At 34.9% G+C, this 144,179-nt stretch overlaps 6 protein-coding genes across 6 annotated transcripts; 4 read left to right on the forward strand and 2 right to left on the reverse strand.

Moving 5' to 3' along the window:
- Nucleotides 1-21,403: 21,403 nt before the first annotated feature.
- Nucleotides 21,404-26,889, reverse strand: LOC112786262 (phosphatidylinositol/phosphatidylcholine transfer protein SFH12). The gene is made up of 15 exons (XM_072231220.1): nt 26,330-26,889; nt 25,960-26,080; nt 25,688-25,837; nt 24,798-25,302; nt 24,596-24,657; nt 24,276-24,375; nt 24,089-24,156; nt 23,722-23,951; nt 23,381-23,458; nt 23,149-23,250; nt 23,011-23,060; nt 22,824-22,923; nt 22,400-22,476; nt 22,169-22,235; nt 21,404-21,638 (listed from the first exon to the last, which is right to left on the reverse strand). The coding sequence occupies exons 8-15, from the start codon at nt 23,860-23,862 to the stop codon at nt 21,558-21,560; spliced, it is 696 nt and encodes a 231-aa protein (XP_072087321.1). The 5' UTR covers nt 23,863-23,951; nt 24,089-24,156; nt 24,276-24,375; nt 24,596-24,657; nt 24,798-25,302; nt 25,688-25,837; nt 25,960-26,080; nt 26,330-26,889; the 3' UTR covers nt 21,404-21,557.
- Nucleotides 26,890-36,777: 9,888 nt separating this feature from the next.
- Nucleotides 36,778-40,701, forward strand: LOC112784191 (probable transcriptional regulatory protein At2g25830). The gene is made up of 7 exons (XM_025827315.3): nt 36,778-37,059; nt 37,165-37,334; nt 37,600-37,661; nt 38,005-38,161; nt 38,884-39,161; nt 40,075-40,195; nt 40,457-40,701. Exons 1-7 carry the CDS (start codon nt 36,969-36,971, stop codon nt 40,547-40,549), a joined length of 972 nt encoding a protein of 323 aa, XP_025683100.1. The 5' UTR covers nt 36,778-36,968; the 3' UTR covers nt 40,550-40,701.
- Nucleotides 40,702-40,865: 164 nt separating this feature from the next.
- Nucleotides 40,866-46,502, reverse strand: LOC112784190 (carotenoid cleavage dioxygenase 8 homolog B, chloroplastic). Its single transcript, XM_025827314.3, has 6 exons — nt 46,133-46,502; nt 42,312-43,055; nt 41,990-42,183; nt 41,682-41,871; nt 41,464-41,566; nt 40,866-41,356 (listed from the first exon to the last, which is right to left on the reverse strand). The coding sequence occupies exons 1-6, from the start codon at nt 46,433-46,435 to the stop codon at nt 41,211-41,213; spliced, it is 1,680 nt and encodes a 559-aa protein (XP_025683099.1). The 5' UTR covers nt 46,436-46,502; the 3' UTR covers nt 40,866-41,210.
- Nucleotides 46,503-64,445: 17,943 nt separating this feature from the next.
- Nucleotides 64,446-64,889, forward strand: LOC112786263 (uncharacterized mitochondrial protein AtMg00810-like). Its single transcript, XM_025829660.1, has one exon. It carries the CDS (start codon nt 64,446-64,448, stop codon nt 64,887-64,889), a length of 444 nt encoding a protein of 147 aa, XP_025685445.1.
- Nucleotides 64,890-109,447: 44,558 nt separating this feature from the next.
- LOC140183197 (uncharacterized) lies at nt 109,448-111,762 on the forward strand. The gene is made up of 5 exons (XM_072231221.1): nt 109,448-109,871; nt 110,001-110,165; nt 110,704-110,797; nt 110,889-110,997; nt 111,088-111,762. The coding sequence occupies exons 1-5, from the start codon at nt 109,448-109,450 to the stop codon at nt 111,760-111,762; spliced, it is 1,467 nt and encodes a 488-aa protein (XP_072087322.1).
- Nucleotides 111,763-116,082: 4,320 nt separating this feature from the next.
- LOC112786264 (uncharacterized) lies at nt 116,083-118,881 on the forward strand. The gene is made up of 5 exons (XM_025829661.2): nt 116,083-116,780; nt 116,859-117,071; nt 117,905-117,997; nt 118,124-118,225; nt 118,334-118,881. The coding sequence occupies exons 2-5, from the start codon at nt 116,916-116,918 to the stop codon at nt 118,724-118,726; spliced, it is 744 nt and encodes a 247-aa protein (XP_025685446.1). The 5' UTR covers nt 116,083-116,780; nt 116,859-116,915; the 3' UTR covers nt 118,727-118,881.
- Nucleotides 118,882-144,179: the final 25,298 nt, after the last annotated feature.

Raw genomic sequence — 144,179 nt, forward strand, 5'->3', positions numbered from 1 at the left:
TCAACGGCATTGGAAAGTAGACATTCAGGGCTTTCCAACAATATATAATAGTATGGGGTGGACAATACGTTTGAGCCTCCAGAACTGGCGTTTTCGACCACATTTGAGGCAAACTTTACCTCAAATGCTGCACACCAAAGCCAGCGACCCTGCCCTCTTCAAATGAGCATAACTTGAGTTGTAGATGTCCAATTGAGGTGATTCTAATTGGGTTAGAAAGATGACATTCAGAGCTTTCCAACCATATATAATAGTCTATAGTGGGCATGAAATTGGCAATGTTGACAAGAGGACAAAGTAGCGCCACAAGACATGCAAGGGAGGATCCACGTTTGAGCTAAAGTTTGACCTCAAACTTTAAGCCAAACGTGGATGACAGCAAAAAGAGCAAGCTGCTACAAAAAGCTTGAGTCAAAGTTTGCCTCAAACTTTGACTCAAACTTTTTTTGGTTCATGGTCCGGTTCAAAGCTTAAATATTTCCCAAGGTCAAGAGCAATCAACAGAGGCTATTTTCAACCCAATTCCATCAAGGTCAAAAGCCCAATTGACATCACTCAAAGGCACAAGAAACAATTTGATTAGGAATTTCATTTTCTTTGTAATTTGCTTTTCAATTTCATTTTCATTTGTCATGTTTGTAAAAGCCTATAAAAAGGCATCATTTTTATTTTAGAGGGGCGAGTCCCATCAGAGAGTACAGGGGAGCTCCATTTGAGAGCTCTCTCTTAGTTTTCATTCTTGTCTTGAATCTTGGGTTGAGAATTGAAGAAATTCTGTTTCAATCTCACCTTGAGAATTTTCTTGTTTACTTTCTCTGCACAATTGAATTTCCATTCCTGTTTACTGCTTCACCTTCTCTTGGCTTCTGCAATTTACTTTTCTTTAATTTCTCTTGCAATTGTTCTTGTTGGATCAAGGAAGGATTTGAGATCTAGACTTGTTTTCTAGTCTCTTCCACTCCTGAGATCTTCAATCTTCTTTTAAATTGCTGCAAATTAAGCATAATCTTTCTGTCTTTAAAGTCTTTAAGAAATTTTACTTTCTGTTGCATTGCTTCCAATTTGCTTCTCTGTTTATATTGCTCCCAGCACCCAGTTCGATTTATTCTTCCTGCAATTTACATTTCCAATTACTTGGTCTATTGCTCTCTTTAATTTCCAGCACCCACTCCCCTTTAATTTCATGCAATTTACATTTCTTGCAATTTAAGTTTCAGCTATTTTACTTTCTTGCTCTTTAAGTTTCTGTCCAATTTACTTTCTGCAACTTTAAATTCCTTGTCATTTACATTTTGTTGCTTTAAGTTTCACCCAATCTCACTTAAATGTTAGCTTGGCTAAACTAATCACCCACTAAAGTTGCTTGATCCATCAATCCCTGTGGGATCGACCTCACTCACGTGAGTTATTATTACTTGATGCGACCCGATATACTTGCCGGTGAGTTTTGGGTGTTTTGGAAATTCGTTTTTCCACAAATTATCCCATCAATGTGCATATATTATGAATGCCGTTTTTTGAATTGAACTTGAAACGAGATCAACGAAAACAAATAGCATTCTTTGCTACCATTAGGATCAAAATTTTAATTGAAATACATTTAAGGGGAGGCAAGAAGACATATACAATTGAGGATGGAGTTTTTTAGAGTGACACAAGAAATTTTTTTATATAAGACTATCTTCTTCAGGATTAGGACCACCAAGTGGCACATGAAAATGGAATCTAAATTCTTGTAAAATTTCAGAGAGAATAAACAGTCACTATATTATGCTGTATATATTGGGAGGTCTATTTCAATAATTCTGGTACTATTGGATATGTAGCTTGCTAAGAACTCGTTTCATAAGTGGTGATGTTTTATTTTGTTCACTCAATTGGAGAGTTGAGAGTGACATACACACTCTTATAATTGAGCGCTTTCTTTTCTTGTCCTCTGTTCTTAATAGAGGAATCATACAATCTGAATATAAAACAGAGGAAGATAATAACAAAACAATAGAACAGATTGAATCCAAGGCAGTTACAGGAAAATAGCAACAACGCAATAGAGCTGACTGAGTCCAAGGCAAATTACATAGCGTCTAAGTCATAAACCAGTTTTGGCAAGATTCAGTAATTATATATATATATATATATATATATATATATATAAAATGTAACCAAGTGTATTAGTGAACAGATAAATAATATTCTATCGTAGTATTCATTCATCACAGTTCACATTTTTCTATTCTCTCTCTCAGCATAAATCTCATTAGTTCTGATTATGTCATCTATCACCAATTTTCACACACACACACATAGATACAAATACAATTATACTATCACCAATTATCCTATCATAATTTATTTCTCTACTTCTCTTTAATCTTCAGAATAATTAATTTTTATGCTTGTATCATTGCTTAAAGTTTTAAGGGATTTGGTTGGATATGGAAGAGCCTAGGAGACATATGATCTGGTTATATATCGTGTATAATTTGTCTATTTGAAGATTAAGTTCTAGTGGTATAGGAAATGGACTTTGAAACTTCCTTGACTTTTTTTCTTCCCGAGCTTATTTGGTGAAATAATTGGATCATATAGATTATTGTTGATTGTTTGTGATAATATTATATTACTTCATCTATGCCAAAATTTTGGTTATATTTGACTACCAAATAATAAAATAATACTAAATATACTAATTGACATGTGATTTAATAGCTAAATATTTTTTTCGTTTAGTGACTTACGAAGGTTTCTCTTAACAAAAAGATCCTAAGACTGGTGACTTGAAGCTCTATCATTTGATTTTAATCTTTGTGAAGTTGTGCCTACTTGGGAACGGTAGGTAAGCAACTTACTATGTGTAGCTTTCTAACTTCTTTTAAATAAATTATATATTATTAGATATCAGTAAATTAGCCAACCATGTGAAATAAAGAATATACTTGAACACTTCATTCCTTTTGCAAGAAAGTAAACAGTTTAATTTTTTTTTTATCTTCTGTCCTCTTCTTCAGTTTTTCATGCTTATCTAATAGTAATAATCAAAGTTGAGGATGTCATTATTAACAGGAATAATCAAAGTAAACGATTTGGATTTTATCTTATTTTATCTTGTCTTTATTAAATCATTTTAGAGCAATATCTTACTCAGTTTTTTTTATTATTGCTTGAGTGTGTGTTTTATTTTTCTTTTTCTTTTTCTTGACTAGATACCTAGAAAAATAAAAATTGTATTTCATTTTTATCGTTGTGTGCTATTATTCAAAATTAAAGTTTTCATTTGTTGATGCTCATACTAAACTAAATGTCTTTTTTTTGAAACTTGTTTTTGCAATATTTGGATAGTTGATTTGCCATATTTATTACTCCTATTTCACTGATACATGCGGTTCTAACCCAAACTATTCTATTGATTCTTTTTACAAGGTAATTCTGTAGCTCAATAAAATAATTATATGTTTTTTATTCTAAATAAAATAATTATAGTTGTTATTTGCTATCTATCTTATTTTTAGGATTTTATTTTTGAAATGCCTATTCTCCCTTCTAAATTCTAGTATTTTTTTATTTCTAGTTTTTGGTTTATTTAATTGAACGGCAGTGGCGGAGCTTCAAAAATATTTTGAGGGGCCAAAATTTGAACATAACAAATACATATTAACATTTATATGAAAACAAAATTATAAAATATATCTCTTTTTAGAGTTTCTCACCGATATGATAATAAATATTTTAAAATTTTTTAAGAAGGCACTCTTCGAGTTTTGAATGGTTTAAAATATTCAATTATCAAATCAGAACTAAACTTTTTATAGTTAGAATGATAGATATAAAAAGTTATAATATTTATTGAATATTAAATATATTTTTTACAAAAAAAATTAAAAAACTAATCAAGCATAAAATAATATTAAATTAATTAGATATGAAAGAATTATTCAAATTCTTAAAGATGACATGAAAAAATAGAATTACTTAGAATTTAGTTTAGAAGATTAAAACTTCAAAAGTTGTAATTTATAAAAGATTTTTATTAGTCTACACTAATAAAACGACACCAATATTTAAAGAATATTTTAATATTTTTGTGTAAAAATTAAAATAAAATCAATAAGACATAAAATAGTATTAAAAAATAAATTACTTATTATAATGATTATGATGATGAGTTTCATTGCATTAATTACTTTACAAAAGTCCATTCTAATTAGTGCATTAATCCAACAATTTGAAGAAAAATATATAGATAGCCCATTAGTCCTACCAATTCGAAGAAAACTTAAGCCAAGTAAACCCTGATAATCATGTTCTATATGATCTTGTTACTAAAGTTTTTATAAAAGTTTTGGGCCGTGGTTCCCATTGCCCACACTAAGCTCTGCCATTATTGGATGGGTTCATCTATACAATATAAAATAATAACTATATACATATTTTTGTTTAATAACTTTAATAAGAAATGTCTTCCTTCGTCACAACTTACATCATAGATATTTTTTTTTTGTTAATTACGGAGTTTATAGAAACAGGAGTTAAATTTTATTATTTGATATTTCAATTGTATAAATCATTATTATTTTTCACTTTTTATGATGGACATTCTTGATTCTAGAATTATTTTTCTTTTTTATGTTACAATTTTGTTTATTTTTTGGTTGAGTAAATTAGTTACAAATAGATAGAACTTGGATTGAAAAATTTCGAACAACAAACGAATACAAAGATGACATAATTGAATTCCTTGATTTTGCTTTTGTGAGAACGGCCATTTTGGATAGAATATGTTATACATGTTCACGATGTGCATTTGAAAAATAGTATAATAAAGACACCATTCAGGATTATTTGCTCTTAAAGCTATTTTCGAAAATCTATGTTATTTGGAATCGTCATGGTAAGATACAACGTGCTGAGCCAAGTAGTATAGAAGTGCAAAACAGACACCATATCAAGAGAATCCATTAGATACATTAATGAGTGATTTATTTGGCTACCATGGGGCTGAAGGTATAACGGGAGTGAATGACGCAGTTATACACAAGGTTGCGAGAACCGGACCGGTTAATAAACCGGTGAGGTGACTGGTTTATTAGTTTAATGGTTCGACCGGAGTTTAATCAGGGTTCAACCGGAATTCGACCAATTTAATTAAATATTAAATAAAATTATTAAAAATTTAATATATAATTTTAAATATTTAAATTTCAATAAAATTTAACCTAATAAAATTTAAAATGTAAAATTTAAAATTTCAATCTATAACCTAATAATAAAGAATAACAAATAATTGAAACAAATCAGTAATAACCACTAATCATTGAATTTGCAAACAAAATCATAATTTAAATTTGGAACAAACATACTCATAATTTGGAACAAACAAACAGAATTACAAAAAACATATAAAATCAAACAAACAAACTATAAAATCAAATTACAGTAACAAATTAAAAACAGAACAAAAACATAATTTAAAACTTACAAAAATAGAATTACAGAAACCTGATTAATTCATTTAATTAACAAAATATAAAAAAGCTAAAAAGCAGAAGACAGCGCAATCAACAGAAATTAAATGCAGAAGACAGCAATGAACAAACAACAATTAACCCAGACAAAGCAGGGCAGGGATCTGCTTACAAACTCAGAAATTCATAAACTCAACCTAAGAAGAAATTAGCAAACTCAGAATTAGAAATCAGAAACCAAATAAAAGTACAAAAAAAAAAAAACAAAATTAAATTGAAGACCGATGGCGAAGGAGGAATCCAAGTGACGGCGATGGAAGAGGGGAAGTGAGCTCGGTCACAGAGGGATTGAAGACAGGCTTGATGCGCGAGAGAGAGGGATCGACGATGAGGACAGACCGACAGAGACACGATTTCAAGATGGCCAATGACGACGAAGACAGAGGCGGTGATGTCAACAGCGAGCATACCTGGCGACGCGAGGTGAAGTGATCCAAGAGAAGAGAATCGCGACGGCGGGACTTGACACTGGCTGAGGAAAAGAGTTCGTCGATGACGGCGGCACTGGTCGCTGGCTGCTGCTGCTGGCGGTCTGGGAGAAAGAGAGCGGCTAGGGTTTCGTGTGGAGATCAGAGAGAAAGGGGCTGGGTGGTGACTGGGTCGTGGGTGTCGGCGAGAGAGAAGGGAGGGGGTTTTATATATATTTTTTAATTTTATTTTTTAAAATTAAAAACCGGAAAAAACCATTCGGTTTAAACAGTTTACCAGTTAACTATCGGTTTGACCGGTTTTTTCATCGATTTTTTGTCAGACAATTTTTCACTTCAATCGAACCGGTTAAAAGACCGGTTTCCTGTTAATCCGGTTGAACCGGCCGGTCAGATTCGATTTTCAGAACACTGGTTATACGCAATAGGGACGAAGACACCACAGATGAAAGATTACATGAGGCATCTATTGATAATGGTAGTGAATTCAATAAATTTGTAAGAGACAGAAATGAAAAGTTGTACGAGGGTAGTAAATACACAAAGTTGGAATTTATAATCAAATTGTATCACATAAAGGTCTTGTGTAGAGTAAGTGATAAGGCCATGACTATGATATTAAATTTGTTGAGAGATACATTTGATCGAATATAGTTGCCTTCTAGTTTCTATAACACCAAGCAAGTAATTTGCAAACTTGGCCTGGACTATATTAAGATAGATGCTTGCCCATATATATCTGGATGACAATCCAGATAACTTACAAGATACATGCAAGTATTGCGGTATATCTAGGTAGATCCTTAAGAAAAAGAAGAAGAAGAAGCAAGCTGCAAAATTTTTACGATACTTTCCACCGAAGCCAAGGTTGCAAAGATTATATATGTGTAGCATGACGGCTGAGCACATGCAATGACATAATTCTGTACCTGCAAGAGATGGATTACTGAGACATCCAAGGAACAATGAAGCATGGAAGAATTTTAATGCGACACACACTCTATTTGTCGAAGAGCCATGAAATGTTCACTTAGGTCTTGCAATTGATGGTTTTAATCCCTTCGGAGACTTGAGTTCTACTAATAGCGTTTGCCTTGTGTTCTTGATTCGATACAATCTTCTGCCTTGGATATGTATGCATCACACTTCTTTCATCTTATCAATGGTTATTCCAGGAAAGAAGTCCTCTGAAAATAAGATAGATGTGTACTTGCAGCCCTTATAGATGAATTGAAAGATTTGTGGAATGATGGTGTGGAGACCTTTGACTTATCATCTGGAAACACATTTAGAATGCATGCAGCTCTTATGTAGACAATAAGTGATTTTTTTTGGGTTAGGTATGCTATCTTGTTGGAATACACACACTGGTTTGGCTTGTCCCACTTGTAACTTCGATTTTTTTCCTTGTTGTCTCCGTCATAGTTCTAAATGGTGCTTCATGCGTCATCAACCTTTTTTCGGAAGAAATCATAGATTTAAATTAAATCATGTTTGTTTTGATAGAAGCACAAAGGAGCGTGGTCCACCTAAGAAGTTATCAGGATTTGACATTCTTGAACAACAAAAGGATGTTAAAACAAGAGATCAGCAAAGAGCAGAGTCTCACAGTGGTGGAAAAAGACCTCGACGAGAAGTTAAGCAGTGGAACAAGCGAAGTATTTTCTTTGATCTTCCATACAGGGAAACTAATTTGTTGCGTCATAATCTAGACTTTATGCATATTGAGAAGAATGTGTGTAACAATATCTTGTATACTTTGCTTAATGATAAAGCAAAATCAAAGGATAATCTCAAGGCACGGAAAGATTTGAAAGAAATGTGCATAAGGCGTGATCTTTGGCCAAGTGACAATGGATCATATCATTTATCTTTGTTTTCATTAACACGTGATACCAAGAAGCTATTTCTTTCTGCGTTGAAGAATGTTGTGCTACTAGATGGTTACTCAAGTAACATTTTGAGATGTGTTGATGAGGGACAGAAAAATTTTTTTGGCATGAAAAGTCATGATTGCCATATTCTTATGGAGGAATTGTTACCAATAGCAGTTCGTCATTTGCTGCTAGATCATGTTACTGTGGTATTGGTTAAGTTTGGCTTATTCTTTAAGATCCTTTGTGGGAAAATCTTAAGTATTTCTAAACTTGACAAGCTCCAAGAACGCATAGTGATTGTCCCTTTCCTTTTGAAAATGTTATTCCCTCTAATATTCTTTACTGTCATGGTTCACTTGACAATCTATCTAGTAGAGGAAGCAAAGCTTGGAGGTCCAGTGCATTATCATATATGTATCCAATTGAGAGGTAAAATATTTTATATGATGAAGTAAAGATCATTAGAATGACATCTTTTCTCATGTGATTTTCATTTGATTTTGTTATATTATTTTAGGGAGTTAGGCCATCTAAAATCCCTTGTACGGAATAGAGCACAAGCAGAAGCGTCTATAGCCGAAAGGATATTTAGCTGAGGAATATCTAACCTTTTGTTCTCGCTATTTGAGGATATAGAGACAAGGTTTAATAGACCCAGACGTGTATGTGATGACCCACTTGACAGGGAATGCTCAAAATCTTATCTCTTTCCAATGGTGGATAAAGCAGGGTGTTCTGGTACAATTTTTACTTTAAGTGAAAAGTAAAAGCTACAAGTCCATAGATATGTGCTACTAAATTGTCAAGCCATCAAGAATTATGTGAAGTGAGTAAAGATAGAGGTTATTTGCAGTATTTATAACTTATATTAGTTTCTGACATACTATAAATCCAATTTAATTCCTCATGTAGTGAATTTAGAGAATACATAAAAAGAAGCTCAAAGGGAAGGAGATCAAACCCCACAGACATAGAGAAGAAAGTATTTAAAGATTTTGTTACGTGGTTTGAAAAATGAGTAAGTTGGTTAAGTATTAAAGTCTATGAAATGAGAAGGGTGTTAAGAAATCAATTTTTTAAACCTCATAACTTATCCCAATTTCAGATAATGAAACCGGATACAATAGAACAGTTGTCTATTGACATAAAGTTTTTAGCACGAGGCCCCTTATCAAACGCAACGAGATATAGTGCTTATAAAATTAATGGTTTCATATTTTGAACTTTTGATCGATCGTGAAGGATTAAGGATACAGAATAGTGGAGTATTTTTAACCTCTGACACACCATGTGTTGCAAGTCGAGTTGATAGAAATTTAAGACAATGATGTACCCTATTATGGGAAGTTGGAGGATATAATTGAGCTTAGCTATTATGGGTGATTTACTGTTGTTCTCTTCAAATGTAAATAGGTTGATTCTACTCGACATAGAGGATATAAAGAAGATCAATGGAATAACTTTGATAGACCAATTCATACCTGTGAACATGAAGAAGATGAGCCTTATATTCTAGCATCACAAGCATCAATGGTGTACTATGTAGATGATGTCATTAACAAAGAATGAAGTATTGTTGTTCATTTAAAATCAAGAGATTTGTAATAAAATAGGAGATGAAATTGAAGAGGTTGCAGATGGGACGAGCTACATCAAGAGCAAGCTCTTGATCAATTTTTTGGCAACAGTGATGAGTACATGCAATTGGCAACAAATCGCTTAATCGATGATATAGCTCAAATATAATGTGAAATTTAAGGTTTAAGCTTATTTATATATTTGTTAATTTCAAGGTCATGGTTTACTATTTGACTTGCTTTTTTATTTTTGGCCTAATTTTGTGTGAAATATAACATGATTAATCAAGGATCCCAATAACATACTAGGCGCTTTGGTGGACGTCAATCTTCTGAATATTATATAATGGAGACAACAGGTACAGTGCACAATAAATTTGTTCTCTCATAATAAGTGGCTAAATAAGTACTCTCTAAATACATGCAGATTTTTATATTTCAATCTTCATATGTTATACTTTTTGTGTAATCTCTTGTATGAAAGTAAAAAATTGATGCATTGATATCTAAATATACACTATGTTAACATGTATAAGACTGATTCTTTTCATTCATATAAGTTTAAATTATATATAGCATAGTTTGTAGAAATACACGTGTTTAAGATATTTAAAAATGAATCTTTTCTTGAGATAAATTGGTCAATTGTGTTTAATTTTTCTAATATTTTTTCAGTTTCTGATTTTGATGACATGAAATTTAAAACAGAAAGGTATCAAATTTTTAATAGGCCTCTATAATAAAAGAACATTACTATTATATACTATTTAAAAATATTTTTCTGGCTTATTTTTCGGTATTCAATTGTGTAATTAGAGTACTAAATGTGCTTGTTTACGGGGTAAAAACATAGTTGTCAGAACCGAATCGGTGATTAAACCGGTGAGATTATTGGGTCACTAGATTACTGGTTCAACTGGTGGGTCATTGGTCGAACTGGTTAACCCGGTATAATTAAATAATTATGTAAAATTTAATTATTTTTTTATTATAAGTACTTTTATTTTGTTTTTATAAAAATAATGATCATTTTAAATTTTAATAATTTATTAATTAATTTATATTTATTGTATTATTATATTATTATAAGTAAAAATTTACATACAGTTAATTTTCATGTGAAGTTGATATTTAAAAACAGTTAGATGATTTGACAAGTTTAACTAAATATTATCTAACGATTTTCAACTATCAACTTCATATGAAGACAACTACATGTGAGTCTTTACCTATTATTATATACTACAAGTATTTATTGAAAAAATAATATTAATAGATATCATATAATCATGAAAAGAAAAAATAATTTATGATTAATAATTTTTTTGTTTATCTTTTTAATATATATATATATATATATATATATATATATTTAATAAAATTTATAGTTAAATAAAATATAAGTGATTTAAAAATGAGTGACTTTGAAATTAAAATTAATTGAATATAAGTAAAATAAAAAATTGCTATATGTTTAATAATTTGGATATTTGTTAGTAAGAAGCAATGTAGTTTGGTGGTATGATGCCTTTCTTGCAACCCTGGAGTACAAAATTCGAACCCATGGCAACTATTTTGGAAAATTTTTCAAAAACCACAAAGTTTTGACACTTGGCAACGCTAGAATGTATAGAGAGTATGGTGGACTTGTAAAACCCATATGCATTGTAGCTTTGCCTTCCGCTCGGTTCGATCCGGTTTTAATAATTATGGGTAAAAAAATACTAAGTAATTAAGGACCAATAAACTAGTTTTCGAAAATTGTGCTTCTTTATTTAAAGGAAAAATCTGCTCTGTATTGATCAAATTTCAATGTTTGCCCTGCTCACATTAGCATAACATATAAAGTTGGCTTTATATTGCCTGTCCCCTGTTCACAATTCCCCCAAGCTTGAATTTTTCATAAAGTTAGAATTTTATTTACTCTTGGACTTCCGCTTTTTTCTAAATTCTAATGATGGACTTGAACTTAAATAACCTTTTTCGGTCCCATTGATTGATATCATTTTAAAATGTGTAATTTTAATAGCTTACTGCTGTGAGGGATACTTTTTGTGTTTACTTGCAAAGCTGATATTGTTCTACAATCATCAGGATGCATAGGAATAATGTGAATATTTGTGTCTACTATTGACAATTTGGCACTGACAAATCAATAATTTATAATACCATGTGGCTCCAGTAATTTGTCTTGCCACTTATTTTCTTAGTTTCGATATGGTTTTATTTAGCAATTGATTTGGTACTCTTGATTCTAAGTGCTAAACCTTTAGAAGATATTTCTAATTTTCAGCACCTGACATGTAGCTATAACATTAGAAGTTTAATTAATTATTAAGTCTGAAAAACTTTGACACAGAACCTCATATGTTGCATGCTTGTGATGCTAAGTGATAAACTTTTGGAAAACATTTCTAATTTTTTGTCTTGTTATAATTTATACTCACTCCAGTGGGAGTTGCGGCACTTGACATGTGGCTCTAACATTAGAAGTCTAATTAATTAGGAAGTCTGCAAAACTTTACACTGAACCTCATGTGATGTATGCTTGTAGAATGCCATAATTTTTTGACTTAAGGTTAAGAAAATTCATTGTGTGCCATGAGCCATTGTGTACATGCACAGTTGTCACCCTTCCCCTGCGGTCACAAAAAAATAATAAAAATAAAAATAAAAAATAAAAAGAAAGAAAAAAATTACACAGAAAGGCTATGATTATCTTTGTTGCTACCATGATAGTAGTGATTCACCATATGGCTAGTTTGCTTTATCTCTTGTAATGAAAATGTTCTGTATGAATGTCAAAAATCACAGCTTCTTTGCGACCCACAACGGCTCAAGAATTTTAATATGGAAAGGAAAGTGGTGTTTTGGCCAGAAATGAGGGAGTATTGTGTTTTACCCAATGGTGGATGCATGGTCAACACGCAGGGGCATGTTGACTGCCACAAGTGGGAGGCGAGATGACGTGGCGCAGCTTGAGTGGGACACGGTGGCATCACGTGGGGGCGTGCTGGCCTATCACGTGGGGGAATGATGATGATGTGGCGGAGTCTGAATGGGCCACGTAGGCATCATGTGGGGGCGTGATGATGACGTAGGCATCACGTAAGGGCGTGCTGATGTAGCACGTGGGGGCGTGATGATAACGTGGCGGAGCTTAATTGGTACATTGGGACATCACGTGGGGCGTGCTGAGTCAGCACGTAGGGGCATCCTGACACGTGGCAGGATGTGATTGGCCTGAGGCAATCAAAACGTGGGGGGCATGGTGAATGCTACTCTCTATATAAGGCAGTGCTCGGGTCCATTTTCATTCTGAGGAAGTGTGTGAGTGTTCTGAGTGTGTTTCTGGTGTAATGGAGGGTACCGCAAACTTGCTAGTGTATCGCGATGGTGAGATAATACGTAATACTCATGAGGGAGTGAGGTTTGTGTGCCAGAATTCGTTTTCGTTTGTGGTTCCATGCACCATGACGTTTATGGAACTTCAGAACGGTCTCTGTCAAAGCGTGGAGAACGGTACGTTAATGAGAGTGAGCAGAATTCTGTACCAGAATCCGGTTGTAGTTTTTGGTGGTCTAATACAGTTTGATACCATGCCAATCACTGACGAAGTGACTATGCATAATATGTTCCAAATTTACCGGCAGACTCAGATGCGACAGCCACAGATTAAGCTGTATGTTGAGTTTGAAACCGTAGAGGCAAAATGGATTCAAAATGATTTAGAGGTGGAGGATGATAGAGCTGCAGTGTACGAGGGAATGAATAGTGACAGCGAAGAGGACTTCGAAGCCACTTATGAAGCCGGCGACGAAGACGAGGATGGTGATGTGGGAGTTGAGACAGCAGTGGATAATGTAGTGGTTCACCCCTCGATCAGTCAACCGATGAACGTGCCACCTTTTATGCGTGAATTGGATCTCGACGCCATGCATGCACCGGAGTTTCCGGAATATTCAAACATAGGTACATGATGACCGAATAATATGTTTTCTTTAATCTATACTTTGGATTGATTAATAAACGATGATGGGCATTTTCTGTAGGTGTTGCTGATCCCGAGGACGGAGAGTTCTGGATTGGAATGGAATACAATTCTAGAAAGTCGGTCGTGGCAGCAATTAGAAGTTACACTATCGCTAGAGGAGTTGACTACGACGTGTATGAGTCTGAGCCACAGACGTTCTATGCAAAATGCAAGATGTATGGGTGTGGGTGCGACTGGCTTATTCGAGCCAGCTTGATACAGAAAAAATATTGTTGGGAGATACGCAGATACAACGATAGGCACACGTGCACAATGGGAGTGATTTCACAGGATCATTCCAAGTTGGACTCGGATACAGTTGCTGAGGCTATAAGGCCATTGGTTGAGACTGACCCGTCCATCAAGGTGAAATCTATAATAGCCGAATTTCAGTCAAGGTTCAACTATACCATCAGTTACCGAAAGGCTTGGTTGGCAAAGCAGAAGTCCATAGCAAAAGTTTTCGGTGATTGGGAGGAGAGTTTTCAAGCCTTGCTGTGGTGGCTCTTGGTTATGGTTCAGAAGATGCCTGGGTCAGTTGTCCAGATAGAAACACGCCCACTGTACAATGGGAATGAAGAGGCGCAAGGGGTAAAAATACTTCATCGCGTATTTTGGAGTTTCAATCCATGCGTTAGGGCATTTAGGCATTGCAAGCCCCTAGTTTCGGTTGACGGAACACACTTATATGAAAAGTACAAAGGTACACTTCTGGTCGCTGTTGCACAGGATGTGAACCAGAACATTGTGCCTATCGCTTTTGCCTTGGTGGAAGGGGAGACAGCTGATGCGTGGTACTTCTTTCTCAGGAATCTGCGAATGCATGTTGTCAGAAAAGATGGTGTGGGTATGATCTCGGACCGGCATGAGTCAATTCGGGCAGCAGTAAATCGTTCCAGAGGTGACTGGCAACCTCCAAAAGCATGGTGGATGTTTTGTATAAGGCACATCGGCAGCAACTTCCTACGAGCATTCAAAGTCGCTCACTTGCAAAAGCTTGTGGTCAACATTGGGTATTCAAGAACGGTGGAGAAGTATAACATCAACTATAAGAGGTTGGAAGAGCGAGGCGACGCATATGCCAGGTGGTGCGATGCCATTGGACTTAGACATTGGGTATTGGCATTCGACGAGGGACATCGATAGGGCCATATGACGACGAACCTTGTCGAGTGCATTAACTCAGTGTTGAAGGGTGCCAGTAATCTACCTGTGTTGGCACTAGTCCGAGCAACATATTATCGGTTAAATGAACTTTTTACGCGGAAGAATGCTGAGACTCACGAACGCAAACGTGCTGGATTTACTTATTCTGTATTCGCACAACAGCGGATAGAGGCAAGTATGCAATAGGCTGGGAATATAGTTGTGCACTGTTTTGACAGACGGAATGAAGTATTTGAGGTGCGCGAAATGACTAGCGAAAAGGTGTTAGTCGTTGATCTTGCACGACGTACGTGTGACTGTGGGCACTTTCAGGTGGAACGAATACCATGTCGCCATGTTATTGCTTGCTGTGCTAACCAGCAAATCGATTGGCAGGTGTATGTGCATGACGTGTACAAGATGACAGAGGTCCATAAGGTATATAGATTCGAGTTCTCGCCGTTAGGTGATGCCGAGACATGGCCTGCGTATGAGGGACCCACATTGGTCGCTAATCCCGCCTTGAGGCGAACGTCGAAAGGTCGCCCAAAATTGACCGGATACTTGAATGAAATAGACTCACGCGACATGCATGGTCCTCGGATATACCGTCTCTGTGGTGCTCAGGGACATAATCGGAGTCGATGTCCTCAGCGTGCTGGACCGAGTGGTGGGGGGGAATGACTTTTATTTTCATTGTATTTGTATTTTTGAATTTGCATTTTTATAATAGATTTTCTTTTTCGTCTTAGTCGTGTTTGTATTTTTAAATTTGAGATTATCCATTGATGTTTAAGACCATGATAATGTTAACATTTACTGCCTTACTGAAGCAAATATACAAATTTTTAACTACGAATAACATCGGCCAACATACAGAACATTAAATACGAATTACATTAAACCCTAGGATGAAATCTAAAAACCCCAACCCGATGCTCACTTCCTACGACCCATCCAGCTCAGTGCCTTACCCATCATGCCCTGACCTGGCCGCGACGGAGTATACCTATCAGGTGGATTTCGCTCCATCCGTAGGTCATATGGGTGACCTGGAACTGAGTCATCCATACTTGCAGCGGCCGACCCACCTGCCTCTGCCGGAGGTGCCGACCTACCCGCCACTGCCGGAGGGGCCGACCCACCTGCCTCTGATGGAGCAGATGCACCGGGGTTGTACTCGTCAACAAGTGTGTATGTCCGCCGAAGGAATCCACTATCACACGATGCACCCTCTGACGTGTGGTCGGAAGCAGGACGCCGCAAACCATGGCTCATACCGACTGATGTCCCCACGTGGATTAGCTGAGGCTGACAGTGAATGCATAGCACTAAAATCTGACCAACCACCCAAACTAGCATTGGCCCAATTCTGTAGTTACTGATCTCCGTGACCGCCGATGGAGAAGTCAAACCAATCATGACCGACTGGAATCGTCAGTATCGGCTGACGCACCTGGCTGGACTGGCCCTGGTGCCTGTGCTGAGAGTGTTGGGAATGGTGGCTATGCTGAGAGTTCTGGGAATGGTGGCTGTGCTGAGAGTGATGAGAGTGGTGGCTGGATGCACTCTGGTCTTCTGGCTGTGGTACATAATAAGGAACCGGCTCAAACACTGCATGCTGAGTGGGACCTGAGGTGTAGGTGGCTGAGGTGCAGGTGGCTGAGGAACATACGCCGACAATCTCAGCATATGTCCGAATGAGCGCACGTACCAATCCCGATACTCCGAGGTCGGTATGAAGTCCCAGGTCGGAAGGGGGTGCAGATCCCGCAGTCGAGTGTTTCGCTTGTTGCCCCACTTTCGCTGTCCATTTCCCATGCAAAACTGTCCAGTCATAAAGCTGCACTCTGCGAAGAACCATGCAATGCTGGTCCAGTGGAATGTCCCTTGGTATTCGCAGGGGGGGGTGTGCGAACCCAAACTGACGCATCACTCGGTTCGTAGGGTGCCATTCGATACACTCGAGCGACAACAACGGAGCAACGATATCACACACATCAAGATGTTCATGTAACTTGCCGGGTATGATCATTCCTTCGTACGGCCGCCACTCAAACTGCCACAGATAATTCGAATGTCATAACTCTAACATTAATGTCTGGAACTAGGATTCATTAGAACCATAAATATTTACCTCCTGCATGTAGTCTATATCATGCCTAAATGTCACAACGGTCTTCTCTACCCACGCTGTGCTCCGTTCCGAATGACTCCACCTGAAACATGATACAGTGAAAAAATTTACGTAAGCAACTGTAATTGAAACATGCATAATGAATATAATCTCCGACAAGAACCATAAATATTTACCTCATGGCAACTGGTATCTCAGCAGATGGAAGGATATGTCTCGGTACGGGCGCAATACACGGCATTCGCTCCCATGCCCAAACAAACAATAGATTAAGAGGGCCATCCATCTCCTTCGTGTCATATTGTGATGCATGGCATAGTGCTCTGTAAAGATGTGTGAGACATGCTGAACCCCAACTATAAGTATGGATCCGCTCGAAATCGCAAAGCAACGATAGATACTTCGCATGGGCGTATGCGGTCGACTTATCTGTGAATAGGGTCGACCCTAACATACAGAAAATTTGACATCTCACGTATCTCCTTATGGACTCTTCAGTGTCCAACGGCTCCTCATCTCTGATACGTTGAACCCAACCAAGCTTTATATAGGATTTCGAATTACGGCTGAGTACTGGTTCACCTCCGAATATTGCCATGCTTTGACTCTGAACGAAATCACTACTACTGTCAGTCCATCCATTCACAGGCTCTCCATCAATTGGTAAGCCAAATATATGTGCGACATCTTCCAATGTCACTGTAACCTCACCCACCGGCAACACAAAAGTGTGAGTCTCCGGCCTCCACCTTTCAACCAGAGCAGCTAACAACGGGTGAAATCCTCTTATCATCCCAATCCTAGATACGTGGTAGAATCCCATGGCGCGTAAGTAGTTTTCGACCATCGGGTTCCAACTCTGTGGCGGATCCAGTTTACGCTGTTAGGCTGCATCAACAAAAATATATTTGTTATATTAGTTATAAATATTCATTTATTAATAAACAAATATTAGCATATCTATTTATAAAATGTATGTGATCACATCAACTAATAATATTATTTACATATTTATTTATTTTAATACTTTATTTGTTAGAATCATTAACGTGCAGTGCATTACCATAGTTAAAATAATTTTTTTTGTGCATCAACATATATTTCTCTAATATTATTAATAACAATGTATATATATTTTTCTAATATTTATTTATTACTTTAACATTTATATATTAAACTTTTGAATATGTTCAACATACATATTTATTTACAGAATATATATTTTTTATTTTACTATAGTATTATTTTTATATTTTTATCGTAGAGAAATATATTTTTTTAAAAAAATTTTAGTATGTCGTATAGTATAGTATAATATATATTTTATTTTAGTATTTTTATAACAGAAAATTAATTCAAAATTAACAAAAAAATTATATTTTAACATATTAAATAACAAAAAATAACAGAAATTAAAATACACAATAAAAATATAATTACCAACTTACATAAATTAGATGATCCTAATAATTTTTAATATGTTCCTCCGGAGCATTATAATTATGAACCATTCTTTAAAATAAATACAAATAATATTTTTTTTACTACCTATTTTCCCACCCTTTCTCCTTGTGGAGCAGCAACACCCTTCCCCTCTGATATGAGTTCGCAACCCCCCTTCCCCTAACGCTTTTCTGCCCTCTCACTAACACATTTTCTTTCTATATTGCAGTTGGAGGAGGAGGCTCTTTATATAGAGTAACGAAAAGGCCACGCTTGCTGTTTACCAGGGTGAGACCTGTCCCCTACATGGCAGCAGCTGCAGCACCCCCCGTGGTGCAGGAACATCGGGACTCCGCGACGCCAGCTCCACCACGCCCCTGCGTGGTGCCAAAACCTGCATGCTCACCGCGTCACCACGCCCCTGCATGTTGACCGCTGTTTCACCGCCTGATAAATCACCCCACCCTCCAATATCCTCCCAAAACACCAACTTCTTTCCCATAACAAAAATAATTTCTAACCCACAACATCATGTGTGGATTTGTGAATTAATTTCCATCCCTTATTTCTACTTTAGGATTTGCAGCAGAGTAAGTATGTAGTTGTGACAACTTTCCTTCTCTTTTTGTAACAACAATATCTTGTATTTATATGAGAAATTATTGATACTCTTCGGTCATATTTTTTATACATGTCCCAGCAAAGATTTATCCTTTACTAGAAGGCTAAAAGTCAAAGAAATGGAGAACTTATCTAAAAATAAACAAGTTGTTGTAAACTTTAAAGATCAATAAGCTATTGGAGAAGCACAAGATTTGCTTGCTGGATATTTAAGAATATTGGCAATTGATTGTAAGTTATTTTCAATCAACTTCTCAAAGTGGTCAGGACCTTTAGGTGTACTTCGATCTAAATTTGAGGAGTATTTTAACAACTTGCTGAAGGTATGCACTTGAAATATTTACTTTTATCAAATTGCTATTAAAATTATACATTCTTAGTGACATTTTGTTATTTATGTATGATTCTTTTTTAAAGCCAAAATTTTATTTCAAAATTTTTGAAGGAATTGCAAAGCGATATTGCAAATTGAGTCTTGCAAAACAGAGGTCACAACATAGAATTAAGTTGTGGGATGAATTCTATGATCTATGCATGAGTAGACAAGCAATATTGATAATATCCCAGTTGGTATATACAGAGATCAATGAGCATCCTTTGTTCAGTATCGTTTTCTACCTTCTACAATGATAACATGATAAACTTTTTAAAATTAATATTAATACATAATCATTTTTCTAATATTTTTTTTTCATAGGAGATGTGTAGGAGAAACAAAGAAGTTCGCAGCAAGCAAACAATTTTTCTACTGGTGGCTTAAAACCCTTCTTAAAAAAAAGACATAAAATAGTATGAAGCATAATTCAAGTTTTTTGTTTTCACTAAATTATGATATGCTTCTTAACTTTATTTGATATTATTTTACATAGTTTTTAGCAACTGGACAAAAAATTAGCCGTGAAAAAATGTACATAGAAATTGATAAGAAGAAAGATGGGTCATTTGTAATTGATGAAGTAAGGGATATAGCAGTAACTTAAACTTATTGGTATATTTTTGTATAAAGTGTAACCTAAGATTTCGACAAACTTAATGTTACTTTGTTAGTTTTTCGTTGTTTAAATCTCAATTGTAGAAACAAATTGAACTAGTTATGTCTCAAAATGAGAAAGATGATCTGGACCATCCACAAATGATACTATTGGCAAAGTGTTTGGGAAAGAGCATTCTAGTAAGGTGTGATGTATGGATATTAGAACAACACCTACTAATACTTTCAGAAATGCCAATCGTCCTAGCCAGTAGCCAATTCTTCAACTTCAATGTCTTCTACCAATTACTCCCAAGCTGATTTTAAACGTTTGAAGTCTAAATTTGATGGAACATTGACTGCACTAAAGACTTATTTCCTTTCTAAAGAAGGAAGAATTCTTGTTAAATTTACCAGTATCTTTGACCACACAGCTCAGGTAAATTGCTTTCTCTTCTCGAATTTATGTTGCACTAATCATTTTGAAAATTATGATAAATGATAACTGTTATATTGAGCTACTATTTTAGCATTGTTAGTCTCGTATATTCTAACCTCACACCTCCATTCTTTTCAATTCATTGTTCAAGTTTTTGACACTTGAAAAAGTTAATGTCTTTTTTTTTATTTTTTTCCTTTGAATTATTTTTATAGTGCTATAGATGTTGGCAACTTTTATGTTAATATTTTTTGTTTTTAATTTATTTTAGACTAATGATGTTGAGAATGAACCTATTACACCAACAACAGCAAGAACATCATCAGGCGGAAGCAATGAAAATCGTGAAGATATTGTTTAGTGTTGCTTTAAAGATTGATTAGTTGTTAATTCTTTCATACTTTTTAGAGTATTATGTTGTATTTTTTTATTAAACAAACTTATTCAAGTAGTGAACTCATTAGTGGTAGTTGTGAATTTATTGAATTTTAACTTGTTTAATTTTTAGGATTAGATATATAAAGATAGTGGTAATTAAAATATTATGCATTTTATTATAATATAAAGAAGTTATTATTTATTTTAATGGCTTATGAATTAGATTTATATTTTAAATAATTTTACTAATATTAAATTTTGCCTTCTAATTAATATTTTATAAAATAAAAAAAAAACTATCACTACAAAAAAGGGTTAAAATGGCAGTTTTTTATGAAAATTACAGCGGTTACAACTGCCATTATTACCAAAAACGGCGCCTCCAAGAAACGCCGGTATTCTGGGCGCCATTCTGGTTATTACGGCGGTTTTCTGAAAACCACCGTAATAACCAATGGATAATTCGACGGTTTTTTTATGGTTAAAATGGCGGTTTAACCAAATAAAATAGCGGTCTTGTTGTTTAAAATGGCGGTCTATAACTGCCATTTTTACCAGGGTTTAAGGCATCCTTCTAGTTTAAAATGGCGATTTTTAACCGCCATTTTTACCTAGGTTTAATGGCATCCTTTTCATTTAAAAGGGTGGTTTCTAACCGCCGTTTTTACCAGGATATAATGGCACCATTTTTGTTTAAAATGGCGATTTTTAACCGTTGTTTTTACCTAAGTTTGATGGCAATTTTATACTTTTTAAAATGAGATTGAAATTACCTACTTGAAGTGACATTTTTTGAACTCAAACTTTAAAATCTATTAATAATCAAAAGGTATAGCCTTAAATCAAACATTATAACAAGATTTTCAATTCATACATGGTCTTCGAAAATCAAGAGTCATAATCCAAAAACAAAGTATCAAAGATAACATTTTTCAATAATTCGTCTTACAATATATATATATACATAAAATCTTTATCATGCAAGATCATGCTTCTTGGGTGCTAGCTCCAAAAGATCTACTTCTTAACTCTTTTGGTGATGGAATTTCACTCTCTTGATCCAATCCCTACAACAAAAATATAATTATGAGCACAATAAAAAAGGATAGAAAACTGAATCTGAAACTATTAATATGAAATTATTCAATCATCAAAGTTTTATATATGCAGATATCAAACGTCGAAATAGGTCGCAATTCATGACATTTCCTGTTTAACAAAAAAAGAACCAAACGTCAAGATTATTGGAAATGGTAATTAATGCTATTGACACGAGATGTCCCTAATGACAAGACTAAATTAAAAGTACTAATCACAATTAGGCAGTAACTGGATGGAACAGAACAACAAAAAAAGGCCATGATATCTATGATGTCTAAAAATGACAAGAATCAAAAGTACTGAATTTGGTTTCATATTTATCACGTAAATGAAAGCTTAGGTGTCTAAGATGTTTTCATTCACTAAACTTAATGGTTCCAAGAAATTAAAAACAAAAGTTCCTCAATGAATGCTTGCACACAAGTTATAATACTATTTCCAGCATGGAAATACAGCATACATGCAGTAAGATACAGGGTGTTAAGTAAAGAAAAACCTCCTTTTGAGTTTGAAAGACATAAACCATAGTAGAAGAAATTTCTTTATTGATGATCTTGTCAAATCTGTCCCATCACAGAATAAAAGAAAAAGGACATAAACAAGCCAATCGGTTACGTTACTTTTGTAATTCAGTAATAACAAAATGAAAATAAAGACAACAAAGAAACGATTTCAAAAATAGAACAGATGCAGAAAGATACTTGAAAAATAGAAAAAGCTATCATACCTCATTTTTGCTCTCTGGAATTGTCTCAATTTTATGGTTTGAAATTTTGTGGAACCCATTCTGAACCATCGGTAAATCTGCATACAAATTAGATAGTAAATACTATATATAAAAACTTATAATATGCCGTAAATTAATAGATTAAATTTTTTAAAAAAATAATTTTATAATAATAAATATATAGATTAAAAAATGAACAAAAACTTAAATTTTCAATAAATGTATTTAGTTTGAGTTTTTATTTTTTATTTTTATTTTTTTAAATATTTATAAATACAAAAATTAATAAAAATAATAAATTTTAGATTTTTGAATTTACATCATATTTTTTGTTTTTCTATTCACAAAATCTTATAAAGAGAAAACGCTAAAAATGAAAATGCAAACCAAATAAACCAATTAACAATGGTTTGGTCGAAGCTACCATCATTATATATGGATCCTTCCATGGACCCTTATCAGAATGCATGCAGCCTCCATGATCAGAACAGGTACAAGTACCTCCAAAAAACTCTAGCAACTCACTATCAATGCAAAAGTAATGGATAAGAACAATGTGGAGTGTAAAAACTAAAATGGAATTAAAAGTAATAATGAGTTATATGGCTCACCTAGCATCAATCACTTCTAGTAATTTGCTTTGATACTTGTTGCCAAGTACCTGTAAATGTAGAAGTAATTTCAGTTTAAATCCTACTTTCCTTGAGAAAATTAAAGAGGATTAATTAGCATACAATCTTTGTTCTCACATGGATCTTTGATGGGGTCTTTGGGTCAAGGAAGGATTTGACAGTGCTCCACAACATTCTGAATCCAGAACCAGCATTGATGATGTACATTTGGCTCAAGGTCTGTAATGAAGGACCCAATTTAATGATATTAAAATTAAAATCTCTACTTCGACATAATTAAATATTTAATCGAGAAATAAACTCTTTTATAATCCATATTTACTATAACAAAAGCAGGGGAAGGACTTACTTCAGAATAGTTGTTGCCATCAATCTTCTGAAGGGCAGTGATGAGCTCTCTGGCATGTTTGCTGAAGTTCTTAAGCCCCTGCAACATGCGTCAAAAACAAAAATTAATAAGTATTCTGTAGAACAACATGAAATCAATTTTTAATCATTTTAGAAAATACTTATTGATATTAACTAATATTGGCAAGAAGTTCTTAAAAAGTGTGTATTGAGGAGTTACCAATTGATTTTTAATTGATGACTAAGAATAATAAATTCTAATGGTCTTTTAATATTCTTTCACGTTAACAATTATTTTTTCAATTTTGTATGCCTCCATTATTATGAAGCTTTGTAGCATGCATTACTAAGAATGAACCTGAGCAACATGTGATAGTCATCGTGCTTGGAAGGGAGAAGCTCATTCAAAATGAGAGCTTGGCGAAACTCATCAACAATTTTGGCCTCACCAACATCACGAAAATCCTCTATTTCAAGGGACATAACCTTGCTACTACTTCACCTCCCCTTCCTCTTGAAAGAATTTCTCAGTTTCTTTTTCAACGAACCCACCCGGTTAGTCTTTTCTGAGACTGAAACATAAACAATCATAATAATATAAGTGAAGATTTCATAAATCATCTTCTTTTATAATTTAAACTCATAAGTAGAAATTATGAATAGTTCTATATATTTCTAACATAAGGTAATGGCTGGTTTAAATTCAAACCTGCCGGGGGAGAAAGAGGTGCAGACATATTGTTGCTTTTGTTGAATGCTTCTGCTTGGTATTGTCATCTAGCAATGTGCAAAGTGGAAGTATAAATAAATAATAAATAGCAATGTGAGAAGAGGCAAGGCAGTACATATTTTGTTTTGTTTGCTTAAAGAAGAGGCAGGGCAAAAAATTTAATTACCTTCTCCAAAAGATAAGCTATCATGTTGCTGTAAAAATTCAGAATATTCTGCTAAGGCCCTTAGATTCTCCGGATAGATTCAAGAAAGCAAAAAAAGAAACTACAAAAAAGAAAGCTAAAAAATAAACTACAAAGCCAAAAAAGAAACTACAAATTACAGTTCATATATAGCATCCAAAATGAGATAAATAAACATGGTAGTTGGTCACGCATTAGATCAGTTCTTAAGTCCTTCCATTGAGACTGAAAAATCAAATATAAGCATCTTTTAGACATACCAGAAACCACATTTCATATCAAATAGCAATTGCAAGAACTACCTGTTATGTTCCCCTAAACACAACCACCAACCTCCTCCTGTGGAATCACGCCAAATTGCAACCTGAGGGTTTCAATTATTAGCTAATTGAAAGAAGTATATTGAATGAGATATCTGCATAAATGGTATTTAGGGTGATACACTGCAATTGTTAGAGTAGCAATGTAGCATACATATTGTAGAAGAGATAAGAAAAGACCTACGTGTCTGTGAATGCATTATCTAAGAAACATATTTTTCAAACTCAGACTTAATGTAACTAGGATGACCAAGTGAAGTGGTCATCATTGCCCAAGCCTCCACAGCACTTTCTGCAGTTGAAAAAAGTGCTCTCATCTCTTCAGCTTTCTTTTCATCCAACAGTAATCCATTCTGTGGGAAGAAACTCCAGACTAATAGAATATTGTGTGTCATCACCTCCTACTTTGGTGCAATCTTCTTTGATTTCTTTCTCTTCCAAAGAACGTGCTTTATTTTTCATTTTTGAAATTGTTGTAGTCAGAAGCATTAAACCACCTAAAATTGAATAAGTCTGTCTAATTAAATTCTCTGTTGCTTTTTTGACCTCTGGAAGTGAAGATTGAATTACAGCAATGGCAGGTTGATCACTTGTTTTATCATTATTCCTTGTATTATCCTTATCACTTCTTTGATCTTTATCATCCGTACTTCCTGGTAATGCAAGTCCAAACTGAATATATATATTTTCTGCAATATTTTGTGACTGTGAGCCAATTTTATTTAGAAACTCCAACCCATCCCACTTTAACTTCTCTAGAACAGAGAGGCCTAGCTTTTGAATAATGTTAGCATTAATAACATTAGCAAAAATTTTCCAGAAGAGTTTATTTGACAGCTCTTCATCACTAAATTGTTTTGATGAATCAGAATCTTAACTAGTAAATTAAGATATGATTAATTCACACATGCTCCATCTCTAATTAACAAAAATTAATTCACTAGTAAATTTGTAGAACATACACTAGTAAATCTCATAAGTTAACTAAGACAACATGAACAAACATAGATACTACACATTCGCTCTCCCTCTTATTAAATGTATGAAAGGAAGGCAAGGGAAGAATGAAGATACCTCCAAGCGTTCCCTTTTCCCATGTATTAATGAAAGGATGGTTTTTCCAAGTGTAGTAGAATTTTGCAGCTCAAGCCTTGAGTTTCAAACCGATTGTATAGCTTGTGCCTCCTCGTCAAAGATCCTCAAAACATGGCTGGAATCCCCATTCTGCCACATCAAATTAATAAAAATCAAATCAATCATGCATGCATCAAAATCAAGCAAGAACATAAAAACAGTAATAGATAGAATCACCAAAACCAGAGCATGATAAAAATTCAAGTACATACTGCTAGTCCCAGAAGCTTTGCTCTCTCTTTAGCTTCTGTGATCTGTTTCTGATTTTTTATGTTATATTTATCTAAAGACTGTCTCAGAGAGTCAGCCTCTTCAGCTATCTGTTCCACTTTTCTGCACCAAAATTCACAGCGCAACCACTTCAACATCAACCACTGGCAAAAGAAAAGAAAAGAAAAAAACACTAGATTCCAAACTTTGTACACAAACTGCATGCATTTATTTCATCGATTGCATATACTTCGTTTATTTCAAAGGCATTATGGCCTAATAACAAACGTGTTGCAGAAACAGAATTTTCGATTAGAACTTATTCAGACTAGGTTAAAAAATGGCGAAGGAGGAGGATGATTCGGAACGAACCTTTTCTAGAGATCGCGTTGAGATTTGGCGGCGATGGAGCACCATAATCGATCAATCTGGACGCATAGGGATTGGATCTGAGAGATGTCGTTGGAGAGGGAGAGGGAGAGATCAGAGGAGGCGGAGTAGTCGAGGTGCTTGAGGCGTTCCATGCAGTTGCGCGTATTTAGGAGGAGCTTCTTCGCGCTTTGATAAACATCCAATAACGTTGCTCCGCCGCCTTCCATAGTGGCGCTTAGTGCTGGTAGTGAGTGTGGTGGTTTTTTCGGAGCTCCGAGGAGAAGAAGCTAAACGTCAGGGAGAGAGAGAATCTGTGAATTGAAGAAACATAGAAATCGGAGCTCCGATGAATGCTGACAAGTCTTCAGATCGAAGCCAAATTGTAGAGGCTCAATGAAGGCAACGACAACGGCGTTGCTTGCAACTGCGAGGAGATGAGCTACAACAAGGGAATGAGCGACAGCGAGGAGTTGAAAGACAAATCAGTGGAAGATGAACAACGGCAAGAAATTAGGATTCGACATTGACATCATCCTCACGTTCTCATATGCAACAATACTAATCACACTCTCGTATCCAACATCACTCAAATTAAAAAAGAAAACAAATTTTATGGCGGTTCCAAACGCCACAATCAACTAAAGCCGCCACAAAAACCATGAGCATTATGGTATAAGTTAGTGCTGCCAAAATTAACAAACATAATGGCAGTTTTTTTAACCTGCCATAAAATTAGTGCCATTTTTACCAACATTTTTTTGTAGTGTATACATATGTATAACGTAAATATTATGGCAATTGTATTTGTGCAGCACATCTCAAATTGCGATGGTTTACAACTCCCACAAAACAAAAAATAATTTTTAGTCTAAGTAATTCATAGGGATTCAAAACCCCCACAACCTGAACTAAAACTGCCGTAAAACAGTACTGTTGGATGCCTTTGGAAACCAACGCAATATTCATCAAACTGCCACAAATAGCGGAGGGCAAAAATCACCATAATTTTTTTTGTTTTGAAAAAATTTCCGTAATTGTATTGCAAAACACCTAACCTTGTCGGTTTACTAAACCGCTGTAACACAATTTGCGGGGGTTCAAAACCGCCGCAAATCCAAAAAAAACTCCTGCAAATTAGCATGTTTTTTGTAGTGAGCAACGTTAATAGTATTCAGTGACTCTCAAGTAATAACTTCTTAAGTGAATGTGACCTACCAAACTAGATATCCCAACATGAAGAAGTATTTGAAAGAAACATTGGAACAATTAACTCAATTCCATGAAGCAGAGGTTCGACATATAATTCGGGAATCCAATACCCGAGCTGACACCCTTTCTAAATTGGCCAATACCAAGTCAGGGGACAACAATAGAAGCTTGATCTAGGAAACTCTCCACACACCATCAGTTGTCAAAGAAGTCGACAAGTCAAACACATTGACTATCACCAATCTAAACTTGGATTGGATGACTCCTATTATCGAATATCTCAAATTCAATATTGTACCTAAAGAAGAAAGGAAAGCAAGGAGGCTCATACGGGAAGCACATAACTACACCTTGGTACACAACGTTCTCTATAGAAGAGGAGTATCTACACCGTTACTAAAGTGCATCCCGACCTCCAAGACTAATGGAATCTTAAAGGAAGTCCATAGCGGCATATGCGAAAATCACCTAGGAGCATGGTCACTAGCTAAGAAAGTGATCCGAGCTGGCTTCTTTTGGCCGACCTTACAAAAGGAGGCAGCCAACTTCGTTAAAAAATGTTCGCCTTGCAAAAGCATGCTAACTTCCATGTGGCACCTCCAGAAGAGCTCATCAACATCACTTCACCTTAGCCAAATAGGGCTTAGAATAGACCTCCTCGGTCCATTTTCTTTGGCGGCCGGACAAGTAAAGTACTTAATAGTCAGAAATGATTATTTTATTAAATGGATCGAGGCAGAAACCCTAGCTACCATCACGGCCGAGAGAAGTCAGAAATTTGTCTATAAGAATATTGTAACCCAGTTTGGAGTTCTACACTCCATCACCACAGACAATGACACTCAATTTACCGACTCAGCATTTAGAATTTTAGTGGTAAGCCTCAAAATTAAGCACCAATTCACGTCGGTAGAGTACCCCCAAGCCAATGGGCAAGCAGAAGCTGCAAATAAAGTCATACTAGCCGGACTTAAGTGCCCACTACAAGATGCGAAGGGTGCATGGGCTGAGGATCTCCCTCAAGTCTTGTGGGCATACAGACAACCCCTATACAACAACTGGAGAACCTCCCTTCCAACTCGCTTATGGTGTAGAAGCCATGATTCCCATAGAGGTTAATGAAGAGTCTCCAAGAGTTAGATTCGATGACAACGTTGGAAATGTTCGAGCTCAAAGGGAAAAGTTAGACCTCCTTCCAGAAGTCCAAGAACAAGCTCGGATAAAGGAGGAAGCACTGAAGAAAATAGTGTCCATGAGATACAACAAGAAAGGTATCAAAAGAAGCTTCACCAAAAACAACCTCACACTAATTCAAAATGATATCGGAACACAAAGGTCGGGGAAGAGAAGCTGGCTACAAACTGGAAAGGCCCTACAAGATCATTGAAGTCTTGGGAAAGGACTACTTTAAAATGTCCAACTTACAAGGAAATGAACTCCCAAGGTCGTGGCACGTATGCAACTTGAAATGGGACCATAGCAAGAAAGTGTACCTTGCTCCCTGGTGTACTCCTTTTTCTGATTTCATGATTTTTTTCGAGAAGGATTTTCCTGGAGGGGGTTTTAATGAGGGACCATAGCAAGGGCTAAGAGTTATTTCTTAGTAGCAAGATAACTTATATAAATCATTTTCTCATTAATGATAGTTCATTATTCCATTGATTGTTCCACTAACACCCATTAATTTAAGCTCGAAAAATCGCGAAAATCATTGCCCGACCTATATAGTCGGCAAGATGAAGCGACGAGGTCCAAATTAGTGTAAGAAGTTATATAACCAGATCGTGACCCGACCTCATCAAAACTACTTAAAAGTTGGTAAAAGAGGTGAGCCTAAAACGCATCGTATAAATAACTTGATAAAACCGATTACTTAAAGTCGGAGCATAATTAATTTCCCGACTAAGGAAACACACAGTCTCAACCTCGCAAAATAAAGGTTCAATGCAGTGTCTGACCTACACTGGCCGACATCCCCCAAGATTTGAAAATCTGGAACAATTTGACCAAATTGATGCCAAAAGAAAGTCACCGAGTGACTTGTCAAAAATTTTCTACTAAGTTACGAAGCTATAGCCAGCCCAAGCGAAGATGATAAGAATAAAATTCATTAATGAAAACTACCACAAACTAAAATTGTGGAAAAAAGTGTTTACGTAAACTACAAAACGAATTATAAAGTGTTCAACTACAACTATTACAAAATAAATTGTTCATAAGAAACCACAAGCCGAGCCATCAAATATTACAAATTAAAGCTAAAGAATGGAAGCCTGTTCACTAGAGGTCATGTTGGAGGTCTCTTCAAGTTGAGTTGAGGAGGGCAGGAGAGTTTCGGCAAACTGGGTCGGAGAAGAAATGGGCTCATCATCCAATCGAGTTAGAAAGCTTTGAGAAGCTTTCTCAACCCGGGTGTTCGAGGTCTTCAGATCTTCCATGGGAATATCTTCCTCATCTTCATGAGGAGGAACAATCTTCCCATAAACCATGACCATGTCGGGATTAATCAGGGAGAGGTCCGCCTCGAGAGCTATAACTCGGAACTGGGCCTTCAAATTTTTGACCAATTCACCCATCCCATGTGCTATAATCTCCTCCAGATCTGCATATCTTTCCCTCAACTTGACGACCTCATCTATCAAGTCCATCTTTTCCCCAAAAACTTGGGTATAACTCTCCTCAGCCTTCTTTTTTAAACTCTCTGCCATGGCACAAGCAGCCTCTGATTGCTTCACCCTCTCTCGAGCTTTCGAAAGATCGGACACAAGAATCTCCTTCTCCTTTTCCAACTCCTGCTTAGTTTCCCACAAAGATGCCACCTCAGCTTTCAAATCGGACAAAGTGCGCTAGGTGGCACCAAGGGGAGTCTCCTCAAGCTGCTAAGTAAAGCCAAGCATACCCCAACCGTCCTTATCCCACCCCGTGCCAAGAGTTGAAGGTGGTTTTTTATAGAAATATCGTCCATACTTATAAAATTATTAGGAAGGATGTGTTTCTTACAAAACGCTACAGCATCAAAGCCTTGCTCATATACACTTCCTGATTTAGAAGTTTTACATTTTTTAGATTTTGGGTCGGGAAAAGGAAGCGCAAGGGGAATTGTTTGAATGCCAGAGTTAGTAGAAGGTGTTAGAGGAAGGGGAGTCAGATCGGAAATAACCTTAACTGATGCAGAAGCACCTAAATCTGACTTAGAGGGTGAAGGGAGATCACCCGATTCGCCGACCTCTTTCAGTTGAATGATTCGGGCAACAATATTCTTTTTAGCTGTATAGAGAGTTTTCAGGGCGGCTGTCTTACTAGTAATCTTTTCTGAAAAACCAAAATATCAAAGTCGGATTGCATTAACACACAAATTAAAAACAAAGAAGTATCTACAAAATGCAAAAGAAACACTACCTAGCTCAGAATGGACATGGTTTGGCTTTCCTAGTAAGAATTTCTTGGTGTCAAGATTGGGAGCTCAGCCCCAAGACTGTTAGAATATGGCAACTCTACACTTTTCTACCTTGTCCAATTCATCAAGGTTATATTTAATAACTGTGGAGAACTCCTCCCAGTATAAACTAAAAAGGGTTTCATCCCTCTCATTCAGAAATAAAGGTCAGACACCCTCGACAAATCGAATTTTGAAGAAATAATTTTTAAAATCATAGAAAGAATCATCAAAAATGGCAAAGACCTTTCTCCCCTGAAGAGCTCGAAAGGAGATCCAGCTCTACTTTTTAGAATTGAATGGTTTGGTAAGTTGGAAGAGATAAAAGAAATTTTTTTAAGAAAGAGGGAGGTTGAGCTCACGGCAGAAGAGTTGATAAATTTTTAAAAAATTCCAAGAATTGGGATGAAGCTGAATAGGAGAAACTTTACAAAGTCTAAGAATCTCAGACTTGAAGTCAGAAAAAGGAAGGCTAACCCCCAACTTTGTAAAAAAGCATTCATACACATATATAAAGTGACGTTCCGACTTGTCAAGTCGGAGGAAACAAATCATCTCATCCGGATCGGCGACTACAATCTCATATTTACTCTTGTCTTCTCGATCTCCACACAACCTATGATGTCTACAGAAGGTCTCGGCATATTCATTATCAAAAACAGGGATAGCAGAGAGAACAGTTATATCTACCCAATCTAGGTGAGACGGGACTTTAGACGACATGTTGAGTATTACTGAACGAGACATAAAGCTATACCTACAAATACAACATAAAAGAAAATCATCACTGGCAAGTTGTCAAGCGAGGAAAAACAAATAGAAACATTCCAATAAAGCCACAAGAAGTCAGACCACTTCCAACAGTAAGAACAAGAACTTCAAAGTTCTCAAAAGCTCTTATGAACCAAATCATCAAATAGCACCACTACAAGTTTGAAATGACACCATTTCTAGAAAGAAAAAATAACACCATTCGGGAGACACCACAAGGCAAAAACCTACACGCAAATACACAGCAAAGAAACAAAATTTTCAAGAAAAGAAAAACAACAAAGCAATCACGAAGAGCATACCAACAAGAAATTGTTATCACTTACATAAAAAAGATGGTACCAGAAGCATATCACCCAGAACATAAGAATACAAAAAATAAAGTTCAAAAGGATAAAGAACCAACCTTGAGAGAACACGAAGTGGAAAGAATGCATGAGACAGCAAATACACGAACTTTCCAAGCCTCCCAGGGAACACGTGAAGCAAAAGTTTAGATAGAGAAATCTTGAAAAGGTTGCAATGAAGAAGATGAAAAGCTCGAAGAAAGGGAGAGTGATGATAAAAAATGTTTCAGAAGAAGCGAAAAAGAAGAAAGAGAAACGATTTGGGTATTTATAAGATACCAGGGACAAAAGGGTAATTTTATCCCCTTATTTATGACATGCACAGTTACCAAAGTAACCGTAAAAAAACATGCAAATAACTACAAAAAGACGTAACGCCTCAAGTTCATAAAATACGTCGAATACCCGACCTAACCCGAAGAAAGGCGGATGCCCGACGTGATGCACTAGCATACAAGAAACCAATCCAATATACAAATGCCCGAGCCTCTTGCTCATAAAGCTCGGACTCAAGCAGGGGAACTGTTCATACCATGGCCCAAAAATACAGCCAGACCCAAAATGAATAAGGCCCAATTAAGAGGTCTGGTTTAGTCCACATCTACCCAACCTTATAGAGGTCGGACACAGCGATAAGAGTCTGGCTCTACTTATCCAAAAGTAACTGACTCCTAAGATATCTCCTATTCATCTAGAAGGGAGATCTCAACGACTTTCTTAGAAAAGGGGAACAATCACCCACCAACAAAGATGGAACTACTTTAAAAGGTGGTTATCAATTCTACTATAAATACACTGAAACTCTTAGGTATATTCAGGACCCAACTACTAAAAACTTAAGCATCAAAGTCCCTTGCAAGTACCATCTCTCACCTCTTCACAAACAACTCGAACGGTTTCATCCTCGTTGGAGAAGACGTCAGACAGACCATTCAAAGGCATTTGGACCTCACGTTTAAGCCCAAAAGCGACCAGTTTCAAGTAACCCTCAGATCAAAAGATAAATGTCTTGTCACTCTTCTTCTAACTTCAAGTTCTTATAACATTACTGTTTAAATAACAAACATACTAAATTAGTAATTTAAATGATTAGCTTAGTGGTTACTCTGAGTTTTTACAAGAAAAAAGTCGTGGGTTCACTTGTATACCCTGAACCTACACCCGACCCTATCTGCAAGCAAACTGGCACTGCACCTTACCCTACCTGCAGCGGGTCGAGTAGGCAACCCTACCTATAGTAGGTCGAATAGGCAATCCTACCCGATCGAGTTGAGTCAGATTGGGTACCCGCGGATAAGGTACATGTTGCCAGTCCTAGATATTATTGATGAGTCTTATTATATATCATATTTATAATGAAACTATTTATATGTAGATTTCTTTTTATCACCTTGATCAATACAGTGCCTCTTGCTCATTTGACAATTGGGAGAAGTAACACACCTGACAACGACTTAGTTTTAGTGCAATATTATTTTTGGTTCTTATCATAGAAATTTGACAAAGTTTTTTATATTGGCCATTAATAACTTAATACAACTCTCCTTCTTTATCTAGATCTTAGATAAATTCTAAATTCTAGATAAATTCAGATTTAAGATCGACTATGTAACATTGATGGAGTTTAGGCACATTACCTCATTCTATTCTCTATTCGTCCTTATTGTCTCTTTTTTTTCACTATTTCTAAACTTTTTTTCTTTATATAAGATTATTCTAATATATTTATACTACAGTAATTATAATATTTTAAAAAATAATACTAAAATTAAAGTAATACTTTTTATTATTTAATAATACTTTTAGAAAAGTGTTATCAAATATATATTATTGAAATATAAAAAAAGACACTTCATTATCACAGTAGTATATGAGAATGATTTTTTTTATTTTTTTAATTATTTAGTAAAGTGAAAGAAAATATTAAAAATTATATATCATTTTTCTTAGTCTCCCTAGCAAAGGATCACTTCTTTCCTCTACTTTCCAGACCAAAAAGGGAAAAAGTGGCCAAATAAGAACCCAAAAAAGGAAGTAGCAAGGGCAAGGGGAAAGAAATTTTTTTCTACTATAAAATTAAAAAAATATTATTTTCCCAAAAAAATCATCCGAACTTAATTTTTGAAATATATTTTTTTTTGCATTTCACTCAAGTTTGCCATACTGTCCGACGAACCTCATTATATTAATAAGGTTTGTCGCATTCTCCGGTGAACTTTAACCCACCCTGTCCATAAATACCAGTGCAAACTCAATACGAGTTTCTCATTCTTCTCTTTGATATTGCTCATCTTTTTAATTAACTCTTTACAATGTCTGAAATTTTGTTGTTATCCATTCATTATGATGGTAAAATAGTGTATGATGAAAAATGTTGTATCGTATTTAGGTCTGCTTAACTAGTAATTGTATATATGGCACCCGAAGTCAACAGTTTAACAACGTTGAAGAATTTAATATTACATTCCATTGGGCAACAACACACGAAAAGAGTGAAAAAAATTTACTACCGATATCCGTCTGAAGTAGATAACGTTTTATTTTACAAAAGGTATATTGTAGATGTTGTGATTCTTATTTTTGTATTTTTTGTATTATAGTTGAGGTTTTGAGAATATTTTATGTTTTTTGATTTAGGTATCGATTACGTGATGACGAGGACATATGTATTATAAAGGTGTGGCATAACCGTTGGACAAATGTCCATCTGTTGAAATTATTTGTTTCCTAGTTGAGTTAAGTAGATGAGGATCATCTGCGGATACTGTTGATGATAGCCCTTTTAAATAGAGCAGTTAAAAAAATATTAAAAGGACGATGATTGACCTAAATATGCCACCTGAACCGCCAAGAGGGGTCAAACATTGAACATTCTAATGATGGCATGATGCTATCTGATGTTGAAGGTCATGCGGATTTTACGATTAGGGACCCGATGACGGATCCTTATCAAGTCAATTCCGATGACGGTGAAGATGTTGAGGCTGAACCAATGAAAATTCCTTATGAGAGTGAGGAGGAGAAAGAGAGGAACTACTATGGTGACATACAAATCGCATTGACATAGCCTGCCATTTCTTGACTGTATGATCGGCCAACAAACCTGTTCAAAAACACAAACAATTATGATATACAAGTTCGAAATTTAATTAATACACGAATATAATAACTAATTAATTCATAACAATTATGCTTATCACTTACATTAATGACCCCTAGTCCATTAAGGAGACGCCTGTAAGTATAAAGCCTGTTCTCGCCTCTGTCACTATTTGGCTGTAATCCCACCCACCTATAATATTACCGTAGTTATAACACCACAAAACTATTTCAGTAACTTACGAAAAAGATGCTACAAAAAAAATTATACTTCTCAACAAGGGAAAAACGGCATGTGATATATCCCTCCGGCCTCAACAGTGGTATATGGTGATATGCCCATGAAAGTAGCAAACTGATGCATCCACCCAAATTTCGCGCCAGTAGTCCGTGGCCCAGTATATCTGGCGGTAAAGCTAGGCCATCATTACTGAGCCCTATGATAACCTCCCACACTGATCAACATCCTCCAAAAGAGGCAACTATTTAATGTGCACCCTAGAATTGGAGGCATCCAGAAACAGAATGTTCCAGATCATCTGCATGATATAACCCCTAGTATAACGCAATAGACACTCCTCAGTCGGGTTCTCCTCCAGCTCCCCACAAACAGTGTTCTAAAACCAACTTAGCTTGACAGTCCACTTCGTCTGTGATTGTCTATCATCGGGGCCCGAAAAAGCTCCCAATAACTGCTACATAACTCTTCAATGGACTGTCCTTGATAAACCTGCTCCCACCCACCGATGCATTCATTGATTGGATCTCCATCAAAGATGAGTCCCAGCTGGTACGCCACATCATGTAGGGTGATGATCATCTACCCACATGGTAAGTGAAATGTATGGGACTCGGGTCGCCATCTCTCGATCAGAGCTGAGACCAGCGGCCAATCATGCTCCCACTCCACCATGAAAGCAACATGCTCGAATCCTGCTCGTCTGAGATGTGACCTAATCTGCTCGGACAAATATCCCAACAAATTTCATTTGACAATAATTAAATGCAACAAAAAATAGCAGAACAAAATTATCAAAATTAACTCTAATTAGTTCAAACGAAACAATAATCAAAATCAATTTTTCTCTTTCTATTCATAACCACATCATCGTTTTACATATTCTAAACTAACAACACATATATAATCATATAAAGTGTATTATCGACTTATCAAACTCATTAACAAACATATTCAAATAATGAACAACAAATCAAACACAAAAGATAAACATAACAACAGAATTACCTGACACTGACAAACTTAAGAAATCAACACCTTTAACGATGCACAGAGAAATAACCTAAAAAAGATAAGGGAGAATAAAAACGAATAAAGTGAAATTGTGAAACGAAAATGTAAAATATGAGAAACATAATAATTACAAATTAATTAGAAAAAGAAAACAGAACAACATAATTATGTGAATCAATTGAAAAGGTAAAAAATTTTAATAATGTCCAAAAAAAAATAACCTTCACCGCAGAAGGGAGAATGAGAGTGAAAAAAATTAGAAAGATAAAATGAAAATGTGAAAAATAAAGTGGTTTCCAAGTCTTTTATATTTGAGCGTTGAGAATTAAAATTTGGATAATTTTTTTGAGAAAATTAATGTTTTTTTTTATTTTATTTTATGGTAGAAAAAAAATCCAGGTAATTTATTGACATTTAGCACCCCGTCTCTGTCTCGAGCTGAATTGCATTTGCAGCAGCAGAACCAACCTTGGCGGGAAACAAAGCAACCTCATCGTGTTGTTACTTAGTTAGTTACACGATTCGATGATAGCATTCAGAGCGGTTCTTCACCTTCAAACACTTCCCATTCGGGTTTCCTCTACCCGACCCGCTTCCCTCTTTCTTCACCCACACAGTATATAATACTATTATCCCAACTCTCTCTGTTCTTCGTTTCAATTTTCATTTTCTTTTTCCCATTACTTTTTGGTTCCTGAATCAGACATTTTCCATCCATCAGGTTTTGTTTTGCTGAACAGAAGCTTGTCGTTCATATCGCCATCGCCGTTGTCATTGCCGCCATCTTTGGAAGCCGCAACTTTCTCCAATGGCAACTTACCATTCAGGAGGATATCCACTTTTCCTCCCGTTTGCATGGGCAGGCGCTCCTCCAAAATCGCTGGCAGAAAGGTCTCTCACTTTTTTTTTTAATTACTATTGATTTCATCAGTGTCATGCTGGCTCTGCATGCCAAGTGTTTGATGAAAATCCTCTCTAAGTTTACCCCTTTTTCAAGCCCCATTCCCTACTATCATAACTAGTACGTGTAATCGAGTATCTTCCATTCTTCATTGGCTTTAAGTTGGTCTGTAGTTGATATGTATGAATTTTCCGTTTTCTTTATAGTTCATGTTTATGTTGGTATGTTAAATCTTTGTGTTTGCCTCGAATACAGGAAGCCCAAAATGCAAAAAAGGCTAAATTGTACTCGAGGATGGGAAAGGAGGTTGTGTCTGCGTAAGTTCTTCTTCAACTAATATTTGGAATTTTAATAGAGCATAAGTATAAAGCAGTTATTATATATTCATGTTTTTACTGCAAAATTATCCTTCCAATGCTCGGACTTGAATGACACGAGTTTGGTTATCTGGAGTTTTTTTTTTTTTTTTTTTTTCTTTAGGGTGTTCTTTACCAAGTGCCAGATTGTTGCTTGATCTTAAAATCTAATCATCAATCCATATCTAGTGTCCGTTCTTTAATTTGATTATTTGATTTGATTAGACCAGTACGTTGGTATACTGTTTTTTCATTTTGCTTAAGGGACCATAATGGGCATGACTTTCATAACGTTGATTGGCAGTGTCAAGAAAGGTGGTCCAAATGTAACATCTAATCCATTGTTAGCCGCTATACTTGAGAAAGCCAAGGAGCTTGATGTGCCAAAAGATATTGTTGAGCGTAACATCAAAAGAGCTTCAGAGAAGGGACAGGAGGCTTATATTGAGAAAGTCTACGAGGTTAGTTTAATAACAATGATCTTGATTTGATTTCTAAAGGGCGGGCCGGGTTATTCCCATAGCGAAAGTTACTTATGGTTCCTTAAACATCTTGAATCTCTGCTGAGCAGAAATATTCAAAACGTTTCAAAGTTGCACCTGAGTTGAGTAGAAGTAACATTTAGGTAAGGTTAGTTTGCAACCCCATCTCCTTTGTTTAAGCTTTTAAAATATAGTTTCAACTAGTTTCTGATTTTTTTCCCCCATGCATGATTTTACCCATTGCTATCTGAAATACACTCGTTTGACAAATTACTTTTGCAGAAGTTCACTAGTTAGTCTTCCAAAAGTCATAATTTCAATATTAATTCCTTCAAAATGCATTTCCTTGAGATTCATTTCATGTCAGTTATACTAATAGCACTGTTTTTGGAAGTTTGAGATGTTTAACAAGTTTAAGAACAATGTTTGTTTGATGGTATTGTTAGTTTTGTTCTCAGCCACAAGCTTATTAGGCAAACAGTTGGGTGCAGGGGAATGTAGCCTTTTTTGTATTCAGTTGGATGGATGATTGTAGATTACTGTGGGCGTGGCCTGGGAGTGCATTTATTTTTTGTGTCTCCAATGGCTTGAGTACTATATTACCTACTACATAACCGATGAATCACCAACCCTTATTTTATGGGCTGTGTTACTGTGACTTTATTTTAGGTCTTTAACCAATCACCTTCATTATTCTTCAGGTTTATGGCTATGGAGGGGTTAGTATGGTAGTTGAGGTCTCAACTGATAAGGTACATCGATCAGTGGCAAAGATTAGAGAAGTGGTGAAGGACTGTGGAGGAAAGATGGCAGACTCTGGATCTGTTACATTTAAGTTTAGACGTGTTCGGGTAGTAAATATAAAAGTCACTGATGCTGACAAAGATCAGCTGCTTTCCATTGCATTAGATGCTGGAGCAGAGGATGTAATTGAACCTTCAACTTATGAGGATGACACTGAAGAGGATAGGTCAGAAAGGTAAAAAATCAATTTTATTATTTTTGGGTTTCTTATTCGAATAATCATTTTTATTAACACTTTGTCATGGGCATGGTATTTGGGAGAGCTAGTTATATGAGGTTAATAATTTTACTCAGCAAAAACCAAATTATTGAATAATATCTAGTACAGTGTCAGTAAAAGCAATGCTCTACAATTTTACATAATGTGAATGAGCTTGGGGTTTCTGTGGTACAGTTGTCATTTGGATTCAAATGTGAGTTCTCAGGTCAACAATCAGCATCCAATGAACATAATTAGAACTCCTTCATTGTTCAAGTCATTAGATGTATGAATAAAGACAGAAATTGATGACCTGCATTGAAACCCTAGGTTCTAATAGTTTAAGCAAATGCATCTCTAGTGCCCTTGGTCATTTGCCAATTGCTATGGTCTCTGATATCTAGATAACTTGTTGCTGAAACAAAAAGAAAATGTCAACTATTTGAATAGAGTTTTGTTCAGATGTTCTGGAATTTGTCAAGTAAAATCAACATATTACTCTCCATTATGAGTTATTGGATATATAAGGGGATTGGATCTTTTCAGGTGTGCTCTCTCACCATACAAAATCTTCTCTCTCATGTATTCTCTTGGTTCCATTTAGAGAGTGCATGGTAAAGAATCAACACTTGGACAAGATCAATTCAGAGAAAAAATTGAGAAGATCCATTTCTAATATTTTATTAGATCCATACCAAAGTTTCACATTAGTATCAAGTTGATTGCCCTCCGAGATATGTCACGTGTATAGGTCAAGCATGTCTTACATCATGGGATTGATTGATTTTGTAGTCTCTCGATTAATTTATCTGCATAAAGTAAATTCCAGCTTCTGTTGTTTTATTCGTTTGGATCTTCACATGGATTCATTTTTGTTCTTTTTTTCCAGGTATTATAAAATTGTAGGTTCTTCTGATAACTATGCTACTATACTGTCAAAGCTGCGAGAGGAAGGCATAAATTTTGAGCCTGATAATGGTTCTGAATTACTTCCAAATGCTACAATTGAGGTTTGTACCAACTGGCTGTAGCATACGCGTAATTGATTTTATATGGCATATACAAATTTCAACTTTCAAACAACCTAGGTTGTAGGTTAAATGTCACATGGCGGTTTGCAATCTTAACAAAATACCTTTGATATAGCCTCATGTCAAGCTCATTACATAATTTGTGAAGATGGTTCGTCCATCAAATATTTTTATTGTGTACCTTTTAACAAGAAAGCAATTAGGGAAAACTTACTGGAGCCTATTATTGTTGATTTCCAGGTAGATGATGAAGCTATGGACCTGAACAAGGAACTTATGAACAAATTACTTGAGCTTGATGATGTTGATGCTGTTTATACAGACCAGAAATAATCATTTGTTAGTTTTATTTTGCTGAGTATTGATAGAAGTCTAGAAGCATGCTTTCGTGAAGGGAGAATTTCATGTGGAAATTATTTCATTAAAAACACAGGATCTTGAAGTATTGTCCTGAATAATAATAAAACAATTTAACCTTTGATCCTTTTTCTGGTTTTGTACATTGATCCTAGAGCAATTTCTTTGCAACGACTTCCTTGGATTTTTGTATACATTCATGTACTCATATCTACGTGTCAATTAAGAATCTGATATATAATTATTGTTATTTTTAACGGCTTTAAGAAACGCTTTTGCAAGAGAACATACATGGCACCATCAAAGTCAATGATTTATTAACATATAATACTCTTGATTTAGAACAAGGATTCATAACATATTATTAAACCTATAAAATTTATGAATTATCAATATATAATCCACAAAGTGTATATTATAATTTATAGTGCAGCGGGATAAACGAATTCCCTAAATGCTACTTTATATCATACACATAAACTTAGCTTTTCACCACCATCAGCTAGCTATTCAGCTTGCACTCATATATAGAACCACGGTTCCTAACCATGCATGCAATTCGAGTTGAAGCACTATTTCTTGTGGATCCATGTCCAAGCAACGTAATTAAAGCATCAATTTATAGCCATATATGTTGCTAATTTTTTGGAACCCAGCATCCATGCAACCCATATGGAATTGCATAAGGGAACTTGGCCCTAGCAATCTCTTGAAAAGTGGAACCATCTAACACCAACGCATATGCTCCTCCATTTTTCTCACTAACTACTGAGATTACCACGCCTGCCATGCGAGAAATTAAGATAGTTTATAGAAGTTCCAACAAAATGTGACATTAACATATAGATGAAAAGAAAGAGAGCGCGAAGGTACCAGGATAGTGTTCTTACCATCGTCTTCTTCGGTTGCACCCGGCCGAGCTACAAAGAATGGTTCCGAGGGCACAGTACCTTCTTCATACCAGTTCTTAGCCTTTTTCAACTCAAAATCAATCTGCATATTACATGCCAAAGAACTTTCCACTGAATATGTAGGCAAGGGAAAAACCGGTTGCATTTGGAACAGAAAATTAATAATTAGGATGTAATAATAATGAATCAAATGAGACCTTGGTGATGGTGTTGGGAAAGTTACAAGGGCGATGTGCTCCACAAGCATAAGCATATCTATATTTCTTTCCTAAATAATTAGGGTTTATGGTGCACATGTCCATGCCTCTCCCATGTTCATTTGGATCTAATGCTGCCTCCAAGGTTCCATATGGACTCCCATCAAATGGTATTCGGAATCGACCAACCCTGTTAATAATAAAAATTCAACAAATTATAATGAGTGATAATTACTTATGAACGTGACTATTTCAATTCAGTTCGATCAATTCATATGCATAAACTAATTGTTATTTAATTTTATTACCTAGCGTTGGGTAGAACATCTTCACCATTATAGGAACGAAGGTTGTTTAGTCTGAGCTTCTCAAGAATGTCGGTATTTGCATTGTGCTCACAACAGTCGGCGATTATCGCCGTAACTCTTCCATCTTCATCTTTCTCTTCATATGCATTTATGAAATGGAACTGAACAAACAGAGGCACCTCCACACTTGCCACCTTCAAAACTCATAACCACCACAACCACAATATAAAACTAGCACACAGAAAAGCTGTTCATGTGAAGATAATCTTAGCAATCATTTTTCATAAGAGGAGGGTTAAAAAAGTGTTTAAAGAGTTCTTACAATGTTGCCAGTGGCCTTGCACATGACATGCATGTAAGCATTGTTGTCAGGGTACCAGCGGAACTTGTACAAAGGGGTAGGCTCAGCCTTAAGAAGATTCTGAGCAGAGTACCTCAAGGGCATTTCGGGAACAACAACATAATTCTGGGTGACAGGGAAAGAGTGGACCCAGCCAGGTGCAGGTCCACCCCTACAGTTGACTCTTCCAATCACCTTCCTCTCATTACTTCCCTTCTCCATTCTTGCCACCACGTAGCCAGGCTTCACCAGATCCGGCAACAGAGTCAAGAACTCCTCCTCCGTCACAATCGGATGCGCCGAGTGAATCAAACCCCCCAAAGAATCGCTGTAGGAGAATTTTCCCTTAGTCTCCAGTGTTTCGGGGTCTATCACGATAGACCCCTTCTGTGTCTCCGTCAGGCACACCACCCTGCCGTCGCCCAGCCTCACCACTCCGGTGTTGGCGTTGTCCGTCAGGGATGCGCCGGAGAACAGGCTCGCCAATTCTCCCACGTATGCCAGGAAGTTCTCCGCCTTTGGTACCTCCGAGAACTCGCGGTAGCAGATCTTTTGGTTCTTTTTGGCGGCTTGGTAGGCTTGTGACTCCAGTTGGCGGTGGCCGGCGATTAACCGGCCTTCTTCGAAGTGGAGCTTGACGAGGGTGGCGTAACCGTCAAAGAGGTGCCGGAAGTTGTAGTCTCCAATGTGCCACATGCCTGGCCCATTCCTCAGGTATGTTCCTTTCTGCATGTAATTGGTTGCATAATGTTAATTTTACGGTAGAATAATTCGAAGAATAAAAAAGTGTAATAAGGTGGAAATTCATTTTCTTAGTGCAAAATTAGTAGTTACGAATTATTAAATATTATTTAGTTAAAAATAGATGCATGTGAGTTTTTACAGTATTATAATTTGTCAAAAATTTAGATGAAAATGATTACAGAAATTTTTATGTGAAGATACAAATATAATATTCATATGTGTCATGTAATTGGTTTAACCGTTTTATTTCTTTATGAATTTTAAAATTATTAATTGGATAATCTTTAGTTGGTAATTATTTATATAAAAATAATAACAGAAAATTATTAGATAATTTGACTAACAAATTTAACATAATATATATTTATATCTTAATTATTATTTTGACAGAAAGATATTTTGATGTGAATAATATTTTTTTTTTTAGTTATTATTCAAGTAATTTGTAACTTTAATTCAGCTAAATCATAATTGTGATATATATATAAAAATCCATCTGATAATAATAATTAAAACTGTTTTCATATATAAGACTCGAAAAATGGCAGCTCAAATATCACTTTTTTCTTAGAATTTAAGCAAAATAAATTATCTTAACAATTAATTTTTCAACTAAATTTTTAAATATAAATTAAGCTAATTCTTATATAATAATAATATAAAAAAATATTATTAAAATAAAATAAAATAAACATTTTGATTTTTTTATTTTTTACCACACATATCCAAATCTACATGTCCGTTCTTATCCGTTCATATTTTCGAGAGGGTTTTTAGTTGGATGAAATTTTAGGTGGAATGAGATCAAATCGAGTTTATACAATATCCTTTTCTATTCTGTCCTGAAATATATATAATATATATAATTTTAATATATAATATATAAATAATTAATAATATTATATTATATTTAAATTTTTATTTTAATTTATGTTATATATGTGATAATAATTATATAAATTTTAAAATTTTATTTTATTTGTTAAATTTTAATAATTATAAAAATAAAATAAATTAAAATTTAACTTTTTATTATTTATAAATAATAATAAGGTAAATTTAATAATGGTTATTATAAGACCGCATGAAATCGAATAGGGCAAAAGCTGATCCTATCGCTCCATTGTCACTACTGTGCACCCTTCGTTTGAGAGTCAAAGCACGCATATGATGATGTATCAATTTTGACCTAAAAAATCAACAAAATTCTGACTTCTAAACACTTTAGAATACAAAATTAAAATTGTGGATGCAGTTATTTCTACGTTTTCCTCTTAATATATAATATATATGGCCTTGCTTGTTAATTTATACATGTCCATACATATAATGAAACTTAGAATATGATAACGACTAAAAAGAAAAGGGAGAGAGAATGTGAGAATCAATGATGGACATACTTAATTCTAAGATCTATTGATGTTGATGTAATACTAATTAATTAATTGGAACATCTATTATTAAATTAATTTATAGTAGGAATATACTTTGGTAGCTTCACATAATTCTCTGACACATTATATGCGAACAATCACATAGTAGCTAGTTTAATACTTAAACCCTATATTACGTGTACTATTAGCAGACTTTTGTTTCCTCATTTGTATTTAGTTATGGATGGATTATGGTTTATGGATATTGTGAATTTCCAGAGGAAAGAAGCTTTATTTTCTTTGCTACAAACGAAGATATGAGATTCCCTTTTCTTTCTTTGTTTTTTCTTTCCTTTTGTTTTTCCCTTCCCACTTTGTCTGTGTTTTTACTAATTTCTATGACGCTTAATACGCTGGCTCGAATTCAGTTACATAAGGTCCGAAATTCAACTAATTTGCATATTACTAATGATCTTTAATTATTTATATATATAATACAAAGACTTGAATGATGAGTGGTCCATGTATAACTTTCATCAAATTAAGTTAACAAAGGTTACTTTACACAATTTAATTTTGATGTATTCTTTAAAAAAAAAATAATTTTATACGTATATTTAATTATATAATATTATATTAATAAAAATAATTATTTTTAATTGATCGTATGAGTATTTTTTTCAAAAGATAAATATAATTAAATATTTGTATAAAATATTTTACACGCTCAATATATTAAAATTAAATTATACATTAACTCATACGTTCTTTAAATTTTATTTTATGGTTTAAAGTTCAATTTTTTTTATTTTATTAAAAATTAAAATTGGAGGAGTTTCATAAAAATTAGAGATTAATCTTTCTATGTATTTTTTTTTTACCAAAAATATGAGACTCGAACCGCAACCTCTTAATTGAGTATGGGGAGACTATGCCATTTGAGCTATTACTCATTGGCCTCTCTATGTATTATTACTGAAAGTTTTCTTAAATAAACTCGCATACAAATATATACCAAATAAAAATAATTAACTTTATGCTTGTTATTAAAAAACAAGAAATAAATAAAAAATTTCTTGGTCGTTAAATGTTTTAAAATCAAAAAGAAAAAAAACAAAAGGGGTGAAGATTACAGTAGCAAAAGTTATTAGAATTCTTACTTTACATATGTGAAAGAATATATATTTTATTTATTAATAGATTGACAGAAAAATCCAATAACTTTAACTAGGAGAATTAAACTAGGATATATAATAGCTCACAAACTTGGGACAAAATTAAACTTTATTTATTTACGTCAAGCATTTGGAGGCTCATTTGAGATTAATTATTGAAATTTTTACTCAATAAAACAAGCTTTTATTGTTAATGTAATTTATTTTCAACCATATTACATATACATTAAAATCAACTATTAGTATAAAATTTATATTAAAATATAAAATAATATTAAAAATGAGTTAAACAATACATATATTTATACATAAATGCGTAATAATTAATTTTAGTAGCTGATATTAGTGTACATATAACAATTTTGTTTTTTTTTTATATCAAAGATATATAAGAAATTAAATATTATATGTATTATTTTTGCGTAATTTTTTATTGTTGATATTAAAAATAATATAGCAGTATATAGCATTGAAGTGCTCATGTCATAAGACATATAAAACTACAAGTTACCAGCCACAATGGTATTTCTCCTTGAACAACCAGCTCCCCTTCCCATCTCTCTTGACGGATACTAGTCCATGCGCTATGGTGCCGGTGCCCTTCCGCCACTGACGGAGCCGGTAGCGGAGTGGCCCGACGACTCGCAACCCTCGCAACGGTGCTTTTGTAGATGCCCTTGTTTGGAGGTGAAAGGAACCCTTCTCCAACATTATTATTTTTATTATCAGACATTTTATTAGAAACAACCATGCTTCTTGGACATGAAATGGAGCTTCTGATTGATGGTGAGGAGGGTAAGACTGAGAAAGCCATATAAATTAAGATATTAAGAAAACAATAGTGTGAAATATATGAACTTGTTTTTCTTAGTAGTGAGGAGAAATGTGAGTGGGAGTGTGGGAGAGTGAGGTATTTATAGGACGGTATTGGCAATGAAGCAAGGGACAATAAAAAATGTATAAAGAGAACTATGCTTTCTTTGTGGCCATGGGAATCTTCAATCTTGTATTGGTGGAAATCCTTTTCACTACGAGACATGCCTTGTTTTTTTCTTGGGCCTTTCCTTCGCTCTCGTTAAACTATAGCTTTATTTTTCTTTTTTAAATAAGTCTTTCTACATTTATCGATTGGGAAATATTATTTGTCCGATCCAATTATTATTATATTTATTTATGTTAGAATATATTAATATCAATTAATATTTATTAAATTATTTAATATATCTAAATATTTTTATATATTGAATAATTACGCACAATTTGAATATAGACCAATTTTTTTTATCCTGTTCTCTATACCTTTCTAATAATAATATATATTGTCTCTCAAAACACAAGAGATTATTAACGGATTGTTGATCGATAGGCATATGATGTTGATGATATCTTGACTCCTTGTAAGTGATTAAGAAATAAGAAAAAGTTGCAATAATTAAGTAGGATTAAACACAATTTTTTAATCTTTATGATGCAATGTAAACGAGTGTTTGAGGTTGTTACGTGTAAACAACACCAAAAATATTTGAAAAATAATAAAGATCAACCAAAATTAATTCAAAGTTACTTAATTCTATATTTATTAATAAATAAATTACTAATTATGTCCCTTATTTTTTAAAAGACCGATAATAATAACTTCAATTTTTGTTAACGACATATTTTCTAAATATTTAAAAACTCTACAAATAACCCTAATGGTAAGGAAAACTCCTCTCGTTAAACGAAATTTGGTGAGGTAGCAAATGAAAATTTAACGTGACAAAGAAAAATGTTTTCTTCTTTATTTGAATATGAGATTTCTCTATTGTTCTCCAATTTCACCTAAAATCAAAATTCTAAGGCAACACCATTGTTATGCGTGTCAAAACAGAGGAATGTCACAAGAAAATAAGCTTTCTGCCACGCTTTAAAAGCGTGCCAAAAAGTACAAAAAAGTGTGCCGATAGCTTTTCGCCATGCTTTTTGAGTTATCGGCACACTTTTGAAAGGGTCACATCTGCCAGCGTGCTGGTCGCTCTATCGCCACGTTTTTGTGGATCTATTGGCACGCTTTTTTTGTTGGCACGCTTTCATTTCTTGCCACACTTAAAAAGCGTGGCCATAGGTCTTAACCTACAAGTACGCTTAAAAAGCGTACCAAAAAGTGTACATATCGCCACGCTTTTAAAACGTCCCAGAATGTTTGTTTTGGGTACTCTTTAAAAGCGTGCCAATAGAAAAAGAGATGGCTACACTTTTTAAAGCGTGGCGATAGCCAGTGATATGGCCACGCTTTAAAAGCGTGGCAATAACCTTGTAAGATGGCCACGCTTTAAAAGCGTGGCAATAGCCTTGTAAGATTTTTTAAAAAAAAAATCTTTTTTCTTTATTTTACCTTCACCGCTGCAAAATATAAATTTTCAATCTTTTTTTATTACCAAACCTACAAATATAGTATGCAATTTTTAGTACAAGATAAATCAAACAATAATTAGTGACATAATTTTTGCGATAATTGTTTTATACATTAAAAAACTAATACTCAAATACAAAATAAATCTCAATTTCAAATTCCAAAACTAAAAACTGAAAAAAAAATATAGAAACAATACAACTTAAATTCTATTTTTTTTGCTGTTCCTCCTTCCTCTAGCCCTCTTAAACTTCCTTCCCTTAGATCATACATAATTGTTTCTGGAACATTTATGAACTTTTTTACCTACAAAAGATAATTCCTTGAGCTAAACGTTAGAGGTACTACATCAAATTCCTTAAGGTCAATCTCATTACAATTAGCAGCAAGGTTTTCAACTTCAGCCAGAATCCTGCAAAACCATTCAATTATACTGCATAAATATAAGCTCAGTTTCATTAATTACGAGTAAATTTTCCAACACAAGCTCCTGAACTAATGAGCATTCACTTAAACCAGGAGAGAACAGAGATATAGTTCTTTGTTCATCTCTTAATGCATGCATATATACAATCATTTTCTACTTGAAACCAATTCTGGAACAAGAAAGATGATCATTCCCATTCAATAAAGTGAATTTACTTACCAAGCATACTAGAGAGCAATTTAACATCAGAAAAAAGGGATTAACCAGTATACTTCAAATAATAAATGTATTAAAAGCAGTTCGTAAATTAATGTGACCAAAAGGATATATATCAAGTTTGAAAAAAAGTGTTAAGACATACTTGGCAAAGTCCTCTGGCATCTTGCTGAGATCAAAAGGATCATAACCATAGCCGCATCAACAAATATCAAAGAAAAATTAAGCAAAACAAGTCAAAGTTTCACAATGTTTGTGATTCAAAGGGGACTAGCTAGAGAAGAATCCACATACTCTCCGGGCACTTTTCCATTCAAGTATGGTGGGATCTCGGATCGGTCCAAGAGATCAGACCCTCTGGCAAGAAGACCCTTCTGTCAGGACCTGTCACCAAATGGAAGCAATGATCAGAAACTAGTTTCCTACCTTGAATTGTACAACTAGAGTATATAAAAAAAACTTTGTTAGTTCATTACAAGAACTTAATTAGGACTAATTAGGAGATTATAGGCTATAGCAATAAGTTACCCTCCTCTTACTGCTAAGTCAAGCTTTGTGAAAAAAAAAATGGGTGTAACAAGACTATGATCTGTGATAACAAGACTGAAATCAAAGGTAAGCACGTATTCCGAGCTGTCGAGGAGATCCCTCAATTTGCTTTTGCTTGAATTATCTCAGCTAGAAACCCCATGAGAGTTGCATTGACCTGAACTTGTTAATGAAACATCATTAGAAGCTGTAACAAAAATGAAGATGGTAGTTAATTCAAATAGAGTTAAACCTATAAGTCCCTACATTATATATAATTTACTATGACAAGTGATTTATGAAAGGCAAATTAAAAAAAATATTAAAATAGTATAAAAAGGAATAAATGAAGCTGCAGAATCTCTGATTCCACTCTTAGATGAAGCACAAGATATTATTCCACTGCAACTCCAACCCAAAACACCCCTTAGGCTTAGGGTATCAATCTCTATCTCTTTTTTTTTAATAATTTTTAGTAATTAAAGGTATGTAGATGGAGAAGTAGGGTACCCTATGAAGAGAGGGCATATGTAATGAGTCAAAGTAGTTGGGTTGGCCCCTTGTTATTGTATCTTTTCAAGAATTGGTGGAACCATAGAAAGGTGTTGTTACAAGTTACAGCCCTATGTGAATGAAACCTTAGAAAACATGAGCAACAAAAGAACCTTGTTCAAATTTCTGTTGTGGAAATTTGTTCTATGATTGCTTTAAGAAACTGATTAATAATCCAAACAAGGCATAGTAAAAGTAATGATTAACTGAACAATAGAAGAGACAATATTTTGAACTAAACAAGAAGAGAAAAATGTGCTTAGTTAGTTAACTAAATTCCAATTAGAAAGAGCACAAAATAACAAAAAAGGATAAAGCAATTTGTGGTTTCAAAAAACTTAAAATAGAACCATTCAATTAAAGAGAGAGCAGAGAATATATTCAAAAGACAAAGTATGCAAAGGAAAGCAACTGAATACATTAAATCAAAAAATGAAGGGAAACAGAAGTGAGGATCAAGAAACAAACAAACAATATCTTCAAACTTAGGCAACAAATGTCAGAATAGAACAGAACGGAATAGAACTGAATAGTCATAATTATCAGACAAAGTCTTCCCTAAAGCAAAGAAATCCAGTGTTCAAATCACTAACATTTTAGTTAAAGCTTGCTTTAAGTCACAATCCATTTCCACTGCAACTAACCAAATTTTAGTTTTTTATGAGACATTTTAAAGCAATAAAATAGTAAAAAAAAATATCTTAACAGAAACTACATTGGCTACAGCATACTTAAGCAGCAGTGATAGTCACTGCTCGAGCAAAGCACAAGCACAAGCTACGCTAAGAACCTTAGGCATTCAAGAGAGCTCACCTTCCTTATTACATTCAGGGTCTTCGGGAATCATCAATTCATTATTAGGGTCATCTGGTAAGTCTTGGAGCCTATCCTCAAACCAGCTTTGTATCTGAAATCTCTCCGAAAATAAAAGATTAATAAAGAAAGAAACGATATTAGAAACAAAAATTCATCAGCTAAGAAAATGTGTGAACCTCAGTCCATCTAACTGCAGGTTTCCCGGCACGGCCAGCAGAGCGGCTGCACTTATTTAAATAACAGAAGTGATTTATATTGTTGCAAACTCCGCCTATGTTACACTTACGGTACATAGCCGGTTCCAAGTCCGGATAAAGGAGGAGGGTTGTGTTAGGTCTTCGGCAACCAATATAAAAATATAGCCGAACCCCCATGACATGAATCAAAGATATTATTGCGCTAAAGCTAGGTCGTTGCCCGGAAGCAACGCGCCGTATGGCTCGAGTACGGTGTCAAAGCAAGAGCCGCTGCATCGGTGCCCAGATGTAGTGTTAAATGAGCAAGGGTTCTCGCGTTTTCGTGAACGGACGAGGGTAAATAAGCTAGTTCACAAAGTAAAAGGTAAAGGTCGAAGCGACAGAAGGTTGAGATTTGGGACATGGAACATAGGCACTCTAACAGGAAAGTCTATGGAGGTGGTGGACACCATGACAAGGAGGAAGATTAACATTATGTGCCTACAAGAAACGAAATGGGTTGGTGCAAAGGCTAGAGAGTTGGATACTTCTGGTTTCAAACTTTGGTATACAGGAAAGGTGAAGAATAGGAATGGGGTTGGAATAATTGTGGATAAACAGTGGAAGAAGGACGTAGTGGATGTCAAGAGGGTGGGAGATCGGATCATCTCTATCAAACTTGTGGTGGAGGGAGGTTCTTTCCATGTGATTAGCGCCTATGCACCGCAAGTGGGTTCGGACGAACAACACAAGATAAGGTTTTGGGAGGATCTAGAGAGTTTGGTTCAAGGCATACCTTTGGGAGATAAGATTTTCTTAGGAGGAGATTTAAATGGCCATGTTGGGAGAGAAGTGACTGGATATGGGAGTATTCACGAAGGCCATGGTTTCGGGGTGATCAATGCCGAGGGTAAAACTATTTTGGACTTTTCCTCAACCTTTGATCTTCTCATCGCAAATACATGTTTTAAAAAGAGAGACGAACATCTTATAACCTATAAGAGTGGCATGACAAGCTCTCAAATTGACTTCTTCTTGTTGAGGAGAGTCGACCGGAAATTTTGCATTAACTGTAAAATTATCCCGGGAGAGAGTTTGACAACACAACATAGGGTGCTCGTCATGGATTTTCGCATTGAGCAAAAGTTGAGGAAAAGACATCATACGAAGAACCCAAGGACGAGGTGGTGGCGGTTGAAAGGTGACGAACAAAGAAGCTTCCTAAGACGGGTAGGAGAAGAGGCAAAGTGGGATGGAAATGGAAGCGCGGAAGAGATGTGGAGGGAGATGGCAGAAGTTATTAGAAGAACAGCAAAAGAAAGTTTTGGTGAATCTAAAGGAATATGACCAAAAGACAAGGAGTCCTGGTGGTGGAATGCGAGTATACAAGAAAAGATAAGGATAAAAAGGGAATGCTTTAAAGAGTGGTCTTTATGCCGCAATGCAGATAACTGAAAAAATATAAGGCGGCTAAGAAAGAGACAAAAGTGGCTGTAAGTGAAGCAAGAACAAGAGCATATGAGGGTCTCTACCAGTCTTTGGGCACGAAAGAAGGAGAAAAAGGTATATATAGAATCGCAAAGAGCCAGAAAAGAAGAACGAGAGATTTGGATCAGGTTAAGTGCATAAAGGATAAGGATGGAGAGGTGTTGGCTCAAGAGGAGAAGATTAATGAAAGGTGGAAGAGCTACTTCTACGAGTTATTTAATGAGGGACAGAAGACTCTTCCGAGCCTTGGTCGATTATGCACAAGGGAAGAAGATCAAAACTTTGACTACTATCGAAGGATTCGAGACTTCGAGGTAAAAGATGCTCTAAAGCAGATGAAAAATGGCAGGGCAGTAGGACCTGATAATATCCCGATTGAGGTTTGGAAGGGTCTTGGAGAAAAAGGCATCAACTGGTTAACCATGCTTTTTAATGAGATTTTAAAGTCAAAGAAGATACCTGATGAGTGGAGAAAGAGCACCTTGGTACCTATCTACAAGAATAAGGAAGATATACAAAGTTGCAGAAACTATAGAGGGATTAAGCTTATGAGTCATACTATGAAGTTATGGGAAAGAGTGATAGAACGGAAGTTGAGAAAAGAGACACAAGTAACAGAGAACTAATTTGGATTTATGCCAGGCAGATCTACCACTGAAGCGATATACCTATTAAGAAGGATGATGGAGAGGCATCGTAGTAATAAAAGGGATCTACATATGGTGTTTATTGATCTGGAAAAAGTGTATGATAGGGTACCAAGGGAGGTCTTATGGAAGGTTTTAGAAAAGAAGAGAGTAAGGATCGCATATATTCGGGCAATTAAAGACATGTATGATAGGGCCACAACTAGTGTGAAGACTCAAGGTGGTGTGACAGAGGAATTCTCTATTGGTATAGGATTACACCAGGGATCATTCTTAAGTCCATACCTTTTCACATTAGTCTTGGAAGTACTCACAGAGCACATCCAAGAGCCTGTGCCATGGTGAATGCTTTTTGCCGATGATATCGTCCTTATGGGAGAGTCAAGGGAAGACCTAAATAAGAAGTTGGAGTTATAGAGAGAAGCTCTAGAAGTGTATGATCTTCGCATAAGCCGTAGCAAGACAGAATATATGGAATGTAAGTTCAGTCTGAGAAGGGAAAACCCCAATATAAAGGTGAAGATTGGAGAAAACACCCTATGAAAAGTTAAAAGTTTTAAGTATCTTGGGTGCATCATATAGGACAATGGAGAGATTGAACAGGATGTAAATCATAGGATCCAAGCAGGTTGGTCAAAATGGCGGAGTGCATCTGGTTTTATATGCGACAAAAAAGTGCCTTTAAAACTTAAAGGTAAATTCTATTGCACCGCTATAAGACCGGCTATGCTGTATGGTACAGAGTGTTGGGCGGCTAAAAGGGAGCACGAACATAAGCTGAGTGTGGCAGAGATGAAGATGTTGAGATGGATGAGTGGTCATACGCGATTGAATAAAATAAGGAATGAAGATATAAGGGAGAGAGTTGGAGTAGCACCCATTGTGGAAAAGATAGTTGAATCGCGTCTCAGGTGGTTTGGACATGTGAGAAGAAGACCAATAGAACATCCAGTCAGGAGGGTGGATGAGATGGAAGATGGACAAAGGGCGAAAGGCAGAGGAAGACCTAAGAAGACCATCCATGAGGTGGTCAAACGAGATCTACATGTAAACGGTCTCTCTGTAGACATGATACATGACAGAGCACAATGGCGTCGTTTGATTCATGTAGCCGACCCCACTTAGTGGGACAAGACTTTGTTGTTGTTTGTTGTTGTTTGATTTATATTGTTGCAAAAAAATATACAATTGAATTGGTTTAGATCGATTTGTGATCTCTACTTTTTCTTTATTGAGAATTAGTTTGAGATTCTACTTCTATGTCATTCTCTCTTTCACTTTATATCTTTTTGGTGATTAATCTACTCTAACCAAGAGCACTCAATATTATGAATGGGATCGAAGAATAACATGCCAAGGGATTAGAGGAGTTTTATGCCTACAACTACTCAAAGGATAATCTAAGTTTACACTACTTGAAACTTGCATCACCAAGCATGAAGGTTCTGACTTAGTAAAAAAAATAGTAGGGGTTAGACTTCAAACAAAAAGATGTTAATTCTTGCAAAATATTACATATTCATCAAGATAACATGCCGATTTTTCCAGCATATTCCGCATTCATTTTTTTAAATAATAACGATAATAAAAAATGAAAGGAGAAAATCTTTACCTTCACAACACCTCCAGTTTTTCTTCCAGCCAAGACATCCATTAGCGTGGTTTTCCAGCCCCGCTTACTCCAACCAATGCTGTCAACACTCCAGGCCTAAAAGCTCCAGTAACATTAACAAGCAGCTGCAGCCTTTCTTCTTGTATCCCTTGTTGTTTCAATTCCTGAAGAAATAATTGATATCTTTTAGCCTGCCAGAAAAATAAAGAATACTTTTTTGGGTGCCATGGGGGATTTCTTTTTACGCATCAAAGGGACATCCACATAGTAATTGATATTGCTGAAAGCCATGGAAAGAGGTTGAAATGGGAGAACCATTCCTCTTTGTTTGAAATGCTTTCCTGGGATGACAACACAATAAAATAAAATGAATGTCATTTCCCAGCTGAATAGAAATAACTAATAACTAAAATAAAAGAGAAGAGGAAAAAATGTGGAGAAGTAACTAATAACATATGACAAGCATAGATATAGAAGCTAAACTTTAAATTTATACCAGCTTTTTCATGATCCCCCAAATCTGAAAAACATTGAGCTGCAATATTAATTATTCCTATTCCTTCAAAAATTTCAGCAGCTTGCCTAAGAATTTCGTGCCTATCCTCAGGATTCAAATCACACAAATGGTTTGCAGTTGCCCTAAGACCAGCAGCCTTAGACTTTTTCTCCCAGTAGGAGTCCCCTGCTCTTTCAAAACACATTGTCGCTAAGCAGAGTTATTAATTAAAACGACTTATCACAAGCAGAGTTTCTTGGGGCAAGAACAAATCTAAACACAAATTTTACTTCATTTAACAAGTTTCAATCCTCTTTCATAAGAGTAATTTAACAACTCAGATCTTAAACCACACACATAACAAAGGAACAATTAACTTAAACCATCAATATCAATCAATAAAAATTAAACAAAATCAAAATCCTAACAGTGAATGCTTAAAGTATGAAAAGATTAACCTACTGCTAGTTGATGTAGAAAAACTAGAATAACAGAACAGGCAAAGCAGTAGCAGTTTAGCATCACATAGCAGCAGCTGAGCACTACCACAGCTGCAGCAGAACAGAACCAAATGTCAAGAAGTTTAGAAAAAAATTTACCACGGTGCTGCGAACGCTGAACGTGGCTGACGGAGGTACGACGAGTGAGGGAGATGGAGACGGCGGCGGGTGCTGAACCATGGAGGGAGGAGTGACGATTGAGGGTTTGCGAGAGAGAGTGAGCGTCGACAGAGAGTTTGCGATAGAGAGTGAGCGCCGAGGGAGGCCTTACCAGAGTGAGTCACCGCCGAAGGAGGGATAGGTGTTTACAGGAGAGACGGAAGGAGCACCGACGTAGGGAACACCGGCAGAGGTGGCACCTACGGAGGGGTTGCTAGAGAGGGTTGGAACGAGGTTATTGGGGGAGAGAGTGAGAGCACCGGCGATGAGCTCTATGTTAAGTGAAGAGCGCCGCCACCATTAGGGTGATAAGCTCTGTGTTAGGGTTTTCACTTTTGAAGGCATTGTTTCACAGAAGAGGGTGTGTTTCGAAGAAAGGAAGAAGTGTTGTTAGGGGGTTTTGTGTAAAACTGTTTGTTTCGAATTAAGAGGGTGGAATCTTTTTTTTTTTTGGAACTTTGTGGCCACGCTTATAAAGCGTGCCGAAAGATTTAGAGGAAAGGGCCACGCTTTAAAAATGTAATGATAACGAAACTATTTTGCCACGCTTCAAAAGCGTGCCGATTTCCCTCTATCGCCACGCTTTTCAAGCATGGCAATAAAAAAGCGTGGCCAAATTTAAAGTAAGCGGACACCCTCATAAAAGTGTGCCAATTTTCTTCTATGGCTGGCAAAAAAAAGTGTGGCCAAATCACAAATCAGTGGCCACCCTCGCAAAAGCGTGGCCATATACCACTTTTTGGCACGCTTTAAAAGCGTGGCAAGAAAAAAGTGTGCCGACAGGCCTTTTTTCTTGTAGTGGGCCATTTTAAATCGGAGGAGTCAATAAATGAAAAATAATAGCTACAAAGGGTTCAAAAAATATGGAAGTGAGCCCTACAATGGGACGTGCTTCAACCGTCTTCATGTGGTAGTGTTAAAGTTGAAGATGACGACAAATTCGGAGAGATAGTTTTTCATGTGTCCTCTTTGAAAGGTATGTATGAATTTACTGCTTTATTTGATCTCCATTATCGAGAATCATATATTCATGGTTGGCTTTTGTGCTGGACAGAAGAAGAATGTTGAGTGTCGTTACTTTCAATGGATGGATGAAACTGATGACGATGTAGTTGGTGTGGATCGGAGGAATGCTCTGCGAATAGAACACCAATAGGCAATGCAAGTGGAAGTTTAAAAGGAAGATATAGTAGAGTTCATGCTGAGATGCTATATGGAGATCAAATGATGATGATGGAGCACATAAAAAGAGTGGAATTATTTTTCTGCATCATTATGTGTCGACTTGTAAATAAAATACAAAAGTTATTATTACTTTTCACATCATACAATATTTAAACTACTAACCTGTATGTGCATCACTATTGTTCTGTGGTGCAGGATCTGCTCAACCAGATGGTTTGGGTCTTGAATGTTAACTTCCTATGTCTCATTCCACTGCCCTCAACTTCTTCAAGGTTAGATTTTCCCTTTTGAGCTTTAACTTATGTAGCATTATTGTCTCCTAAATTGGGGAACTCATTGGTGATAGTTGTTGATGTTTGACTTGGATTAGGTTGTACCTCAATAAACCCCTTATTTTTGTCATTGCTCCTCATTCCTATTGTTACTCAACACTGGTTCATCCTCCTCATACTGGGGGAGACTCATGCTGTTCTTCCTGATTTCTTAAAGGAAATCCCTCTACTTCTTCAACATCAGGCCCTACATGCATTGGACCAGCCTCTTTTTATTTTTTGGTCGGATGAATTAGACAGGCTCCAATCCTAGGCCACACTTACACACACCACAGTACACCTACAGAAACTAGAACCTGATCAACATACTTTCGTTCGGCATTAATGGATGCCCAAAATATAGGTGGACCTTGTTTCCATTATTCAATGCAACATCACACATCTTAACCACATCAGAATTCATTTTCATCACCCTTAACCCTTTAGTTAAATCCATCCCTGGCTTCAACCAGTACACCTCATTATACCTAGTATAACCTAAATCTCACAACCTTTCCTCTTCAATGCCAAACATCAGCGAAAGGTGATGAGCCTGCATGCGACGTTATCAATTTGAAGAGAAGAAGACGAAGAGAAAAATAGAGAAAAATAGGAAGAGAAGAATACAAAAAGACTATTTAGTTTTGTACGTTGAGTGTAGTTAGGGTCAAATAAGATCTTTCCCTATATAAGGTTAATTTGGTCATTCAATTTAAATTGGGTAATTATGGTTTCATGAATTTGGAATATTGGACTGAAATGGGATTGTAACCCTAAACGGATCCCATGTTAGATTTTTATTTGCCACATTACCAAGCTCTATTTATTGAAGAAGGGTTTTTTTTACCGTTGAGCAGATTTGTAGTATTTTTAAATATTTGGAGGGTATAATTTTTATTAACAAAAGTTGAGGGTATTATTGTTAGTCTTCTAAAAATTGGGGGCATAATTGATAATTTCCTCTTTATTAATTCAATAAAGCTAGATGACCAAGTCTTTTTTGAATTAAGTCCAACTAAGTTCTCTTGGTATTCACACACGCTTCTTCAACGACTTCTTCTTCTTCTTGCTTCTTCTTCAGCAACTTGTTATTGTCTTCAATTCTTCTCTTGTTTAATTTCTTCTCCTCTTTCTTTTTCCTCCTCATTCTCCTTCATTATCACCATCGTCGTTGTCGCCATCTTCTTCATCATCTTCTTCTTCTCATATATATGTTCAAAAAACTAGAGTACATAAATTTTGATGTCAACACTGAAATTTTGATGCATAGCACAAAAAATTTGATGTCTAGCATAAAAATTTTTGAAGAACCACATCCTAAAATATTGACACCAAACTAACAAAATATGTACGGCACATAAATTTTGGTATGTAACACAGATATATTAGTCATGGCAAAAAAATTTTAGTGCACAGTACAAAAAATTTTTGAAGGACCATATATGCAGAATAATGACTCAGCCAACTAACAAAATACATTCATAAAAATTTAGGTGCTATGTGCAAAAATTTTTATACTATATAAATAAGTTTGTATGCTATGTGCAAACATTTTTGTGCCACGTGTAAAATTTTTTTCTATATCAATAAGTTTTTGTGCTCTCCAACAAAAAATTTTTGTGCTACATAAATAGTAAAGGAGAAATAGTGAGATCTGCATGCATTTTTTTTGAGTTTGTGCCAATTTGGTTAGACTTAGTTACAAAAACGCATGTATATGTAATTACTTATATTATCGCCGAAATAAATATGTATGAGTTTAATTTTGATATATTTACAGTGTAAAATATTTTATAAAATCTCTAATTATATTTGTTTTTTCTTTTGAAAATCATGTATGCGATGAATGTAAAAGGCAGATATTTTTACTAATATGATGATACCTAATTAGATATATGTATAAATCTAATTTATACAATTCACAAAAAAATTATTTATTAATAATACATTAAAATTAAATTCAATATGTATTATATTAGTATAATTTTGTCATAAAAGCACTTTTCTAAAATGTTAACTTATTTAGTAAATTTATATGTAAACTTTTTTGTTATGACGATTACGATGTTATATATACTATAAAATTATGTATTTTAAAAGTTAATATTGTTAAATATAAATAAAAAATTAATTATATATTTAATAATTTCATCAAATATAGTAAACAAAAAGTGAATTAAAAATTGAAGAATGTTGGAGGACCATTGAAATTTATTATTTTTAGCCATTATTTGGTCTGTAATAATTTGTAAGTATTTACACACAAGAAATATATAATTTGTAGCTATATTTACTAAAGTTTGTACACATAAATCAATACAATTTAACTTATATTTTACAGAGTTTGTACACATGATTTTGGACCAGCACTTGACGATAATAATTTGCACCCATACTTATAAGTGTTTGCACACAAAAAATATATAATAATTTACATCTATATTTATTTAAATTTATACACATAAATTAATATAATTTACACTCATATTTTTTAGATTTTACAAACATATAAATAATAATTTTATATTTATAATAGTTAAATAATAACCAAAATTATAAAATACTGATGACCGCATAAAATTTCCCTTAGAAAATATTATATTTTTTTAATAAAATAACACAACACAATAATGTGGAGCTTATCAAAGAAACATAAAATAACTTAAATACACCTACTCATGCATACTCTATTACTACATACTCTATCTGATTAGTAATTCATTTGCTAGTCTTCCTCGTTCAAAAAAATGTTATACCTTACTTTGCTTATTATTAGAGATCATTCCAAGAGACTATCACTTAGATTACTCGATCATTTTTTTAATGTTTAACCTTGTGTGTCTTTTTCTATAAACAACATTAATATCAATTACTTGTATTGTTAAACCAACTTACATAGATAGAATAATGAGTTGGTTCGTGTACAAAAATTATTTGTTAGACATAATGCAACAGAAGATACAAAACAGTTAGATATTATTAGTAATAATTAGTGAATTGGCACAAGTTAGTTAGTTAATCTATTAACTGAACTATTATACCCGTTAGAGTCACCCACTAATCATAAACCTCATTCACATGTGTATAAATATAATTGATCTTAGTGTAATAAGTGAAATACACCTCATTTTTTCTAATTTTCTATGACTCAATTTTCTCTTTTCTAGTTTCTTCCCTCTCTTAGCTTTTCCCTTTCTTTTAACCACACTTCACCAAGTTCCTAGTATCTTTTATGGTATCAGAGCTGTGGTTCTGATTCATGGATGCTACAAATCTGAATTTAGCCGCTGCAAACTCAAATTCTTTAGTTGTGCATGCGAACTCCAGAGTAGCGATTAACACCGTCTCGTTCAAATTAGATGAGAACAACTTTGTACCATGAAAGTGCTAAGTCCTAGCATTTGTGAAGTCGAATGGTCTCAAATATCACCTCAATGCAAGAAAAATTTCAGTGCAATATGAATCTGATAAACACAGGCTTGCTGAAATTGAAACAAAAGAGTTTCTACAATGGGAGCAGATGATCAATTTCTCGTGTCGTGGTTCTTTGCCTCAATAGATCCAGGTTTCACTATTAGTGGATTGTGAATTTGCTTGTGAGATCTGTTACAAATTAGATGATTATTTTGCTAAAAGAATGAAGTCAAAGGCCAAGCAATTAAAGATGCAAGTGAAAATATTATAGTTGTAAAGGTCAGTTTCTGAATACTTGACAAAAATAAAGAAGATATCCAACGCTCTTTCAGCGTTAAGAGTGCCATTCTCCAACGAAAAATTTATAGAAGCAGTAACATAAGGCCTCACTGAGGAATATAGTGCATTCATCACAATAATCTCATCAAGAGCTTAAACTATCACTGAAAGTGAAGTGGAGGTACTACTTGTGAGTCAAGAAGAAATAGTTGAGTGGTTCAAGAAAGTGGAATTAAGAGCTATTCAGGTGAATTTGTCACAAAAGACCGAGTCTAAGGCAAATCTAGCAATGGTTTGTCAAGGACAACAATAAAACTATCAGGAACAACAAGCCTATCAAGCAAGAGGTTAGAATTTTAAAGGCAGATTTAGACGAAGAGGTTTCAGAGGTGGTAGATCTACCTTCTATAGAGGTAGATCTAACTTTTATAAAGCTCGTATCCAGTGTCAACTATGCGGAAGGCTCGGTCACACAGTTTGGGAATGCTACCATATATTCAACCAAAACTTCTTCAATCTGAATTCACAAGGCACAACCTCACACTCACCAGTACCTCCCCCACTTCCTTCCATCAACCACAGTCACAACAGGAACAACAAGCTAGAGCTCTCCTTGCTGCTGCTATACCTTCAACTCCTCTAACAGATCGAGCCTAGTACTTGGATATCGATTCTTCTCACCACCTCACGTTTAACAGCAACAACCTCATCACAAGCTCAAATTATGAAGGCTTAAATCAGGTATTCGCAGGTAATGGACAAGGTATGAACATAAGAGGTATTGGTAAATCTGTTTTATTTTCTAAGTCTCATCCCTTATCCTGTTTCAAATGGTTAAACCTGCTCTTTGAACCTTTTAATAACTAAGAACCTTGTTAGTGTAGCCAAATTTGTCCGTGACAACCATGTATTTTTTGAATTACATCCCTTTGACTGCTTTGTGAAATCTCAGGTGACCAGGGAAACACTACTCCGAGGCTCTCTTAGGGGAGGACTCTACCATTTTGATAACATTGGTATCATTATGAAGGTTGCATCAATAAACTGCACGCAAAAACTAGTCTTGATAAAGTGCCTACTCAAAACTCACAAAGTTCAAGAGCTTCGGATTGCATTGTAAGCACTTCTAATGTCGCTGATTTAAAGAATAGTATAGTTGTAAAACACAGAGATTCTGATGTTGAGAACCAAGATACTAGTAGCTCAAGTGAAATAAATAAAGTTGTAGAAGTTCTTGTTTCTGATGTTGAGCATCAAAATGATAGTAATTCTAGTGGCAATAATAGAGATATTGAAGTTAGTGCAGCTGATACATGTAGTTTTGTAGATTTGTATGATGTATGGCATAGAAGGCTGAGATATCCAACAGCCAAGGTTGTAAAGATAATAATGGAATTATGTAATGTTGATATTAGCAAAGTTAATGAATAGTTAAGTTTGGTGATTAAATTATAGTGTAATGCTTATTGTCAAGGAAAGCATCATAACTTTTCATTTTCTAATTTTTCAAGTATAGTTTATAGAACTCTTTGGAGCTTGTGTATTCGGATGTATGGGGATCAGCTCTTATCGTCTATAACTCAGGCTTTAGATACTATATTTCATTCATTGATGCAGCAACCAGGTTCACAAGTATTTACTTACTACGAAACAAGGCACAGGTTTATCAAGCCTTTACTCAATACAAGCAAATGATGGAAAATTGAACTAGAAACAAGCTCAAAACCCTCCAAATCAATAATAATGCAAAAGAATTTCTCTCCCAAAAATTCATGCAGTTTCTTCTTCAAAATGGAATAGCTCAAAAACTAAGCTATCCTTACACACACCAGCAGAATGTAAACACAGACATGTTACAGAGACTGGGCTTGCACTTCTAGCTCAGACAGCCATGCCACTCAAGTTTTGGGATGAGGCCTTCTTGACAACAAATCATTTCATCAACCAATTGCCTTCCCAAATCACCTCTCGAAAGTTTCCATTTGAGTTACTTCACCATAAAGAACCTAATTACAAGTTCCTTAGAACATTTGGGTGTGCTTACTTTCCCTAACTAAGATACTACCAACCTCACAAGTTCAGCTTCAAGTCTGAAAAGTGCCTTTTCTTGGATATTCGTCTCATCACAAGGGATATAAGTGCCTGGACAAAAGTGAAAAGTTGTACATATCTAGGCATGTGGTGTTTGACAAAACTGAGTTCCCTTACCAATCCATGTTCATCAAAATCAGTGATCCAAAACCTCCACACAGCTTTGTAACTCATCTTCCAAACCTTACAACTATCACCATAACTCCAATCAAGACAACTCAACCTCCACTATCATACTATTCTAGAGCTCCAGTACCACTCACCTCACCTCTCCCAATCACAATAGTCCAAGACATAACACCTATCACTTAAACATAAGCTTTTAATCCATTAACTGTTGAGTCATCCACACCCCTAGAGACATGCCCGAATCAGTCACAAACCCAAGAAAAATTTGTATATCCTGCCAATATTAATTATGTTAATAATTGTTCATTACCTGCTAATATTGACTTATTCCTCTCTACTTCTGTATTTTCTTCATGTATTGCAGGGTTAGCTGAGAACTCTAAAGTTGTTATACAAGATGCAACAAGAAAAATGCACTCTATGACAACCTGGAGCAAGGCAGACATCTTCAAACCAAGAGTGTTTGCCTCACTTCTGCAAGAACAAGTTCTTGATCTCACACAACAGGAGCCCATGACAGTGGCTTAAGCACTCACTTCACCACACTGGAAGGCTGCTATGGATGAGGAATTTGCAGTACTCCTCAAGAACAAAACATGGAATCTAGTCCTAGCTATAGCGGAGCATGAGGCAATAAGTTGCAAATGGATCTTTCGGGTGAAGTGACAACCTGATGGGAAGGTTCAAAAATACAAAGCAAGACTTGTTGCAAAGGAATTTCATCAACGAGAAGAGCTAGACTATGATCAAGTCTTAAGTCCAGTTGCCAAGCCCGCCACTATTCGGACAGTGCTCTTTGTGGCTATGAAATTTGGCTGGAAAGTGCACCAATTTGACTTCAACAACTCCTTTCTTAACGGAAATTTGTTTGAGACAGTGCATATGGTTCAACCTGACGGCTACATGCTTGGGACTGGGCTTATTTGCAATCAGGAAAAGGCTCTGTACGGCCTCAAGCAGGCCCCTTGTGCTTGGTTTCTCAAGCTCAGTGGAACTTTAAATAAGTTTGGCTTCTCCAGCACTATCTCTGCCATGTGCTTGTTTGTGCATCACTACTCCAGTTCTACAATTTATCTTCTAACTATGTTGATGATATACTGGTCACCAACACTAATGCTGCTGAAATCCATGAGCTAATTCAACAACTTAATGATGTGTTCACTTTGAATGATCTTAGAGAAATGATTTTTTTTTTAGGAATTGAAGCTATAAAACATAAAGATCAGTCCTTGACACTAATGTAGACCAAGTATACCAAAGATCTCTTGAAGAGAGCAAAGTTCTCTGATGCCAAGCCAGCTCTGACCCCAATAATAAGTAGCTTAAAGCTCACAACAGCTGAGGACACTCTACTTGACAATCCTTTACTATACCAATCAATAGTTGGCAGACTCCAATATGTCACAATGACGCAGCCAGACATCACCTATGCAGTGAATAAAGTTGCAATATATGCATTTACCCTATGTTCAGCATTGGAAGGCCGTCAAACAGATATGCACTATCTAGCTGGTACTTCAAAAATGGGTCTTCAGATACACAAAAATTATGAATTCAGAATCATTGCCTTCAATGATTTGGATTGGGCTGCCGATTTGGATGATCCGAGGTCGACCATAGGATACTATGTCTTTCTTGGAACCAATCTACTATGTTGGTTGAGTCGCAAGCAAGCAGCAGTTTCTCGATCGAGTTCAAAGGCCGAGTTTCGGGCCTTAGTTGATGTTATGGCTGACACCATCTGGTTGCAAAAGTTGTTAAATAAAATGCACCTCTCGTTAGGTCCTGCTCCAACCACTACAAGAAAAGCGCTGAATACCGTCAGATTTACCGTCGGACGTTATCGGTAGTTATGAGCGAAAATTCATACCTAAAAAAAATTACCGTTGGATTAGAAATTTCGTTACTAAATCCAACGATAAATAGTGGCACAAAATTTTATTTTATTAGCGTTAATTTTACTGTCGATTTTTCCAGCAAAATTGTCTGACAGTAACAGGTTTTAGTGAAACGCGTCAATTTAGGAAACGACAAATACCTTCCCCCTCACTTATGCGAACTCTCTTTTCTCTTCTCCTCTCTCTTGTCTCTCCTCTCTCTGTACTACTCCATTGAAGCCGCCGCCGTCGCCACCACCTGGAGTTGTCGCCGTCTCCGCTCCTGTACGTCATCCTCACTGTTGCCACCACCGCCGCCGTTGGTGTCCATTCCCGTCGGAGGTTCTTACCTTGTTGTCGTCACTGCCACCTCCTGTCACCACCATCATGCAGCCACCATAAGAGATAATTTTTCTATAATTTTTTTATTTTTCCAGATTTTTTTGTGAGTTTAGGATTTTGTTAGGTATTTTATTAAATTATTAATTAAATTTGTTTAATAAAGTGTGTGATTAGGATTTGTTATATTAATTTAGTGTAATTAGAAATTAAATAATATTAAGGTAGGCTATGGTAAGGTGAAATTAAAAGTGCTTGAGCTGTTAGAAGATTTTATTTGAGTATTAAGAGTGCTTAAGCTTATGGAAGATTTTATTTGATTTTTGTGAATGAGTTTCTTTCAATTGCATTCAATTTATATCATTTATTTTTGTTATGCATATTGTTAATTTGATAAAATTAGAATTAGATTTTAATTAATTACAATGTTGAGTTTTATTTATTCCTTGCAAATTAGTTTTTGATGCAGTTTCACCTTGTAAATTTAATAAGTTCTCCTTTTTATTAGGACAGTACTATTTTTGTAGTCTGCGTAGTCATATTTCAGTTGGTGTTCAATCTTTGAATATACTAAATTATTTAAGTTTATGCCGGACTTACTTTTCCTAGGATAGAGTTTTAGGATGGAAGTGGGAGAAGTTTGTAGAGTAGCACCTTCTTGAAACCCTTATTTGCTAAAGAATTTTGGAGTTATAAGGGGTTACGCACTAAAACGGCTAGGATTTGATATTTAGCGTGTTTGTTCTAATTTATGTTTGCAGCTGTTTTCTCTACCAAATTTTTGTTTACATTGTTTTAAAACATGTTTGGTTTGTGAGAAAATGATAATTGGATTTGGTGGGAGATTCCAATTATAGAAGAAACTCTGCCAAATTTTGTAAATATTTTAATAAAAGTTACGTTGTTGTTTGAATTCTAGGGTTTTTATTGCAAAATGATTCCAAATCATCGGCTGTGGATGTATGATAGAGATAATGGTGGACGGGAGGTTTAAAACCTAATTTCTTTGAGGGAGTTGACGAGTTTGTTGTGTATATCTTCAACATAGAATCGTTTAGGTCTCAAAGAGTTTCTAGGTATCCGTGCTATAAGCGTTGGCTGACTCAGTGGCTAGGACATTCGGATATAACACTTAATCTCTACCGTAATAGTTCAAGGATGGGTATTGGATGTGGATGGAACACAGAGAAGTGGATGAGTAGGGAATTAATCGGTCTGCCTCGAATTTTAATAGGTCTAAGGATCGATCAACGAGAGTTCGGTTGGTTAGAGAACTAAACATGGAAGAAATGAATTGGTAGAGTAACCAAGAGAGATACAACGAGATGGTGTTTGATGCAATTGGTGTTACTGATATGGAAGATGCTGAACAAGAGCTAACCCGAGGCAAAGAGATTTTATGGTGTTAAAATCTGCCGTGAAACCTTTGTTTGAGGGGTACGTTCATTCAAAATTGTCTGCATGTGTTAGAATGATGAGTATTAAGTCTGTGTCAAATCATACATAAGAGTCCTTTGGTAAGTGGGCCACCGTTTGCAACGAATTAGTACCTGGCGGGACTATTGGCATCCCACAGAGCCCCTACAAAGCAAAGAAGTTAGTTTCGAAATTAGGTCTAAATTCGGTGAAAATCAATTGTTGTTTGAATGATTGTATGTTGTATTACAAGGGGGATGTAGATCTAACTACTTGTATATGCATCGAGGTTTCAAGTCGAGAGAGAACGGATTGGTAAATGACGGATAAAGAGAGTTCCAAACAAAAGAATGCACTACTTGCCCCCAATCCCTATGCTAAAACGATTGTATGCAACAATGAGTTCGGCCCCTCACATGACCTGGCATAGTAACAACAAGAGAGATGATAGTTTTATGACACACCCATCACACAGGGATGCTTGAAAGCATTTTAATCGGGTTCACCCTACATTTGCGATCGAGCCTAGAAACGTTAGATTAGCTTTATGCTCTGACGGGTTTGCACTGAACTCTAATTTTGATAACACGTACTCTTGTTGGCCTGTTGTGGTGACTCCGTATAACCTATCTCCCAAAATGGGCATGAAAGACCCATACATATTCCTAACTTGTATCATACCTGGTCCAATTAACCCGAAGGTCAAAATAGATGTCTTCTTACAACTCTTGGTGGATAAGTTGATGGAGTTATGGATTCATGGTTTAGAAACGTATGATATTTCAACAAATACAAACTTTCAACTATATACTGCGTTGATGTAGACCATTAACAACTTTCCTACATATGAGATGTTATCAAGTTGATCTACTCAGGGCATAATATTGTGTCCCATTTGTATGGAAGATAAGAGATAGTAAATGTAGACGAAGAAGACAAACAAGAAGAAGACGAGTTCGATGATTGAAAAATTACCTCAGAAGAGGAGGATGATGAACTAGAGAAAAAAGATGATGAATCTAAATAAGGCTAACCTAAATATAGTTAGTTAGCTTGGTGTATGTTTAAACCTTATTTTAGTCAGATCATATAGTTACAGTGCACACTAGTCTTAGTTCTATCATATGTATTTCTTTGTTCCTTTCATGTTTTTATTCTGTATATCTAATATTTCACATCATATATAAATAACTTTCTTTTTCAGATAAATTAGTAATTTATTCTTTACTTATTGGAGTTATTCTTTACTTATTGGCAGTTGACTATTGATTATTAACTATCGGGGTCTATTATAGATTGAAGAAGAAAATAAAAAAATTTCCGTTTCTGTTAGATTTACCATCGAAATTTTTTCGAGGTAATAATTTTTAAAAAAAAATAAAAAAGGCGCTTCTGTCATATTTATTGTCGGATTTTTCATATTTTTTCCGACGGTAACACAGCACAAAGTTTCACTTTTGGCACCACATTTACCGTCGGAAAAATTCCGAAGGTAATTGGCATCATATTGCCGTATCTTAAACATCGTATTCTGCCGCAAGTTACCATCGGATACGATCTGACGCAAAATCTGACATAATTAATTTATCAGCTGATTATTTTCGTTAAACTTCTGGGATGAGTGGTCTCATGACATGGTATCAGAGCTCTAGATCCGAAAGGTTAAGAGTTCGATCCTTGGTGAACCCCAAAATCAGCTTAAAGATGAATGGTTTTATGATATGAGATGTTTATTATCCCTAGTATCCGGTGTACACATTGTACAAATATTCCATTAGCTCCCTAGCAGGACTCAATAAATAAAACTCCTAATCTTCTATGACTCGATTCTCTCTTCTCTGATTTTTTTCCTCTCTCTCTTAACCATGCACACTTCACAAAGTCTCTCGTATCTTTTAAGATTTTAGTAGTATTTTAAGTATTAATGTTTTTATATAGAATATTTAAATTTTTAGAGTAAAATCATATTCTTATTATAAAATAATGAATATTTATCGTAAAAAATATGAACCGATTTAATTTATACAAAAATTATTATTTTTTATTTAGTAATAATAAATAAAGAGTTCCATTTCTAATTATTTGTATTTTATATGTGTAAATATAAAAGTTAGGTTTAACATACAAAAGACTTTGGTAAGAATTAGCATTCTATTGGATAAGTGGTAACTGTGTATTTTTTTTGTTTGTTGATTAATTTTAAACAATACCGTCAATACATATTTTAAAACTATTTAATAACACACCTTTCATGAACTCTTGAAAAAGGAATATCATCTGCTTAACCCAAACATGGTCTTGTAAATCAACAACATTCTTTCATTTTATTAAAACCACGTAACTAAAAATGCAAATTCAGCAAAACAATTTATAACAAAAACAACTTGAATAATTGGTTCAATCCAAGTTTGCAATTTAGTTTCAAGAAAAAAAATAAATTAATAGGATAAAATAAAATAAAATTAAAAATAGTCAAACACCTTAAATAATAGTATTATCTTAAACAATAAATTAAAGAGTCAATAGAATTAACAGCATAATTCAGTCAAACACTGTGTATGTAATAACTAATTAATATATGAGAAAGTATAAAGACAATAAAACTTATGCACAACATATATATATATTACTCGTAAAAAGTTTCACTAACTCAACGCCGGTATTATGTTTTGATATTTTAGACATGAACTTGTGCAATTTGCAGTGTACTCCATCCTCGTAGTCTTGAATAGTGTAGGTGTACTTATAAGTAGGTTAATTAATTAAAACTATATATATAGTCATTTTCTTTCACTTACTTAGGAAAACTTCCATTTTCACTTAGAGGGAGTCTATAAAATATGTATTAAACATTTTCAAAGTGAAACTTATTAAAAAACATATAAACATAAATACATGTACTCGCATATTCTATTACCACATACTCTATCTGATTAGTAATTCATTTGTTAGTCATCTTCGTTCAAAAAAAGTTATACCTTATTAATTAGAGATCATTCTAGAAGACAATTATTTAGTTTTTTAGATCAATCTTTTAATCTTGAATGTTACATGTTTTTTTCTATAAACAATATTAATGTCAATTATTTGTATTGTTAAACCAGATTACATCCATAGAATAGTAAGTTCATTTACCAATAAAAAAATTCCAATAGGATATTAAGCATTAATTTTTTTAATATAAAATATTTAAATTCTTAGAATGAGATCAGATCTTTGTTATTTTATGGTAAATATTTATAAATATTCATGCAAAGTAATGAATATTTATCTTAAAAAATATGAATTGATTAGATTTATACAAAAATTTGAAGACTATCTTTAAATATTTAAATTAAAAAGTATGAATATTTATCTTAAACAGATTGCAGATTGAAAAGTTGAAGACTATTCTTTCAATATTATACTCAATGTTTATTCAGTAGAGATTAATCATAGAAAAATACGATTTTTGAAATTATTTGAACAATAATGAAGGTGAAATTTTCAATGAAAAAGGAAGTTATAAAGATGGATTAAATTAACTTTATGAAAGATTACTTCCTTTAAATTAATTATGAGTAGTGAGAATATGTTGTATGAGTTTGATAAAAAAATATATTTTTTTCTGATAATTCCATTGTCTAGATATTGTAGGAAGAAGTGAAAAAAAGAAGTGCGAAAAGGAGAAATGTGATAACTTACGCTAAGCCAATTAGATAAGATTGGTTCTCTTGAGACTTGAATAATTTGCTTGATTTGTTAAGGTGCGAGGCTTAAGAATCCTAAGGATCACTTAAATATGTTAGATTATTGATAGTAGAGATAATGTTTGTGTGTTGTGTAAAACGAAGTTGAACCAGCTGTTTATTGTAGGTGATTATACGTGGTATGTGTAATGTGCTGAAATTCAAGAGTACAAAAGATGTTCGTGGATCTTATGTATTATTAAAGAACTCTGAGAATGATAAAAGGAACCATATGCTTTTATGTTATTGTAGTGTGGAATATCTAGTTAAGCAAAAACGGAGAAGAGAAAAGTTTTTAAATACTCAATCATAAATGTTAAAAGGTTATTTATAATTTATTGGTGAACGAGGATAATTGATAGGGAACGGTGGCCGCAGATTAATAGTGAATACTGATTATAGGTAGAATAAGTTGTTGATACTTTGACGTGTATTTTCTTAATATGTTGAGTTCTTTTTCTAAAAAAGAAAAAAATATATGTAGTAGTACTTGAACTATATTTTCTCATTACTAAATTTTTAAAAATATTTTAGTAATAAAAATAACAATATAAAATAAATATATTACTATATAAGATATTACACATTAATTCTATTCGAACTCTAACCTTGTGCAGTAAAATTACACCAATAATATAAATCCGAACTTTTATAATAAATTCAAATATTTTGAAATTGATATGCATTTTATATAAAGTAGAGTGGTGCATAAATATATTGATGTAGTTCACATATTTTTTAAAGATAAAGTTGTTGATATTTTTACCAAAAAATTGATTTTACACGTAACATTTTTTCTGTTTAGATCCAAATTGAGTGATAAAACTATCATCTCTCAATTCGAGAAAGTATTAAGAGTAATATAGAAAAAGAATAAACTAAAATTAAAACAGTTACCGATAGTTAAAACTTAAAAATAAAGACACAATCAGTTACAAAATTAGTTTTGAGAATTATGTTAAATGTTTATTTTCTAGAATGAATTTAATCTCTCAATTCTCTCTCAAATTATATATCCACCCTCCTCTCTTAAACTACTCCCTCAACTCTTGAATACGATTCTAATACCTTTCAAACCGTAAATATAGATTTAAAATGGAGCGGTATTATTTGAATTATTTATGATATAAAACTAGTTGAAGAATAGTTTTTTTATTAAATTTTTAATATAATAATAAACTGCAATTTTAAAAATCTTAACATGTCTTTCTTTTATTACATTTATATATAATGTTTTGTCTTCTTTTACATGGTTCCATTATCACTGCCTAAAAAAAGTTATATTATGTATCAAATAATTATTATAGTTTGTATTTTAATAATAAGTATTATATTTCTGACATGGATAGATGGATAAAGTGTAATTTGTAGCAACATTTATATATATATATATATATATAGAAATTCTCATATTATTTGATCGAATTCATATGATGGTTGAAATTTTGTTTGAACGAATTTTTAAAAAAAAAATTGAGTTATCTTTTTTTAAAATATTTTTAAAAAAAAGTAAAAGTAATTTTATGTTTAGATATCTCATACAAAAGATCTTTTTATTTATCAATTATATTGGAGTACAATAATATAAAAGTATTATTTATTTATTTATTATGTAAAAAATATTTTTTTAAAAAAAATATATAAATCGTAACTTCTCAAAAAAATTATTTTTTAATTTTTTAATATTTTTATTTTTACTATAAAAAATTTATCAAATACACTAAAAATAAAAAATATTTTTTATTAAAAAAATATTTTTTTATCAACTTAATGATATTCATACAAGCACTAATAAAGTATTCTTAAAAATGATGATTTCAAACTTGAAATTTTGTATTACAAACTGACATGATTTATTGAGAACTACTGTGTCATCACTTTCATAATACTTGTTTCTTATTTCATTTTTTAAGGTTTTAAAATATTTGTTCTGTTTAACAAGTGCCTTAATTAAAATATATTTGTAGAAGTATGTATGTCTTTATAATGTTTATGTATATTAATTTTTTTTCAAATTTATTATCCCTAAATAATGATATAACTTGTAGAAAGAGGATTTATATGGAATTATTAAAGTTTGTCTATTATATATAAAGTTAATTTGGTAAATAATTCACATCGTTTTCTATTATATTGTGAAAAAAATTTTATTATGTGTAATTTTTGTTTCGGGGCAGATATTATGAAAGAGAGGATATATTAATTAGTACTTGATATAAATTGGGTTGGTAATAAATCCAGCTTGATTATTGACATAATTATGTGGAGGATTTAGCTACTCATATATTAAGGTTATTATTATTAAATTTTTTTAAATATTTTATTTAATAAATATATTAAAAATTTAAACTTTACAATTTTTCATATAAAATGTTTTTAGTTAATAACTTTAATATATATTTTATAACATATGGTAACTAAAACTTCACAAAAAAAAAATCATTTTCTCTCTGTCTGCTTTGGGAAAGACATCATTTTAATCCTCATCAATGGATCCAGTCACATAATAATAGTGATCTAATCATCTACCACCAAGGTTAGAAAAACAGTAATCTAAAGTTATTCTATTTAGTTTAATATTTATAATTTTATATATATAATATTTAAATATATATATTTATTATATTTAATATTATGTATTTATTTTAAAAATTAATAAATATAAAATAAAATAATTTTAGATTAATTTAGACTTGATTTAGTAAATTTTTTTAGAGAGGTGTTTATATTATTAAAAAAAAACTTATATATTTACCGTTTTTAAAAGTTAGAGTTACTTTTAAAAGCACTTAAGAGAGAATTTTTTAAAGTTAGTTTGTACCTGTCAAAATTAAAAAGTCTAATATAATTTTATATATTAATTAATATCTAAATTTAATTTTTACATTAATATCTATTATAATATTTTTAAATTTTAAAAATTATTTTATCAAATATGTTTATTGTTATTTGTACTTATTAAATTATTTTTATTTTAATTTACCAAACATAAATACTACAACTTTAAAAAATAAAAATTTTATCAAACCAAATCTTAACCTGATTTTTATTGTCTCTAAATATTTTCCATCATGTAATTTAATTTGCACCCTTGCTATGCAATAATGACATTATTGACATCTCTCTCTCTCTCTCAATACTAAATACAATATAAATACGTGTTATAATTAATTAAACATATCAAATTATTTAATAATTTTAAGTTAAAAATATTTTTATGTAAATAACGATCATATATATCCATTGAGACCAAGAAATTTGGGTGGTAAGAATTACGTGTGCCTTTCATGAGCATAATTATGAACTAGTTCATATTAACATTTGAATTTCTACATACACATACATTGCTTGGTAGTGGAAGACCTTGCTTCTTTCTTTCCTCGAGTGGTTTAGTTTTGGGCTAATCTACATTTCGTACTGTATGGAACCAAACAACAACAACAACAATAACAATAATAATTGCAATAATAGCAGTTAGCTAGCTACTGCAGTATACGCTAGCTATTAGAAGGGATCTATGAATAAAGTGGAAGAGTAATTCTTCACATATAAGTAATTTTCCATACAAGTCATACAAATCATTTATATTCACGCTGTTTCACGTTTTTTTTTTCCTCTTTTTCTTCTTTTTCTTTTTCCGTGCTTCCTCTTCCTCTTTCTCCGTGTCTCTTTTTATTCTTTTTCGTAATTTTTCTCTCTCGTTATCATCGTCATCAACACCACCTCTTCCTCCCTCTTTTTTATTGAAATTTCTTCTCCTCTTTTCGTTTTCTCTTTCTCCTTCATCAAAATCACCAGAAAAAACGAAAAAACATTATTCAAGGTACTGTTTTACTGTTCTTTTAGATTTTTTTTCTAGATTGTCTCTGTCATGTGCCTCATCCTTAACCAGCAAAACATTAAAAGATTTCAAGAAATATACTGTCTCCCCCTATATTGGGTGTATTTCTTAAATCTTTTGGGTGTATTTCTTAAATCCTTTAGGTGTATTTCTGTAATCCTTTGGGTGTATTTCTGTAATCCTTTGGATGTATTTCTGTAATCGTTTTGGTGTATTTCTGTAATCGTTCGGGTGTATTTCTGAAGTTCCATCATCTTCAAAACAATTTCAAAGCTTGATTTCAGAAACCATGAAAATCGAAAAAAACAGAAGGAGATCGAAGGCAAAGAGAGAACGCTTTTCCATACAAATCATACAAGTCATTTATATTCACGCCGTTTTCACGTTTTTTTTGTCTCTTTTTCTTCTTCTTTCTCCGTGCTTCCTCCTCTTCTTTCTCCGTGTCTCTTCTTCTTCTTTTTCGTAAAAAAGAAAACGAAGATGAAACACGCGAAGATGGTTCAGTAACGCGCGTGTTAGGCCCAACTTATAAGACTTGTAAACAAAAATGACTTGTATGTGTAGTACTCCTCAAAGTGAAAACATTCTAAGGCTTTTGTTTGTTTAGGTTTAATTAGCAGGGCTAAAAGATAGCATAAAATTTATATTGTGCGGGAAAAAGAAAGTAGCCCTTATAATTAGAATAGCAAGGGCCTACTAAGAGTATTTTATACATAGAATAACTAAGACGATATGGGTAGATCATAGGTTTTGGAAGAAAAAAGAAACTAGGAGAAGATTTTTGGGATCTTGCCAAAAGTACTAATTAATAATAAGAGTTTTGGCAAAGATAAGGATTCATGATATCTAGGCGTTTGAGGTTTTGGTAATTGTTTGCCAAAAAGAAAAGAAAAAGAAGTAAAGAAATTAAAATCGCGTAATTGTATGACTCTATCGCATTATATTTTTTAAAAACTAACAGTGTATTATATATAGTCATGAAATGCTATCTATGAGACATATGTCATGTCTTGATCCGGCAATCGGAAAATATATTTTAGTAACACAATAATAGTTACACATTGGAAGGTGCTCGATTAATGAATCTAAGCATATTATACATTGAGATTACTAAAAATATCCGTAAAATATATAATTTTGATGAGTTAGTTGTAGAATGCAAAAGTAAACTACGAAGCATCTAGATCAATTGCTTTGGGACTTTAAAACTGGAAGCTAATGCTTTCTTCAGAATAATAAAATTAAATCGATAGTTTATGATCGTAGGATGGCATGTCGGCTGCAGAGGCGCAGGTCATGCATGGTTCATCAATTCCCTCTTTGACTTCTAAATTAATTTGATCGAACCAAAACCAACCAAGTTTGTCTTTTTGCATAATTAATATAGAATCTAACCCTCCCAAAATCAAACGTGTAATTATGTTTGTGCCATTGGCAATTAAATAAAATTTGACTTTTAATTGGTTTTCAAATTGGATCGGGTTTAAAAATTAGGGTTTTCTTTAAACAACTAAAAGTGAAATTCTTTTATATATTAAATAAACTTAGTACTGATGATGTACTAAGAGAGTTTTATATATATGCCTAATCGCGTAGTGATACTTAGATTTTGTTAATGGAGATTTTTTTTACAAATTAAATTTTAGATTTTTTTCACAATAAAGGAAAACTTGTTCTTAAGTGCAAGTTATCTTAGTAGTTGCTCTTTCTTTCGTTTTCCTGGAAGAATTCTAGCAGCTTTGTGAAGTCGAAATAATTGTAAAAATGGTGACGGTTATAAACTTCTATAATAATATTTTTTAAAAAATTGGTTGTATATTGTTGTTTGAGTAAAATCTCATCTCGATCCTTGATAATTTCGCGAAACTCCTATCTATCTTTTAAAGAAAGCATAATGTCATCATGATTTCTATCCATCACTTTTGTTGGACACTCTGACTCGTGTGAAATTCTCTGGCAATTGGAGGTAGCGACGTTTTTACGTGTCATGTAACGTTCCTATGTGTCAGTTGCAGTTTCTTCGAGACATTTTACCTCTTACACAGTTAGCAAAATGTTAGCGTTTTGTTGATATGGAAAGGGATTAAAATGACTCCCTCTCTTCGTTTATTGAAAAGACTTGAAACCCTAACAAAGAAGAATGAGCTGCACAGAGCAACCGTTAGCTTCAAATCAGCATTCATGGAGGACTATCGAGAGGTTGATGCGTTGTGGATCGGAGAAGTTAAGGTGGACACTATGAAAACAGAGAGGAAGAAGAAATTCGAACACCCACATTGTAATTGTGAACGTTATGTAATTCTAATCGAACTTATTAGAACTAGATTAAATCCTAATAGGTTGTTTTCAGGCTGCTGCTAATTTAAGGTAAGTAACCATTTATTTGAATTTAATTTTTGGTACTTGTATTATGTTAAAAGATTTTTTTTTATTATTTGTAGAGTCCACAATAACATTGTAAGTACTTCAAATGGCTTAATGAGATTATTGGAGAAAATATTGATTTCAAATTAAAAGGTGTTGATATGAGAAGGCAAAAAATTGAGATGCAAAGTAAATTATCAAAGAGAGAAGAGAGACTGATAAAATTGAAAATGTTGCTACATAATAGAATACAGACTAAAACAAAATCTACATTGTTAGGATTTTGGAGTGTGTTGAAGTTTATAATCTTCTTTGTTGCTATTTTAAAGTTTGTGTTGTGTTAATTGTATGAGTTATGTAGAACTATTTTGATGCATAGCATTTAGTGTTATTGTTTAGGACTTAATTTAGGATTATATTGTGTAGCTTTGATGGGGTCTTATTGAAGCAACTGACAAAATTATGTAATTGTAGTTGAATTATATATGAAGTCATTGAATTTTGCTTTAACTTGCTCAATAGACTAATATTTTAAACTGCTAACATTGATAGATATCAATATAATCTAAAAGCATAATACATCATTAGTCATTAGTTTTTAGCAATTTTAATACATTGTCACAGAACCTAAACATACCAAAATAACCATCCATAGTGTTATGTTATAGGATTATGCTACGTGTACACCAAAATCAACTACTAAAGTCAGCCACTAGTATAAAATACATGTTGGAATACAAATATACATTGAAAATAAATTAAACTACACATGTATTTATACACAAATACATTGGTGACTGATTTTAGTAGCTGATTTTAGTGTACAAATAAGATTTTTGTATGTCATAATACTTAATAAGTATGACCATAAGTGGACATTGTAACAAAAGTCATAACTTACAATCCGAAATAAATACAAACAACTACATCATCTTAGTAATAGAAAAATAGCAACTTCTATTAAGCAGTTTCTATTCTTCACTTATTCCTTGGATGATTGAAAGCAGCTGGTGTACTGGATTTAGTTGATGCTTTTAAGCTTGAGGGTTCATCGAGGCTTGGATTTGGGATAAAGTGGGAAAGCCTTGTTGTTGTGCAAAAGCTTGTGGCTACCAATATCTCTGTAGAAATTTCATTGTTGTTACTTGATTTAGGAGGTGCTGGCTTAGATGCTTTTATAGTTACAATTAGTTTAGCAACTGGTGTGACACAAAAAAAGTTTAAATCGGACAAGCATGATGGGCTTCATAATGGACTGTTTTGCTCTTTGTAATCTTGTTATTGGTGTGATCCCTGGTGGTATGTCATTGTAAGTTATGAAATTAGGTTGCGGATTAATATTGGCCTCTTGAACCTGGTAAACAAGTCAAATCAATGACAAATTCCAATTCTTAAATCCACAAACACTATGAGATTGATATACTATATTCCAATACCTCAGTTGGTGGTGTAGATTAAGAAAGTCAAATCTCATCTTCTCTTTGTTGTGGTAGTTTTGTATTTTTTTTGTTGTTTCTTCTTTTGCTTTTTAGCTTTAACCTATATGCATAACCAAGTTTAAAGTTTAGGCTCAATATATTTGTAAAGTTCTAAATGTAAAATTATATACAAGTAGGACTTATAACAGGATCAACTGCTTCACTTTCCAGTGGTGCACCATTTGTCACATTTGAATTAACTCCATTTAGCCCTGGAGCATTGCTAGCTAGAGGCACATCCTAATGTCACAAACAGATAAAACAAAGATAATTAAACTTTAATCGATATTTTTTTTTCAGACATATAAATCCCTAAATATTTTGAAAGGGACTCTTAAACCCCAGTCAATTTTATACAAAGACATTTAAAACTACTAACACTATAATTTTAGGTCTACATAGTACCTACTACTCAGCTGGCTAGACTGGTTGTTGCTATGCTGATGGATTGCCAGTAGCCTTCGTAGTTCTTTGATTTTTTCTCTTTTGTTCTTAGTTGGGATCTCTTGGAGCTCCTACATCATTAGGCTTGCTGTTATTGTAGACCCAACATTCTGCACATCCATAATATCTAGTTGAGTTAAAATATGTGTTTTAGTCCTACCTATATATCTTTTTGTTACCTACTTCTTATAAGTCTTAGGAGAGAGATCCACAATCTCTTTTGTTGTGACATTCTTTTTTTTTTTTGGAGTCACATTCTTTTTTTTAGAGTGACATTTCTCTTATTTGTAATAATATTCTTTTTTTTTGGAGTCAAATCTTTTTTTGTTGTTAATTTCTTCTTTCTTAGAGTAAAAATCTCACAACTACTACTATTATTAGATTCAAATCCAGGTGGAGAGACTTGTAAGCTTCATCCTCTACACTTTCATAACCATCATCACTAGATGAGCCAGTATCTCTTTCTACATCAATAGCAGCCTCCAACAACTCTAGACTATTTACAGCATGATGACAATAGATATACAACTCATCAATCTCCATGTTAGTCATTTTGTTGTCACACATCTCACTAATCTCTGTCTCCTTTGAGAATATGGAGCCTAGACTCAATATCTCTTACAATGGGGTCTAGTCAGTACATCTCCTTGTAAGTTTGGTAACTCAAGCCCTTAAGTATTTTCACTAAGTATTTGAAATTCATCAAGTCTATATCCAACTTAGAAAACCTGTGAATACTTGAGCACACCATCCTCATCTCTTTTAAACCATCCTCCATGGTGAAACACAGGAACAATTTCATAAGCCATCTGTAGTAATATAATAGTAAATTAAACTAAACCCTAGCAAAATCAATTTTTAATTAACTCATAATACCTCACTCAACATTAATCAGAACTTGCTAATTTATTTTTATTACTTGATTTCTTTGCTTAACCGTAAAACTGAAAACATTTGTCATTCTAACAACTAGATAAGTCACTAACTCCAAATTACATGCAATGGAGTTACAAAGGAGGTTCACCTAATAGGATCACACTTACAGAACCACAACCAAACATAGAAAAATGCTAAAAAATGGAGCAAAGAACCTACCTCGTGTTCCTCAAATAGGACGTCACCATCACGTCACGATGATATTAGCTCTTTGTTGTCACTCCACCATCACGTCGTTGTTCGTCTTTTGTCAAGTCTCTTGCCGAAGAATTTCTAGCAAGAAAAATGATGTTACCTTAGGGTTTTCTGTAATTGTTGATGTCAATAAATGGGAAGAGTTTACCTATATAATGCTGTTGTTGCGAAGCACAATGTTTTGGCCTCATCAAAATGCTAACGTTTTGCTTATTGTACCAGGGGCCGATTTGTCCCAAACGAATTGTCCAATGACACGTAGAAACGTTATCTTACACATAGAAATGTTACTTTACACGTAGGATTGTCTCCGCCTCTTATTAACAGAGACTTTGACAAAACGACAAGATGTCTAACGAAAGTAATAAACAAGAGTCGCGATAACATTATATTTTTTTAAGGCGCGAAAAGGAGTTTCGTAAAATTATAAGGAACCGGAGTGAGGTTTCACTCATTTTTGTTTGACAATCATGTTTGTGTCATCTTTCTTTTTTGTCAGGAACCTTATTGATACAATGATTAAAAAAAAAAAGTAAAAATGTAGTGTTCTCTAAATTTTAAATCTAAAATTTTAATTTCTGTTTACAGATAAATCATTAAATCTATCATACTGGGAGATATATATATATATATATATATATATATATAATTATATAATTAAACTTGTTCATAGTTGCATAATAAAATTTTTTACGAAATACTAAATATATATTTCTGTATGTGTGGTAGGTCAGTGATTAATTAGTAATTGATTTTTTCTTATATTCATAGTGTGATTGATTATAAATTAATGAGAGCAGCAGTTCACAGCAAAACAAGACAAAAGAAAGAAAGATGAAGCTAAGAAACTAATCATGATGGGGCAACAACGCACGACGATCATGAAATATGAAATGGACTATAAGATATATTGCCGCCCAAAGTGGAGGTGAAATTAAACAACTTATTAATAAAGAGGTGCATCATCGTCACTCTTTGGGGTATTTCAATAGCATAGCAACTAATAATAATAATGATGCTTTCCATGAACGAATTCAAGTAGTGATGTAGTACTATAATATTATGGACACCACTTTTTCATGTTTATTATTATTCAGATTAAATGATTAATACATATTTTCTTAATTACATAGTTCATTCCTCTTTCGGAAAGTGTGAACGCCTAATGTTTCCACTTACCACTTGCCATTTAGTACAAAAAAAAAAAAAAAGGTTGACCTGCATGGTTGTGCAATATGAATAAATGAATGAATTATGAATGTATCTGGGACCTTATGTTGGCCACTCGATCTCCTTTCATGTCAACAATCCTTAAATAATTAATTAACACTTATTACTACAAAAATCACTTTTAATAACTATTTATTTTGTTTTTAATAATAATAAAAATAATTACTAATAATTAAATATTAATTATCTTATATTTTATTAATAAAAAATTTTAGTAATAATTATAATTATTAATAAATTTTTTTATTAATTATAAAAAATATATAATTATCATTATAATATATACTAATAATAAATATATAATTATTATAAAAATATAAATTAAATAAAATATATAATATTTATTATATTATTATCACTGAAATTTTTTTACTAAAAGTAATTTTTATTGTAGTCACTTTGCATGGCACAGAGAGAACAAAAGTGTATGTACTATATATAATATAAGAAATATTTTAAGTACATCACTTGTTTTAACCGTTGATCTAAATTATAAAAAATATATATAATATATATTAATTAAAATTAACGGTTAAAATAACTGGTGCACCGATACTCTCCAGTGCACTTGAAATGTTTCCTATAATATATACCCTTAATGATGCCCTATTTCATTAACTACTACTCAACTTTAATCATTGCATGCGTAGGGTAAACGAAAAAAAATAATTAAGGGAGGAAATCTTGTGGTTCTAGCTAGTGAAGTTAAAATAACTCTTGTATTATTGTATCATATGATTCTCCACACCCATAAGTAGTATACATAGTTTTGAGCCAGCTGTTATCAACTTATTAACAATAATATCCTTGTGAAAACTCTCGGTTCAACCAAATTAAATAATAAAGGCATAGTACATGTAGTTCTTAATAATATGAATATTATTATATTTTGACAATCAAATAAAAGATATATCAGTATGTCACCCTTATTTCCCTAGTAGTGTTTTAGAACACATCCAAAAAAAAAAAACGAAAGAGTCTAACTTCTATATATTGATAATAAAAATTAAAATGTTGTAGTTTAATATAATAAAGGGTCTAATTAATATGAAATTCTCTATAATTCCACTATATATATAATTAGGTCTGATTAATTTCAATATTTTGTAATTAAATTTTTATATTTTAAAAAATAGTTGTAATTGCTTCCTTACTGCTAAAAAAAATAGAAAATGAAAAATTTATAACTATATACTTACAGGAATTTGATTAAGAAATTGTTAAAGACGACTTGATACCAGATGTTGTACAAAAATATTCCATATACAAAAAAAAAAAAATAGTTAGAATATATTGATACATGTTATTTTATAATTTTTTAAACAAAATAGTTAATCATTCAAATAATTAAACGTTTCACAATAGAATAACCAAATGTATTATGTCAGAGTAATTAAATTTATTTATAATAATATAATTAAATTTTTTTAATAAACACTAATTTCTGTATTGCTAAATTAGAGACTATAAATATTATTTAATGAAGCAGTTATACTAAAGTCTTGAGAGTGTCTTCTAGTAGCGTGGATCAGAGAATTTTATATATATATATATATATATATTTATTTATTTATTTATTTATTTATTTATTTATTTTAGTAGTGTCCAATGTTTGAAGTAAATTCTAATTTCGTTCTTAAAATTTGAAATATTTTATTTTTATTCCAAACATTTTATTTTGTCCTATTTTAATCTTTTTTAAGATTTTTTTTTTAAATATCTTTTTTTTTCATTATAATTTTCTTTTAGATACTAGCAAAATAATAATTATAGTGATCATAGTTGTGGTTAGTAATTTGAGAATAAAAATGATAGAAGAAAAAGAAAAATAATAAAATAATAAGAATAATAAAAGGATATTTTTAGAAAAAAAAATTTAATTTAGAATTGAAGGTTTGTTAATGGCCTTAGAGAAGGGGGTTGAATCTATGGCCTCCTTTTAAAACTTATTCACTTTAGCTTCAAACTGAATTTGGAACTTGTTGCATTGGCTGTTGATGAGTTTGTCAAGTTGATATTTTAGGGGACAATTTTGTTTTATCTCTTCGTGATAAGATCAGGAACATAGCAACTCTTCACTTTTAGATTGCTGTGACTTCTGTAAAATAAACAAATCAGGAGACACTTTTATTTTGCCCCATATAGAAAGAAAATAGAAGAAGAGTAGAGAAGAGAGAATCACATAGCCATGTATCTTGGTTCAGTCACTATGTGCAATGTGACCTACATCTAGTCTCCACGACAACATTGATAAAATTTTCACTATCTTTAACAAAGATTACAATTACCAATTTCCTTAGGATTCAACCCAGTTTCATTTGGGACAAATCCAGCTTTTACCCAAGCTAGATTTGGCTAGGTTCACTCTCTAAACTTTTAACTACTAAGTGCTCACCCAACTTAGCAAGAGAAACCTCTCATGCTCATGATACAACCACTAAATGCTCCCCAAATTAGCAAGAGAATCCTCTCAGGATCATGTGTACAAAACAGAAATACAAACAAAATAGTTTGACATAATTTTCTGGCCTTTTCTAGATAACTCTCGTTGTCTTTTCTCTCAATGACTTTTACTGATACCTCACTTAATGCCTTTTTTCATTGAAAAGAAACAAAGAAAGATGAACACTGAAGAACATAAAATTTAATGTACACTCATGAAGGAGAAGAAAGGATAACTTGTAAGCTATGAAGACCCAAACTTGTGTGCTCACTCTTGCTTCAATTTTGGGCCGTTTACTCCTTTTAAAGAGGAGTAAAGCTTCCAAAACTTGAAGTTGGTTTGGATAGCTTTGACTTGTTCTTCTTCCCCAAATAAGGAGCAGTAGCACAGAAAAGAAATGGAACAGTAGTAGAGATTAAAATTAACATGCATTCTTACCTAACTACTTTTCTTTCTTCCTTTTTCATTTTTCTTTAAGGATCTGAGCTATTCATCAATATTTTTGCTCCAAATTTTATTCTTGACCTTTAATTTGTAGCAGAATTTCATAACCTCTATTTTTTTCAAGTTTTTTGAACGGTGCATGCAGGAGGAAGGCATCTTCAACATACTACAATAGAAACACAAAGATAGAAATGATTTTTTGATTCACCCTTTCATTTGATCTTTGTTTTTGTGTCCTAACCTCTGACTTTTCTTTTTCTTTCCCTTTTGTTATTTAATTTTGGTAATCATCTTTTTTTTTTTTATTATTTGAATCTTAAACCGAGCTTCCTTTTTCTTGCTTACTCTTGTAGCTAATCACGTGGGTTAGAGAGAGAAGAGAGAGAATGAGTTTGGTTACTTGGCTATGGTTCAAAGAAAAGAGTATTACTTTTGTTCTTGATTTGTGATAAGCAACTATTTTCTTGGGCCATCAAAAAATGAATGTAGCTTTTCTTCTTGGTTAGTGATCAATCACACTTGTTACGGACCGCTAGTGAATGAAATATTTGTTGTTGGGCTTGCTTGTTGCTCTTTCATTTGATTTTGGCATGCACACTAGCCAAATGATTTATTTACACAATTTGGACTTTTGGCCTATGTTTAGTCATCATCAAATTATGATTTTTGTTTCCTTAAACTCAACAAGGACTTGACCGAAATATTAAGGACTAAAATACACACATACGAAATTCATTAATAATAATAATTTTTATAAAATTTATTAACGAAGTATCACACTCATGCTTTACGCACTTTTATTCATAGCAAGACAGTACTGGTGATATGCTGCTGAACAAGAGAAGAAACTAAAAGTGATGCAACCAAGAGTGTTGATGGAAGAAGAAAGACAACGATAAGAGGAATACAGAATAGTGTGTCGAACGGTGAGAGGAGAAGTAATGAGAATTGAAGAGAAGATTGAAAAAGATGAAAAATATAGATAAATGAAAAGAATTCAAAAAAGCGCAACCAGTGTTGAGAGGAGAAACATTGGAAATGATGAAAAATAAAAAAGATAGATGATTAGAGTAGGAAATTAGAGAGAAAAGAATAATTTGAGTAAAGATTATACGTCAAATATTTTGTTAGTAAAATTAGTAAGGCATGTATATATGATAGTAACTATAAAAATAATTTTAAATTATATTAGTAGGACTAAAATGAAAAAGAAGAAGATATCAAACGCCTCCAATCACTACAAGAAACGTCGTTAAAATCGACGGCCAAATCGACGGCTAAACCGTCGAGAATATTAAAATTCGACGGCAAAATAGACGGCGCAGTTGGTCGCTATAAAGTTTGTCGATTTTTCAAAATGCTAATAAAATCGACGGCTTTCTTAGCCGTCAATAATAATTAAATAAAATCGACATTTGTTCCGTCTGTAATATGGGTGTGAGAATTTTACATTCTTAATAAAATCGACAACAGTGTCATCGATATTATTATTTAAAATCGACGTCCTCTTTGTTGATAATTGATTCAATAAAATTGACGATCTTTGTGTCGATATTTAACTCAATAAAATCAACAACACTTTTGTCTATAATATGTTTAATAAAATCGACGACAATGCCGTCGATATGTGATTGAATAAAATCGACACAGCTGCCGTCGATTTAATTATTTAGATTTGTCTATTTTAACTTTTAAAAGTGACAACTTTACCGTCGATTTTAATAGGCTTTTTTTCTATTTGAAAAATAGTAAACAGTTAATACAAATAAACTTTTAAATATAATAATAAAATTTATACAGAATATTAGATAACAAGACAAATAAACTTTTAAATATAAAAATAAAATTTATACTAAATATTAGATAATGAGTTTACAAACTTATCAAAATAATAAATAACCCTCTAACATAAAGACTCAAGACAAGATAAATAACTAAACATAGACTTATATTCGTTTAAATTGCAATCCACTAATAATACAAAATATTCAAAGTAAAGTAATTAAATAACCTACTCATACTCGTCTAAATAATCATCTGAGTCATCAAAATCGTCAGAATCATCCTCCCTTGAGAACTCTGTGGTTGTCCTGGTCACTGCAGAATTGGTGGAAGTTTTCTACCTGGGGCTGGGGTTGGGACTGGGGTTGGGGCTGTGCTTTTCTGAGAGCTTGAAAAAGTAAAAGGAGGAGGTAGGGGGAACACGTGATCCAGAACTACTAGGACCCATTGCTCTCACATACTCAGTCAAGCTGCTCAACTGATGACTAAATTGATCCATCTGTGAGTTACTGGTGTTGAGATCCTCACGCAAAGATTCAATAGTCTGTTGTCACTCTCTTTTCTCCCTTTGGTAGCGGTCTTTAAGCTCTCTATATTTAGCGGCATGTTGTTCAACTTCCCTATTGAGTATTGTGATTCGTTCTCTAAGATCCAAAACATCAATGTTGGTGGTCGTGGTTGGCTCATCAACTCGAGGTTGCACTATGGAAGAGTCCCTTACCTCACCCATGCCATATACCCTACCTCTTCATTTTCCACCCACTGTCTCAATCCATATGCTTTCCTCAGAGACAGGCGGTGGATCAGTTACACCAGCCTCTATAGCAGCTTGCCGCTCTTGCTCAGCCTGAAACATACGCTCTTGAAATATATCCTACAATGAGAAAAAATGAATGATAAACTACTATAAGTATCAATAATTCATAACAATTAGATAACAAAATAGTTACAATGAATAAAGGTAAGTTACCTTTGTCTTTCGGGAGTGTTCATCAACCCATTGAGTCCTATCCTCTTTGCGAGTATGAGTATGCTCAAAAAATTCATCCATACGTGATGGTCTTCCAAGCGAATGATTCTACATAATGTAACCAAATTATCAACAATTATGGGATGTATTGTACTAAGCAATTGATAATGTATATACTTAAAGCCATGTACTAAGCAATTTATGAACTAAAGGGATATAGAAACTCAGAAACTCAATATGTTTGTTCCAGAGTTCATTTCATTTAACGAGAAAATTACACACTAGTTAGAAATGTTCATAAAGTTGAGCAGCATATGTAATGTGCTAACAAAGTTAATTCTATTATGTCAAAATAAATTAATTAAGCAAAAAATAAAACTCAGCAGTTTGCATCAAGTCAAGAAGAAACTAGATCAAGATCATTATTAAGAACGGATTTCACTCTCTATTGATTAAGGCTTACCAAAGCATAACCAAATAGCCAATTCAATCATATCTACATATGCAGAGAATTTGGATATAAAATAAGCAAGGAAATTCGTGCAGAACCATACTACTAATGATAAACCTCATGAAAATCCAGAAGAACTGCAGTGAAGTTCATAAACAAAGCTAGTATTGAAAATCAGAAAATAGATGCAACTTCAGGAGATGTATGTAAGTTTTGATAACTAAAGGGAAGAAAAGAAAAAGGAGGATTGAAAATCTCTTCCTTCAAACCCTTCCATTCCATTCCTGATCCCTTTCCCTTATATATTCCAACTTAGAAAACACGCTCAACATGGTTAGAAGTTCCATAAGAAAATCTATGAAAACAAGATATCATGAAAAATCCCCTACTTATCTACTGTAACGGAGACTGAACAAATGAAGAACAGGAACAAACACTAGGAGCCAACTGCAAAAGCACCCCCTCTTTCTTCTCCAAAACCAAAAAGGGCTCAATATTTGATCTTGAGAAGCTCTCCAATGGCAGTATATTAAGAAACCAGTCAAAAAAAGCCACACATAGACAATCAAAACTTCACAAATATTGAAAATGCACATAAAATTTTGAATCTATATAAAATTCTAAGTGTGAAAATGGTAATGGACATTCGGCAGTTACGTGTGTTTATTAGTATCATGGAACATAACATTTGCAACTATCACCATTCACTGATTGACATTTAAGATCATTTCTATTAAACAACTTTCAGAACAGCAAATATCATAGTAAAGATTGTCTATAAGCAACTTACCAAGCGTAACCTCGCTTCTGGAAAGGTGGTGCCTCCTGCAGTGTGAAGGGAAGTACCTCGAGCCGATTTCCTGGCAGTTGTATTTCTCGCCTGTAATTGTCTATAGGCATCAGTGTCCCAATGCTCATCAATTCACCAAGAACTTCTGCTGGGATCCAATATGGACGGGCACCTTTTTTGCGAATGGCATGGAGCATACCTCGCAAGCGCTTGGCAACCCTAAACCTCCAAGTTTGATAGATATCATCCTCTTCCGTATCAATAATGTCAAAGCATTTCTATTTTAAAAAAAATCATTGGAATAAAATTTAGCCTCTGAACAGATACAAATTTATTTTGCTGACAAATAAATAACAAGTAATGCTGAGTTTAACAAGTAAATTCTATTTAGGGAACCGGAATATATGATGAATTAATAATACTAATTACAAAACTTAAGCATGCAATTTTCTACAATTTCTCACCTTCACATTGATATATTGCTATTGCTATATTGATCATTTCAAAAAGGTCATGTTTTATATATGACTTCACATTCACATAGTCTTGGACATGCACCATTTTTCATAACAGAATAATTATCATCATTCAGTATTGCCATGAATCAAGCACTAAGTTCGTTATGTACCAGTTTCCAATTCTGAGTACAAAGGGAGCTCAATTCATGTAACATATATAATCAACACAATATACTAATTAGTAGAATTTTAACTGTTCTATTTATTTGTCTGCTCCATTTTAGTGTATTAAGCTTTTTCTTTTGAAAAAAAAAATTCCTTGTAAGATACCAACCCCATCCAACTTAAAGATTACAGTGGAGGTGACTATTAGACATGGGCTAGCAATGAAGATGAGTGCTGCTTATAAACCTTTAGGCCTATTTCGAACTGTAAAACTTACACAACTCTTAAGGCGTTAACCATTAGATTTTGTATCGTAAAATATATATATATATATAAATATGCAACTTGATGGAGACACTATGCTCAACAAAGTGCTTTTATTATATATATAATAATCATGCTTCTCTCTAATAGCAAAAGATATCAGAATTCTTTTATAAAGGAAGAAACTCGCATCTTTAATGTAATTAATTATTCATGGATGCATTCAAAACAAATCCTAAAAGGAGGATTAAAACTACCCTTGTCTGTCAGATCATTATTAAGTTAATAACAAAAGGTACAGTACATATAGTATATACACTTTTCTATATTTAACTAATGTTGGGAGGACAAAAAATAACCAGAATATTTTGAGCCCAAAAATAATTTCGTTGCTGCAGAAATTTTGATAGAACATAAGGAGACAGTATAATATACTATGAGATATAATATTGTAAAATACGTAAAACAAGGTAGATAAAATTTACTCTCCACTCAGTCTACCATATTTTTCGAATATTATCATCTGCCTCATCAAAACTCAGCCAAGGCTTGTTGTAGTTTTCCTTAAAAACCTGAGAAATACGCTTCAATCCAGGTTTAGGTGAGTGCCAACTACATCAAAAACCAAAAAAATGATAACGACATATTACTTAGTAAAAATGAGACATGCTATTCATAAAATTTAAAGCAAATAACAAACTATTTGGCACCATCATATCTAAGCTTGGGAGCACTTGTGCTGGAGTGACCAGTGGCAGTGGATGTTCCTTGACCCTGAACATCTTGGGTACTATTAGATGCGCTTTGTCTTTCCCCACAAGATCCTGCTCGACTGCGAACTACAATAGCTGGATCACTCAGCACACCATGTGAGGCAGTGTTGGAAGGTTCATTGGCTTGTTGAGTGCATGATCTTGGCACACCCGGAGTAGGCATCATGTGTATCTAAGGCTCCTGACGGGAGGGGGTAGTAGTAGCAATAGGTGGCGGTCTCCCATTGGTCGGAGCAGTTGTGTCGGATGATAACCTAAAGAGAGAGTATGGATCCGCATGCAAGTCAAGGGGCTGACCAGTAGAAAGCCTAGGCCTCCCCTTTTGGCCTCGGCCACGGCCACGGCCACGACCGCGATCTCCGTCTCTACCAACCATATCCTGTACACATTAAAATAAGCAAGTTATTATCCATAACATAACCGATACAAGATATATGAATTAACAAATTAACAAATTTATTAGAAATATGCAATTAAAGTAAAATCAGCTAGTAGTGTCATCAGCTAGTAGTAAAAAGCAGTGTGTCTTGGGAGATATGCCACAAATGAAATGGCTCCTACCTTGGATTTATATGTTTGATACATTATATTTATTTCCCTACTTTTAAACTGTCGAAAAAGTAAAAGAATATAGCAGAAGCAAGTTTTTCTTTAATAAAAAAAAAGTGAAATTGGGTAAAGAATAAAAATTGTATTTATTTTTCTACTTTTAAACTATCTCATATTTAATAATAAAGTAGATATATGAAGCAGCAACACATATACAAAATATAATTTATTTAAAAGTAAATTAACAAATTTGTAAACTAAGAATTTCCAACTAAAACCTCAATCCGAGAATTCTGAACTTCCATCATCATCAATGTAAGCATCATCGTCATCATAGTTCTCAATGTCATCGTCCTCCTCATTATTTACATAAGGAACCTGGAGGTCAGCTACTTGAAGTTGTATCATATCAACATCTCCTGACATATATGCTAATGATGGTGGAAACTCAGTTTCTGAAATGATCCTAGCATGTGGAGGCTCATCATTCTGATACACATCGGTTTCAGATTCATTTTGTGCCTCCTCCATTATTTTTCGTGGTTTACATGTAATCACAACCTTCCAATTAGACTTACAGCCTTGTGGATATGGCATGTAATACACTTGCCTAGCTTTTTGCGCAAGGATGAATGGATCGTAACTCCCATATCTCCTAGCGGGTAATACTTTAATTATTTTGTAGTCTTTGTGTCTACGCATTCCCCGAGGCCTAGTAGGGTCATACCACTCACAGTAAAACAAGGTGACCCTTAAACTAACAAGACTTGGATATTCAACAATCAAAATCTCTTTAAGAGTGTTGTACCAATCAGATGCCTCATTCCCTCCATCACCTTTAACATATATGCCTGTATTATTTGTCTTCTTTCCAGATGCATGCTCAGGAGTATGAAATCTATACCCGTTAACCTTGAACATACCAACACTCATGGCCCTAGTTTTTGGCCCGAATGCTAAACTCAATAAATGAGGACAAGTTATGCCATTACTGGGATTTTTTACCTGATTTTGTCAAACAAAATATAGTATTTATAAAAACAAGATTTACTTTGACATATTTTGATACAGTCAACAAAATATAAAAACTTACATGCTCATGGAACCATGATGGAAAGTTGGATAAAGAATTATTGCTCCCATGGATCTGATCGTATTGACTTCTAAATGTATCAACTTTAGGACAATTTAACAAGATATGTAAGTGAGCGGCTTTCATTTCCATACTAGTTAACCATCTGTCTTTGTTGGCTCCCCCCAGGAACACCCGGTTGATCAAAAATAGAAAGGGTAGGCTCAGATAAACTTACACCACCATCATCATTCTGATTCGGCCTTGTTCTCTTAGACATGACATGTGGCTCAAAGTAATAAGAACAATAACTTGATGTCTCTCTAGCCAGATATGCTTGACAAATTGAACCCTCTACTTTAGCCCGATTCTTCACTGTTTATACGTGCCTATTTCACGCTCAAATGGATACATCCACCTATACTGACCTGGTCCACAAACACGTGCCTCATATGCCAAGTGAACTGGTAGATGCTCTATTACGTCGAAATAGGCAAGTGGAAAAATTCTTTCTAACTTGCACAAAATAACCAGAATATTAGCTTCCATTTGTACAAGATCGCTAACTCGAAGAGTAGATGAACAAAGGTCCCTAAAATATTGACTTATTTTGGTCAACGGTTTCCACACGTAGTCTGGTAACTCTTTGAAGGCTAACGGAAGCAAACACTCCATAAATACATGACAATCATGAGTTTTCATCCCAAACAATTTTCCTCCCTTGACATCGACACACCTTTGTAAATTTGAAACATATCCATCTGGTATTTTCAACTCTTGTACCCATTTACAAACATTTTTTCGTTGTTGGAGTGTCAAGACATAGTTGCCCTTAGGCTTTGCCCAATGACCTTCGCGTACCTGCAGCAAATTCAAATCTGGTCGCTTACAAAGCACAACTATGTCTAACCTTGCCTTTTCATTGTCTTTTGTTCTTTCAGTATCCATAACGGTATTCATTATATTATCAAAAACATTCTTCTCAATATTCATTAGATCCAAACAATGACGAACCAAATGATCTTTCCAATATGGGAGATCTGAAAATATACTCCTTTTGGTCCAATTGTGTTCCACCCCATATCCGCTCAATCTCACTTGTCCTCCTGTGTCAACTATTTTAGGATAGTGTTTAACTCTTTCCCAGACCTGTTCGCCACTAAGCCTAATAGGAGGTTCTTCATCCTCTTCAACATTCTTCTTAAAACCAACTTTATTACGCCTATAAGGATGACCTTCAGGTAAATATCTCCTGTGACAGTCAAACCACGAATTTTTTCTGCCATAATCTAACCAAAAGGCCTTGGTATCCTCCATGCATACTGGACACGCTAATCTTCCCCCCGTACTCCAACCAAACAACATTCCATAAGCAGAAAAATCGTTAATTGTCCATATTAATGCAGCCTTTAACTGAAAATTCTTCTTGCTATTAATGTTGTATGTTAGGACACCTTCATCCCATAACTCTTTAAGTTCATCTATCAATGGTTGAAGATAAACATCAATTTTTGCTTTGGGATTTACTTTTCCGGGTATGATGCACGTTAGGAACAAAAAAGGATATTTCATACACATATGAGGTGGAAGGTTATAAGTGGTAACTATAACAGGCCAACAAGAGTACGGTGTGCTAAAATGAACATTAGGAGAAAACCCATCAGAACAAAGTCCAAGTCTAACATTACGCAGTTCGCTTGCAAAATGAGGATGCTTGGTATCAAAATGTTTCCATGCTTCACCATGGGAAGGATGTGTCATCACGTCGTCATTTCTGCGATTTTGGTGATGTCACAACATATGAGGGGCAGTACTCATTGATGCATACAACCTTTGTAGCCTTGGAATCAATGGCAAATAATGAATTCTTTTATATGGCACCTCTTTTTTTTCCCTTCCTAGGCTTAAATCTCTGCTCCCCACAAAATTTACGTTGTCTAAGATCTTTATCCTCTTTATAATATATCATACAACCATTGACACAACAATCTATCTTAACCTCCTTAAACCCAAGTTGGGAAACAATTTTCTTTGCTTTATAGTAATTAGCAGGAATTTTATTTGGAGTTGTTTGCATTTCTCTAAACAAAGTTGCCCACTGGTCAAAAGATCCCTGGGATTGGTTTCCCTCTGATTTTATACTCAACATCCTACTAGCAAGTGACAATCGTGAATGGATACAATTTTCCCACAAGGGTTTACTAACTGAATCTAAGAGGTCATAAAATCTCTTAGCATCTCGATTTGGTTCCTCCACTGTTAGTTGCATGTACATGTGGAACTCAGGTTGCAAAGCATCAACAACCATCTCATGATAACGATCAAAATTTTCTTCTCATGTAACACCACCTAATTCAGAGCTACTTTCAATATCTTCTTCTATCCTAATCTGATTCTCTGTGGGTATCTCTTCCCCATGCTCTGTCCAAACCCAATAATTAGGTTTAAATCCATGAGTATATAGATCAATCTTAATATCGATCAACTGTTTAAACATCCCACATTGACATCTGGCACATGGACACCTAACTAAACCTCCTCTGAGAAATTCATGAGTTCTACACTACAACAAACACGGATGATAGCGGCAGCTAATTAGCGGCTGTTTATCAAGTCGCAGCAAATTGGCAAGATAGCGGCCAATAGGGTAGCGGTTTGGGCTCTGCTACAAAAGGAACGAAGATAGCGGCGGTTAGCTTTTCAATGGCTGCAAATCAAACTAAGAAGAGAGCCAACTCTAAGTGCCCCGTCACTTACTGAAGTCCAGAGCTCTGAATTCTGAATCACTCCCCTTTTTCCAACCCTAGCTTCTCTTCGATCACCCAGCACCATCATCGATCATCACCCCCCTGCATTTCCATCAGAACCACAAAACCACCTTCTTCTTCTTCTTCTTCTTTTTCGCCAAACAACCACTGCGAAAACCCTTTCTCTCTTTCTCTTCCCCTGTCTCCTGCCTTCTCTGTCTCGCTGTCGGCTACCATCCAACGCCACTGCGACCATATTCTTCTTCACCGAACAACCACCACGAAAATCCTTTCTCTCTTTCTCTTCCCTTGTCTCCTACCTTCTCTGTCTCACTGCCGACTACCATCCAACGTCGCCGCGACCATATTCTTCCCCTCCTTACAACCTCGCACTGTGGGCCTGTGGCTCTCTAGCTCGCCAATGCCTCTCTCATTCCCAGTCACATGATTATAATAGAGCCACTCTAGTGTTAATTCGACTCAGGTTCTCATATCACCTTTTCTTCTCTATTTTAGTTAATTTAGGATTAGTTATATGTTGATTCTAGTGTTAATTTGATTTGCTTAGAATTATTTGCTGTTGTTAGTTAAGTTTAGGTTAGAATTAGGATTTTCTGATTAGAATTAGTGTTAGTTTATACATAGTTAAAACATGCTGTTAAGAGCTTTTTAAGTTTGAATTTCAATTTGTTTGGATTGATTAACTGATGCTTTGCTAAGTAACTGCCAAATGCTGCTGACTTTTTATGTCATTGCTGTGAATTTTGAATTAGTGTTGCAAAGAATGCTTGTTAGTATTATTTTGTGTTGTTTATGCTTTTGCATGCCAAGTGTTCGATAATATTCTAAGTGTTTTGAATATGTTTTAAAGTTCTATGCAGATATGATCTATGATAAGGACACTATGGATGACAATGTTTGATTCATTTAGTGCACCCAACGTAATGAGATATGGTTGGGTTGTTGTTGTATTGTTCTAGCTAGAGAAAATTTTGTTTCTTGCAATATCATGCCACAGTTAGTGATATTTTGTGCCAAAGATTTTGCATTACTTGATAAAAGCAATGCTCTGTGTGATTTCACCATAAAATATATAGGTGCTACCGTGCTAGACATGAGTAAGTGAGACATCTACTTTGAAGTATCTTCTGCTTTTTTGGGTTTAAAATGGGGAGAATTATGAGCTGATTGTGTTTTCATTAGTCATGTCAATCTAGAATTAATTATATTTGTTTTTCTTTCTTCTCCAGATTCCTCACTGGCCTATTATCATTACCATATTTCAACAACACCAGGCTCTCTATTTCGTCTTGTCTGCCATATTTTCTTTCCATCTCCTCCTACATCGTGCGTGGTTCAAATCTATTGTAGTTATATAGGTTCCTGCCTCCATCACCTCCAACCTTCAACGGCGCACACCCATCACAGGTTCAGATCTGTTGGTGCATCCTTTCTCCTGCTTTGCTCATTCACTTCTGGGTTGTTCTTTTTGGTTTGATTTGTTATGAATTTTCTTTCTATGAACTTTGAAATTAATTTTGCTTGTTTTTTGTATCCATTAATTGCTTTGCTTCATCGATAAAAGAAAAAAAATAAGATTAATAGGGACCAACTATAGGTGCAGCATTTTTCAGAGAACTATTATCATTACCATAAGCTACATTGAAGTTTGACATATGGGATACAGCAGGACAAGAAAGATACCATAGTTTGGCTCCTATATACTACCGTGGTGTAGCAGCAATAATTGTTATTTATGATATCTCAAGCATTGTAAGAATTTTAGCTTAGTTAATTTTAAAAGAATCCAACAATTCTAATATTAGTTTCTCACTAAAATTCATGAAAACTTTTCTAATATATATCTTACCTTTTTTGTTTTGTTTTTAATCCCAGGATACATTTGTTAAAGCCAAAAAATGGGTTTAAGAATTGCAAGTACATGGTAATGCCTTAGAATACTGGAAATGACAATTACTACAACAACCTCAATGTTCTTTTTTAACCCCAAGAACTCATTGTTAAAACTCATGCTTGTGTCATGAGAAACTTTAACTTCAATTCAAAACTAGCCATTTATAAATCATTTACTATCCAAATATTATCCAAATTTATAATATTTACTCAACTTAATCTGTTGTTCCCTTTGAAAACTTCCCACTTTGTTCTTTCTCGTTATTCTATTTGTACTAACAAAAGCAAGTTCAGATTCAAATGCTTATGCTTGTCTCAGTCTCACTATAATAAAACTTTAACATTGTCTATAGGAAGCCATAAGTTGGTAATGGCATTGGTGGCAAACAAATTGGATTTAGAGTCAAATAGAGAGGTTGAAGTCGAGGTATTGTTTACTCACTTTAGAGGATCCAAACCCACGATCTTGACTGCATCATATTGTTTTTGTTTCCACTTAAATGAATTAAAATTGTTGCAAGAAGGGAAGCAATTTGCTCATGAGAGTGAAATGTTCTACATTGAAACATCTACGAAGATGGGTGATCAGAGAACACTAATGAGCTTTTCTATGAAATAGGTAAATAATGATGAAAATCATCTTCATTTTCATCTGATAGTGAGCTTAAATTTTATGTTTATATAACTAGCTAGAGATATAAGTATGTGCTGCCTAGCTGCGCAAACAACGATTAGGAGAGTTGGTTCATAATATGTCCCCCTTAGGTCTTTAGCCTTTCACGCTTTATCTTAATTCTTGCTACATTAGTGTACATGTTCTGTACAACAAAGACCATGGTCTAGAAACGAAATATATTATTTGGGCTAATCTCCTTTACCATATTTTTATTATTAGAGAAATACTATGTTAGTTTAGCAAGAGATACTTTCTTCAAAACTATTTTCAAATCTTTGATACACTATGCCTTAATTGCTTGCTTTGCCCATGTATCTTAACAGTATTGCCAAATTCATTTGAACTTTTCATTTGACCAATTTTCTTATTTCCATCGAAATTTTTCTCTGTCAGGTTACAGAGACTTATAATTATCACAAGTGAAATTGAAGAAAATAAAATAATTATAAATGACTAAAAGCTTATCCTTGATGTAAGATATGTTCTGTGACCCTTTTATGTGTAGCCTTGTAGTTGTCATGTCATTGTACAAAAGTTGAAGTCTATTTTTTTCATGTTACCCTTTGTCTTATATATTTATCTTTTTGTTTGTACTACAGTACTTCTTGGAGACTCTAAGATTTGTAATAATCTAGATCTCTCTTATATGATATTGCAAACACCATGCACAATGCCTTGTAGTTTAGAGGGGCTATTTGTTATATTTACGTTACATTTCTTGTTTGAAGATATCATATTTATTACTTATTGTTTTATATTTTATTACTACAGGTTGCTATATTTATGTTACATTTCCTGTTTGAAGATATCATATTTATTGCTTACTGTTTTATATTTTATTACTACAGGTAATGTTCTTCTGCTAAGAAACAACATAAATTTGAGTTCAGATATTTCTGAAATCTCACAGGAAAAATTATTGTCATTGGTTGCAGAGCAATTAATTGCTACTTGCTAGATGAATCAAGCTGTTAGTGTATTATCTAATTTGGTTCTTTAATAGGGTCATTACTAAATTTGTTATTACTTGTGATATTTTAGCTATTTTTAACTTGCTCTTATTTTTGTGTTTGTCTAGATGTAGAAGCAATATAATTGAGTAGCTTTATGAAACCAAAATTTTTTTAATATAAATGTAAAAATTGTGGGGGTTATAAACCTCTGCAATATACATTTTTTTTAAAACTACTTTCAAAATTGCAGCGGTTTACAAACCGCTGCAATTTTTTTAAAAACCTGTTAGCCAAATTGTGGCGGTTTTAAACCGCCGTAAATAATCTAATCCTCTTTTGTGGCGGTTTTTAATTTTTTTTAAAAACCTGTTAGCAAAATCATATTACCACCCCCTAATAGGCGACGTTTAACGAACTGCTGCAATTTCTCGCTTCCTCCGTAATGCTAGTACACACATCCACAAATTCATTTACCCCTTTAATAAAACTGGGTTTAAGACCCCGTCTTTAATCATACGTTCTATCATACATCCAACTTCAGTTCTGATTTTCCATTATTAATGAATTTAATTTCCTACATATCAAAGGGATAATATTCACTTTTTAATTTTTTTATTCAACGAGAAACCACAACGAATAAAAATCTTATCATCAATATAATTTATACTTTCACCATGAATGGTTTACACAAACAAGCCTACATAAGTAAGTATAGATAAGCATACATAATAATTTAACAGAGATAATAAAGATAAAATAAAACTCAATAGTTTAACAGAGATAATAAATAAATAAAAAAGTTGAAGGTTAAACCTTGAATAGCTTTTCTGGGAGTCTTAAACTCTACCAATACTTGTGATAGTGTAAATGGATGCCATTGGAACTTTGATAATACTTGTGACTATGTCAACCCTGCCAAAAAAATATAGGCACATCAACACTAAAAACAATACATAAAAGTCTTCTAAAAACTTGAATATAAAAACACTTATTCACTCAACAATTTTTTATAAACAATTAATCAGGTCGGGTTTATAGTAATTAGAGTACTAGACCTGAGATAAATGAATACTAGTAATTCCATTGGAATAAACTGGCCAAAGATTAATTTGGACGGACAATGAAACTTAGTCAACCGAACAAAATTCTCAAATCCAAAAATATAAAAATTATACATCATATAATTAGCTACCTCATTATTATCTATTTTTTCTGAAATAGTTATCCATATTAATATTTTCTAATGTCATGTACTAAACCATAAGTATTAGAAGAGAAGAACGTCGCAAACAAGCAAGCTATTCAAAATTTATACAAGGTAAATAACTAATCTGAGAGGTAACTCTAAATGTTTGAGAAGAAATGGAAGTCACGTTAAAATAAATTTTATAATTATAAAGCATTCATTTAAAAGAAAATAACAATAATTTATGAGAAAATTAAAAGTTGTTTTGATAACCATAAACGGTATTGGAGAAGTTAATCCAAACAAATAAAGGAAGAGCCAACAACAAAATAAAAGATGGCATGAACTTGAAGCTCCAAAATGGTTCATCATCACAATTCTAACCACAATGTCATGATCATAATGATAACAATAATAGTTTTCATTCATGGCCGCACCGGTCGAAATGGTGGTCGGAGACAAAGCTACTAGTGCTTCCAAGAGCCACAGTCAGGCCGAGAAGCGGCGCAGTGACCGGATCAATGCACAGCTTACAAGTCTAAGGAAACTAATTCCAAAATCTGATAAGGTACAATAGCTCATTTTAATTTTAATGTGTCTTAAATACTATATAAACTATAAGGTATTGCCATTTGAAATAGGGCATAGTTAGTTTCAATAATACCATGAAAAATATATGCTGACTAATAATAATGCTTAAAAAAAATAATAATGCTTCTTGAAACAATACATAAAGGTTTTTTTCATTGTTATTAGAGCTTATTAGCTAGCTTCTACGTGTTCTGATCATTTGCCTCTCAAAAACTGGCCTATAAACTACAGATAGCTCAAGTTTGCAATGAAAAAATAAATTAAAGAAACACATTATATAATTGATCAAGGTAAATAGATTAACTTATATATAAGTGCATAAAGTATGTTATCTTGATTCAAATAAAATTAAATCTAGAGATGGATATGAAGAGGTGGATAGGGTGAATCTAATGTGGGAAGAGGTAATATAAGTGAAATTGTGTCAAGGTCCCCTGTCAAATAATCTCTCTTACCTTGTGAATGTATGGTGTTGGCCTATATAGGCACACAATTAGAAAGCATGTCAGAAATAAAATAAAGGGGAAGCAATTGGAAAAGAAAGGAAGGGTAAAGCAAATGAAGTGCAAAGAATAAAAGCAAAACCAAAAAGAAAGGTCTGAGACTGAGACAAGTACTACTTTTTTTTTAAAATATGGCAATGGCAATAGCAATGGACATGCACTGAAATATTTATTTTTATTATTATAAAAATATGAATACTATTTTTGTTTAGAAAAAAAGAAAAAGAGAGAATCAAAAATCATATAAGTGAAGCCATAAGCTAAGGACCTAAGGTGGTATCTGAGACAGTGACCTAACTATGAGAGTGTTGCAGTGCAAAATAGTGGTGGTCCCTTTCTGCTAGGTTCTCCAGTGACCCCCCTCTGGCCCCTGTGTGGTGATTATTCAAAAATTTAGAGTGCTGGACCACCAATCCATTCATCCTTAGTCTCACTTATTCTTGGTTTCATTGCTTCCAGTAAGAAGTAAATATAAGTAGTGAAACCTCTTTTTGTCATTACTTCATTATTGCTAGATATCCTATTAGCTACCACACTCACTACTACTTAACAAATAAATAGTAAAGTATATTCTGTTATTGCTGTGACGTTGAGTAATGCTAATCTAGTCACGAGGAAGTTGTGAAGTTAGCATTAGCAGTATCACTTTTTGTTTTTACAAAGCAGCAGTAGCACTGTTTGTCGGTTCCCATTCCCTTTAAGTCATTAAAATATTGCTAACGTGCATATCAAAGAAACTTTGGCAAATTAAACTTTAATTCTTACAACTCAAGCAGGACACCATCAGCTAATTAAACTTAAAGACTTAAAGGGAGAGAAATCAACATGAAAGTAGTAGCTAGCAAGAGGCTTTTATATTATGTACTTTTCTGTTCTGCCGAAAGTAGTAGTTGTAGTGTGGTGTGCTGTGTGGCAAAATAAGTTTTCATAAGAGATTGTGTATCATATTAGTTAATGTCAAAATAATAATTATCTTGACACTTTAATTAAGCTAAGTGTTCCTCTGCTATATATATGAGTTTAATTACCTTGAGTGACTTTATTAAAAATTAAGAAAAAGCTGTAGAATGGTTACAAAGGTACTGAGAGTGCATAGAAGCTGATACCTGAGGAAGTAATGAGCATCCTTTTGTAGTCTTCCTAATGGAGGGGTCAGAGCTTTCTGCAAAGGAGCATCCGAAATAATATTAACATTCGTAATTGTAATAAATAAAGCATCCTTATTATGTATGCTATAGCCATCTTATGTGAGAAGAAAAAATTAATTCAAGAGGGCTTGCTATCTAAATTCTAAATTACCTGAATCCTACTAAAGCTTAAGAAGATAAGAGAAATTTTTTTGTTGCAATCTTCGGAAGAATGGTTAAAGCCAAAACACAAGAGTTAACAATAAGCAAATCAAGTCTAGAAATGATTACATTGAAAATCTCTAATCTCACACATAGAAAGTCAGGGAAATCCAATCTTATTGATTTCAAGTGTGTTCAGTTCAGAAATATCCATGATATATTAGATTAGTTTAAAATCAGTTTAACAATCACAATGTGAGTTTAATAGTTAGAGCCATTTCTTATGAACCAGCCTTGAACAAGCCACTTATTTCACATAATTTTGTTGATCAACTTTCCTAGGATCATTTCAAGGCATGTAAATCAAGCACAATGACATCTTACAATTTATAAATTTTGGTCACGAACTTCATATAAATAACTCCAAACAATAAAATTCCAGATAAAACATGAAAGATACAAATTGAAGTAATAAAAAATGAAACCTCAAATGATGGAGGAATTAAAAATGAAACCTCGAATGATGGAGGAATAAAAAATGAAGCATTAAAAACGAAGCATGCTGTAATCGTTTCCAGGAGGAGGATCAGTCCGGGGAGCTGGAGGTAGGCCGGGGGAAGCAGCGTGGCAGCTGAAACGGCGTCGCCGGAGGAGGACGGTGGTGGAGAGTGGGTGAACAGAAGGAGTGAGTGAAGGAGAGAAGAGAAGGAGGTTCACGGAAGAAGAAGAAGGGGGTAACCGTGACGGAGGAATGACAGCAGTGGAGAATGATAGCGGCGCAACCGTGAATTTAGGGTAGAACAAGGGGGGATTGTGTTTCTGGTGATTGGGGAATTTGGGGATGAAACGGGGATTTTGGGGGAATTAGGTTTTGAACTTTGGACGCGGGAGGTGGACGCGGGTATTTGTGATTTTAGTGATAAAAATCGATGGACAATTTGTCGATTTTAATTTAAAAAAAAAAGCAACACTCTAGACGTTTATTTTATACCTTAAATCTACACCATTCGCTTAATTTTAGAAAGCAATCTAGATTGTTTATATTTATCGACGGTAAGTGTTGTCGATATTTTAAATAATAAAATCGACGACATATTTGTCGATTTTAAAATAAAAGTATTTTCCACTCCTCGTTCGTCGACAGTATGACGATAATAGTGTTAAGATTAATTCATTATAAAAATATCGATGGCCTGGCTGTCGATTTTAATATTTTATTTTTAATTAATTTTTTTGACAATTTCGACAGCAAACTGTCGAAAAATATTGACGGCGGAAATAGTCATCGATTTTTGGCGTCGAAAAAAAAGGCTTTTTTCTTGTAGTGAATTATCATTATATATTATTAAATATAATTAATTAATTAGTAAACAATTTTTTGTATATATAACGGATGTTGTAAGAGGGAACAAACAATTAATGGGCATCTGAATGATGGGAGGAAGAAATTTAAATTAGATGGATGGCCTTTATCCACTTGGATGTTCAAGGCAAGTGGCTTGCTTTGCTATTGGGTGTACTCATTTTTGGTTCATTACAAAAGCAATGCCTATGTTAAATTGTTAAATGGGTTGGGTCTCTTCATGCCCCCACAAGTGTCGATCACAGAATAAAAATGTCCAAATTCTAAGCCAGGTGCGTATGTGGCAGACAAAATTAGGGTTTTCCCACAACGTGCAACGATTAATTCGTTGGTGTATACATATCTTTGACCAACACACATTAAATTACTACTAATTACGGTACTATGAAAACTCGTAATCATTGATCATTAATTAATTACTTCAATAATGAACGAGTGTATTCAATATAATTAGGTGGGTGTCTCCAAAATAAAACCAACAAATCCTAACATGTGGGCGGTGCTGATGCGCACTGACGCAGCCACGCACGTTGTATGCAAAATCCCAATTCCTGTAATTTATGCTTAAAATAATTTAAAATTATTTTATTTAATTTAATATTTATAATTTTATATATATAATATTTATAATTATATATTAATTATATTTAATATTATATATTTATTTCAATAATAATTAATAAATATAAAAAAAACTTATAGCTCTACTTTGACTCCCAAATTTCAGCTCCCAAACACTCGCATTAATATTATTTTAGCTAATCAAACTTCTATCTCTTTTTGGTTTTTACTTAATGCTAATCATTTTAATAAGGCAATATAATATGGTAATATTTGTTAATGCATATAGGTCATAAGTCACATAAACATGGACACCGATTTAAAAAGGTGGAGTTTATGATGATGATGATTATAATGATTAACAGTTATATAGTAATCATACAATTTTGATAATATTGTTACATACAATTAAATTATATTTTTTCTATTTAATAATATTTTTATTTTTTAAATTAAAAAATATTTTTAAATAATAAAAAATAACTATAAAGAACCAATTTTAATTAATTCATAATAGTTAATTTTTCTTAATTACAAAATTATTTTTCTCGAGATCTAGAGTTAGAATTTAGGATTTAAAATTTAAAATTTAAAGTTAAAAGTTTAGAATTTAAAATTTAGAGTAAAAAGGTAATTTCAAAAAGTTGAAAAAAATAGTTTCCCAGTTAAACTCTAAAAAATATGTAATTTTAATTATATTTTAGTAACCCATTTTAAGTGTCGTTAAATTTTTATAGTTGTCATAATCTGTGGTAGAATCAAAGGGGGCCAGCTTGGGCTCTAATTCCCCCTAAAATATATATATATATATGTTAATTTGTTAATTATTTACTTTTAGTTTTTTTTTTTTGTTTATTAGACATATTGTAAGTATAAATTTATATATTAATTACTTAATCTTATTTTATTTTTGTTAATTTTTAAAATAAGATTAAATACTCATCTTTATATTATATATACAAAAATATTTTTATGTTAGAATCACTCTAAAAAAATTTATTAAAAGTTATTGAAAATATAATATTTTTTTTTGTATTTAAATGTAAATACATAAAAAACTTTAAAATTTTTTATTATTATATTCTAAAAATATATTTTTAAAGTAAGTTTAGTATAATAAAAGATAAAACTAAAAATATTATAAAATTAACATTAATTATAAGAACTTAACCTCCTAATGTTAAAATTTTGATCATGATAACAGCGATGTAACTTTCAGAAGAGGTTTTAGAATGAGAGATAGAAATAGTGTGTTTTAACTTTTAAGACACACATAATATTTATGTGTATGAATTTTGTGTACTTTTAGAAAGTAAAAATAATAAAACATTACATGGTGATACAAAATATTACGGTAACAATTCTGCTACGTTACCAACAATATTTCTGTCAATTTCTGCTAACTCTTATTTATGATTGTGTTTAATAGAAGTGTCTCTGTGAATATGTCTAATAAAAATATCTTTTTTATAGCGTTGTCTAATGGAAGTGTTTTTATAGTTGTATTTTCTAGATGTGTCTTTTTATACATATGTTTAAAAAGTAATAATTAAATATTATTGACAATAAATTGACAGATAGTATATTAGTACCTTATACTTTTTCTTACGATAATCGTTAAATGTTTGGCACACCAGCTTGTGGTCCAAATAAGAGAATAGTGTATTTATCTTACGCTATGACTATACAATAATGTACCCATATATATATATATATATATATATATATATGTTCTTGTATATAATTCAAAGAGGAGTGTTAGGGGTCAGCAACTTTTTTGATTTGTAGTCATCAATGATGATTTTAATAGTGTGAAATTTCATCCAATAACTCACTTTTCCTTGTTAGTTACATGCTAGCCATAATTTAAAAAAGTTGCTACCCCTAGACTTTTCCTAATTCAAGCACTAGATGTGCCTATGCCCTATGGGTTTGTGATGGAGAAGCTAAAGAAAGAAAATAATGAAATGAGGGAAAGGATAAGTGAAGGAATGATTTAAGGTGTTTAATTACAAATTAAATGACAATCAAAGTCTTAAAAGATTTATATTTAAATTTATTTTTTCTGCTCACTAAATGTGATAACCAAATCATAGTTGACGATCAGTTTATTTGATAGAGAATTATTTTTTTTAATTTATTTTTATTTACAATAAGTTAACCAACGATATATGGACAAATATCACTACAACAAACGCGGCAGATGCCTGTGCTGAACTTCCTGCGAAGTCACAAACCGCAGCAACTTAGGATGGATTGCTGCGATTCATCTCGAAATTAGCCTTCCAACGCCGAATCGACCTGCTTTTGTGTCGAACCCACTAAGCCTGCTGCTAACCCCAAACCATCTACTGATATTATAACCTAACTTCGCCTCAGAAAACCCAAAATCAAGGTTCTGAAAAGCCCGCCAAAGGAGAGTGCAGAGCGCGCCAAATTCTTCCATTCTCTACCGTGCCTCAATCTGTGACTGTGGAGACTCGTGGCTGTCGATCCATCATTCTCCCTCCTGCCGTCGACCCTTTCCAAAATCAGATTCGTAGCTCAGATTTTTCATCGCGCAAACACATAAGAGGCAGAGGCACGAAACACATCTCCCCGCGCCCATCCTTGCCGCCGTTCTCCTCCGGACACCACTAACAGCTGTATTGCGCTTTCCATTGCAGGTGGATCCATCGTCGACTAGCTTCGTGGTTTACAATAAAGGTATGTACAAAACCCCTTTTTTTTAGTAAGGTTCTAGCTTGTTCTTCGTTTGTGAGCTCTGTCTCGCATATGAATTTTTCTCTTTTTTCACTAAAATTAACTGGTATCTGAAAGGGTAGATCAAAGGTTTGTGGGGTACTTTTTCAACAATTTTGCCTGAAACGATAAGCCATAAAAATAAATTGAAAGTGGCAACTCTTTTCCATGTAGCAGAACCTACCACCAAATTTTGAAGAGTGTAAGTTAATGAATTTGATGAGCCCTCAAACTAGAAGCAGATAATTTGTATCAATTATATCTAGAATTATAGTCCAAATTAATGAATCCTATTATCAAATATCAATGAAATAAAAGACTTGATTGAATTTGAATACTATATCTATTCAAAGTTCTCAGTTTTTTCATTACACTCATAAGAGATGTGATAAGAACTTGCATTGCTGATAAATAACAAAGCAGTACAAAGTTGCAATATTGGCCCAGTAAAAAATCTTTCCTTTATCCCCTTGCCCTTTATCCCTTAAATATTTCCTTCTATCCCCTAACTTTGTAGAAATATTTTCTGCTAAGAAGTAATGTTATAACCCCCATATTCCTGCTTTAGAATTCTTAGTTACTAAGTTTAGCTTTTATGTTTTGTTAATCACATTTTTGTTTCCTCTTGCTCTGTTCAAGACCTTAGCACAAAAATCAGTGCTCTGTTCAAGATCTTACTAAGTTTATCTTTTCTGTTACTTCATTGACCGAGTTTGTTTCCTAAGATTGTGTTGGAGTTCTTGCACTTATTATATTTCTAATTAGTTCATGATTACTTCAATTTGTACTATTTTGTTCGCTTTAGTATTAATCTTTGATTTGGTAATATAATATGACTAGTGGAGCTATTTATGTAGCCTTATATTAAGTTGAAAGTGAGGAACGTTTGTCTGGTTGGTCTAAACAGAACACAGCAAGGTGTATCTTTTTGAGAATCATAGAGACTTTGTTTTGGGGTATACTAATCAAATTGTGTTCACTTTTTATGTCCAAGTGTTGTGGTTTTTCCAATGGTGTAGTTGATGATAGTGCAGCGGTATGCTAGTTACAAGTGAAATATTTTACATCTACTTTGTTTGATATTAATATATCAACCATGATATAATAAAACTGCCGATTAGATCTTCTTACTATATTTTTCTTCACTTGATATGCTTATTTATATTGTGATAGGACCTGAATTAATTCTTGTTGAACTGCATTTGAATTGTGTATTTACATCTTAGTTCTTAGCCAATGATCACGGTCATTGATTTGCTTTATTTAGTTGATAAATGACAAATTTAAGTTGGAGTATTAGTTATACTCTTTTGGTAATAATATCAATAGTTAAGTGCTGAAAAGGCCATCTTCATTTTAGTGGACAATGTACTTCCTCCTACAGGAGCAATTATGTCTACCATATATGAAGAGAAGGATGAAGATGGCTTTTTTATGTAACATACAGTGGCGAGAACATCTTTGGGGATCTCACTTCCCACATGCATTAGCCATTTCCTTATATCTATGACTATGATTAATGATTTGTATGATGAATTCGTTACAGTTCTCATATCAGGAACCTTGATTTATCTCAATGACATGTACAGTTAGTATATATATAAATGATCATAAATGATATATTTAAATTTCTGAGAACCAAATTAAGCTTCAAAATCCTCTTATTCAGTCTTTCGACCCTCCTCTTGATTGTTCTTCATGATTATCTTTGGATGCTGAATGAGATTTTATCTTTTTAATGAGGGTAAATAGTAATTTCATTGTTTGTTACATGATTTGTAATGTTTTCATACAAGCACAGGCACCAAACATGTACACCATCAGACATCAGCTGATGTGAACAAATCTTATATGCAATGTAAAGAGAGCATTTTAATTTCAACTTTCCACCCTCACACTAAAAGAAACAATATATAAAGCACAAAATTTTAGGTTTTCATAACTGCTTTTCTTCGGATGATTTCGTAACATACAGCTAGCTTAGTGGTTTATATTTAGATTTAGTTAGTTATAATCAAGTACTGTGAGTTGTGTTCAGGAGAGATCCATGATTTTCCAATTATGCTGTGAACTTAATTAACTATATATCAATTAATATTCCGTAATAGAGATGTTTGATTAGCCAGGGTGTATCACTGAAAATCTAATAAATAAGGATACTGCAAAATGAAAAGGCAATTTGGAAGATGGGAAACAAGGGCTGTAGGTGTTGGAAAAGATGCTCACCAAAGCATTTTTCGATTTATTTCACTCACGACATGAATAGATTCAAAGGCTTTGTTGTTTTTTTTTTTGCACTGTGATCTGTTATCTATATTTTTGTTTTTTATATTTTTACACTTTAACTTCTGTTCCTCCCCCTTTTTTTTATTTTTTAAAGGAAGCTTTTCTTTTCCATTTCATTTTTTGGCTTTGGAACTAGAAATTCTTTCTTCCAGTAAATTTTTAAAAGTGCAGAATTAGACCATGAGTAAGCAACCTTCCTAATACCATTTATATGCTATCTATTATCTCGGATACAAGTACCTTTATCTTTGTTTCATTTCCATGTTATTCTCCCGTTCTTTCTTTGGGATTACTTATTGAATTAAAATATGTTATTACTCTCCCATTAAATAATTGTGAGAAATTTAATATATGCCGTCAGACACTTTGCCCGATTTTTTTAAAATATTTTCTATTTGTATTTTCTTATTAAAGTTTTATTCATTCGTTTATATGAATTCATTAAAGTAGATATAGATAAGAGTTGGATCTCAAAGGCACGAGATAGTGTCGAATATAGGTCCGGCTTGAACAAATTTTTGGACTTCGCATTTGCGAATGCATCATCCGATGGGATGATACATTGTCCATGTCCTTCGTGTGGGTTTCGGCTTTTCCAAACTAGAGAGGATGCTTACGATCATTTGCTGATAAAACCGTTTCCCGCTAAGTATACTTTTTGGTTACATCACGGGGAGAGACGCGTAGGAGAGAGTTCTACTGAGACACAAGAAGCTGACCCCGATAGCGTCTGCCGAGATCCAATGCGTGACATGGTTCATAAGGCATTCAACTTTCCAGGTTTTGTTGCCGATGAAGAAGACTCGAGCAACAAATATTTTAGGGGGGATGCCGAAAAGTTGCCGTATTTGTACAGCAAACCTAGTGACGCGGCCCGTAAATTTGATGAGCTGCTTGAGGATGGAGAGCATGAATTGTATCCGGGATGCACAAAATTCTCGAAGCTGGCTTTCTTGGTGAGGCTAAACCATATAAAGTGCATGTGCGGAGTGAGCGATAAGGCCTTCGGAATGATACTAGAGCTGCTGGGTGAGGCCTTTGAGCATGCAAAGATTCCGGCTTCACTGCACGATGCCAAGAGGATCATACGAAAGCTCGGCATTGCGTACAAGAAGATAGATGCATTTCCAAATGACTGCATGATATATCAGGGCAGCAATCAAGAACTGTCTAGGTGTAAGCGATGTGGGATCTCGAGATGGAAGCAAAAGACTAGGAGAAATTCCATTGTTCGGATCACTGTGGTTGTTAAGAAGAATGGGAAGCTGTAGGCGGCGAAGGTTCTTTGTTACTTTCCCCTTGTTCCACGACTGCAACGGATGTTCATGTCCAGTAAGACATCCACTGACATGTTGTGGCACAAGAAAGGTCCTAACCCAGATGGTTTTTTGAGGCATCCAAGGGACGGATAGGCATAGAAGGCATTTGATAGAAGATATACTAACTTCAGTGGCGATCCGCACAACATTCGCTTAGCATTAGCTAGCGATTGCTTTAATCCCTTTGGAAATCTCTGCTCAAGGTACTCGATCTGGCTCGTGACTTCAGTAGCTCTTTCTTGCTGTCTATGATTATTCCCGGTCCTAAGATGCCTGGTAATGACATAGATGTCTACCTACAGCCCTTGATAGATGAGTTGAAGCAGCTGTGGGGTGGTGTTGATACGTACGACGCTAGCGAGAAAAAAACATTCAAGATGCATGCTGCGTTGATGTGGACAATCAGCAATATTCCAGGGTTGGGCAACTTATCTGGGTGGAATACGTACGGCAGGAGAGCTTGTCCTACGTGCAACTTGGATGCTGAGTCTAAACAACTCACCTTCAGTCAGAAATGGTGTTTCATGGGTCATCGGCGCTATCTGAGTCAAGGCCACAGATTTCGACAAGACCGGGTCAGGTTTGATGGCAAGGTAGAGGTCAGAGATCCCTCTATAACATTGTCGGGTGGAGATATTTTGAGACAGTTGGATAATGTGCATGTCAAGCTTGGCAAGGTGCAAACGGTTGCCGGTAAAAGAGCATGCAGACGACAGGTTGCATTACAAGATGAGTCTCCCTGAAAATAGAGGAGTATATTCTTTAAACTCTCATATTGGGAGTTTAATTTATTGCGTCACAATCTGGATGTGATGCACATAGAGAAAAATGTGTGCGACAACATAATGAACATGATACTGAATGACAGTGGTAAATCCAGGGACAACCTCAAAGCTCGAAAAGACCTCCAGCTGATGGGACTTCGGCTTGAAAAGTCACGACAACCACACTCTCATGGAACATCTTCTCCCAATTGCATCAAGGAATGTATTGGAAGCCCCAGTGGCAGCCGTCCAGGCTGATTTCTCAACTTTCTTTCGATGACTATGTAGTAAATCTATAGACCCTCAACAACTTCCTCTCCTACAAGAACATGTTGTCCTCACTCTTTGTCAACTAGAGATAATCTTCCCAACATCTTTCTTCACAGTCATGGTACACCTAACCGTGCATTTGGTCGAAGAGGTACGCCTAGGGGGTCTGGTGCATTATAGGTGGATGTATCCAATTGAAAGGTAACTATATGACTAATTTTACATTGCTATTTTTTTGAAAGCTAACAACCTAACACACATATCTTTCTCGTAAAGGTACCTATGTCGTCTCAAGCAGTACGTGCATAATAGGGCAGCACTGGAAGGATCGATTGTCGAGGGCTACTTATCCGATGAGATTCTCACTTTTTGTTCATGATACCTGGATAATGTTGAGAGCAAGATCCATTGACCATTGCGTGTTGATGATTGACCGAGCGAAGATGTGACTGATACGGTGACAAGCTTGTTCCCACTGATTGGCATAATAGGGGCTGCGGCATGTTCAAATCTTTCACCAACCGAGAGACTTCAAGCACATCGTCACGTATTGGTCAACTGCACAGCTGTGGAGGATTTCTTAGAGTAAGTGCACTTATTGCTGCTAGGTTCATGATGTACCCCAAGGCAATATTAGATCAAAACCTTTGACAATAAATCCATGTGGTATGCCCAGGGATTTTAGGGCTAGCAGAAAAAGACAGCTACGAAGTATTGAAAAAAGAAACGAAGCCTACATTGACAGGGTTGTCCATAGAGAATTTACCGAGTGGTTCAAGTATGAGGTGAATCTTCTGTATGGCTCTTCCATTTATAGTTTCGATAGTATCTTGCCTTCTGTTTCTCAACTGTGAAAACATATATTTCATTGGTAGATACCACTGGGAAGTACTATGCACCCGAGAGAAATGCAGTGGCTCTTATGTAGCCCCAATATTCAGGCAAAGCGCTTTAAGGCATACAATGTCAATGGATTCAGGTTTAAAACCCTATCAAGAGAGGATGGAATGAGAACCCAGAATAGCGGGGTTTGTGTCACTTCTGACACTAGAAGTTATGCAAGCGCTCGTGACAGTAACATGGCTGTTGGTGGCATCTCGTATTATGGAAGATTGGTAGACATCATTGAGCTGAATTACAGTGGTCAATTTTCTGTGGCCTTGTTTAGATGCATCTGGGCAGACACCACGTCTGGTAGAGGCATAAAGCAAGACGTTTTGGGACACACCTGTGTCAACTTTTGTAATCCGATACAAACTGGTGATCGTGAAGATGACGAACTGTACATTCTTGCATCCGAGGCTCGCCTTGTATACTATGTGGATGATGAAGTCGATAAGGATTGGAGTGTAATAGTCCATGTGAAGCCGAAAGATTTGTTTGACATGGGTGAATACAATGAACACTGTAAGGTCGAACTTTCCCTCCAACCAAGTCTGACTGATTTGTCTCAGCGTGATGTTGAAGGTATTTCGTTGACAAAAGATGGCGACTTAGAAGAACTCATGCCTGACGCCATCGATACCGGAGAAGAGGCTGCTGATTTATAGATATATTTGGCCCGTAATATATGACATGCACACCAGTACCCTATGCATAGTATATTTTTTATTATTATACACTTGCAATTTTAAGTCTAATTTTTCTTTTTTTAAGTGTTTGTACCTTGAGAATTAATATGGTTGACCTGTATACTTAGAGTTCTCTTGCTCACCTTTTATATGTTGGGACCTAGCAGGGACATTGGAAGAGAATGACCTCTTTATCTGTGCAAGCAGCTTTTATTTCATCCACTCGATGCAAGAGGCATCTCCGTTCTCTTCCCTTGAGCATGCAACTTCATTCGCTCGAGAATTATAGTTCAACAATTCGCCTAGATCATGGTTGGATGCATTTTTCGCACACAGGAACATAGGAGATGCTATTAGTAGGGCGCCTACTGAACTAATATCGGTACGTGGTCAATCTGGCCCACCGCTCAGGGGTTCTTTTACTTCGTCGACCGGCGACAACTACTTGAGTGGGTTTAGTATCCTGTAACCATAAGACAAAGCCAAATATCTCATGATTTGTATGACTCTCAATGTTGTAGGAACTGTGTCAATTCGGAGCAAAGTACCGGAAGAAATTTGGCTTCGAATTCTTAACGACTACAAATTTGAGACACTCGCATAGGATACTGGAGGAGGTGAAGGTAAAAAATCAGTTTAGACATGAATAATATGATTTGTCCAGATGGGCCCACTTATGTTATATTTATATGTGATAGTTATATGTATGCCATCAAATCTTTAAAATCACTATTGCTATATGACTAGTGTTCTCAACAATAGTGTTGTGTGCTTGTTATATCCTTTCTGAGTCTAGGCTTGTGCATTGTGAAAATGGTGAATTTTTTTAAAAAATAAGACAGATCGGGTTGATCATTTGCTGCTTTGTGCTGTGATGCTATGAATGAACTCTTTTACCAAGCCTCAGCAAAATCTTTTTTTCTTGTATCATTCTCTCTAGCAATTTTGAGAAAGCCTACCCTACTAAAGATTATCAAGTAAACGAGAAAAACTTTTGGTCATACTTGCTGAGTTGCCTTGTTGGAGATCTGACATACTGGTCAGGCTCTCTTTCTCCTTCAATTACACGAATCACATTTTTAATTTATTCAAAAAATCCCCTGTCCTTGAACATAGTCAGATTTTCCTATGTACTGTCTTCCTATCTCTTGGATTGCCTAATTGTTCTGATGATCACTTTGGTCTAAGTTTAGGCTTGTGCATTGTGAAAATGGTGAATCATCTAAAAATTATGACAGGTCAGGTTGACCATTTGCTGCTGTGTGCTGTGATGCTATGAAGGAACTCTTTTATAAAGCCACATTTTTTAATGCAAAATCTATTTTTCTTGTCTCCTTCTTTCTAGTATTTTTGAGAAAGGTTACCACAGTAAAGATTATCAAGTAAACGAGTAAAACTTTTGGTCGTCCTTGCTGAGTCAACTTTATGGAGTCCTGACATACCGGTCAGGCTCTCTTGCTCCTTCAATTACACCAATCACATTTCGAATTGATTCGAAAAAACCCTGCCCCTGAACATGTTCGGATTTTCCTATGTACTGTCTCCCTAGCTCTTGGATTGCCAAATTGTTCTGATGATCACTTTGTTCTGATTTAGGCCCGATGCGAGAACAATCTTTTGGTTGAACTGGATTTTGCGTCCCGAGAGGAATTCATTTTCATAGAAAGAGGACTAACTAAACTCTGAGAATGTAAGTCCAACATTCCTTGTAGAATATAGTATCCTGACCATGTTCTCTATAAAATGTGTAATCTTATTCCAAGCATTTTGTTACGCTCTAACTTTCAGGACTATCACAAGAGAATCTTCAAGAGGAAACAAACGAGATAGGGGAGATAGTTCAAGACTCACTGGAAGAAGATCCCGTGCCCAGCAAGAGTTCCGATGAGGTTGTTTCGACTGGTCACAAGGTTTCTATGAGAAATTATGACCTCAATAAAATACCAGACGAGAACAAGATATTTTGATTCATCTCTAGTTTGTCATATTTTGATGGTGTTTTGTCAAATAATGTTACTGATCAAAATTTGTTTCCTTGAAGGCCGGTTATGTCTTGGTTGTTATTTCTAGACGTTTTTAACTTTTGGCATAAAACTTAATTTGTACTCATTTCAAGCACAATTCAATGCATGTTATATATAAGAATTTGCTTATTTTTAAATAATTCCAAGTCATGTTTTTCGTTAATCCTTCAAGAGCTTCTCAGGTAGACATTCTACCACTGTCTTGAAGAATCCCTCCTCTTTCTTTTTATCAAGGCTGTGAACATGTAGTTTAGATTATGATACGGATTTTCGTGATCTCATGGTTTAAAAATATATTTAGAGATTATTATACAAAGATATTTAATTGACGTTATATTTTCGTGATCCCATGTTTTAAAAATATGATTAAAATTTTTTTGCTTATTTGAGCCAGCTATTCAAAGATAACTATTCAGATATTTGTAGCAGTTATATTTGTCTTTAGTAATAAAAATAGAAGTGAATTTCAATAAGTACAAGATATAAAGGATGTCTTTGGGAAATTGTTTTAAATATGTAAAATAATTAGACTGTATACCATCCGGCTATAATGACTTTTACATATTGGAAATTGTCTTCAAAACAAATACAAGGTGTAAAATTTCATTTTTTGAATTGACTTCCAATATTCAATTAAATAATTCAAATAAGCAGGCTAGTTTGTCTCATCCCACAATATTTCCAAATATGCTTAGAAGATTTAGAATAGTATAATAAAAATCAAGTCAAATTAGTTTAGTATGTACTACGTTTAGTCTTTAAATTAGATATAATTTGGTAGAATATATAATATTGTAGTTTTACTGTTTTTTAGGATGAGTTTAGTGAACAAATTTAAAAATTCATCTATTCTTTTTTTATAATTATGAAAACCGTGAATTAGTAGTAGTATTATTTGAGAATTCATCCATTCCTTTTTTAGATTTAAGAAAACCTGTTTGAATTAGTAGTAGTACTATACTATCAGTTTGACCCACATCAGGAAGATCTTATTTTTTCTATATGTCAAGGCCCACACCACTGTCAAACCTTGAAGAGGTTAAACTAAATAAATAAATACCTAATCTTCCTCACAGCATCCCCAATCGCTCGTACATCCCCACTCCTCCCATAGATGAATCCTTATTTTCACTACCCACGCTGGAGCATCTGCGCAGCGTAGTCGGCATTGTTGCGCCCTTAGCTCCATCACGGTCGTCAGTCAACTCCTCTTCCACACGGTCGAGGTGCTCGTTGAGGTAACAAGTTCCAGCTCTTTCATGCTAATAGTTATGTGCCTCATATTGGGTCAGTTTCTTATGTTGTGACCTGTCGAATTAGTTGAATGGGTGCACTATATATCAATGCTATTATGAAGAAATCACATTACTTGACATCCACTGGTCACAAGTATTAATTAATTGAGATGCTGACCCTTTTCTTTCGCATGCAATCATTCTTTTGTTTTTAATTTTTATCAACTTTACATTAACTCTAAATATATATGGATATGAACATTCACAGATAAGATATAATTGGTTGGGGGGAGGGGGATGGGGTTGCATGTTCGTATCTTCAATGTCACTATAAAAAGGGGTTAAAGAATATGGCCACTGATAGTTTGATCTAATTTCTGATTTAATTTTTCACAAGGGGTAATGAGGGTTGTTAATTAATTCTTTAGGCATATTTTCTTAATTAATTCTACAATGATTATTAATGATGGCTGTTAACTTTAATTATAGTTTCTTAATTAAAAATATCTAGAATAAATACACTTGTGATAAATAGGAATATTAATAATTGTAATTAATAATCTAATATAGTAGACGTAGCTCATGCAATTAGAAAATTAGGAAAACTAGTAATTTATTTATGCTATGTGTACTAGGTTTCATTTTTCCAATAGAATGTCCTAAGGCTTTATTAGTGTGCTCGTCCATTAACAGCTTTCCTTTTGGACTTTGATTTTTCTGATTTATATGTAGTTGGATCATATGGAAAAAGAGATGCTATTAATATAATTAATACATGTACGTATATATACTGGTATTTACTATCTTGTTACATAGTTATAATGTGAGTAATGCTATTAGCCTAAGACGCGGTGGTTCCTTTAACATCCTGTAAATGTAGATAATTTTAGCTAATATCCAATGTTTAATTTTGGGAATTTAATACGACATAGAAGGTGAAAGAGAAATATCAGTTATTTGTTGGTCAATTATTCTATTCTTCCATGAGATATTAATCTATTTTGGCATGCTACATGTGTTTATATTAGGATTTTAAGATGCCCAGGAAAGCTCGCTTCAAGAAAGGCACAAGAGCGGAGCCACCGCGTCAGCAGCCTCTAGCTGCACCTCCTGTGTCTTCACCATCTGATGACGATGACTGGCTCATCCCTCCGCCCCCCAGTAATGGTGGTGTCTCAACAGCGGCTCCTCTGCAACCCTTTCGTTCGCCCAGGAGCGAACCAAGACCTGAGCCACAAGCTGCTAACAGTTCACAAGTGACGAAACCGTGCAATGAAGACATTGACCCGGAGGCAACCGAGGTAGATTCTTTGATGAACACATTGACAGGATGTTTTCTACTACTGATGCTGAAAAGCACAAAGGACGAAAGACTACTGAGTTTTGGGATGTTGATGTCATTGGTAACAAGTGTTGAACCATAAAACTTTTGAATTGATTAGCTAATGATATACTTATGTATGGCTCACATAAATAAGATTTTTTTTCTTTATTTATAGATTCTGAAGGAATAGTCAAGCAAGCTAAAATGAGTGTGAGGGAGACTATGGAGTGGTCTCTTAATGGTAGCAAGATCATACTGAGGTTCAATGAGGAACTACAAGCAGTGGGAGATGGTGCTGGCCTGTTGAGTGGCATTCTAGGAGCGCTGGGATCTGATTACAGCAAATTTCCTATCTGTGAAAAGAGTTGGGCTAAGGTGCGGGGCAAAGACAAGGTTTATGATGATTGCATAAAGGTAATGACTTTCGGCATTGTTTGATCATATCAAACCTTTCAACTTGCAATTACTTACAGGTGGGCATTGTCGTCGCAGGAGATATTCCACTTTCAGGATAGCAGTGGTAGAATCAAGAAAACACTTTTGCAATAAATGGGGAGGTCCTGGAAGGACACAAGGGAGAGGCTGTATGACTTGCATTATAAACCAACAAGGACACTTGAGCAGAATCTTAAGAAGTGCCCGGAGGGAATTCCTAGAGAGCATTGGAGGTGGTTCATTGACTATCGTAATTATCCTGCAACAAAGGTACCCCATTTATTTAATTATGACCAGGCCAATTCAATCTGTCACCCACCGATTAAATCAAAAACCTAATGATTCAGTGATTTAACCGGTTCAATTCTAGTAACTATTGATCCGAAATCTGATCTAATACATGTAATTTTTTAAAAATGAAATCCTTTCAAGTCTAAAAATGCAATTTTGATCATTTTTTGATATGATTTGATATATATAAATAGTTTATATTACAATTGATTTGAATTTGAACCCTGTTAATTAATATACATGTTTAATTAAATTTAATATATCAATTCTCAGCATAAGTCACGGTCCAGAAGGAATGTTTGACTAAAATCATAATATATACATGCATGATGATGAGATTGATGTACACCAACTTTTATTATTACAACCTTATTTTTTGTCTGTTCCCGTAAAAGATATTTGATTTAATTTGCCTACCCCTATTATTAAAATTTATGCCATATAATTGTTATTGGGCTATGTCACACATGCATGCTAAGGCTTTTTTTCGTTAGTTGTGGTGAGAGTTAGGGGTTGTATTTGCATATTAGAAATACAATAATATTGTTAACTTCTTATATATAAATAGGGATAGCATCCATATAAATATTGTTCTTGTTAAAGCAATACTTAACTTAAGATTATGTACAGTTTATTCAATTTCCATGCTAATATACTTACTGCCCCATTATATTGAGTCTCTTGCAAAGTAGGATATATATATATATATATATATATATATATATATATATATATATATATATATATATATATATGCTAAATAGTTATATTTATTACTTTAATTACATCAAGGTTACTGTTGATTTTAATAGGCGAAGTGCAAGCAAAACGTGCTGAATAGAAAGAAACAACTTTACACGCATACTGACAGTTCTAAAAGCTTGGCTACGACAAGGGAAGAAGAGGTAATATAAACTTGTAATCTAGTATAAGTGGCATTTAGTGTTGATTTATTTATAGAGTAAAACAACAAATAATTATTGAAAAAATTTAAAGAAGTGAAATTCATGTCATAAATTGTATTGTCACAGTCACAAAAACAAGGGAGGATAGTTGGTAGGGGAGAAGTATGGATCTTAAAGCACAAAAGATCTGATGGCAGCTATATACATGAAGAAGCTCGGAGGATTGGTGTAAGTACACTTAATCATTTATGCTGTAACATGTTGGTTTTAGTTATTAAAATGTCTTGAGTATGCTATTAGCCTAGTGTGATTGTGTAATTTTATTTATGCCTGTAGGAAAAAATATCTGAGATTGAGCAGCTGGATAAATCTACAAGAATTTTGTCAGAAAATGATTCCCTTGCCCAAGCTCTCGGTAAAGAGCACCCGAGTAGAGTGCGTAGGATGGGACATGGGCCGACACCAAGTCAACTCTTCCGTCCGAGTTCGCAGCCGCCGGTGGATAAAGTTCAAGTAGAAGAGGCCCAAAGGATGCTGTGTGAACTTCAGGCAGAGGTGACAACCAAAAAATTGAAGAGGAAAGCAATGGATGATGAATTAGCAGCAGAGAAAATGAAGAGGCAGGCAATAGGGAGTGTGCTGAGTTATCTGGTCCAACAGCAATGTGGAGAGCTACCTCTGCACATCGCTGCACGGATGAATTCTTTAGATGAACATGGCGGAAAATAGAAATTAGGTTTTATGTGATACTTTGTTTTTCAGTATATGTTTAGTTTATGTTAAGTATGTGAAGAACGAAACTCTCGCGCGATCTAGAATTTTCACAAATAAATTTCCGTTGTAAGTATAGCTTCTGGACCGACAAGAATTCCTTTCTTACAAAAGTTTGGTTGTCATAAGTAACAAAACCCAATAAAATTTATAACCGAAGTATTTAAACCTCGGGTCATCTTCTCAAGGAATTCCAGGGAGGTATGATTTATTATTGATTATGTAAAAAGATATGTTTTTGGTTTTTTTTTTAAAATAAGGAACAAGTAATTTAAATAACAAGAAAAATAAATTAATAATTAATAAAATCTCTTGGAAAGGTATAAGAATTGGACGTCCTATCCTAGTTATCCTTATCAGGTGTGAAGAGAATTGGATTCTGCTCCCACTTTTAATTAACCCTTGCTAAACAAAAGAAAGTCAAGTGAACAAATTAATTTGATTCTCAGGTCCTAGTCAACTCCTATGGAAAGACTAGAGTTATTGGAGTACAAATTAACCAGCAAAGAATTCCAATTTCAATCAACAGCTGAGTTTGATAACTCAAGTGTTGCTAATTACTTAACCAAAGCCAAAAGGGGAGAAAATCTACTTGAATGAAAATAATTTGGATACATAAATTAAAGAAAGCAATCATAAGTCTGAAATACCTCAAAATATATTAAATAGAACATTCAAATCTTAACATGGAAAAGTTAATAAGCCAATTTAGGAACATTAACAAGTAAAAGCATTGGAATAAATAAAAGCAGAAAATAAATTAAAGGAATATTGAACCTGTGATTGTAGAAGCAATCCTAAAATAAGAGAAATCTTAATCCTAAATCCTAAGAGAGAGGAGAGAACCTCTCTCTCTAAAACTACATCTAAAACCTAAAACTATGTGAATATTGTCTCTTACTAAGTTGTTCTACATATCTATTTTGACTCCTCCATTCTTTGGCTTATATTCTGTGTTTCTGGTTTGGATTTGGGCCAAAAAAAGGGTCCAGAAATCGCTGGGGGCATTTTCTGCAGATTCCTGTACGTGGCATCTATCACGCGTTCGCGTGGGTCATACGTTCACATCATCTTGGAGTTTTCCTTGTCATGCGTACGCGTTAATTGCATTTTGTTCAAGGCGCGCGTCCGCATCATCTACGTGTTTGCGTCACAGCATTTTCGCGCTAGGCATGCGTTCGCGTCGTCCATGCATTCGCGTCGCTGCCTTTTCTTCAAAACTCCATTTTTGTGCTTTCCTTCCATTTTTGTATGTTTCCTTTCTGTCCTTTAAGTCATTCCTGCCCTATAATCTCTGAAATCACTTAACGCACATATCAAGACATCGAATGGTAATAAGAGAAGATTAATATTAGCAAATATAAGGCCAAAGAAGAATGTTTTCAATCGTAGCACAAAATCAGGAAGGAGAATGTAAAACATGCATTTTGTATGAACAAGTGTATGAAAGATTGATAAAATCCACTCAATTGAGCACAAGATAAACCATAAAATAGTGATTTATCAACCTCCCCACACTTAAACAATAGCATGTCCTCATGCTAAGCTCAAGAGAAGCTATAAGGGAGTGAAGAGGAATGGTAGAATGTATGAAATGCAACCTATCTATATGAATGCAACTACATGCTAAGATGTTTCTATCTACTTGGTTAAAAGTAAATAAGCTCTCCAAGACAAAAATAATTCAAATTTCACTAATTAAAATTATACAATAAAGACAAGTAAACTTGTAAGAAGACAGCTTATGAAAGCAGGGAACATAGAATCAAGCATTGAACCCTCACTGGTAGTCTATATGCACTCTAATGACTCAAGTGTATATGGTAATTCACTCTACTCTTCTCTAATCTTGCTTTCTAAACTTTGTTCTTTATCTAACCAATCAACAAGTATTTAATGTACCAATGCAAATATCATGAGGTCTTTTCAAGGTTGTAATGGGGCTAAGGTAAGGGTGAGGGTATATATATGGCTAAGTGAGCTATAAATTGAATCTTTAATTAACCTAAGCTTTCACCTAACATACATATACTCTATATAATTCTAATTCATGCATAGCTACCCAAAATTCCCACTTTTGCATCACATACTCATGTATCAACTTTTCTTTAATTTTATCACATATACATTGATTTTTCATTAACTTAACATTGGGGTAATTTTGTCCCCTTATTTATTTACTTATTTATTGAATATTTTTTTTGGATTTTTTAATTATTTTTTTTAAATAGAAAAATAAACATAACTTATCAATACACATGGATTTTTAATTTTTCTAGTCTCACATGAGTAGGTACCCAAATTCTCAATATTTTATCAAAGTAAAAACATAACATATTCGTTTATTAACCCATGTTCCCACAGTTTTCCCACACTTAATTGTTACACAATCCTTATCTTAAGCTAACCAAAGATTTAATTGGGATATTTAATTATTTTTCTGCTTAAGGCTAGTGATGTGGTTATAGAACAGAATAAATGGGGATAAAAAGGCTCAAGGTGGCTAACAAGGGTGATGTAAAAGGTAGGCTTATTTGGGATAAGTGAGCTAATAACAAATAATGGCCTCAATCATATGCAAGCATGTAAATACACTAAATAGTGGACATATAGAATGGAACAAAACAAAGATTGCAATCATAGGGAAGAAAACACACAAAAATAAAATATTATGGTTAAATAATGTAACCATATAAATAAGCTCAAAATCTCACAGGTTGTGTGTTCTTTGGCTCAAAAACTATGTCCCAAATACAACTTCAAACAAGTTTAACACAAAAATTTTGATTTTAAATTAGTGAAATTTTTCAAAAATAGGGTCCTAGAAAGACTTATTATTTTTCAACCAAGTAGTACGTAAATGCAAACAATCAACTACACATGCAATCTATTATGCAATGCAACAATGAACTAATAAAGAAAATAAGACATTGGTGTTGAGAAGAGAATAACTAACCCATGGAGATCAATATCGACCTCCCCACACTTAAAGATTGCACCGTCCTTGGTGCATGCTGAGATGTGCAGGTGGACGGGCTGTTCCAACTGGCACTTTTCTCCAAAGATTGTGCAGGTGGACTTGTTTGTTTTCCCATATAGAAGTTCTTTTCCTTTTCTTTTCTGGTGGCCATCCTGAAAGAAGGGAAAAAGAAAAAAAGTAACCCAGAAACAAAGATGGAAACAAATAAAATATGGGTGTTTAATGACAAATAATAAGGGTCTCAATTACATGCTAGCTACAACGTGCAAGTGAGAAAATAATAGAAGCACATGACAAATCAGGAGTGCAAAAATTACAACAAAGGGGAAGAGACAGTAGACAATGAAGACAATATAAATTCATGTCAATGCAAAAGGAATACAGGTATCATAAAAGATTGGCATTGACAGATAATTAATATCATCCAACAGTGTGAAACAAGTCACTAAGCATCAAAATAATACCAGAAAAGATACAACAGTTGAAAAAAGAAAATTTAACACTAATAAAAAATAATAAATTTAGAAAAAAAATAAAAATATGCACAAAGTGAAAATGCAGTGAAAGAAAGTATGCAAATAAGTAAGTAAAATAGAATGGAAGTGAAGAAGGATGATGAAGAAAAAGAAAGTAGGAAAGAAAGAAGAAAGAAGAAAAGATAGAAGAAATTAGGATTAGAGAAGAAAAGATAAGATAATTGGTACTAATCTGGATAAGTTGTGCGATGCAGGCGATGCGGACGCGTGGGTCACGCGTTCGCGTGTTTTGTGATATTTTCAAGTGACGCGGACGCGTGGGTCACGTGGTCGCGTGACTTGATTTATGCGAATGGCGCGAGGGCAGCCATGCGTTTGCGCAACTCTCTGTTTTAAACCCATTTTGCCAAATTTTAGGGTGACGCGATCGCGTGGTTGACGCGATCGCGTGAATGGCCATAGTTTAAAAACGACGTGGCCGCATGGGGCACGTGGTCGTGTGATAGGGCTGGTGCTTCCAGCATCATTCTAGCCCAGCTCCATCATAACTTGCTGCCATACACCTCTTTTACGTCGAATTTTGGGGCACGCGTTCGCGTGGGTGACGCGGACGCGTGGGAGGCTTGTTTTCAAAATGATGCGGACGCGTCATTGACGCGGTCGCGTGGGCATAGTTGTGCCTAAGGCGCGCCTCCAGCCACGCTTTCACGTGACTTTCTGTTCATATTTCTTTTCTTCATAATGCACATGTGACGCGGACGCGTCAGCGACGCTTACGCGTCGCGTGCATTTTTTTTAATGCAGTATGCAACATGCAGAATGCATAATACAAATGCTGATATGGAGGTTATGAATGATTCCAGGTTCAATAGAATAAAACAAAACTTTAAGACAAACAAAACGAAATAAAATTAAAATTGAAAAGGAACGATCATACCATGGTGGGTTGTCTCCCACCTAGCACTTTTAGTTAAAGTCCTTAAGTTGGACATTTGGTGAGCTCCTTGTCATGGCGGCTTGTGCTTGAACTCATCCTGAAACTTCTACCAATGCTTGGACTTCCAATAAGCTCTATCAATACCAAGTAAATTTCTCAAGCTTTGATGGAGTTTTTCACAAGTTTTGAGCTCCCAAATTTGATCCTCATATATGCCTGGATCCCAAATCTTGTTTCTGCATCCGTCTTCAAGTTGATCATCATGGTTTCATCCGGGTGGCAAGCACTCTGAATTCTCTACGGAGTACCAAACTCTTCTTTTAAATCTAACCAAATTATCACCAGTTGAGCCCTTACATCTTTCTCTTGAAGTATCAACCTTGATAAGCCTTGATTTGTAACTCCAACCACTAAACATTCTTCTCTTACGCTTAATGCCACAAAGGTTCCTAAGTTGGCCGTCCGTTTCAAGAATACCGTACTCAAGTGGGATAGGAAGACGAACAGAGATAAGTTTTACCCACTCAAGTGAAGGAGTAGACGACAACCTAGGTGGAGAAGTCTCCAACGTTCTTGACAAAGCGTACTCAACTCTCGTCCATCCTTTTCGAAGGGCTTCTACTTCCACATCAATTGCAGACTCAATCAGAGAAGAGTCTTCATACTCAAGGAGTTCATTTGAGGATGTAGATTTATCACTAGGAGGACTTGATGCATGATTCTCATCACCAAGAAAACTTACTTCTTGATCTATCCCATCCAAGTCTTCATAAGGAATATGCCATGGAGGTTATGCACTGGCCTTCTTGACATCAATTTCACTCTTATTGGAGGGGTACTCTACAATTCTAGATTCCCATGGAGGTTCAGCATCTCCTAAATCTTCAACCACTTCTTCCTCTGCAACTGTTATGGCTTCCTCCACTTGTTCCAATACAAAGCCATGTTCCTCGTTGTCCACCGGAGTTTCTAGTGTCTCTTTCATACTACGCTCTTCTTTTGATTCTTCACATGTACCCATGGGAGTACTTTGAGTGCTCAGATGTTGGAAAGCTAATCGATTTACTACCTCGGTAAAGGCATTCGTGAATTCTAGTACTCCCTGTTTCATCTCTCTTTGCCCTTGAAGAAGAACACCAATAGTATCATGCATTGAAGGTTGAGGTGGATGTGAAGGCTCATTATTTAGGAAGAAAGGTTCATGATAAGAGGGTGGTTCATCACTCTCCCTCTTTTCCACTTGTTGCATAGCACACTTTAATTCCTTGTTCTCAAGTTGAGATTCTTTAGCCATGAAAGCTTCGGGTGCCATTCGGTTTACCGGTCGGTCTAATTGACGCAGGGTTGCTTGAAATCGATCCATTGTTTCCTTGAGATGATCCCTTGACTTTTGTTCTGCTCAGATATCATAAGTAGGATCATAAGGCTCTTGGATTGATGGATATGGATGTGGTGGTCCTTGGGAGTAACTGGGTTGGAATTGTGGTTGATATGGTATGTAAGGGTTAGAATCATGTGATGGTGTTTGGTAGTAGGGGGCTTCTGAGTGTAGTGGTCCAAAGGTATGTTGAAAAGGGGGTTCATAAGCATATGGTGGGGTAATTACAAGGGGGTCCACCATATTCATCATCTTGGTACGCTCCCTGGAATGGCTCTTGACTATAGTAATTTGGTGGAGGTTGGTTGTCACGAAAGGGTCCACCATAACTATTGTCTCGGCATGCATTGTGGAATGGTCTTTGTCTGTGGTACTGTGGAAGGTGTTGTTGCCGAAAGGGTTGATCAGATCCTCGTGGCTCCTTCCATCTCTGATTGTTTTGACCTTGATGCATGTTCCTATTATAATTTCCATTCCTTGCAACAACATTGGAACCAAACTCAAAGCGATGGGGGTGAGAACTCATAGCAACTAATAAAAATAAAAAACAAAAATAAAATCAAATAAACAAGCAAAACAAAATATTTACAATAACCAATAATAAGGCACACATTTACAATTCCCCGGCAACGGCGCCATTTTGAAGAACGAAACTCTCGCGCGATCTAGAATTTTCACAAATAAATTCCCGTTGTAAGTATAGCTTCTAGACCGACAAGAATTCCTTTCTTACAAAAGTTTGGTTGTCACAAGTAACAAAACCAATAAAATTTATAACTGAAGTATTTAAGCATCAGGTCGTCTTCTCAAGGAATTGCAGGGAAGTATGATTTATTATTAGTTATGTAAAAAGATATGCTTTTGGGTTTTTTTTAAAATAAGGAACAAGTAATTTAAATAACAAGAAAAATAAATTAATAATTAATAAAATCTCTTGGCAAGGTATAAGAATTGGACGTCCTATCCTAGTTATCCTTATCAGGTGTGAAGAGAATTGGATTCTGCTCTCACTTTTAGTTAACCCTTGCTAAACAAAGGAAAGTCAAGTGAACAAATTAATTTGATCCTTAGGTCCTAGTCAACTCCTATGGAAAGACTAGAGTTATTGGAGTACAAATTAACCAGCAAAGAATTCCAATTTCAATCAACAGCTGAGTTTGATAACTCAAGTGTTGCTAATTACTTAACCAAAGCCAAAAGAGGAGAAAATCTACTTGAATGAAAATAATTTGGATACATAAATTAAAGAAAGAAATCATAAGTCTGAAATACCTCAAAATATATTAAATAGAACATTCAAATCTTAACATGGAAAAGTTCATAAGCCAATTTAGGAACATTAACAAGTAAAAGCATTGGAATAAATAAAAGCAGAAAAAAATTAAAGGAATATTGAACCTGTGATTGTAGAAGCAATCCTAAAATAAGAGAAATCCTAATCCTAAATCCTAAGAGAGAGGAGAGAACCTCTCTCTCTAAAACTACATCTAAAACCTAAAACTATGTGAATATTGTCTCTTACTACGTTGTTCTACGTATCTATTTTGATTGCTCCATTCTCTGGCTTATATTCTATGTTTCTGGTCTGGATTTGGGCAAAAAAAGGGTCCAGAAATCGCTGGAGGTGTTTTCTGCAGATTCCTGTACGTGGCGTCTGTCGCGCGTTCGCATGGGTCACGCGTTCGCGTCATCTGGGAGTTTTTCTTGTCACGCGTACGCATCGGTCACGCGTACGCGTCAATTGCGTTTTGCTCAAGGCGCACGTCCGCGTTATCTACGCGTTCGCGTCGCTGAATTTTTGCGCTAGGCATGCGTTCGCGTCGTCCATGCGTTCGCGTTGCTGCCTTTTCTTCAAAACTCCATTTTTGTGCTTTCCTTTCATTTTTGTATGTTTCCTTTCTGTCCTTTAAGTCATTCCTGCCCTGTAATCTCTGAAATCACTTAACGCACATATCAAGGCATCGAATGGTAATAAGAGAAGATTAATATTAGCAAATATAAGGCCAAAGAAGCATGTTTTCAATCGTAGCACAAAATCAGGAAGGAGAATGTAAAACATGCATTTTATATGAACAAGTGTATGAAAGATTGATAAAATCCACTCAATTGAGGACAAGATAAACCATAAAATAGTGGTTTATCAGTATGCAGCATTAATTATTAGCCACGTACTTTACCTTTTTGGGTGACTATTGAAATACTTTATTGACATTATTAAAATAGACATGTTAGTTTGCTTCGCAGTTAAATATTTATGACTTTTTTTTCCATAGTGCAGAATTTTAGAGAAAAAAAGTATAATATTCTTTAAATTAAAAAGATGGAAAAAATAATAAAATATATTAAAAAAATAAATAAATAACGATAACATTCATTAGATTAAAAGAAGTTAAAAAAATACGCATGTTTGTCAAATTAATTAAAATAAAATATTAAAAAATCCTCGGAATAGCGGTGGTTCTAAACTGCCGCGAATAAAGTCCAAACAAAGCATCAAATAGCGGCGGTTCAAAACTGCCGCAAACAAAATTTTCGCAAAAAAATTGCTGCGGTTGATGACTGTCGCAAACACGCATGGGCAATCACTGTTGGATGATATAGCGGCGGTTATAAACCGCTGCTAAACTGTTCGACGCAAAATTTTTGATTTACGGCGGTTATGCCAGTGGTTGCTGGAAACCGCCGCAATTCGACAAGGAAACCGCCACTATTCTCCGCAATTCGACAAGAAAACCTGTATATTAAATGATTTGAATTATTATTATTACTATAAAAATTTAATTTTTATATATATTGTCCCTATATAACTAAATTATTTTAGAAATAAAATTCAATTTAATTGGTTTAATAGTTTAAAGATTATGTAAAAGAGAAACAACCAGAATATTAAATGTCGCATGAACACTTACCTAAGATTTTTAACCAGAATATTAAATGTCGCATGAACACTTACCTAAGATTTTTAAACAAGAGTTCGATCAGATGCAACTGAGTACTAAAAAGGTTAAGACCCGTGAGGACGTTGTCCTAAATATGCCGAGTGATAGCATGGAGATGATCGGTGAAGGGAGCAAGGTGCCTGTTCATCCTCTTAAACAATCATATAAGGACTCGCTCTTTATGGTCCATGGCACATCCATTAACGCTGAAGATGGAGCTATCGAGGACATTGATAAAGATGCATTTGATTCGGAGGACCATTAGTACAAGAATAAAGAAGAACTACCGAAAGGGAAAAAAACCCTTTGATCATTGTCCGATTATTCCAATCTCTAAAGATGAGTTTGAAAAATGGTGCAAGCCATGGTATGTAGCGCTCATTACGAAAGTCTTGGGCATGAAAGTTGGCCTGGGATACATGAAGCAAAAGCTCAGAAGAGACTAGGTAAAACAAGGTAATATTAATGTTATTGACATGGATTGTGATTATTTCTTGGTTCATTTTCAAATGAAGAAGACTACAACCATGTTCTTCTCAAAGGCCCATGGATGGTTGCTAGCCATTACTTGATTGTTCAGAGATGGTGGACATTCTTCCTTACCTCTGAAAGTGTAGTTAAAAAGATCGCGGTGTGGATTCGAATCCCTAATCTCCCCATTGAGTTGTATAACCACCATTTTCTCTGGAGAGTTGGTTCAGCCATTGGCACTATGTCAAAAGTTGATCGAGCCACTTCCATACACTCTTGAGGGAGGTTCGCAAGGATCTATATTGAGCTTGACTTATCTAAGAAGTTGGTTCCGAGAATCTCTGTGCTAGGAAATATTCTCAACATTGAATATGAGAGTCTTCACTTAATCTTCTTTTCATGTGGTAAATACGGTCATCGATCTTACCAGTGTACTGAGGTGCTAGAGTGCAATGTGAAGATGGTGATGCCAGAAGCCATCGACAATGGAAAGGGAGTCGATGATAAAGAAGAATGCAACACCCTAAGCTAGATCTTATCCTTGAAGGCCTTTAGATAGGGTGTCACTCTTTTCGGAAGCAAATTAACTCAATCGTTATGCAAGAAAGAAGGGGAATACGCATGAAGCTTTGGAAAAAAATTGATAAATGATCTAAAAGATGGAGTTGAACACACACAAGCAAGTTCAATCAAATAAAATAACAACCAATTTCCATGAGTACGGTTTTCTAAAAGGTAAATGCCTAAAAATAACTGTGACGAAAAACCCGACGCGCCCTAACTAATTTCGTCGAAGAAACCCTCGTACTTATACCATATCCTATCTTTGGTCGGGACCCCTCAGTCTTCCAGAAATTGGGGTACCAGCAATTCTCTTCTAACATTCTTTCGTGGCGTGAAGGTTTGGTTCTGTTGTGTGGGGGTGAACTACGATCTGACGGGGTGCTGAAGTGGGAGAATAGGCACGTATTCCACTTTTGGACTTCTGTGAAAGGTCAATTTCTCCTCTGGGTCCTCCTTCATTGGGTCCTCCTCCTGGCTGGGGCTGCTGGACTCCTTTTCCTTTGTCTCAGAATCTGACTCGAGGTAGACCACCTCGGGTGACCGCTTCTTGGGTATTGAAGTATCCGTATCTAAGAAGGTTATGACAGGCAGTTGGGGGTCTCCTCCTATGAAGTCTCGACCTAAGTAGATAGTTTGGAGCACGGTAGTAGTGGTCGTAACTACCCACGCGTGCTTTGAGGGATCATACTCAGAAGTCACCCTCAGAGGGCGCTGCGTCGTCTCTATCCGCTGTGCCATGCTCCTTTGGAGATAGTATGGAAAAGAAAGAGGGGTGAGAACTTAAAAGATCTCAGTCGGAGTGCTATGTAACACCTTCATATCTATCCCCAGCCCACTTATGGGATTTAAAAAATTATAAGGCATGGCATGTATTATGAACTTTTTTCGTAAAACGTAAAACATAATATGCACAAAAGGAAAGCATGTAATGTTAACATAGGCAAGCCAAATAGAAAGGATAATAATTTATGAAAAATCAACATAATCATGACTTAAGAAAATAACCTTAAAAATAGTAATCACAATCAAACTTTCCTTTATACTTTCCCTTTCTTAACTTGTAACTTTTATGGAAGGTATTGAGCTCAAACCGGTATAAAAGGTGGGAGTCCCCTTCCTTTACCGAAGGTTCTTATCCTAAATGTTTTGCTGATCATCTTCCCTTACCGAAGGATCATATCGATATCTTGTCTTTAGGGTCACCTTCTTTACCGAAGGATCATTCCCTCAAATCAATTTACAATCAAAGTTATTTAGACATGCACAAGAAGGAAGTTATGTCAAACAAGAGATATAATTATATAAAATTGATGGGATAGTCCCCTTCCCTTACCAAAGGTTCTTATCCCAAAGGTTTGCCGATCACCTTCCCTTACCGAAGGATCATCTCGATTATCTTGTCTTTGGGGGTCACCTTCCCTTACCGAAGGATCATTCCCTCAGTTCAATTCACAGATAAGGTTGTTTAGGCATACACAAGAAGAAAATCATGCAAGAAGATGGACATATATGATGATAAAAAGAACATGTGAAATAATGATACCATAGTTATATAGCACAGGATAGGCATGTACTCTCTAATTAAAGAGATATTAACAACATAATGGCATAAATTAAAATATCATATTAATGCACATAAAAATAGGGCATATTAAATGATCGAGCAAAGTTTCTAGGAGGGTATGTACTCTTGACCTAAAGGAATATTAATAATATAATGGCTTGATTTAAAGGATCATATTAATGCACATAAAATTAGGACATATTGGATAATTGAGCAAAGTTTATAAAAGGGTATGTACTCTTAACCCAAAGGAATATTAGTAACATAATGGCAATATGGCATTATTTAAAGGATCATATTAATGCACATAAAAATAGGGCATATTGAACAAAGTTTATAAAAGGGTATGTACTCTTGACCCAAAAGAATATTAGTAACACAATGACATGATTTAAAGGATCATATTAATGCACATAATGAAAATAGGGCATAATAAATAATTGAACAAGATTTATAAAAAGACATATACTCTTGACTTAAATGGCTTGTAAGGTAGTAGTAACAATTATGAGGATAACATTCATCACGAAACTACACAAATATGGATGTATTCTTTATCCAAAGTTCTTAAACAATGATATATATATATATGAGAGGAACTTTGATGACAAACATGATGTATGTGTAAAGAAAAGGAACAAGAGAAACAATGCCATAAAACACACAACCATGCTAACATGATAAGAACACCATAGATGGTAGCAAAATAATAAAAATAGAGCATAATGCATACTAAACATAAAAGTAAAAAGCATAATTTCCTATCCTTTTCTAACGCTTCTTTATTGGCTATGAGGTTGACTCTTATGTTTATTCACAGAATATTTTTGTAAAGAGAGAAGGGAGAGGATTAGTGTTTGAGAGGGGTGATCTTCTACCTATCGGTATACTCCTATTTATATAGGTGTGACCGGGGTATTTTTAAATTCAAGAGAAGGGCGGTTGTTAGATTCCTATCCGTGATTTAAAATTCTAAGCTTATCTTCTAATTGGTTTTTAAATTTCAAAAATTGAATTTTCTTAAAAAGGGTGAGGGGCGGTTGTTACAAAGAATCTGGTGAGGCAGTGAATGATACGAATGAAAATCAAAGGATTGTAGCATCAAGTTCGAAAAGCCAAGAGAGTCGTGATCCTCCAGAATTTGGGCCCTAGATGATGGTCTAAAAGCAAGTGAGAAAGAAATCTTCATAAAAAAAGAAGCTAATTATGGCAAGGAAAATCAAACTAATTTGGAAAGAAATAATGCTAATGAGAGTAGCTTTATATTTGGTGTGTTAATTGAGGAAGAAGTGAAAAACCAACAAGTGCATAAAGTGCACGAAGATAATGTTGTGGTGGCCATGCATATTGAGTCAAGTTAAAGTGGTCAAAAAGTCCATAAAAAAAGATTCCTTTTCAGATTCTTATTGAAATACCTAGTCCCGGACTGGGAAAAACTCATAAAGTGTGAAAAAAGGTGCCAATGATAAGAATGGGTCAAATTAGGCGAATAAGATCAATAACCCAAATTGAAACAAGTTGAGATTCCTAAGCCAATGCCTTCTGCGAAGTCAGTCGTCCCCCCTTCTAGTGAGAACGCCAAATAGAAGAACACACAGAAAGAAGAAATGGAGCGAGAGATCCTCGAGAGAATACACATAATGCAACAAGAACCCAAAGGAGAATCCTGTCGTCAGCTCTACCATGAAAAACAACCCCGATGATGGCATGGATGTGGACAACCCAAATTCAGGGATGGCAATACCCCAAGAAAAGCCACTGGATGAGATGATGGAGGTTGTCCATTCGATTGGTAGTAGTGGTGTCCTGGCCACAATGAATCATCCTGGTTTGAGCAGATGAGTAAGTTATCCTATTTAAATGTTTCAATCTCTGGTAACCTCTCTTTCCTTTTCTGTTTATGATGAATTTTATTGTTTGGAATTATCGTGGTGTGGGTGAAAACTCATTCCCTTCTCTGATTAGAGACATAAAGAGAGAGTATATTATTGGCTTTCTGGTTCTATTAGAAACTCATATTAGTGGTAATAAAGGTGTTAAAATACGAGCCAAAATGTTGTTTGATAAATGTTTTGTTGTTGAAACCAGAGGTCATTCTGGTGGAATTTGGTATTTGTGGAATTCATATATGTTGACCGTAGATATCTTTAACCACCATCAACAATTTGTGTATATGAAAGTATTTGACAAGGACTCAGGTGCATGGGCTTTCACTCCTATGTATGGGAGCCCTCAGAATGTATATAGAAGAAAGGAAGATCATATAGCTTGGGAGCACTCTTTAGATGGAACTTTCAATTTGAAGTTTGCCTATCAAGTTATCTATGGCAATTCAAATCCTTCAGATCTATTGTTAAAGATTATTTGGAGGTGGAAAGGCCAAGAGAGGATCCGTTCATTCGTTTGGTTGGTTGGTGTTCATACCCTGGGTCGAGATGTCCGACCCAGGATGATCGACAACAAGCCAACCGACCTCTTCAGGTTAGGAACATCCGACCTCTTCTCCAAGAGTTCGGCCAAATCACTACAGAGGCCCAAACAGAGGAACACGACCCAAATCTAAAGGCAACCCAAGCCTATAGAGATAAGGGCGGTTCCCCTTAAAGATAAGATGACTTCACTCAAAGATAAGATAAGATAACTATCTTATCTCCAGAAAGGTCACTCCACACCATTATAAATACACTGGAGCACCCAGGTATAACTCATACTCTGATTCTACTAAAAACCTGCTTAATACCCTTGCTAACTTAAGCATCGGAGTCCCTTGCAGGTACCACCACCCTCCGGTGACAAAGGATCAGCATCACCACCAGTCCAACAAATCGGACGCGATAGCTCCGGCCACCACTTACAAGTCAGACACGTCAGCGCCGATTAGCACATAAGATCTCGTCCGAGATCGACCTACAGTTTCAGGTAACCCTCGAAACAAAGCGACCGACCTGGGTCGAGTTACCCGACCCGGGATGATTGGCGACAAAGCGACCGACCTCTTCAGGTCAGACTACCCAACCTCTTCTAAAGAGCTCGGCACAAAGAGGAACCGAGGCAAACCCGGATAAATGCCGGGCTATACTTGACATGAAGAGTCCGACCTGTGTCAAAAAGGTACAACAACTCAACGGAAGATTGGCAGCCTTGTCCAGATTTCTAGCTGGATCAGCAATAAGATCTCTCCCTTTTTACGCCACTCTAAGGAAGGGAAAGAGGTTTGAATGGACAACAGAGTGCAAGCAGGCCTTCCAGGATTTCAAAAGGTTCTTGGGACAACCACCTATTCTAACTCGGCCACGGGAAGGAGAGCCACTTATATTGTACCTCGCAGTAGACAATCGGGCAGTAGCCTCAGTACTAGTCCGAGAGGACAACAGTGGACAAAAACCTATATACTTCATCAGCAAAGCACTACAAGGGTCTGAACTAAACTACCAAAAAATAGAAAAATTCGCCTATGCTCTCATACTAACATCCCAACGACTTCGCCCATATTTCCAAGCCCATATCATCAGGGTTCGAACCAACCAGCCCATAAAAGGTATTCTGTAGAAGATAGACTTAGCAGGAAGAATCTTACAATGGGCAGTCGAGTTGTCCGAATTTGACCTTCAATATGAAATTTGGATAACCATCAAATCACAGTATCTGGCCGACTTCATTGCAGAGATTACGGACACCCCGGAAATCCCTACAGAATGGAGTCTCTACGTAGACGATTCCTCAAACAAAACTGGAAGTGGTGCAGGCATGATAATAGAAAGCGATCAGGGAACCCAAATCGAATGTTTCCTCAAATTCGGGTTCCCTGCTTCAAATAACCAGGCCAAATATGAGGCACTACTAGCTGGTTTGAAGCTGGCTAAGGAGGTTGGAGCTCAAAAGCTTATCATCTTCAGCGACTCACAAGTGGTCACCTCACAAATAGCAGGGAGCTACCAAGCCAAGGATACCACTTTGAAAAAGTACTTGGACAAAACCAGGGAACAGCTCAGACAACTCGGAGAATATGAGGTCTGCCACATACCTCGGGAACAGAATGCTCGAGCTGATGCACTCTCAAAACTAGCCAGCACCAAACCAGGGGGCAACAATAGAAGCCTCATCCAAGAGATGCTGCAGAACCCGTCAATCTCGAAGAAGAAAAAGTCCTAGCCATAATAGGTCTGGATCAAGGATGGATGACTTCCATAATTAACTACCTCAAAACAGAAACACTCTCTACAGATAAGAAGGAGGCAAAGAGGTTAAAGCGGGAAGCACAATACTACACCATCATAAACAATACTCTATACAAGAGAGGGATTTCAACACTGTTGTTAAAATGTGTGCCGACTTCCAACACAAAGGAAGTTTTAGAAGAAGTACACAGTGGCATCTATAGCAACCATCTCGGAGCACAAGCCCTCGCCAAAAAAGTACTCCGGGCTGGATTCTATTGGCCAAATTTACAAAAAGAAGCAATGGAATTCGTAAAGACATGTCTACCATGTCAGAAGCATGCTAATTTTCACATCGCCCCACCAGAGGAGCTCATCAGTGTAACCTCACCATGGCCATTTGCAAAATGGGGACTCGACCTCCTTGGGCCCTTCCCTCAAGGATCAGGACAAGTCAAGTTCCTCATCGTCGGGGTAGACTATTTTACAAAATGGATTGAGGCAGAACCCCTAGCCAACGCCACTGCTCAAAGAAGTCAAAATTCCTATATAGAAACATTGTCACAAGGTTTGGGGTTCCATACTCTATTACCACAGATAATGGCACTCAATTCGCAGACGCAGGCTTCAGAAAATTGGTGGCCGACTTGAAAATAAAGCACCAATTCACATCCGTAGAACATCCCCGGGCTAAAACGGAGATTACAGGATGCAAAGGGAGCCTGGGCTGAAGAGCTCCCACAAGTCCTATGGGCATATCGGACAACTCCACACTCCACCACAAAGGAATCACCTTTCCGATTAGCTTACGGAATGGAGGCAATGATCCCAGTGGAGGTCGAAGAAGGATCGCCTAGAGTAATCCACTACAGTGAAGAGGCCAACTCCTAACTTCAAAAGGAAGAACTCGACCTACTTCCAGAAATCCGAGAAAGAGCTCGGATCAAGGAAGAGGCGTTAAAACATCGAATGGCCTCAAGATACAACCGAAAGGTAGTACAGCGAGGTTTTGCTGAGAACGACGTCATCCTAATCCGAAATGATATCGGAACAAATCGACTTGGAGAAGGAAAGCTGGCAGCAAACTCGAAAGGACCCTACCGAGTCGTAGAAGTACTCGGAAAAGGGCTACTACAGGCTGACCAAACTCGAAGGGCAAGAGCTTCCAAGGTCATGGCACGCCTGCAACTTAAGAAGGTATTACAGTTAGGAGGTAATAAAGATCTTAGGATGAGGTGCACTCTTTTTCCTGAAAAAGGTTTTTTAACGAGGCACCGAGCCAAGATCTATCAACTACCTGACTTAGAGGGATAAAACGCCCACATGTATATATTTGCATATTCTTTATTTTGAATAAAATTTTTTAGATTTTCCACAAATCCTCTTATCAAGATGCATTAATTTAAAACGCAAAAAATTCATCGCCCGATTACAAAGCTATAGATTGGCAGAAAGTGAAAATCAAATTCACTGCTCGATCACGATAAAGACCAACGAAGATTAAAACCAAATTCATCAAAAGGTCAACCAAACGAGGATCAAACTCAATTTCTACAAAATCGGCAAAGATGAAAAGTGACAAAAATAGAATAATGCAAGAAGTTATCGAAAGTGATCCATAGGAAAGGACCTGACGAGGTCTTAATAAAAATGGGTTGCTAAAAATAACTTAAAGACGGACCGACGTAAAGAAGTTGGACCAGTCGACCACAATAACCAAAGTTATAAAAAGTAAATCCCTAGAAAGAGGCCTGGCCAGCCCTAAAAAAGAGGATTACTAGAAATAACTTAGAAGGGACCGACATGATGAAGTCGGCCCAACAAAATCACAAAGTTATAAAAGTAATCCATAAAAGAGACCTGACAAGGGTCCAAATGAAATAGATTACTAAGAAATAACTTAGAAGGGACTGACATGATGAAGTCGGCCCAACAAAATCACAAAGTTATAAAAGTAATCCATAAAAGAGACTTGACAAGGGTCCAAATAAAATGGATTACTAAGAAATAACTTAGAAGGGACCGACATGATGAAGTCGGCCCAACAAAATCACAAAGTTATAAAAAGCAATCCATAAAAGAGATCTGACAAAGGTCCAAATAAAATGGATTACTAGAAATAACTTAGAAGGGATTGGCATGAGAAAGTTAGCCCAAACAAACCTACAAAGTTATAAAAAGTAATCCATAAAAAAGACCTAAATAAAATGGATTACTAGAAATAACTTCAGACAAACCGAGATGAAGAAGTCGGACCAAAGCTACAGAAGTATAAGAAGTAAACCTCAAAGGATTACTAAAAACAATTCAAAGACATCGATCGACAGAAGATATGCGCCAAAGGGACTCCAAATTGGACGCAGAAAATCTACAAGTATTAAAGTAAAAAGGCAATCAAAGGAGGTCGGAAGACAAGATTCCAACACCCTGAAGAGTGCTAAAGTAAGAAATCGACAAGCATATCACAAAAAAACAAGATTACTATGATAAACAGACTCAAGAGGCCGCTTGAAGCCGACCCCAAGAGCTCGAGAAACTACTTTGTTTTTTTCAAAATAAAGGTTGCTAAAGGAAAAGCAACTAAAGGATCCAAAGTTGGGCAAACCACCAATTACAGAAATAAAAGTTTAAAAAGCCCACAGACTGGGCTGTACATAATATGTCAGAGAAAAATTATAAAGGATCCAAAGACTTCCCAGTAGCAGCATCTCGGGGTGAACGAGGACGAGTCTGAAGCGGTACTGCATCTACCGTCCCATCATCCCAGTTCAAGATCTGGACGTCAAGATCAGACTCGAGCTGACCGACTTCAGCTGCTGGAGTAGAGGAAGGCGGGGCAACAGAAGCTTTGGCAGATGGTACAAGAGGAGGGTCGACCTCATCATCATCATCATCAAGGTCATCAGAGACAATCTTACCATCTCTTACAATGTTGTCCAAGCTAAAAAAGTTTAGGTCGAGCTCGGGCGCAAGAAATCGAACATGATCCTTCAAATTCTTGTAAGCAGCATTCACACTGCCTACAAGATGACCCTGGAGTTCGGCATAATCAGCCCGAGCTGATTCTAAAATCTCCCTAAGGTCCATCATCTCCCTATAAGTCAAGACATAGCTCTCCTTATGCTTCAGTGCCATATCCTCAGCCAACTTTGCAGAAGCCACAGCAGCAATAGCCTGAGTCTTCTCACCCTCCAACTCTTCTTCCAGCTTCGCCACCTTCACCTCAAGCTCCTCCTTCAAACCCTTAATCCGGTCGAACTCTGATTTGGCCTCTTCCATAAAAGCTTTGGTTGCATGAATGGGAAGATCTTGAGCAGTCCGATATAAAGCTGCTCCCATATGAGCCATCTTAATACTACTCCGAGTGATGAAATCCAAATGGCGAAGAAGAGAGACATCGTCAGTAGGAATAACACCGTAAGGAGCAATTTGTTGATCAACAAAACCAACAGCATCGAAGTCAGGAGCATCCAGATTAAAAGGTTCCACAGTCCTTTGTCTTTTGGGAAGAAGGCCGACAGAGGGAGAAGAGGTAGCAGTAGAAGTCTGGGGGGGTCAACTATACGAACCTGAGGCGTAGGAATCATCTTCCTCAGCCCAGCAGTATTCAAAACAGGCTTCTTGGGAGGAACCTGGGAAGATTCTTCCCCAGCAACTTTACCCGAGATGTGCTGCGCTGCTGTAGCTTTTCTCGCCTTCTTAAAGGCCTTCATAGATTCGTTGTTTTTAATCATCTCTGAAAATACACAAGAAACCAAGTTATAAACTAGAAGGAAAAGGAATGAGCTCAACAAAATAAACAAGTACGACAAATATTAAGGAAGTCGACCCCTACCCAGTTCAGCTCGGAGAAGTAAAGAATTTCCTAAAAATTTCTTAGTATCAAGATGGGGGAGGCTGCCCCCAGTTCTCTTCCAACATAGTTACAAAAGCTTGCTCAATTTCATCCAACATCTCTCAAGTGTACCTAGACACCACTACATTCCTTTGCCATTCTAAAGGAAAGCTGGGCTCGCCATTCTCATCCAAAAAGAAAGGTCGAGCTCCTTCAACAGCTCGAATCTTAAAAAAGTAATTCTTAAAATCCCTAAAAGACTCATCATACATAGAAAAAACTTTGTGTCCTCGGGCAGACCTGAAAGAAATCCAAGAAGCTTTCTTTTTGGTAGTCCCAGGTTTGGTCAACACAAAGAGATAAAAGAAGAGAGTTTGAGAATGTTTTACATCAAATTCTTGATAAAGCAACTGAAAGATCTTGATAAAGCCCCATGAGTTTGGATGAAGCTGGGATGGAGCTACGTTACACGACCACAACAGGTCGGTCTCAAAGGGGGTGAAAGGAAGGGTGATGTTCATTTAGCTGAAAAAGAAGTCGTACACATAAAAGAAGGGGTGCTCCCCTTGGGTTAGAACAGGGAAGCAAACCCTTTCATCAGAATCAGGTGCTACCAATTCATAGTTGTTCTCCTGATCTCTACTACTACAGATTCGATGATATTTTCTAAGCTCCGCACAGAATTCAGAATTAACTACAGAAACACACATCAGGACGAGGGAGTCCAGCCAGTCATACATACCCTCAAGAACCTTGGAAGACGTCTCGACAATATTTTTGCGAGAAGACATGGTCAACTAGTTCTACAGCCAGAAAAAGAAGATGGATTACTAACCAAAATAGCTCGGGAAAAAAAGAAATCAGCTCGGACAAAACATGACTCAAGCATACAAACAGTAAAAGGAAAACCCCAGGACATACACCAAGGTCCAGGGGCATCCTTTGGAGGCAGGGACAGAGTAAGGACTCAGAAAAAAGTCTACAAGGCTACATCCCAACAAAACTCTCAGCAAAGAAAAATAATCCCCTTCCAAATAAGCAACGACACAAGAAGAAAATCAAAGCAAGCCATCAGAAAATCGTTATCTTCTACAAATTTATCAGCAAAGAAAACTACCAACATGGTGAAAGTCATCAAAGGAGCAATCTTTTTTAGAAGCAAGCAGATTCATAAGCCTCAGTAACGACATGCAGTTCATATCAAAGGACACAAACTGGAAACAATAAACGGCACGCAAAAATCCTAAATGCAGAAGGATCATTCAAAATCAAAGACACTCCCAGAGCACACATTACAGTAATAAGCATATGCACGACAAACATAGAAAAGATTCAAGTTTTTTAACACAAAACCAAGCAAGATCAAAACTTTTCAAAAATGCAGGAAGAAAGAAGAAGAAAAGAGGACCAACCTGTAAAAGTAAGAAAGGCGATGAAGACAGACGGCGAGCCCACACTAATAACCACTCCAAGGAAGGCACGAAGACGTAAAAACTTGGGGGCCAGAGAATGAAGAGGCACGAACAAAACAGAAGAATAAAAGAGAAAGGGGGAAGTTACAGCAAGAGAAAGAAGAAACAGAAAGGAGAAAGTTTTGGTGTAATTCAAAATGAAATGAGAAAGCGGGAGGCAAAGGAAACAGAACATTAAAATAATTAATGGGGCATTAAAAACCATCACACGTTCCCAAGGTAAGGAACGCGCGTTTCCAAAAATTAAAGAAGAAGAAAGAAAAACGTTCTGCATTCAAAAGGAAACTCTACAAGAAAGAAATCAACGATGCTCGAGCTCGACTTCTCCAGAGAAAGATTGAAGTCCTAAAATTAAGGACTCGACTTCAAAAGGAAGACCACACTCGAGCAGGAGCACTTTTCATACCCTGGGTCGAGATGTCCGACCCATGATGATCGACGACAAGCCAACCGACCTCTTCAGGTCAGGAACATCCGACCTCTTCTCCAAGAGCTCGGCCAAATCACTACAGAGGCCCAAGAAGGCCCAAACAGAGGAACACGACCCAAATCTAAAGGCAGCCCAAGCCTATAGAGATAAAGGTGGTTCCCCTTAAAGATAAGATGACTTCACTCAAAGATAAGATAAGATAACTATCTTATCTCCAGAAAGGTCACTCCACACCATTATAAATACACTGGAGCACCCAGGTATAACTCATACTCTGATTCTACTAAAAACCTGCTTAATACCCTTGCTAACTTAAGCATCGGAGTCCCTTGCAGGTACCACCACCCTCCGGTGACAAAGGATCAGCATCACCACCAGTCCAACAAATCGGACGCGATAGCTCCGATCACCACTTACAAGTCGGACACGTCAGCGCCGATTAGTACAGAAGATCTCGTCCGAGATCGACCTACAGTTTTAGGTAACCCTCAGAACAGTTGGTAATGGAGTAATCCTAACAAATGCTGAGCGTAGGAGGAGACATCACTCATATTTAGCCCACTGCCCTTGCTATAAAAATCATGAGGAATCTACTCTTCATACTCTTCGAGATTGCACATACACCAAACTTGTATAGAACTATTTCTACCCTCAAGGTGTGGTGGCAAATTTCTTTGATTTGAGCATTTGAGATTGGTTGTTGATCAATCTTCAAGCGAAAGGAGAATGACCATATAGATTGGAACACTAAATTAAGTCCTCTATTGTAACATATTTAATGAAAACCACATCATATGCCAAAGAGTAAACTGGCCTAGTGGATAACTTCTTGCTCACTCACGTGAGGACCCTTTATTCGAATCCCAACAACCCGAGATCAAGTTTGATAATTATGATACAAGTCCGTTTATGAAAAGAATATAGGTTTAGTTTAAAGTGATTTGTTTTGTTGCGTGGAATAGGATTTATTGCAAAGAGCACCACACTGATATTGTCATTATAGATTGTTGGAATCATCTTGCAACTTATGTGAAGATCACAAAACAGACTAAGAATCCATCGAGTCTTAGTTTCAATTGTAGCAATACTTTGAAACTCTAATTTTGCACTGAATTTGCTTACGAAGTGTTAGGTCCTACTACTGTAGGACATCAAATTTTTACTTATGTAAACACAAATGCTAGTTATAAATTGCCTATTATTCAAGTCAGATATTCAATATGTTCAATATGAACATGAAAAAGCCAATAGTCTAAGATCAGTACAAGAGTGAAAAACTATCCCTGTCTTGATCTATTATATCTCTAATACTTATGTATTTTGTTAACGCATTTCTAATGAGATAAAAGTGGATTTTTCATATATTAATGTGATGCTTTATTTACTGCATAAGCAAGACATGAAAGCCTATTGAAGTGCCCCAACTATAGACTTATATTTAGTTGGATTGTCATATGCCTTAGTACCATAGCTAGAGAGTTTATCATATGTGATTTTTATGAAAGACGTGAAGTTTCTATACCTTAGCTTGTTTTCATGAGAAACAACAAGTGTAGTTTTAGCGAAGGAATAATTCATGAACAAGAACCAAAACTAGTTGAATAGTAGTTTTAAAGAGTTTTGGTTTTATAAGCTAGAATAAATAATCATTTTTACCATTAAAGATTCGAACACTGATAAAACTGATCATGAAAAATTAAAATTAATATTGTACCCATCAAAAATTAGTTTCGTTTCACAAAAATAATCGATCGTTAATTAAAATACCCAAACTAATCATATTCTATTATCTTCCACCTCTTTCACCTTTATATTTGACACCACTCTTGTTAACCTATCTCTCTTCATCCCCTTTCTTGATTAACATTCTTTTCAATACTTTGTTATTGCTTCAGAAACCAACAAATGATTTTTCTAAAAAAATGATTTTTTTTCAGCAAATAAAAAGCATGAACAAGTTAAAAAAAAAAAAGAAACAATAAAAACATATAAGTAGAGAACATGGTTCGAAGAAACCAACAAATAGTTTTTTAAAAAAATAATTTTTTTATTCAGCAAATAAAAAACATGAACAGGTTAGAAAAACAATAAAAACTTATCAGTAGAGGACATGGTTCGAAAAAAAATCAAAATGTAAACATAGAAGAAAACAACACAGAGTCAATGAGAGAGAGAGAGAGAGAGAGAGAGAGAGAGAGAGGTCACTGCCAACATTGGACAGAAAGAAAAAAGGTGAAACAGGAACAACATAACAACACGGTGCCTCTAGCATGCTTGACGGCCTTCTCCGGCCACAGCAGCGGTATAACAGCTTAGCGACGATGACATCTACAACAATGGTGGCAACGGCAGTAGAAGAGAACCATTCTCTCTAGCACACATTGCCTCGCAACCTCTTTCTCTCTTGTCCCATCGGACCCAACAACGGACTTCCTTTCCATCACACCTTTCTTCCCCTTTATCTTTTTTGTTCTTTTTCTCATACCCGGTTGATGAGTGGATATTTTATACACTTTTTAGTACTATTTTCTTAGTGTTTTTGGTTACATTTCATTAAGTTTTATCAAGTTTTAGTAGGTTTTCGTGCAAAAATCACTTTTTGGATGCTACTTTGAGTTTTTGTGTTTTTTCTATTATTTTAGTTGATTTTTGGGTGAATTTGGCAAGTTTTGGCAAAGTCTGATTTAGAGGCAAAGAAAGGACTGCAGATGCTGTTAACACCTGACCTCCGTGCATTCCAACGAGTATATCTTGAGCTACAGAGGTCCAAATGACGCGCTCTCAATGGAGTTGGAAAGCTAACTTCCAAGACTTTCTAGAAATATATAATAGTCTATATTTGTTTCTAGAAATGAAGGTCCAAAATGGGCGTTAAACATCCAAACTATCCCCTTTCTGGCGTTTAACGCCCCAAGAGGACAGGGCCCAGCGTTGAATGCCCAAAACTAGCATTCAACGCCCAAAAAGGAGCAAGGGAGTGCACTCACACCCTCTAGTGGGCATCCAACGCTCACTCACTCAAGCTGGATGCCACGCTCAGGCTAAAACACTCACCAAAGTGGGTCCGGAAGTGGATTTTCTCACCTTAGCCTAGTTTTATCTTATTTTTGTAATTTTTAATTATTAGTAAGATCTCTTAGGTCTAGTATTTAATATAAAAAAGGAGACTTCCTTCCTCCTAAGGATCATGCCTCCCAGAAGGGGAGAAGCACATACACATTACATTATACTTTCTGTAAGCTATGAGCAACTAAACATCTTAGGTTAGGGTTAGGAGCTCTGCTGATTCTCATGAATTAATAATATTACTATTTCTATTTCAATATACATCTGATTTTATTCTAGGATGCATTCTCGTTCTTCATTCTTATGAATCTGGGGTGAAACGTGACATTCATCCTTGTTCTACATGGGTTTACATGAGTCCTGACCGGGATAGTGGGAGCCAGAGCTTGAGGACACATCACAGGTTCTAAGAGAGTTATCTGGGCTAATTAGGGTATGTGACATATAATCCCGTTAGTTCTGGGTAGATGAGGTTTCTGGGGCACTAAGGCTAGAGTCAGAAAAGCAGCATTCTCTGATCTGGAAGATCCGACCTTGTCTGTGGCGTTTTGAGTAGGATCACTTAAAGGGAAGTGGATTGCTTAGAGCTTCATCTTCAGTTATAGTGAGAAACCGTGGGCTAACTTGATGAGAGGACTTGAGTTACTCGAATATGGTGGATTGTTACTGTTTAGAGGAGATTAACATGATGAGAGGACATGAGTTAATCACTTACGGCTGCCATTGAATGAATCACTTGTTATGGAAGTAGACAGTAAGAAAAGTTAATCCGGAAAGATAAAGCATCTCCGTAGCCTTAATTGATTTCTTATCATTGTTTTCACATCAATCTGGTATTTCTTTCTTTATTGTTTCATTTATGCTTTCAACAAACAACAATCTTTTCTAATCGCCTGACTAAGATCTGCAAGATAGCCATTGCTTGCTCAATCTGACAATCCTCGTGGGATTCGACCCTCACTTACCTGAGGTATTACTTGGACGACCTGGTGCACTTGCCGGTTCAGTTGTGCGGAGTTCAATTTCGCGCACCAAATTTTTGGCGCCGTTGCCGGGGATTGTTCGTGATTGACAAACTACCGGACTATCTTGTTGTTTAGATCAAGTACCTTTTACGGTTTTATTGCTCTTTTAATTGTGTT

This window comes from Arachis hypogaea, chromosome 20 (genome assembly GCF_003086295.3).
Source record: "Arachis hypogaea cultivar Tifrunner chromosome 20, arahy.Tifrunner.gnm2.J5K5, whole genome shotgun sequence".
Classification (NCBI taxonomy): Eukaryota; Viridiplantae; Streptophyta; class Magnoliopsida; order Fabales; family Fabaceae; genus Arachis; species Arachis hypogaea.

Excerpts from the sequence above, each read along its gene's own strand:
- LOC112786262 (XM_072231220.1), bottom strand. The coding sequence starts at position 23,862 with ATGTCCCTTGAAATAGAGGATTTTCGTGATGTTGGTGAGGCCAAAATT. Across the intron at positions 22,477-22,823 it reads AGGATCCATATATAATGATG|ATTTACCGATGGTTCAGAAT; the intron begins GTAGCTTCGACC and ends ATTTGTATGCAG. Across the intron at positions 22,236-22,399 it reads TTCCAGAGAGCAAAAATGAG|ATTTGACAAGATCATCAATA; the intron begins GTATGATAGCTT and ends GTGATGGGACAG.
- LOC112784191 (XM_025827315.3), top strand. The coding sequence starts at position 36,969 with ATGATAGCATTCAGAGCGGTTCTTCACCTTCAAACACTTCCCATTCGG. Across the intron at positions 37,060-37,164 it reads CCTCTTTCTTCACCCACACA|GTTTTGTTTTGCTGAACAGA; the intron begins GTATATAATACT and ends TCCATCCATCAG. Across the intron at positions 37,335-37,599 it reads CCAAAATCGCTGGCAGAAAG|GAAGCCCAAAATGCAAAAAA; the intron begins GTCTCTCACTTT and ends CCTCGAATACAG.
- LOC140183197 (XM_072231221.1), top strand. The coding sequence starts at position 109,448 with ATGCCTGGTAATGACATAGATGTCTACCTACAGCCCTTGATAGATGAG. Across the intron at positions 109,872-110,000 it reads CAAGGTGCAAACGGTTGCCG|AGAAAAATGTGTGCGACAAC; the intron begins GTAAAAGAGCAT and ends TGATGCACATAG. Across the intron at positions 110,798-110,888 it reads GCTGTGGAGGATTTCTTAGA|GGATTTTAGGGCTAGCAGAA; the intron begins GTAAGTGCACTT and ends TGGTATGCCCAG.
- LOC112786264 (XM_025829661.2), top strand. The coding sequence starts at position 116,916 with ATGGGGAGGTCCTGGAAGGACACAAGGGAGAGGCTGTATGACTTGCAT. Across the intron at positions 117,998-118,123 it reads CTACGACAAGGGAAGAAGAG|TCACAAAAACAAGGGAGGAT; the intron begins GTAATATAAACT and ends GTATTGTCACAG. Across the intron at positions 118,226-118,333 it reads AAGAAGCTCGGAGGATTGGT|GAAAAAATATCTGAGATTGA; the intron begins GTAAGTACACTT and ends TTATGCCTGTAG.
- LOC112786263 (XM_025829660.1), top strand. The coding sequence starts at position 64,446 with ATGACGCAGCCAGACATCACCTATGCAGTGAATAAAGTTGCAATATAT.
- LOC112784190 (XM_025827314.3), bottom strand. The coding sequence starts at position 46,435 with ATGGCTTTCTCAGTCTTACCCTCCTCACCATCAATCAGAAGCTCCATT. Across the intron at positions 42,184-42,311 it reads GCAAGGCCACTGGCAACATT|GTGGCAAGTGTGGAGGTGCC; the intron begins GTAAGAACTCTT and ends TGAGTTTTGAAG. Across the intron at positions 41,357-41,463 it reads TGCAACCGAAGAAGACGATG|GCGTGGTAATCTCAGTAGTT; the intron begins GTAAGAACACTA and ends CTCGCATGGCAG.